Source organism: Equus przewalskii, chromosome 13 (assembly GCF_037783145.1).
Source record: "Equus przewalskii isolate Varuska chromosome 13, EquPr2, whole genome shotgun sequence".
Taxonomy (NCBI): domain Eukaryota; kingdom Metazoa; phylum Chordata; class Mammalia; order Perissodactyla; family Equidae; genus Equus; species Equus przewalskii.
In genome coordinates this window covers 60,932,958-61,077,136 of record NC_091843.1, presented here as the reverse complement: position 1 = coordinate 61,077,136, position 144,179 = coordinate 60,932,958, and the positions used below count along the sequence as shown (strand labels likewise).

The window sequence follows — 144,179 nt, the reverse complement described above, 5'->3', positions numbered from 1 at the left end:
TGAATACCTTTCGGCTGTAGGACTTGAACAGCCCTTCCCACAGCACGATGAACCTAATCAAAAGTGTGTCCTGGAGAAGATGGAAATATCGACGCTGATGTTCAAGGAGGAGCAGGGTGGTTCAGGAAGCTGGCGAGGAAAAGAAGGAATTAAGGAGCACAGGGCCTTCTGAGGTGTGGGTGTTAGTAGGAATGTTAGCCAAGAAACTTATCTTACAGCCCCCACCCAACAAACATGGCCCCAGAGGACCATATTTCAAACACTTTACCATTGTGAGCAATGTCCAAAAGAGCCCAAAAACTCTCCTGTTTGAAGAATGAGGAAACTGCGGAGGAGCCTTCTCTCCTCTCTCCCTCCAGCCACGAAAAGAAATGACTAAGGGAAAAGGAGGGAGAAACTGATCCTGTGTTTTTCCTGGGAACAGAGTTAGGATCAAAGTGGGGGAGTCCAAAGGGACTGATTTTAGCGTTCCAATAATAGGACGCAATTTGTACTTAGAAGTGTCCGCTAGTGGAATGAATGGCCTTGGGAACTCTGTGGCACTGATGTTTCCAGGGGCAACCACAGAGGTTTTTCTCTACTGGAAGATGGAGTTGGCCCAGATCAGTGTTTTTTGGAGCGGACTGTACTGTAGAATCACTTGGAGAATTTTTTTAAGTGAAGATTCCTGGGCCTACACCAGACTAACTAATCAGAATATCCAGGGAGAGGCCCTAAATATATGTCCTTTTATAAACTCCACAGGTGGTTTAGATGTGCAACCAGCACTGGGAACCACTTGTACCATATAACTCTAAGACGCCATTCCGAATCGACCTTCTACTCAAATACCCACGATTACAACAGCAGTAGCAGTAGTAATACCTTTGTCATCAGACACCTGTTTCTCTTTCCATGCCGAAGCTTTGCTTCCCTTGATCTTGGCTTCACTTTCAGCCAGGATCTCTCCAAGGGGTGATAAACTGACAACTAGCACATAGTCGCTTCCAAGTAATACACATTTGCCAAAATCCTATATTTCCCATAATATAAATAGAGGCATGAAATGAATCAGGAAGGAATTTTTAAGGGATGACGTGCTGTTAACCTATGGTTATATGAAAGTTAATTTTTTTATAGAAGCTGAACAGCTGGTCTCAATTTCTCCTGGGAATAGTGCAAGACAAAATGAGTTTGGTTCAGACACAAAGATAAGCGTCCTGTCAGTAAAAGTCATCGCACCTGGAATACATTACTGAGGGTACATGCCTTCCTTTCCGAGAATCTGGAAATTACCTGAGTTCCTATGTGTCTAAGAGGACTGAGTCTCGTCGACAGGCGAGGCTCTTGCAGCCCTAAATTCTGTATTAACTTTTGGCCCCCAAATGCAGCTACAGTTTGGACTACTTTCTCAGTGTCTCTCCACGAGAGCTTGTGTCTGCATCTCGCAGCAGTGGTTGCAGTCATGGTGTCGTCCAGGGCTTGGCTTTAATTTTCGCAAAGAGACTTTGTTTTCACTTTTTTTCTTGGAAACCGGGACACAGGAAGGTGATTAGACTTTTGTATTTGTTTTGTTTATTCATTTGTTTATTACTTAACTCCCCTCTCTAGAATGAGAGAATTAAATTTGTTTGATTGGTTCAAGGATGTATCCCCAATGCCTAGAACGTTTATTGAATGAATAAACCAGAAAAATAACTGGTTTGAAAGCTTGGAACAGAAGGGAGATCAGAGGCCAACTTGTGGGTGCTCCTTATTTTCTCTGCAGAGACTTTGATGTGCTTGGTCCACCTGACCAAACACAAGGTCCCTTGCCCTCTGGGGAGTGAAACCCAGGCCAGGGTACTCCCAGAGTGATAAGTACCAAAGAGAATTTGTGGTCTGCAAGCTGTCCTACCTTGGAGAGAGGTCGTTTGGTTGTAGTCATGAGCCTCAACATAGTACGTCACAGGTCACCCAATACCATCCCATCAGGAAACTGGGACGGTGGAAGGGAAGCGTGGGTGGTATGCAAAATGTGGAAGGGCTGTTTGCTCCCCAGAATATCTAGGTGCTCCGCAGGAGTTTCCAAGAGTCTTCATGTTGTGAAATCAGGGAAGGGAAGACAGATGTTTACTGAGTTGATGTCAGTGGAAAGTAATTTCCCAGGTCAACCAGTCAGAAGACTTTCACCCCCTCCTCCTTTTGCTTTCTCATTTATCTTTGCTAGTAACATTCTTTTCTTCTTTAGACACGTCAATGTTGCAAATGAAAAACATTTTACTGCTTTTTTCTGTAGAAATTCCTATTCATTGAGCCTTCCTTGGCCATTTCCAAGATTGTATTTGATAGAGGATACCCTGTCTTCATGAGAATCAGTTGCAAGAGTGATCAAGGTGGTGGCCTGAGAGCCAGGAGGGAGATGGTTTGGGGACATCATTCCACAAGTAACCCCTCCTTCCTGGGACCTGCCAATTGGCTTTGACTGTGCCAGCTCAAATTATTTTTGGATCCAACATTCTATAATTCACACTTAAGCAAGAGACAATGGAGTAAATGTTTTGAATTTTTTTACCTAGAACTTCTCTTGCCACCCACCATCTAAACATGACAGACCAAATCTTCTGAAGAGTTTTCAACACCCACAGCCTGACAACTCAGGGTAGAAAAAAAACTCATGCACAATATACACTTTAAAAAGTATTTTTAGTTTCTTCCATGAAGTGACATTTTATTTTACTCTTCTTAAAAACACTTAACTGTCAGCAATGGTTCATGTCTGCTAAGATCTGCAATTTCTGTGAACGACTTGTTTAGCTCTTCAAGATGATGGACAGCTTCATCCCAATTTGTTTGCCCAGTTATAGCAGGCTCAGAGCACGTTGGTGTGGTTGCGAAACAATGGAAGTTTTCCAAGGGAAGTGGTGGAATCTGCTCTCCAAGAACAAATAGAGCCCAAGTCCTAATCTAGAATAGGATACATTTAGATGTACCTGACATGGTATATATGAGATATATCAGTGTCCTTGGGGAAAAAATGGCAGATCCAAACTGGGTAATTTGAGGGGAGTTTTAAAAATGGACGAGTTACAGCGGTGTGGGCAGGGTGTTGGGAACTAGTAAGGAAATTCCCAGGAATAGCACCAGCAGGGAGTCACCACCCCTAGGCCTTAGATGGATGGAGCAGTTATAGGAACCCAGAAAGAGAAGCTGTATAAAGAGAACTTCCTAGTCCAGACCTCACTCTCTGCCTCTCATTGGCCAAACTTGTCAGAAGCCAGATGACAAGGGAGCCTGTTGATTTAGCCTCCTGGGACACAGAGCAGGATGGAGAAGGGCGGACAATGGATTCCAGGGCAAATGGAAGATACACAATAAATGAGGATTTAAGGAGACAGAGGGGATCAAATGATTGCTCTTGTTTATTTCTGCACATTCTTTCATTGATCAAACACATATTTGTTAAGCAACTTCTACAAATGAAAGCACCTTGGAAAACACAAGTGAAGGATAGTAAGTGGTTCCTTCTCTCAAGGAGCTCTTAACTGAGTGGGGGAAACAAGACATAACCACATGGAATGTCGTAAAACGAAAGCTCAACTGAGAGTAGTAGCGTGGCAGAGTCAGGAGGGGGCAGTCAGTGTGGGCCCTGAGGGAAAGTGAGCTCTGGTGGATGAATGAGAGGATTTTAATGGCCTTTTGGGGGGTAGCGGGGAGTCTTGAAGCCTTCAGTCCCTGCCTCAGGACCCCTGTGGAATGAAAGACTGGCCTAGTGATTTCTCAGTGAATTCTAGGACTGTACAAAAACTAAATACATATACTGCTTTTCATTGACTACTTACAATGTGTCAGGCATTTTATATACAATATCTCACTGAAGCCTGATGATGATGTTGCTGAGATGGATATTATTTTCCACATTTTACAGATGAGGATAAATGAAACGCCAAGGGGTGGAGTATGTTCTCTAAGGTCACATATCTAGTGGCAGAGAAGCTGGGATTCAAAGTGGGGTGTTTCTGCCATCAAATTCCAATCTACTAACCTCCTTAAATAGTGAAGCCAATAAAGCAGTTGGCAATGGTGAATGCCTTGGGCTTAAACATTTCTCTTGGTAAAACCCCCAGGTGTTCTCAGATGACTCGTAGCTAGAACCTTTCCCCTATTTTGAGAAGCTGCTTGACTTATAAGATAGGTGTGTTTTCACATGAGGTGCCTGCACTTAGGTACAGCATTGGCATCTGAGGAAGTCGGTATTGGGGTGCTATCTTTGTATCACCCCTCTTTAAAGCCCTCTAAAGACTTCTCATTGTGCTTGGAATTAATTCCATGAACTATAGGGACAAATGATCTAGCCTCTCCTACCTCTGATTTGATCTCTTCCTATCCACCATTTTCTCACTGTGCTTCAACCACACTGGTTTTCTTTCTGGTCTATGAGCAAGTTATGCTCCTCCCCCGACAAGTTCTCTGCCCTAGGTGTTACCTCTGTATAGAATCCTCTCCTTACAAATCTTCACAAACTGGCTCCTTTTGTTATTCAGTCTCAACAGAAATGTCAGAGAGTCCTTTACTGACCATGTCCCATAATGGCCCCTCACTTAATCTCTAAAATGTCACCTTGTCTTATATTCACTGTAACATTCACCACTGTGTAGCATTTCTTGTTGCTCAGTTTACTCTGTGTCCACATGAGGGCTGGAAACTTCCAATGTCTCACGCAATGCTGGATAACCTCATGCCTTGGATAGTGCCCGACTCCTTAAATGTTTGCCAAATGGCTGAAAGAATTCATGGAGAAGAACCCTGGTCCAGAAAGAAAAGTAATAACAGCATGGTGTATTTATTATTTAATAGTCACCTACATTTCAGTTATTATTTCTGCTTATATTTCCAGATGAGAAAAATAAAGTTTAGGGATGCCCAAGGACATGCAAGCAACAGAGCAGGGCTACAACACACAGATTTTGACTCTGAGTGTGTCGCACATTCGAATCTACTATTGCTGCTCCTATGAGTTATGGCTGTGATTGTGAGGCCCCCAAGTACAGTGGCTTAAATAAGATAAACTGATTTTTCTTTCATGTGCTAGTATAGAAATGAGCGTCTTTGCCAGGCTGTTGCAGTTGTTGCCATTTCCGAGCCAGCAGAAAGGAGGAGAGAGGGAGCAGGGGGCCCACAGCTTCCTTGTGAAGACATGATTGGGAAGTTGCACACATCACCTTCACCAGAGTGGCAAGAGAAGCTGGTAGATATAATGGCTAGTGTAGAGAATATGTGCCCAATTAAAACTTTGCAAACTCTATTAATAAAAGGAAGAAGGGGAGATTAGATGTAGGGGACAATAAGCAGACTTTTAGGCCTTATAACAACCACATTAGGTAGAGATTAGTATCATTTCCATTTCACATTTGGAGAAACTGGGGCTTGAAGAGGTAAAGATCACACCATTAGTCAGTGAAAGAGCAGAACTCTTGACAAAACTTCACTGTCATTCCCCATTTTATCATTTATTTTTGTCTGTCTCTCTGTCTGTCCTTCTCTCATGTACACACACACATATACACACACATGACTCAGTGTTTCATGCTTGGATGGGATTTACCCCATTTTCATCCTTGGAGTGTCATTCAGTCTTAACTTCTTAGAATTCAACCAACAAGGAGAAGGAAGTAAGTAGAGGTGAGTGTCCCAAGGGCTAGGGCCCTGTCGGTCACTCCAACAGCAGAGCTTGCCGCCCCTGGGTGCATTGGGCTCCTGAGGAAGCTGCCTCTGGGGGCAGCGTGTACTAATGAGTCAGGACCTGTGTCTCAGGTGGAGGGGGTTGAATGTGCACCGGGGGCTTATAAATGATGAGGGGCAGGGGTCCCTGACTCCCAAGCAACAATAACAAACAGGCCATCAATAGGTATATTGGCCATATGTCCTTGTGTACTGGGATAATCCTTGTTTACAACTGCTGTCCCAGTGTACTTATTAAAAGTGTCCCTCTCGAAAGTACACCAGTTTGGATGATAAATTATATGGTCACCCTACCAATAGCCCTATGTTACCATAGGTGCTAAGCCTTAAAATGTTGGGGCAAAAACTATGGAGATGTTTAATAGCTAACTAAGCAGGAGAGATGCCTAAATATGAGTCCCTGAATTTTATTGCCATTGTAAAGTCACAATAAGAAACTGATCAACGATTCAAATTAACAGTAATTCCATGACGCTGGATAAACCCAAACAATCTAATTATAAAATTTAATTTTATAATTCATTCTTAGATTACCACACAGAGTAAAAATGTCTTGGAGCGTGTTTTCTCTGCAGAATCATTAATGATTAAAATATCTGCTAACAGATGCATGCATAGTTACCAATTATTCAAACCACATAAGACTTTATAAAATTCCGTCTATGAGAGGTATTCAATAAATACCCTAGAATTCATCTATTTCACGTCCATGCCCTTTGGTTTCAATGACATTCTCATTTTTCAAAACAATATTGAGTTATGATGAACATGGAGTTTCAGAAAAGTTCTTCCCAGTGTATTAAAATTTACTCAATTTGTAACACCACAATTTTATTCCTTAGAGGTCATCATTGACACTCCATATCTATGAATGTGACCAAAAATTTCCTGGAGGGAGATTTGCAAAATGACAGTTCTCAAGGAAATTTGTGATTTGGAGTCAGAAACGTGTAATTAAAGATCAACACAAAAAAGAGGTTTCTGCTCCTTGAAGTTAGAATGAAATACAGGACATACTCATTATCCAAGGATAATGAGTAAAATAAAAAACAGCAATGTATAGCGAGCTCACTTAAAATAGGGACCAAAATTTCATTTGCTGTTGTTAGTGCCGTCCGGTAGATGCCGACTCCTAGCCATGCTGCGTACAGCAAAGTGGAACCCTGCTCCATCTTCTTGTGCCATCCTCTCACCTCCCGGCGCTGTATCAGACAATGCTCCGCTGCTATTCACAGGGTTTTCATTGACAATATTTTTCGGAAGTGGCTGGTCAGGTCCTTCTTTCCAGTCTGGAAGCTCTGCTAAAACCTGTCCACCGTGGGTGACTCTGCTGGTATTTGAAATACCAATGGCATAGCTTTCAGAATCAGAGTAACACATGGCCACCACAGTGTGACAACCAACAGAAGGATGGTGTGGTTCCCTGATCCGGAAACGAACCTGGCCGTGGTGGCCGAATCTTAACCACTAGATCTGCAGGGTTGGCCAAAATTTCATAGTAAATGTTGAAAACAAAAAAAGCCTCCATAGGATTTAATGAAATTAAAAACTATACAGATTTTGGTGTAACTTTCCAACAAAACTGTACTTCGGCATATACCATATTTCATTTGATGCTTGGTTTTCACAACGTGACTATAAAGAGCATCATTTAACAAAAACGTGTGAGGGCTTCGTTGGTCTCCCCAGGGGATTCTCTTAAACCTTTTCATATCCAAATATTCTCTGTTGGAGTGCTTAGCCTGTTGGGGTGCTTAGCCTGTCAGCCTTCATGTGCTTTATTCTTCTCAGTTGTCAACCAGTCTAACTCCACTAGCTCCTTGTTTACCAAAGTCTTTGTGTGTGTGATTTTGAGCAGTTCTCTACATCACTTCCATCAATCTCATGAAATTCTGCTTCTTTCACAAGATTTTCATTTCGCTTTGCAACCAATGTGCATCATATTGACAGGGCTTTGCTGGATATTCTAAACAACAGTAATCTTGGAATCTGAACAAGAAAGACAGTGATGTAATTGGTGGGAGTCAACACTAAACGGAGCAGAATATTTGAATGGGAAATAACTTAATGCTGTTTGGTCCATTAGATAATACAGTATTTTCCTTAATAAAGCCTCCCATGCCCACTGAAAGCAGTAGGGCCTTACATGATGAACTCTAGGGTAGCCAGGACCCCCTTGTACTTCAGGCTGGAGTCCCAACTCCATCAACTTCTTCTACGGTCTTGAGCAAGTCATTTTATCTCAGTGATCCTTCAAGTCCAAAAAACCCAGATTCTTTTTCTGGGCTCCAAGGAGTCCTGCGTATGTTTTAATGTGCATGTTCTCAGGAAATGTGCTCTTATGTTTCCTCAAATTCTCAAAAGAATCCAAACCACCGATTGTGAAGTATCTCACATGATCTTTAAAGTTGCTTCCAGTACTCACATTCTCTGATTTCTGATTTTCCCTGGGTCAAACTATCTGTGGGGAACGAAAGGGGAGGGTTGAGTTAGGTCCCAATAGAAAAACCTATGAACTGTTACCTGTAATCAGTGTTGAAATGTAGGTAGGTAATCCGTCTACTCTAACCAACAATCTACCTTCCAGCAATACCTTGAAACTTATTTTGAGAAACTAAAGATTTACAAGTTTTTTGTTTCAGGAGAGGCAGAATGCAATACGGAAGATTTAATGGTGCATGTGCAAATCATTAGAGAAATACTGGGCACTCAGCTAAATCTATTTCTAAGGATTTGAAACATCACTAAACAACCACCATCTTGTATTAGTAATTAATTATGACTAGAATCACTGCAAACATTGGAAGCAGAAAGAATGAAAATGATACATAGTATCTGATGAGGACAGAGCAAGTAGGTTTTCTGAAAACAGTAGTAACTGGGCCTTTAATACAGTTATTCCAAACCTTGACATCATCATAACTATAACTTTACTAAATGCTAAATTTACATTCTAAACTCTAAAGAGACCTCAACATGATATTCTTGTAATAGCAATATGAGGGGAAAAAAGAGAAATTGCTTTGAAGACATCAGCTTCACTTCAAGGCTCTTTAGACTCTCTTTCGTTGGACTCAAAGGATCCGAGTCTCATTTATTTATCTATTCATCAGAAATGGGAGGGACTCAGGATGGGGAAATCTTGTACAAAACTATTGCACTAGTGTAGGCCTGCACTCGTGAAATCTTGAATGACAATATTCAACAGCAGATGGCCAAAGGCCAAGGACTTTAGGAAAAGAGTTGATGTTTTTTATTTAGCATTCACAGGCAAATAGAGCCTATCCTTCTGTCAGTGTGGGGCTTGAGAAGTTTATGGAAAAACCTGAAGCAGGTTATAGAGACTGAGTTAATTCAAATATAATCAGAGGCTAGGACAGGGAAACTTGTTAAAGTGATTTACCAATCTGCTTTCTCAGCCGTAGAAATTTTTTGATTTTTAAAAGGCTTTGAGAGATTAAATTTGTTGAACTGCTGATTAGACCACGCTTCCTTACAGACATGAAAAGGCACATGCACAAAATGATTGAACCTGTTTGGAAAAACAAAGAGCAGAGCTTACTAATTCAAGTATATGCCAGGCTTTAGACTCAAATTGTATGGAAATATTAAGCAACTCACAATAGGAATCATTTCCTATTGCCAAACTGCCATGAGCTTAATAAACTCACAGATTTTCAAAAATTGCACCATGGTGAAAGTAAATTAATAGTTTCAGAAGAGATATGTAGGTTTTTATGATGATGTAGCAGTGGACATTTTGGACAGGTGTGGTCATTTGCCTTGTCAGCATTCATGTCCTCCTTTCTTGTGGTAGCCCCTCCTTTTCAGTGGGGCCACCCCTTCCCCTCTGTCAGTCCCTAAGTCTGTGAGACTCCCTCCAAGGCTCCAGGGGTGATATTGTGCTCAAACTTGACTCAGCCCTGAACAATTACAGCACTACTTCCTTTTGGTCACAGTGATTGGAAGAGTAATGGGTATGGCCAAAGCGGTTGTAATGACATTGAATCTCTGGGCTGTTGAGGAGACTACTGAAAATAATCCTCTTTTTCTGGATTTAAACGTAGGAGGGTGTGAGGGTGTAGCTGCTGTAGCGACTTTGTCAGGCACCATCTTCGGGAGCCCGAGAATGATACATTGTTACCATCCAAACCTCAGACCTCATTCCAGTTTAGGCAAAAAAGGTCCAGCTCTGAATCACGCACTGTGCTTAATTATCATGTCTCTGAGGTCCACTCTAGTCTGGAACAGTTCCTCAGTTTTTCTCTGACCTTCCTGACCCTGAATCTTTTGAAGATTACAGGCCAGTTATCTTTGGAGTGTTCCTCAACGTGGGTTTTTCTTTGGCTTTAGCACTGGAGTGTTCAGGAAGGGAAGAGGAGGAGGTAGGTTTTTCGATTATTTCAGTAAAATTTTTGTGCTTTTAAAAATAGTTTTGGTACTGATAATGAACCATTCTTTTTGGTCAGAAAGAAAGAAAGAGAAGGAAATTTCGGGGGTTTCCAGGTGGTAGTCTGGTCCTCTCTTACGCTTTCTGTCGAGGGCAATGGGTGAAGGAATTATTTCTGTTTTGAAAGGAGCAGCTCCCAGCAGAGTGGAAGTGCTTGTCCCCTTAATGGGTAAGGGAGGCAATAGGCCTGCGGAATGACCACTGTTGCCCTAACCTTGTGGTGCATCAGCTTGGTTCTTCAGCACCACTTGCACCTCATAGTGGATTATTGCACACAGACTTCAGAGGGCCCCTTGGCCCACGGCTCTGGCCTCCTTAGCTGCCCTAGCAACTTGACCCTCAAATATACTTTTCTCTTGCTGCAGAAAAGATCATCTCCTAGGAGAATTTTTAATTTACCTTCAAAGCTTTGAACGTAAATTTGGGCCTTGTGTTTAGTGCACGACTTAAATGGAACCCCTGCTGTTCAGGAGAGTGGATTACTGGTGGACTTAATTATTATTTATGAATTCCGTGAAAATCTAGACATCATTTTATCCTGATCAGAAATTACAAATGACTGTTAAAGAAGGCATGAGTTTTTAAATATGTAGCATGTTTATTTATACACACAGGAGGTGATGGAAGTTTGTACTTGTGTGTTGGAAATTGAATTTTAGCAAAACTTGGCAAGACGAGCACGGGGACCTCCTGACAATCCACGTGACAATGAATGACTGGACCCCCGACTGCGCACCTGGATGTCTCCCCATGGGCCTATGGAGCCCTCCCAAGAAATAGCAATGAGGAAGGAGTTCATGCCAGGGCTGCAGACCCCTTGGGAAAAGCCTCAACTTGTTTTAGAAAACATGCCTGCTTGTTTTCTTACTTTTCTGGAAAAGATTAGGGAAATTCTTGCCCCTTAGAGTTCTTAAAAGGGTAAACTATGGGAGCCGGCCCTATGGCCCAGTGGTTGGGTTCGTGCACTCTGCTTCAGTGGTCCAGGGTTCACCGGTTCGGACTCTGGGACATGGCACTGCTCATCTGGCCATGCTGTGGTGGTGTCTCATGTAGAAGAGCTAAAGAGAGGAAGATTGACCACAGATGTTAGCTAAGAGCCAATCTTCCTCAAAAAAAAAGAAAGGTCAAATATGATTGCGATTGAGTGAAATCTTGGACTCTTAATCTCTGCCTTGAGGGGAATTCCAAAAGGATGAGAACATTCCCCACTTCAGAAGGGTCTCCTTTCCAAGTGCAGCAGAAGGTCTGTTGTGATGGAGACAGGCCCTCTCTTCCTAGCACAATGTCAGCTGTAATTATGGTGAGCCTCAAAACGGAGGGAAAGAAAATAGCAGTCCTGTGACAGAACAGCTGGCTTATAAGATAGTTTTCTAAACAAAAATTATTAACAACAAAACTTTGTAAACAAAAATCTTTGAGGATGAATAAAACTGTGTTCACTGAATCCTTAGGTTAAAACACACGCATGCACACACAGAAACACATGACATAATTTCAGTGCGTTAATTTTGCTTCAAAAATTAACGTACATCATGGAAATCCCTGTGTGCATTTCCTTGAGGGCTTTTTCTAGAAAAAAAAAGTTTGCTGCAAACTTTAGCTTGCGTAAGATTCATCCAGGAATCTGTTTACAATGAAGATTCCTCAGCTTCACCCCTTAAGACTGTTTCAAATGGTCCAAAAAGTCCTTTTTGGGAAACAACAAATTAGAGGGAAAAGAGGAAGGGTGTCATAAGAGGGCAGACAACTTACTGTGACACAGGCGTGGGGACTTGACCCTGGCCTCTGGGCTGCAGATTGCTGGGAGAAAGGCGATGGTTGAGCCTCCCTTGGAAAGGAAGCACTTATAAAATTATACAAGTAATATAACTATATTTCATTCAGCTTTTTACAAAAAGAAATTTTATGATCCAATTACTCTAACATGTTAATTCTTATCTATTACTTCATTTCTATCTTCTTTTTTCAGATGCCAAATTTTCCATAGTTATAACCACAGAATATACGTTTATAAAATTGTATCTCTTCCTCTCCTCTTGGTTTTATTCACATAAGTCTTATTCCATATCTCTACCAGGTCCCCCTAAACATAATGTTAAAGCGCTCCATATTGCTTTGTTGATTGGTTTCACAATCATTTACTTTATCATGTCCTACTGGTGAACATTTAGTTTGCTTCCAATTTTGCTGTGTTGAATACCACCATTGCGATAATCCTTTGATCATTTGGGTTAAATGCTAAGGTAGATTCCCCTTCATTTTGGGCATCTTGTGTTTTAACCCATGAAAGTTCTTCCCTCACTTTCTTCCTCTCAAGTCAAGGCCCAGGTACAGTCTATGCGCCTCAAGAGTAGAGCAGTTGAGGTTTAGGAAGCAACGAATTTTCAGCCAGTCAAAACTACTAAAGGATACTAAGAAGGAAGGGAACATCTTTCTGTGCTAGAGATTGTCCAGGTCTCTGGAATGATTGTAAAAACAAATGAACAACCAAACAACAAAAAATCCCAAGAATCTTGCAGGGCTCAGAGAAGAGCTTATAAAGTTTTTGGGAATGGAGGGAAAGGAGAAGAATGAAAAATAAAATGCAACCTGAGAAGGCGGTTCAAGATGGCGACATAGGAAGATCCTGAATTCATCTCCTTCTACAGACAGACCAAATCTACAGCTATGTATGGAACAATTTACTTTGAAAAAGACCCAAAAACTAGCTGAGCAACTCCTTCACTCTGGCAAAGGACAAAAGGCCACATTCAAGAGTGTAAGAAAGGCTGAGACACAATCTCACCATAAACCCCATCCCCCACACAGTGACCCACAACTGGGAAGGAAGTCAAAAACCCAGAGCCTCTCCCTGAGGAGAGAAGAGTTCATACTCCACATCAGACATCCCAACATTTAAGACCTGCACCTGAGAGATAAGCCCCCAAAACATCTGGCTTTGAAAACCCATGGGACTCGGGTCCATGAGAACCAAATGGCTGTAGTGCACTGAGAAACCCCTCACCTGTCCAGGGCCCGGCACAGAAGCAGACATTTGAAAAGGGCCCAGACTTTATCAAAGAGATTCATTTGCTAATAAAGCATTGGTTGGAGGGGCAGGGGCCAATTGGAATGCTCAATGGAGATGAAGGAGCTGGCAGGTGGCATTTTCATGCTCTTCCTCTGCCACACTACAGCTGCAGATGTCATCTTTTTTTTCCCCTTTCTTTCCCTCTAGACCTTCTTATTTTTTCCTTTGTCAGGTATCATCTTCACACTCTCCCTCTGCACACTCCACAGCACCACTATCTCCCAGAGGGGAGATTTACATACATCTGGTGCCCCAGTTCTCATGTATGGTGTCCTAGATTTTGCTTCTGCAGTCCAGGTGATGTCCCTTGATCACCTGGCTCTGGAGGCCAGGGGGTCTTGGTTCCTGGGGCCCATGGGACTATAAAATCAGAGAGATAATTCTTGGCTGACTACCGCCCCCAGGACACTGCACAGATAGCAGACTGAAACACACCTCAGTCTACGTGAGAAAGAGGCCTATTTACTGCTCCTGAAGCTTCAGCCTGAGAGGCAGGCTTCAGGTTTGGCATATTTCTAGAGGTCTGTGGAGGTACTCCCAAGGAATGTAAGCTGAGGGACAGCATCTTGTGCTTTCCTTCTGCCTTGCTCCAGCTCACTGGTATCTGTCAGTGTTGCAATCCAATGTACACATCAGGATAGATGCGGAGAGGGCTGATGGCCACTCTGAGTTTATTATAACCAGTGTTTCAATATATACATAGCTTACATCTATTAAACATCACAGGTGTTCTGGATGAAGTAATTAGCAAATGCCAAGAATTCTTAGTGATTTCTCAAGGAGCCCTCCCTTGGCCTCTGTTTTGATATTATCATGTTATTGCTGTGCTTGTATATTTTTATCTCGGAGCAGGCAAGGCCTCCTAGGCAACGGCCCCTCCTGCTCCTGATATTGATATCCTGTCTCCATCTGTGCCCCCGGGCGACTGTGCCTGTCTTAGGTTGCCCCACCCTGGAGGTCTTACCTGTCATGGCTGACCGGCCTTCTCACCTCCGGATCACAGTTTGTTGGCAAGCCTTTTCCAGTGATTATTAACACTTCCTGCATCAGGGGCGGCTATAGTATCTCCCAGAAAGGAGCTTATACACTTGCCTGGAGCCTCGATTTTTGTGACTGTCACCCAGAGGACACCTCCAGATCACCTAGCTCTGGTGGTCAGCAGGCAGGGCTTACTCTTGAAGTCCCACAGGATTGCATATATTTGCATAGTTTTAAAGCTGCTGCCTGAGGGTCTGGCTTCCAATCACCATGAACCTAGGTGCTGAGATCACCAGCTGTGGGACACGGACAGGTCTTGGCACACCCTCAACTATAAGAGCTATTAAAAATAAAATAGGCTGCTTGGACAAGCACAAAGGTTTGAGAGACAATCAAGAGCTGTGGCAGGGTTGAACAACAAGGTTCATCTCCTACATAAGGCCACTCCTCCAAGACTGGGAGAGAAAGCTGTTTCCTCTAATGAATAGAAACAAACACAGAGAGTTAAGCAAAATGAGGAAGCAGAGGAATATTTTTCAAATGAAAAAACAAGATAAAACCTCAGGAAAAAATCTTCATGAAATGGAGACAAGTAATCTGCCTGATAAAGAGTTCAAAGTACTGGTCATAAAGAGGCTCATTGAACTTGGGAGAAGAATGGGTGAACACAGTGAGAACTTGAACAAAGAGATAGAAAATATAATAAAGTACCACATAGAAGTCACAGAGCTAAAGAATACAATAACTGAGCTGAAAAATACTCTAGAGGGGTTCAAAAGCAGGTTAGAAGAAACAGAAGAAAGGATCAGTGAACTCAAAGACAGGTCAAAGGAACTTGCCCAATCAGAATAGCAAAAATAAAAAAGAAGTTTAAAAAGTGAAAATAGCTTAAGGGACTTATGGGACATTTTAAGCAGATTTGCATTATAGGGGTTCCAAAAGGAGAAGAGGAAGAGAGAGAGAAAGAAGCAGAAAATTTATTTGAAGAAATAATGGCTGAAAACTTGCCTAAACTGGGGAAGAATATCCAGATCCAGGAAACCCATATATTTCCAAATAAGATGAACCCAAAGAGACCCACACCAAGACATATTATAATTAAAATATCACAAGTTAAAAACAATGAGAGAATCTTAAAAGCAGCAAGAGAAAAACAACTTATTACATACAAGGGAACTCCCTTAAGACTATTAGCAGATTTTTCAAAAGACACTTGCAGTCCAGAAGGGAGTGGCATGATACATTCAAAGTGCAGAAAGAAAAATACTCCAACCAAGAATACTTTACCTGGCAAAGTTATCATTCAATTCATGCATCAATGGACCTATATACACTGGAATAGTATTCAGCCATTAAAAGAATGAAACCTTGCCATTTCTGGCAACATGTATTGAACTTGAGGGCATTATGTAAGGGAAGTAAGTCAGATAGAGAAAGACAAATACTGTATGATTTCACTGATATGTGGAATCTTGGAAAAAAAAAAAAAAAACAGCAAGCAAGCTCATAGATACAGAGAACAACAGATCAGTGTTTGCCAGAGGCTGGGGGATGGAGGTGGCTGCAATGGGTGAAGAGAATCAAAGGTACAAACTTCCAGTTATAAAATCAATAAGTCGTGGGGATGTAATGCACAGCATGGTGACGATACAACTGTATTCATATTTGAAAGTTGTTAAGAGAGTACATCTTAAAGTATCTCATTGCAAAGAAAAACATTTGTAACTATGTATGGGGAGGGATGTTAACTAGACTTAGTGTGGTGATCATTTCACAATACATACAAATATCAAATCATTTTGTAGTGCACCTAAAACTAATATAATATTATATGCCAATTATACCTCAATAAAAAATTAACATAACCTGAAAGCTTAAAAAATAACTAACCTTTACTGACTGCTTACTAGTGGGGACTTCGACAGGGTCTGAATAAATAGCACCCTTCTTTCCTGATCAGATGCTAAATAAACTGAGAAATAAACAAAAGAGCAGCAGATAGTGGCCAAAATAACACCTTTGCTACTGATAAAGCTATGGTGGAGGAAATGGCTTATTTCTATGGGCAAATGCTTTTCTCCAGGACCACTCCTAGGGTGTGCAAGGCTCTGGGAAATATTTTTGTTGGGCCCTTGTCTATATAAACAAATTGATTAAAAAATATATTTATAAAATGCATCAGCCCATGTGAGGGATTGTGACTTATCAATCAAGATTTAGAACAAATAATGAATAAAGACATGCTTACATATTTGTCTGTGATCTCATCAGTGCATGTGATGATTTTTCATACTATCCAGGCACCATTTCTTCCTGCCCAGCTCCAGGAACCATTTATTCATGTTCTTTATTATATGCACTGTTCCTGGCTAATTTCATATTTCCTACAGTGAGGAAATGATAGCAACAGCATTATTACTCATGATGATGTGGCCTTCCAGAACCTGTTTGTATTGAAACAATATAAGTCTTCTGGCCTCTGCAGTTGCCTAATTCCATTTATTTAATGCTGGTTGCATCATTACTCCTGATGCTACATCACCCACAGAGTCGCCTGTGAATACCAGCTTCTGATGACTCTATCAAAGGTTGTTTTTGTGCTTCATTGACGATGACCGCTTATGCAAGTGTTATCCAGAGTATGCAGGAAAATGTGAACAGTAGTTTATTTTCTAGATATGTTAAATTTACTGATCTGAATTTTATACCATAAACAGAAGAGTATAGCTTCCAACTCCATCCTCTCTTGAACTCCTTAGGCCATATCCACTGCATTCCTAGAAGATGATCTCTTTAATGTGGACCCTGCTCTTGCCTTCCACACCCCATCAGCAGGGAGGAGGAGTGATGGATCGAAGGAGAAGAGCAATTTCTTTTTTTTTCTGAGGAAGACTTGCCCTGAGCTAACATCTGTGCCAATCTTCCTCTATTTTGTATGTGGGTCGCCATCACAGCATGGCCACTGATGAATGGTGTAGGTCCACATCTAGGAACTGAACCCAGGCCACCAAAGCAGAGCATGCCAAACTTAACCAATAGGCTATGGGGCTGGCCCCAAGAGTGGTTTCTTTTGCGTAAGAAAAGCTGATCCCTCATCCAGCACAGTTTAAGGCCAACGTATGAGAGCATGACGTCACCACAGTTGGAGCCAGGAGAGGACATGGATGGAGAGGGTCTGCTGGTGCAACAGTCTCAAGTGTCCTCAGAGGAGATGGGCATAGCCACGCAGGAAACCTGCTAGGGGTGGGTGACTGCCCCAGGTGATAGCAGTGGGGGTGAAACAGGTAAAGGACACCTCCTGGCCCTCACCTGAAGTGCCATAGACCAGGTGGCACTTCAGGGATATAGGCCCACATATGCAGCTCAAGCCAAGCCCTGATCTTGCTTTGCTTCTGATGTGAATGAAAGGTACTCCAAATCAGCGTGATTCTGGTGGCCTAATCTTGCTCACTCTTGCAAAAGAAATACCCTACCATTCAGTGGGAGGGAGTTGCTGGCCAGATCACCCTCCCGGAACCAGAGTCCAGACATGGGGCCTCAGAATGACCCCACAGATATGAGTCGTGGAACTTCTTGGGGCGTCTCGTTGAGTCCACTTGCAGGGTGGAGGGGGAGAGAGCACCCAGAAGGCAGACACAGGTCTGGGGCGCACACTGAATCCCACCCAGACGTTGCTGCCTGTCCAGTCAGTTCCAGGCCCTGGAAGGGGACTCGAACATTTTGAGGGAAGAACTCCAAGGCGCAGGACCCCTGTTTGCAGTGAAGGGCTGGGCAGGTGTAAGGGCAGTGCTGCTCTTCTTAATAGTGACCTCCAGAATTAGCCTGATGTGCTGTCACTACCACGCTGGGGCAGATGAGGGCTGCTCTCCGAAAAGCAGAGGCAGCTGCTTACTTCCAAGAGAGGAAAAGAAGTTGAGACAAGCATGCCAGTTCACTCACCCTGATTCTAACTGGATCAAGCCACTTCCCAACAAGTGAGGGGTGGAGAGAGGCCAGGAGTGTCTCTGCAGCGGAGTTCCCTCTACATGGAAGGAAACATTGGGAATGGGAAAGAAGCGTTCCTACCCAAAACTTACTCCGTGCCTGACAGGATCCTAAGTACTTTACGTGTATTAACTCACTCAATTCGCATAAAGACCCTACAAGAGAAATATCATATGTCTCTCTTTTATAGATGAGGCAACAACACATGGAAGTCAAGCAAGCTCCTCAAGATTTCACAGCTAGTACATGGTCAGACTTAGGATTTAAACTGAGATAATCTGGCTGATGAGGAAGGAAGGAAGGAAGGAGGGGCAGGAGGGAGGGAAGAAAGGACAGAGAAGAAAAGGCTAGAGTCTGTCACCTCTGGAGTAACTGGCAGGATTGAGGGCTTTTTTCTTCCCTTATAACTTGGAGGAGTGTGTAAACATTGCCTCCACTTTCCTCTTCCCAGGCTCAAGAAAGTCTGCACAGAACAACTCTAAATTGTATTTCCATTTGAAAAGAATAAATATTCTCCTTGGGTGCAATGAGTCTTATCCTCACTTTTGTAGACATCATCTCTGACATGAACAGGTCACTAGAAAATGCTGCTACTCAATTTACAAGACAAAATGTTCCCTTCATTGTGATGTTTTTTTTTTCCACCCAGCAGGTTTCCTACTTCAGGACCACGAAGCAATCACCGGCTCCTACAGATTATTAAGCAGTGTTGTCGTCCTTATAAAACTTCAAATTTCACCCTGTACTTTCATTTTGATAAAGGGCCTGCTGCAAAGGAAGTTTGCAGAAATGCGAAGGCAGCCTGGACTCCTGTCTAGCAGAGATGACATGAGCCTAACAGCCAAGCCTGGAAAGGAGGAAACATTGCTTCCCATGAAGCCTCCTGCAGACTTTCTAGGGGTGAACTACACTGGCAAACAGGTTGCAGGCTAGACGGTAGAGTTTTTGCAAAGAGACTCCAACCAGAGAAGGACAAACTACTTCTTTTAAGACATGAATTACAGGCATCTTCCCGAATGCAGTGCAAGTCCACTTTTATAGCACTTTGGGAGCAGAGCATTACAACAACGCCATCTCTTAAAGTGTGCAGGGAAGGAAGCTACTAGACGGAACAACTGTGAAATATCCCACAGCAAACAGAGAGGTGGTGGGGGACGTAGGGCAGTAGAGCTGTGAGCAGGGACAGCTCTCAGCCCCCAACCCCTCTCTCCTGCACTTAAGGTGGACATACAGTCCCAACTGTGGCCTGAAATGAGCCGATGAGTTAGGCAAAGCCTATTCACCATCCTTGACTATCGGAGACCCATATGGTTTTAGAAGGGCCTCTGAGAATGTGTCAGCCAGTGGAGGTTGGAATCAACACAACTTTCCTAGGGGACACTGCCCTTTTATGAGGAAAAGGAACAACTACATATACTTAAATATACATATGGTGTATTTTTTTGCCAGTATGGTAAAATGTTAATGATTCTTAAATCATCAAATCCACTGCAGATAGATGATGTATATGTAGGGGTTTGTTGTATATTCTTTTAATTTCTCATGTATTTTTGAGATGTTATTAAAATATTTTTTAAAATATTGACACTTCTATTTTAAAATCCCTTAGAAGTCTAACATTTGTGCCACGCAAGGGTGCCAAATACCTGTTGAGAAATTCTCAGTTGCTGGAAGCTAGAGAATCAGTGACATTGGCTTTTATTTTCTAGCCCTTCCAGCTCTCCCGCTTTCCCACTATGTTCTCCCCACCCCAAGCCTTTCCTAATTTAAAACCGACCCAAAATGGAAGCAGAAAAATAGCAACTCACAAGCAAATGTCTTGATCTGCTTCTTTGTTATTATTTTCCCACTTTGTCTGCTGGAAGCTGAGACCTATGCACAAAGCGGGCTTGTAGGTAAACACAACCTATTTCTGATCTAACCTTAGCTGCTGCCCTGACTCACCCAAGGATTACACTGGGCAAGAAAGCAAGGGCGGAGCTTTTGGCAGAGTGGACGAACTGTGTTTGGAGTCAGAAAACCTGAATTCAAGGCCTAGATCCAACATTTTCTGGCTGTGTGATCATGGGCAAGCCACTGCCTCTTCCTTAAGTGAGGTGATACATTGGTGATTTGTTAGTTTTTCATTGAATCTAAATACAAAGCAGTCTATGAAGACAAGCACCTTTGCCAACTTGCTTTGGCAAACCTCTCCCAGGTTCCTGTGGTATGTGTTACTGGAGAGGATGCCATAGGTACTCATTAACCAAAAGGATTAGCTGTCTGGGACAGAGACTAATTAGGAGAGGGCAAGCCCATGTAGAGTGGATTTTGTGTGACTAACAGGGACCTGACATTTACCCCTATTCAATCACAACCTGCTTTCGACCCAGGTCTTACCAGTCTGTGGAAATACAACAGGTTTCCTTTGACCACGTCATTGCTGTTGCTTATTTAGAGGTGTGGATAGTGTTCACTGGCACTATGGGTACCACAGGGACTGACAAACGAAAAATAGTGGAGGCAGAATTCTCTCTGCAGTGGATTTGAAAGTAACATAAACTTCTCCATCTGCTGAGATCATTTTTTTCAGGTAGGAGAATAAATCAATGTAATATGTTTAGGCTCCTCTCCTTAGCCTCTTTGGGCTTATTCTCTATGGTTATTAATACAGATAATTACCAATTTCTGAGTAGTTTTGGGTCCAAATGTTTAGCGTTTTCATCTCCACTGAAACAATGTTATAAAGGGCTATTGAACTCGCAAGTTAGTCTGCAAGAACTATTAGTACTCTAGCTGAAACTTACTTCATCTATACTTAACTTGAGTGTGAACTCACCCAAGTGGAAGGCAATATAACCAGGCAGTTAAGAGCACTGGATTAGATTCCTGAGTACCTTACTTACTAGCTGTGTGACCCTTGCCAACTACTTAACCTTCTGCTGCCTTTTGGAGATTAGAATAGTCTACCTCTAAGAAGTTTTGTTGGGACTAACTAAGAAAAAGCACATAAAACTACCTATAAGCATTCCTGGCATATAGTACGTACTCAATAAATGTTTGCTAATTTACTCTTACTGTCCTACATCTTTTCTGCACCTCTTATATTCATAACCAAAGTTTACTTAGCTAAGAAACTCACTCAAATTCTCTGCAGTAATGGCTTGTGTATGTGTCACTATAAAGGATGCCCATATTTGGTGTGGGTAGCAGATGGGGACGAAAAGTAAGAAGATGCCTCGGGAAAGGAAGGAGCCATGACTGTTTCTATGTCGTACTGTTCCACCGGTAACAGGGCTCAGCTTCCTTCCCTCCACTACAGTTGGCTTCCTCTTCAATCCACTCTCACTTATCTTCTCTCACTCGCAGTTTCTAGTTGCTCTAATTTTCTGCTTCTTCATCATTTCAGCATTACATGGCTATTCACAACTTTAATATCCCTCCTCATGCAACCCTTTTGCTTCAGCTCCCATTTCCTACTGGGAATTCTCTCTTTCTCAACATAAATTAGCGAGAGAACCAGGCTGGCTTGCCTTAACTTTAGCACCTGTTTATTGGCCAACCTCTGAAGGGACGGGCCTTGAAGCAGGTGCCTACCACCAGTCTAATTAGCTGTAGCTGGACGGAGTGGAGCCTTGTGACCTGCAGTGTCCCATCCCTTTGGCAGGGGCTATGGGAGCTGGGAGGCAATTCATGGGTGTCTTGCATTTCTCATGTCTTCTGACCAAGGGGCATCGACAGCTTTGTTCTGTACTGTCCTTTTAGAGTGTGCATAGAAAAGTCTTAGAAGACAGATATATTACCATCTCCTACCCCCAGATCAGAGGACAGATTTGTTTCCTTACCAAGATAACAAATAATGTTTTGCTCTGGGGCAAAGGTTAGGCAGACTTGCCAGCAGCCCTCTTACAAGACTGGGGTTACCTAAGCTCGAATTTCCTCATTTGTGACACAAACTCACCGTGTGTGCGGCACCCACCGGGGCCCAGCTCTGCATCATCCCCAAGGGACACAGGGGCAAAAGGAACTGACCCAATTATGAAGCTTGTGCCGACTGCCATGTAGTGAGAAATAATCTTGTCTCTGATCCAGGGGGTCTCATATATTCTGCCAGAATCTATGAAAAGCGTTAGCTTGTAAGCAGGGTAAAATCTCAGACCCTCTGCAGCTCTGGGCAATGAGAAGGGATGTTTCAGGCAGAACAGTTGTGGCAGGCACTGTGGTGAAGCCATCTAATACGGCCTCTACTCTGCTTCCTCTTTATAGTTTTACCTATATATGGGTTAAATAAGCTCTAAGGGATCTCCAGGGCCTTACTTTGGGGAGAAAAGGCATTACACAGTAATGGGGGTGAAGGGGAGACAAGAACCCAAAGGATGGTGCAACATTTTGCCTTCCCTGAGAGATCCTATCCTGGGCATGCCCCAATTTGGCACCCTTGTATACCATGGTGCTGCTGCAAAGTCAGGCAGGGACTGTCTCAATGAGACTGTGCAGCTGCACAGCACTTAGTACCCGTGCTACCCAATGTGCTTTCCCATGTGGTTCATTCAGCTGCTGTGAGTCACGATGAAGCAAGTTTGACAAGCTGACAGTGGTGCTTACTCCTTGTCAATCCCTTAGTAAGGGGGTTTCCAGGGTATGTCAGCCCTGGTCCACCAGCACGGTTACAAAATATATAGAATATCTTGCATCAGAGGTTACAGAGCCAGCAGGAAAGCTTCAGAATTACCTGCTTTATGTTCCATTTTCTGGGTAAAAACACACTGGACACTTATATGTAAATGCCTTAGAGCACAGAGAGTAGAATGGAAGGTAATAAAAATATAGCACAGGAAATAATGGGGAAACACTTTTCAGTGTTGCTTCTCTCCATTCTGCTTAGCCCCATCTCTGGAAAATAAATTCTTTTCAACCCTCCCTGGTTGTGAGACATCATGACCTGCTGGGGGCCACAGGGCACATAACCTCCTGAGATCTTCAACCTATGCATACAGCAACATAGCGAGAGAGCCTTTGGGCTTGAGGGTGTTTGCTGGTAGCAGCCTCCTTGGGGGCTCAGCACTTGTTACTCTTCCTCCTTGCTTTGGTTGTTTCTAGCTTGGATACCCACAGACGGACTCCTAGGGGCCTTGTAAGCCAGGCCTTCCCCAGGCCAACATGAACCCTTCCCATACAGTGTATCCAGCTGCTTCGGGGGGAAAACACATGACAGAGTCTCCTCACTAACATGGACAATCCAGGAGGCCAGGGAGTCTTTCTAAAGCCCTGCCAGAACAGGCACTTCATAAACCTTTGTTAAATGGATAGCAGCTCAGGGTATGCAAACAGTTAATTTGTTGGGTTTGATGAAGGCATTTTTTCAGTAGATTCAGGGAGGGTGCCAGGTTGATATGTCCTAATATGTTATTTTCATAAGCTTACTAAGTTTTATTTAAAAATCTTTAAACATCATCTTTCAGGGCTATTTACTCATTTAGATGTGGGCTGTAACCATGGTGTTCTCTTGTGATTCATTATCTAATCTAGGCTAGAGCTTGTTTTCCAGAAAAGGTTGGTTTTGTAAACTCTCATACCAATCCTCCTCTGCCTTAAACGTGAATTTAAATGAAAACAAAAATTCTGGGACGGTCTGTAATGGCACCACATCTAGGGTACGGCAATACCAGAGTTGAAGGACTCCTTAGTCCAGGAATTATTTGTTGAACCAAAGGCCGGTCAGCATGATGGTATGTAGCGAAGCCCCTTATAGTAACAGTTGTCTGTAACACTTGGGTTCTTTTAACAAGAAATGTAGACAAATAGAACTAGGGCATAGCTTAAATGCCTGGAAAGAATTTAAAATAGCATTTAAGGACTGAAATCAAAAGGAAAGCCTCTATCAAATGTCTACTCCTATGATGAGACAATTTGAGGGCAGGTTCTCCACTCTTTGGAGTGATTTCAATTCCGAGGGCAAATGTCCACAGCTTTTTTTTTTTTTTTTGGAGGAAGATTAGCCCTGAGCTAATTACTGCCAATCCTCCTCTTTTTGCTGAGGAAGACTGGCCCTGAGCTAACATCCATGCCCATCTTCCTCTACTTTATATGCGGGATGCCTACCATAGCATGGCTTACTGCCAAGTGGTGCCACGTCTGCACCCAGGATCCGAACTGGCGAACCCCGGGCCGCCGAGAAGGGGAACGTGCGAACTTAACCACTGCGCCACCGGGCCGGCCCCTGTCCACGGCTTCTTAAGGAAGAAATCCAGAGACCATGGAAAAGGGTAAGGAAGTTGCTTTAGACAGGTGTCTGCATTTTAGTGAGTTCTCATTAGTTGGAAAGAAAAGAGAATGCCACACACCTCTCAGGCCAGAGAGGGTCTCTGCAGAGTAATTTATGGATTCCAATTATCAGGCAAAGGTAGAAGTTCTTATCAGATCTTAATGGTGACTAAGAAACTTCACTAAGCAGTACATCAGAACTTTAGTCAACAGTACATTATTTAGGGCAAAATATCCATAACAATTTACTAAAACCATGTGGCAAGAAAAAACTAACAAAATAGTTTTCAGAATTTTGAACAGACTGCCTTTTTTCCCATTTTTAAAACTCAGACTACTTCTCAAACAACTTACTTAAATATTAATGTTGATCAATAGGTTGCTCCAACCCAGGGAGGTGGCATGAACTAGAAACTTAAGCTCTTGCTTAAGAACCAGACTCAATTTTTTTATTTGTAAAGTTGAGACAATACAACCTATCCTGCACATCCATTATGAAAATTAGCTAAAACAGAGAGCCTAACACAATGTCTAATATTTAGAACTTCCTAAGTGGGAACTCCTTATAAATGTAAAAAAGCATATTTTTCAATGATTCTTCTTAAGACAAAACGCTATATTATAATCAAAGGAAAGAAACCAGAGTAGCTTGCAGTTTCTCTTACTGACAGCGAATGGCTAAGAGGTAGTATCTTTCTAAAAAGATCTACTTGCTCCAATTTCCAATATAAAAACTGTATACAGATTATAAACTAAGAACACAGGATGGAATAAATGGCCACATCTAGGCATGCAGACTTTCAGTAAATTTAATACATTTTATTATTTGATTTAATAAAGTTGCCCCTGTCAAATTCTTTCAACTCCTGAGAGGTGATTAAGATGCTTTTAAGATTTCATCTGAAATGTCCCTCGATGCTAAAAGGTTGTGCTAAAACCACACAATGATGGAAAGCAACCATATTTCCCCAGGTCTCTGCACATCAGCAAAGAGCATTTTCTTCAAACCTTTATACACGCAAAAACAGTAGTTCTGAACCTATAATTTAGCGTCATTACTTTATAAAGACAACAGAAGCAGAGCTATTAAGTGACTTGTCAAGGTCATGTTACTTCAAATATCACAATTTTTGAAGGCCAAAAAGGGCAGATTGTGAAAACTATAAAAATGAACTTGACATTGATCAAATTCCAGGGCAGATTAATAAGGAGACAGTACGTGAACAGTCGGAAGAGAAGGTAGTATGGCTTCACTAAGAATGAGGCATTTCTAGCTAACTTCATTTCCTTTCTGGATTTAACATACTAGCAGATTAGGCTACTTCCACAGACAGCGCAATCTGCTTCTTGGCCCAAACATGACATTTCTTACAAGGTCCTTTTAGGAAAGATGAAGAAACATGAGCACGTAAGTGACTGGCAGTTGCTTCAATTGTACCCAAAGTACTGATTAATAGATCAAAGTCACCTGAAGGGCAGTCTATAGTGGCATTCTGAAGAGGGTCTGTATTTCATCCTGTTCTATTCGATATTAATCAATAACTTGGACAAAGCCACTAAATACCAAAGGCATGTTTCATCAAAATTGGAACTGACACAAGGCTAAGAGGAAGAGTCAGAATTCATAAGGACCTTTACAAGTCAAATTCAGTAAAGATGAATGCAGTCCTTCAATTAGGTTAAGAAGAAACTGTATAAGTAATTATTAGGAGCAGACTTGGCTTACCAGCAATGCCTGTCAAGTTCAGCAAGGAACAATGTGATATACTTGCCTAATAACGATGGTGATGATGATAATGTCAACATACATCACTCAGAACAGTCAATGAGAATCACTTTCAAGTTGGCAATTATGCCCCTGGACTCTGCGCTAGTCGGACCTTAGAAGAATTGTGTTTAGTTCTGAGCACCAACATATTTTAAGAGAGGGACTGAAAGAGCCAATGCCGGGCTGGTCTTGAATAGATATCATGTAAGATCTGAGAAAAGTGTGACACCTGAGGGAAGATATGAAGAGGTGGCCATGCAGAAGAACCTTTCTCTCTAGGTTCACACATGTGCTATATATAGGACATTGGGTGACACTCTTCTAACAATGAAATCCATCCCTTCTCTGGGTACTGAGTGGCTCCAACACTAGGAGGAGTAGCTGGATGAAAATCGCATGACAAAATCACTATAAAAGGATTTTGGCCCTGAAGAGGTGTACCATTGCTGTTTCTAGCTCTGAGACTGTATTTTTCTAGCACATTTATACTGTTAAGAGAGAATCAGAATTCTAAACTCTAAAGCTTCTAAACAAAATGATTAGTTTTCTGTTAACTTAACGTGGTCATAATCTAAGAGCATTCAATTTACCCTTCTGAAGTGGGTGAGGTCTTTGAATCCTTTGGAAACCACGAGGAATCTTTTTAAACAGGCACACTCAAGACTCCCATGCCTGATTTGGAGGAAGCACTGAAGAGAGATGGGCCTCCTTCCTGGAACTGAGGGTTTCTGCGGTGCTGAGTCAGTGTGGAAATCAGGTTCTGCTGAACCTACAAGGTTGTTAAGAATGTTAGGCGGGAGAGGGCAGGGACTACTCCTTCAGACCCCTGCCAGAAGGAAGTCCATCAAACACTGCTGTACAGCTGGGCTCTCTGTTATAGCCTTCTTAGATCACAGTTCAAGGACTATAAAATCATGTACTCAGGAGCCTATTCCAGACTTCTTTAATAGCTGTGTTCTTTGCCATTAACACTAAATCCTCCACGGGTTATATTATAGAAGTGATATGACTGCACAATTAAATATTAGAAATGACCACTGAGTATATCCTGTTTATTGTTTATGATTTACACGGAAAATGATGGATTGGGGTTGTAGAACAATAAACCAATCATTACATTTAGACCTGGGCATTTGAAAAACTTGCATTCCATTTTAACAGTTCATATATATTTAACAGCTTATATATAAATCCAGATCACAAATAATCTTAAGAATTAGAAGCTTAGAGATAAACAATTAAGAAACACAAAAGAGAACCACAAGGATTTACCTTTAAATATCAGCATTGATATTACAAGAAAGAAGAAAATGTCTAAAAAAAATAAAATTATTAGGTTAAGTCACTTAACATATAATAGAGAAATAAGAGAAAGAACGTTTTTATTAACATTTATACCTATTTCTAATTTACCTTCATATATTCTGATCTTTTTCAAAAGGATCCAAGATGTGATCAAAGAATATTTTGGCGTCTAAACTTATCAGCTTCAGTTTCTTACAACGAAAACCTTAAAATCTCAATTTTCTTTAAAAAAAAAATCTTACAACTCTTACTCAACTTTTCTCTTTCATAGCAGCTGTTTATAGAGAGCAGGGAGCCAAGAATGAAGGACAGAAACAGATGGAAAGCAAAAGTACAACAGCTATCTTAAGTTCAGCTCTCAACACTGCTGGCTGAGTTTGGAACCAAAACCTCTTAACAACTGGCAGATAATAGCTAAGCCTTAACAGGCAAAAAGAAATATTTTCTTTGGGACAGCTGCTATCTAGGAGAAGAAAACCAAGGTCCCTTAATACTGCCTAAATAGAACGTGTGGCTTATTACAGAGAAATCTGTAGCAATGTCAATTTAACCAGTAAGTGTCACAACTGATCAATATTACTTAAAGGAAACAAATAACAACAACAAAAAAATCACATTAGCCACAAATTTCCAGAAACAAAACAAAATTTAAAAAATCACACTAACCACAAATTTCCACAATATACACAGAATTAATTTTAATCTGATCTGACTCCTTGACACTAACTGATCATCAACGAAATATGGCATGGAAAGATCACAGAGTAGAAAACAAGCCAAGATTAGTTTATATAACAGTGACTATATACATCAGAAGAAAAACATGCTAGCTAATGCAACATTAAGGCCTGAATATAAGCATTTCCAAAGTCACAGAAGCCCCAAAGAATCCCTAAATTACAAAGTCACCACATTACATGCATGCAATGTTCAGTTTTGTTTTACCCATAAAAGGATACACAGTATTTTGCTGTAAATACCAGACACATTTACAATATATGCAAAAATTAGAATGCAAGTGTTATGTTCCTTATATTTAAGCCTCAAATGTGCCAAGAGTGAAAATTCATTTATTTTTAAGAATGGAGAAAAGGGATGGAATATAAATAGAGAAATTACACAAATAAAATGGAATTTTGCATTTGGGAAGCCATATAAATATTCCTTTTACATGTCCAACCTAAATTATCAATGTACTACTTGCATGGATGTACACTCACTATGTGCTTTACTATTTTACTTGCTCAAATAAGGTATTCTAACACCCAGCATTCTCTGGTGTTGACATCAAATCTGTAAGTTAAATATGACATCCATGTTTGTACATACTTGCCTATTGGGTGTGATCACCTAAAGTGGAAAGCTATACAATCTTAGTTTGGGGTTATATAATTACAAAGATGACCCTGTGGGTCAAATTCCCATAAAAAGAATAAGGAAAGCTGATTTCCTCACTTTTGTAGAAGCTTGTGAACAGCTCTTTTTGAGGGTAAATCTGAGCTCAGGATCTTCTTTTCTCTTTTACAGAGAGGAAAACAAAGGAAACATGTTAAACGTTCAGTTCTGTTCGCACAGTCACTAGGCAATCATATAATCTACTGCCTTTTCACCATTGGCTTAATTTGAAACTATCTACTTTTGTTTTAGTCCAGGTAAATAATTTTACCAAAATAAATTAGTGTAAAGAAACAAATGCTGATAATGTAAGATTAATAATCCTTGTTCAGGAATACTTTAAAGGAATAAATTATAACACAGTAAGGTTTAGATATGACGTAAAAAGGTATGACCAAATCTGACCCATACCCCATCATTTTTAAGCTTTATACAGGGTAGTACTATTTAACCTTCTAGTTTTTTAAGGATTCAGATTTTCCTGTGGGATACAAATAACAACTGTTTAAACACTTTATGAATGTTTTTGGACTTTCCAAAATATTTCAGAACCAAAATTACCTTAAACTAACTATACGAAATATTTATTAAACAAATGTGCCATGAGTGTTTTGGACCGTCAAGTATAATTTTAAGCAAGTAGAAAGGATTTCATAAGGCCATCTAATTCATCTCCTTGTACCAAGCACTGAGCACACTAGTTGTTCATATGCTTTACTAACCTTACTGCCAGACTAGCCATAGCAGAGCATTCATACGCTTTACTAACCATACTTTAAGCACATCCACCATTAAAAAAATTATTTTACTACTCAACCATTTTAGATTACATTTAAGATTTAAAAGTTTTGTGATGCTCTAGCCAGAATTTTAGCTTTTGTTTTGGCATTCTAAAAATCCTAATTTTAAACAAAGATGGAAGAGTAAACACCTTCCTAAAAAACCACTCAGTATTATGAACTAAGCGGTTTTGATGTAGCAAAAGCAAAGGGACCAGTGAAAAAGTATGCTTTAGAATTCTTTTTATTTCCAATGAAACCAAATTTTACTACTGTTGTGATCATAGTCTTTACATTTGATGCAAATAGGAGAGCTTAATTATAATCACTTAGTGGCAGTACTTCAGACAAAACCAATAATGTGTGCCACATAGATGATTATTTCTTCTGGAGAGAGTTAAGTGATAAGCTTGACTTTACAATTAATATCAACGTATTCAACTAAAGAAAATGGATGCACTGCTTCAACATTCAGCTTGAAAATGTTTAGTACTTTCTGCAAACCTAAATTTAGTTTAGAAAGGTTAATATTCTCTTTCTAAACTATGGCATAGACTATATATAGCATTTTTAATATATTTATATATAATTATTTGCACATCAGTTTCAGAAGGAATTTGCAGATTGATAGACTGATCTTATTCAAGTGTTGAAGTTTAGGGGGCTTCTGTGGTACTGTCATTTGAGGGTGGGGCATCGTGATCAGGCTCGGAGGAAGCAGCTGCAGAAGCTTCAATAACCGCAGGCGGAAAATGACGGCGGCACACAGGGCATGTTCCCGACTGGAGGGAGAAAAAAACAAGTTCACAGCCAATGGAAAGGTTTTAACTGCCACACAAGTATCTTAATGAAGAAAAAACAGTATCATTACCCTAGAAACAAATCAAATAACTTAAAAACAAAGACTAAGTAAACTCCAAATTCACACAATACAGAGAAGCAAAATTCTGATGCTATTTCCTCTTCATCCTAATCAGACTCTAATTTCTTTGAGGGTAAACAGTGTTTCTTAATCATGTTTGTATCGTTTAGGTCACTCACCTTTCATTTAGTGAGTATTAACTGAGAGTCTGCTACACTCTCTACTCAGCATTGGTGCCACAGTAGAGGGTGAGCAAGGCCTCACAGGGCATGTCCCCACCTGAACTGAATTATTACTATTTAATCTATGATGCATATATTAGAGTAAACCATAGACCTAATTAATGCAAATATTTATTATACCAAATCATCCCCCTAGGACCTCTGTCGCATATACTAAAACCTCGCTTTAGAGTAGCACAGATATGTCAAAGCAGATGGACCTCAGCCCTTCTTTATAAGGCATATAAGTACTTTTCAAAAAGATATGGAAGGTTAGGTGCCTTCCAAATGATAAAACAAATCAACCATAGACCTGGGAGGGAAGGTGGGACAGGGAAAGAAGTTATAATGGGAGCACAACATTTTAGGGCCAAGGGAAGATTACAGAGATGTGTCATCTGTGACAGATTAGCCCCTCACAAATCTGGTCTTCTTGCTGAAGAGCTCTCTCTGACAGAGAGCAGGGTGAAGAAATCACACTGGTGAAGGTGACAAAAATGTGTATCTCGAGAACCTTTTTCCCAGAGGAAAGGCTTTACACTAAGCTGTTTCCTGACAGGAGAGAGACTAAAGAGATTACTAGGGTTACAGCAAAGGGTAATAGGGTTATAGCAAAGGCAATGACAATTCAAGGCTGTACACCATATATGATGTTTACAATTCAAGAATTTAATTCAACAAACATTTATTACACACTTGCCATATAGACTGGGCTCTAAAAGCAACATTTTAGAGTCAGATAGATGAGTGAAGTCTCAATCAACTAGATACTAACTGTGTAACCTGAATGAGTAACAATCCTCGGAAAATGGGCATAAGGATATCAACATGTCCCAAAGTTACTGTGAGGAATAAATGGGAAAACACACGTGAATCATCTAGCAGTGCCTGACACACACCAGGCACACAAAACACCAGATCCTTCTTAAGGCTCTGATACCATCATGGGAGTTTAAAGAAAAGGGCTATTAAGGATAGAAAAGGTGGAATTTAAGCCAGACCTACCTAGATCATCTCATCTTACAGATGGTATGGAGAAAGACCACATGAGGCTAAGTAAACATGAGCAAATGTACAGAGGAGCAAATCTGAAGAGACAGGCTGGGGACTAGATCATAGAAGGCCTTGAAAGCTAAGACAGAAACTTTAGATTTTATAAAGGAATAGTGAACATTTCTGCATTGGATTTTAGAAATTTTAAGTAGAGTTTTGACAGAGATGAAGAGGTAGTAGAAGGGGAGAAGAACAAAGAAAGAGACAGGCAAGAAAAGAAGGGAGGAAGGAGAAGAAAGGGGGCAACAAGAAAAGGAGTGGTTGTAGGGAAAAGAGGGAGCTATATCCATAAGTAAATAAGCTGGGAAAATGATTTGGGCATTTCTACTGAACTGTATGAAAATATCCTTTATGCACATAGAGTTCATAGAGAAGACTTAAGGAAAACTCTTTTTTCCTTAAGTAATTCAAATATACTTAAAAATTATTGGGTAAATATTTAAGGACAGTATATAAAAATTTGAATAGGAGGTACTCGGTAAGTTATTAAATATTTCTCATATACATTTTCAGAGACACCAATCCGTATTAGCAGAACAGCTGTATATTCTTACAGTACTGAGTAGTGCCAAAGACTTCTTTGCTTGAAATACTTCTGAAAACACCAGATTTCAGGGATATGATTAAAGATCTAATTACTTTATCTTAAAATGATTTTTTTGATATTTAATCATTTCTGAAAATGATTAACTATCTTAAGTAGTTAGTGTTGTCTATATTGTTTTACAGACAATGTCAGTAAAGTAAAACAGTTCAATATTAATCTCTAATCATTAAAAGGCAGCCAATTTTTAACACTGAATTAAAAAGTACTACAAAGTATGTAGTTAAATAAAATAGGCTTAAAAGACTACCACCATCAATCAACTTTTAGGAGAAACTATTAAAATATTAATTTAAAAGAAGTAGATCTAAAACTTACCTTCTGTAGCCAAATTGAGACACAAGGTTTGTGAAAGAAATGGTGACAGGGTAACTCTGTTGCTATGTCATCCTTAATGTATTCACTGCAACAGATTGGACAGCACTGCTCCTGACCAATAGCTGAAAACAACAAGTAATTGGATCTATCAATCCCAGAAAGTTCAACTTTAATAAAACTGAAAATCAACATATTAACTCATAGATGATACCTATGAAAAACAAAAGAACCAGACTTTGATCAATTAATTGGCAAACATGTTTCTGTCTAATACGTGACAATTTGGAATTTAATAAACATTGCTTTTGTAGAAAAGCTGACTAGGGAACATCTGTCCCAGCCTATCATTTGATAAATTAAAAATATTCTAGGTGAAGTTTGTTAGAATCTGGTTTCACAGAAAACCTAATGAAAGTTTCTAATAGTATTTTATCTTTTAGGTATGTTGATAACAGACATGTACGGTGTGATTTGACGTTCAAGATCCACCTTGCCCTTACCAGTGTGATCTTCGAGAACAAGGGTTTCTGGAAGACCATCAATGCTCTCCTTACTAGCTGGTGGATTGGCTACCTCAACATCCACTGCAAGAGATTCTAAATGTGCCAGGGCAGTCTGAAAAAGAAAAGTCACAGTTCTTTGTTAGAAAACACTTTAAAACAGTACTAGAAAACTATTTTTAAAGTTAGCTTCCAAAATTACATATACCATTATTCTCTTCCTGTTAAGCTTCTTTTGCTTCACTCTCCTGCTCTTTTTGCCTCATTGCAAAAGGAACCATCATCACTACCCTCAAATCAAAACATGAAAAAACATACCAAAAAAAAGCTCTACTTTTCACAAGTACAACAAAAATCTACCTTGTCTCAATAACCATCTACTTGCTCATTATATACATATTTGCAGAAGAGCAGTTATCTCTTCCAACTTATGAGCTCCTGTGTAGAATCAGTAACATGAAAGAAAGTAAACATTTTAGGCAGGTTCAACTCACGGAAGATAAAATGTGGCCGAGGTTACCACATGTTCAAGGTCTGGAAGCAAATAATACATTCCTGAATGGCTATATATACTAATGGTATAGAGTTAGCATACCCACATTACTAGCTCACTAGTATTACTAGGTTATCCGGATTGCGAACTTTAAGGGTTCAAATGTCTGTATAAAGTTACTATTCTAACAAGGATGGAAAGAATATCAGATCATATGACCATCTAGTATGAGTCACTCTCATTCTTTTGTGGTTTGATTAGCCCTTGGGCTAAAATTAGATTCTAACTGCAGGTAGGACATATTTGCAAGAACAAATATCCACTGACAGATCAAAACAACCCAAATATCCATTGACAGATAAATGGATACACAAAATGTGGCTGGTAAATGTAAATAGATAGAGAAATTCAGAATACTCTGATACTGTAATATGGTGGTGTGTTAACCACTTTACTCAAGTATAAAGGTTAAAGGACAAGAGTATTAAAAGTAACTATAGCTACAATAATTTGTTAATGAATATGTAATAATAAAAAGAAGTAAATGTGACATGAAAAACAAAAGGAGGAATAAAAGCGTAGAGTTTTCACATGCAATTGAAGTTAAGCCGTTATCAGCAAAAAATAAACTGTTAAGATGTTTTATGTAAGCCTCATGGTAACCACAAAGCAAAAGCACACATTAGATTCACAAAAGACAAAGAGAAGGGACTCAAAGAATACTACTATAGAGAATCATCAACTCACAAAACAAGGCAGCAAGAGAGGGAGAAAGGAACAAGAAAATTACAAAACAACCAGACAACAATTAATAAGACGGCATGAGCAAGTCCTTATCTATCAATAATTACTCTAAATGTAAATGACTAAATTCTCCAATCAAAAGGCAAAGAGTGGCTGGATGGGTTAAAAAATAAGACCCAATTATATGCTGCCTATGAGACTCACTTCAGCTTTAAGGATGCATAAAGGATCAGAGTGAGGGAAATTCTTCAATATAAGTGGAAACATAAGAGCTGGGCTAGCTATACTTACATTAGACAAAATAGACTTTAAGCAAAACACAGTAACAAGAGACAAAGAAGGTTATTACATAATGATAAAGAGTCAACTCATCAAGAGGATATAATCATCATAAATAAACATGCACCCAACATCAGAGCACCTAAGTACACTGAGCAAATAAAAATAGATATGAAGTGAGATCAGACACTAATACAATTAAGTAGAGGACTTTAATACCTCACTTTCAACAATGGAAAGATCATCCAGACAGAAGATCAAAAAGGAAACTTTGGACTTGAACTATACTTTAGATAAAATGGACCTAACAGACACATAGAGAACATTTCACACAGCAATAGCAGAATACACATTCTTCTCAAGTGCACACAGAACATTCCCCAGGATAGATCATCTCATAGATCACAAAATGAGTCTTAGCAAATTTAAGACGACTGAAATCATACCAACTATCTTTTCTGACCAAAATGGCAAGAAATGAAAAATCAGTAACAGGAAGAAAACTGGAAAATTCACAAATATGTGGAAATTAAACAACACTGTCTTAAATAACCAAAGGGTCAAAGAAGAAATCAAAAGATATCTTGAAACAAACAACAATGGAAAGACAACGTGCCAAAACTTATGGGATGAAGCAAAAGCGGTTCTAAGAGGGAAGCCTCCTATAGCAATAAATGCCTACATTAATAAAAAAAAGAAAGATCTCAAACAACCAACCTAACGTCATACCTCAAGGAACTAGAAAAGAACAAACTAAGCCAAAAGACAGCAGAGGGAAGGAAATAATAAAGGTCAGAGGAGAAATAAATGAAGTAGAGACCAGAAAAACAATAGAAAATATCAACAAAACTAAGAGCTAGTGTTTTGAAAACACAAAATTAACAAACCTTCACCTAAACTAAGGAAAAAGAGAAAACTAAAATAAAATCAGAAATAAAAGAGAAGACATTACAAGTGATACCACAGAAATAAAAAAGGTCATAGGAGACTATCATGAACAATTATACACCAACAAATTGGATACTCTAGAAGAAATGGGTCAATTCATAGAAACATACAATCTACAAAGAATGAATCATGAAGAAATAGAAAATCTGAACAGACCAATACAAGAAAGGAGATTGAATCAGTAATCAAAAATCTCCCAACAAAGAAAAGGTTGGATCAGATAGTTTCCTGAAAAATTCTATCAAATACCTAAAGAAGAATTAATGTCAATCCTTCTCAAAGTCTTTCAAAAAATTGAGGCAGAGGGAACACTTCCAAATTCATTTTACGAGACCAGCACTATCCTGATACCCAAGCTAGAACACTACAAGAAAAGGACAGCCTAATAACCCTGACCAACACAGATGCAAAAAATCCTCAACAAAATACCAGCAAACCAAATTTAAAAAGATTATGCAGCACAATCAAGTGGGATTTATCACTGAGATGCAAGGATGGTTCAACATATGCAAATCAATAAAAATGATACATCACATTTATAGAATGGAAGATAAAAATCATATGATCATCTCAATAGGGGCAGAAAAAGTATTTGACAAAATTCAAATTTTCATCCTTTCATGAGAAAAACTCTCAGCAAATTGGGTATAGAAGGAACATACCTTGACATAATAAAGGCACACATATATGACAAGCTAACATCATAATCAACAGTGAAATGTTTAAAGCTTTTCCTCTAGATCAAGAATAAGACAAGGGTGCCCACTCTCACCACTCCTATTCAACGTAGTACTAGAAGTCCTCACCAGAGCAATCAGGCAAGAAAAAGAAATAAAAGGCATCCAAATCTGAAAGGAAGAAGTAAAAACTCTTTGTTTGCAGATATAATCTTATACACAAAAAATCTTAAACACTCGTCCAAAAAAATGTTAGAACTAATCAATGAATTTGGTGAAGTTGCAGGACACAAAATCAACATGTAGAAATCAGTTGTTTCTATACATTAACAATAAAATATCTGAAAAAGAAATAAAACAATCTCATTCACAATAGCATCAAAAACAATAAAACACTTAAGAATAATCTTAATCAAGATGAAATTTATGCATATTGAAAACTATAAGACTTTGAGGAAAGAAACTGAAGGTACAAATAATGGAAAGATATCCCATGTTCATGGACTAGAAGAATCAAGATTGTTAAAATGTCCATTCTACCATTACCCAAAGCAATCTACAGATTTAATGCAACCCTTATCAAAATTCCAATGGTATTCTTCACAGAAATAGAAAAAACAATCCTAAAATTTGTATGGAACAGCAAAAGACCCTGAACAGGAAAAGCAAAGAACAAGGGTGGAGGCCTCACACTTCTTGATTTCAAATTGTACTATGAAACTACAGTAATCAAAACAGTGCAACACTGGCACAAAAACAGAGATCAACAGAAGAAAATCAAGAGCCCAGAAACTAACCCTGGCATATATGGACAAGGGAGCCAGGAATACTCTATGAGAAAAGAAATACTCATTCTTCAATGAATGGTGCTGGAAAACCAGATAATCACATGCATGAAATTAGACTTTACATCACTCACAAAAGTTAACTCTAAACGGATTAAAGACATAAACAAAAGACCTGAAACTGTAGAAGTCTAAGAAAACATTGGGTTGACATTCGTCTTGGCAATGATGTTTTAGATATGACAACAAAAGCATAAGCAGGAAAGGCAAAAATAAATAAGTGGACTGTATTAAACTAAAAAGACTCTGCATAACAAAAGAAACAATAAAGAAAATGGAAAGCAAATCTATGGAATGGGAGAAAATATTTGTAAATTATCTATCTGATATGGGGTTAATATCCAAAACATACAAGAAACTCAAACGACTCAATAGCAAAAAAATCAATCTGATTAAAAAATGGGCAGAGGACCTGAATAGACATTTTTCCCAAAAAGCTATACGAAAGGCCAACAGGTAGATGAAAAAATGCTCAACATTACTAATCATCAAGGAAATGCAAATCAAAATCACAATGAGATATCTCACACCTGCTAGAATGGTTATCATCAAAAGATAAGAAATAAGTGTTGGTGAAGTTGTGAAGATAAGGGAACTCTTATGCACTACGCTGGTAATGTAAATTGGTACAGCCACTATAGAAAACAGTATAGAATTTCCTAAAAAATTAAAATAGAACTATCATATGAGCCAACAATCCCACTTCTGCGTATATATCTAAAGGAAATGAAATCAGGATCTCGAAGAGATATCTGCACTCCCATGTTCACTACGGCATTATTCACAATAGCCAAGATATGGAAACAACCTATGTGTCCATCAAGAGAAGAATGAATAAAGATGTAGCATGTATACACAATGGAATATTATTCAGCCATGAGAAAGGAAATCTTGTCATTTGCAACACAACATGAACGGACATTGAGGACATTATGCCAAGTAAAGTAAGTCAGAGAAACACAAATATTGTATGATACAACTTATATGTGGAATCTAAAAAAGCTGAACTCATAGAAACAGAGAATGGAATGATAGTTGCTAGGGGCTGGGGAGTGGGAAAAATTGGGAGATGTGGATCAAAGGGTACAAACTTCTAGTTATAAAATGAGTAAGTTACTGAAATCTAATGTACAGCGCAGTGATTATAGTTAACAATACTGTATTATATACTTAAAAGCTGCGAAGAGAGTAGATCTTAAATGTTCTCACCACAAGAAAGAAATAGTAATTACGTGTCGTGATGGAGGGGTTAACTAACCCTACTGTGATAATCTTTTTACAATATATATACGTGTATCCAATCAACACATTGTACACCTTAAACTTACACAATCTTATATGTCAATTATATCTCAATAAAGCTAAAAAAAATGTGGTGTATTATATATATATAATGGAATATTATTCAGCCTTGAAAAGGAAGGAAATTCTGACATATGCTACAACATGGATGAACCTTGAAGGCATACATGCTAAGAGAAATAAGCCAATAACAAAAGGATAAATTCTGGCAGTATGATTCTCCTTAGATGACATACCTAAATAGTAAAATTCATAGAGACAGAAAGAATGGTGGTTGCCACAGGCAGGGGAGCAGGGGGGGGGATGGAGAGTTATTGTTTACAACAGACTTAATGCCACTTAACTATATACTTAAAAATGGTTAACCTTTACATTACGTGTATGTTACCACAATAAAAAATAAACAAACAAACTGGGCCTCTCAGGTAGGAGGAGGATTCTGCCTGATAGTTAACATGCCGTTGGCTGGGATGGCAAACATGGTCTTGTGTATACTCCTCAGGATTTAGCCTAGATATTTTAGCAATGAATTATATCTTTCCAAAAAGGAGTTGAGATGACTTACACTAGAGGATAGGTCCAAGGCCAAAGCAAAGTCAGGATTAAAAAAAGAGAAAGCAAAAATGTTCATCCTAAGAGTTAACAACTACAGTTAATAATATTGAACACCAAATTTGACTCTGGATTTGTGGAGATACTGCAAAAAGAAAAGCGGTATGTCAGTGCTTGAATTATTGCCTCTCAGTTCCAAATTCACCTTTCATTTCTGCTCTGTGAATACAGATCTGGGCCTTTTGAATATTCTTCCCTTGTCAGCTAGCATGATCTTAGGCTTTGTCAGTAGAGGGCGCTGGAGAGACATCACAGGAGGAAGGGACAATGCCTTTTGGTTCTAGTGGGCTTGCTGGGGCAGGGCCCTGCAGCATGTGAGGCTTCCCTATCGTGGGCTTCTGCAGCACAGATGGCTTCTCCAGCACCAGGCTCCTCCAGCGTGAGTGGCTCCTCCAGTGCCTGGCTCCAGAAGCACATGCAGCTTCTCCAGTGCTTGACAGCTATAGTATAAAGTGGCCAGCAGCTTCTCCTGGCACCGATCCTGGGTGGTTTTGCAGCAGAGTGCTTCCAGTTAGTTACTTCCCTGTGAACAGTTTCTCCAGCACTCCAGAGGGCAGATTTCCAGCAAGTTGTGCCAGAATAGTAGCACAAACACTTCTCTAAGAACCACGGTTGTGTCCTCCCCATCACAGTCTGCATCTCAGCCATGGGGCGTGTGGAGGTGGAGTGCTGTATCGCAGCCCTAAGGTTATTCGTTAAATGTGCTATGCCTATATTCTCTAGAGTTCACTTTATTTCCAAGTAGCCAATCCCTCATTACTCTAATCCCCTACTGTAGTTAATAATTCTTTATATTAAATTTAACCTGTTCCAATTATTGTTTTCCCTCTTGTGGCTGAGCCCACACTGATAGAGAATTTGATATCAGGCATGGTTCTGTGAAGCAAGAATGGGATCTGGGGATTGGCTTGGTTGGGCTCAGTGCCGAGCCCAATAAAAACAGGATGCTATCAATCCATGGCCTGTAGCGGCATCACAATAAATCAAACTATCACCGTGGCTAACTGCAATGAAATGCCAACTAAAGCACATGTCTTGGGAGCCCAGGTGGCTGCTGCGCTTGATTTTATGGTAGTAATGATGACTACAAACATTTTGATGTGGGATGGATCCTTTTGAGTGCCTGTGCACGCTTACAAAGAGAAAATGACAAACTCAGACCCATTAACTCTGAGAGCAAAGCACAGTATGAGAACCAGTGTCCACGATAGCCCTAAAAAATTCTCTTATTTCCAAAAACCAAACATAAAATTTAATTGTGTGACTTATTGAATTAAAATGAGTTTTTCATCTTTGTCAAGTTTCAACCACTGATTGGTTAAAGAACAGGATTCTGCAATTTGGAATGGGGACATCTGGTTGGACTCAGATGAAACTGACTATTTTGAATCCCCAAGTCACTCGGAGCCTCCTTTTACCAGTAGAAATAGTTTACCCTCCACAGGCCAGCCTTCCTCTATTTGAAAGTCCTATAATAATCTCACTGAGAGGATACTTCTCTTAGTATTTCTATGCCCAACAAAGTTACCAGAAAACTATAGCAGCCAAAAAAGACAGGATAATTGAGGACACAGACTCTACAGGAACGTAGGTTTGGGTCACTCCACCAAGTAAAGAACCCTAACCAGCTGAAGGCAGGGAAAATATGGAATGTGTTATGGAAGAAGGAAACCATAGCTAACAATTACAGAAACAAGAACTAGTAGCTTTGCTTAATGTCTAGATATCTGCCTGTTAAATGTGTTTATTTGTATCTGCTAACCACTTTCTTTTTCTCTCTCCTCATTTTTATTTCATATAGCAGTTAACTTGACAATTTAACCTTTATATAAGAGAACATTTCAGTGTGAGTGACTGAATTTGTGGAGTAATTAACAGCCAGTGATGGATATAATGACTCTTGGGACTGTTCAGTTGTTCATTCTGGGAAAAGGGTATAAAAACATCACTTTTAAGAATAGCTGTATCTTGGGGCTGGCCCCGTGGCCGAGCGGTTAAGTTCGCGCGCTCCGCTGCAGGCGGCCCAGTGTTTCGTTGGTTCGAATCCTGGGCGCGGACATGACACTGCTCATCAAACCACGCTGAGGCAGCGTCCCACATGCCACAACTACAAGGACCCACAACAAAGAATATACAACTATGTACCGGGGGGCTTTGGGGAGAAAAAGGAAAAAAATAAAATCTTTAAAAAAAAAAAAAAAAAAAGAATAGCTGTATCTTGTTAGGTAGAAATATAGTTGTACTGTTGTTGGATGGGAGCTCAAATGTGTGTAAAAAGGTGTATATGGAATCCAAGCAGTCGAAGGGATGAAGTATTACAGTTATCAATTATTCTTCTCAGATCCAAATTCACTATTTTTGTCAGCTCTGTGAAAATGGATTCAGGCCATTTAAATATTTTCCCTTCTGACAGTTGTCATGATATTAAGCTTTGTAGCTACAGGATGCTGAAGGGACACTACAGGAGGAAAAGGGCTTTGCTTCCAGTCCTGGTATGCATGCTCAACAGGCCTCTGTGGCATGCGTGGCTTTCTCTAGCACCAGACTCCTGCAATGCACACAGTTTCTGCAGCATCCAGCTCTTGTGATACACGGGACCAGCAGCACCCAGTGGCCAGTAGCTTCCCCTAGCATCCACCTTGGACAGTTCTGTAGCAGAGTGCTTTCAGTTAGACATCTCCCTACGAATAGCTTTCTCCAGCACTCTACAGGGCTGATTTGCAGCAGGTTCTGCCAGCTCATCATCACTGTAACTTCTCTGCCATTCAGTGAGCCACAGCTGTGTCATCTCCATCAAGGTCTGGATCCCAAGCCTGAAGTGGAGTGGGGACTGTTCCTTAGGGTATCTTAGCCCTATAGAGGGTGACTGCTCCTTATACATGCTTTTCCTATACTCTTTAGAATTATCTTTATTCCTTACTAAGCAATCCCTTGTTACTCGAATCCCTTGTTATAGTAATTCTTTATATTAAACTTTCCCATCAGAAGATAAGGAAATGGAAAGTAAGAAGAGCCTGTTATTTGTCGCTTCCTTCTCACATAACCAAAATCATGAATCTCAGCCAATTCCCTGTGTACTTCTTAAGACAGACTGCAAGAACTCCTCTGTGCTACACACAAACAAAAAGAAGGGGTACTATTCATAGTAAGTTCCATTTGGGGAGGTTATTCCAGGCTAACTATGCTTTGATACATGTTTGTCTCAATGGGTTCATTATTCCTTTCTGATGATTATCTGCACATGTGCAGTGCTAATAAATATCTGGAATTTCAGATATGTGAAAATAATTTATTACCTTGGTACTGACACATATGTAAGGTGATCTGGGATCACCTGTTAGCAACAAGAGCAAGAGAGACCATTTTATGCCACTGCTATGACAATACACAAAAAAATAAAAATCTATTTATACCTTAGGCAATATATTTTCAAAAGTTAGTCCAAGTGTCAGAAAGACAACTAAATAGCCCACACAGTCCAATTGGAATATATGTAGGTTTAAAGTAGTATAATCCTTTTTAAGCACAAAATTAGTTTCTAAAGAATAAAACAGAATTTAGTTTTTAAAGAATGAATATTTATAACAATTTAATACTGATTTGGAATGACCAGTGAATCCAGATTTGCTTGATGATTAACACTTGGTTGATTGTTGATTTGAATATATCTTGGAATACAGCCATTTACTGAGATTTACCACGGCACCAGCTATTTTGCTAGGTGCTTTAACACAATCTCACAATAACTCATGAGGTAATTTTATTATTCTCATTTTGTAGATGAGCACCTAAAGCTTAAAGAGCTTAAGTGAAGTGTCTGAGGTCGCACAGCCTAAATGAATCTGTCTAACTCGAAAGCCCATGCTCTCCTCTCATGTACTGCCTTCCTAAGGCCCACACCCCAATGTATTTGAGGTGTTCTGTAAGTATGTAAAGACTTTCCGAGGGGTCCACTGGCATGGAGAGTCTTAAGAGACTCAATTAACTTTTTCTTGTAATCTTTCCTCAAACTGATCTGCCTAACAATGCGCCTGCAGTCAAAGTACCATCTGGTTTCTGTCACCACATTCCTTTTTATACTAACCTTTTCCCCACTTTATAAATAAAAGCATACCTCTTACCCATTCAAAAAGGCAATCTGAAATACTGGGGTCAAACTGAACTCTAAAAAATCTCTATAGATGGCTTCCAATCCTCTGCTTTCAAAAAAATTGAAGGAGGGTGTAGACAATTTGTCAAGTTGATGGGATTTTGCTAAGTATCTCAGAACTGAGTGACAATGTTATGAGAAACTCTTTCCATCCCTATCAATTTATTCATCGGAATAAAGTTTCTCAAGCTTACATTCATAAAGACGAAAAACAAATGAAATTGATTCTGAACTATGTCTCCTGGAAATAAATAAAATTAATTCATAAAGTAGGAAGGAAAAAGGCCTTCGTCTCATTAAGAGATGCATCTCCAGTAGAATTTTACTTTAACTAATTATTTATCAAAATTCATGTTTGTTTTTGATCAGTTACATACTAACAATTTTAACTCAATCTATATCAATTTTTTACATTAAATTTTGAACATATTTTTACTGCAAAGAGGTAAAATAGGATAAGCAATATTACTTAGGATTTATGCTAAAAAATTTTAGATGTCAACATAAACATATGAAAGGGATACATATATTTCTTTTAATTTGTTTGGGAGTAAAAAGCTTTAATATCATTGTTTCAAACAATTAAAGATCTTAAATATTTTGGCCTGATTTCACTCAAATTTTAGACAGAGATATCAGGCAAATGTTTATGGCCAATATTTTCACCAATAGCCACTACGTGAAAAGAAAGATCAGTCTAATACTGGAAAATTAACAGAAATGAAAACTACTATTGCCAAAAAGATATAGGGCTACTTGAGAAAAAAGTCAAGGCACTCAGTTTGTCTTATTTGTTTTTGTTTCAATTTAAAGAACGTTAGTGTTAAATCTAAAAGGAAAAATAAGAAACTATAAATTATCTCAGCTTAAATAAGTGCATACTAGACAAAGAAAATAAAGATTTCTACAGAGTGACAGGAAGATGGAACTGTATTGATTCTCTAGGGTTGAAACATGTCTCAATCAAATTCAAATAAAATAGAGCAGAGCACCAAATCTGAGGAAGCTGTTAAGCTGTGGGGAAGGGAGACACTTAACACCATTAATCACAAGCAGAAAGACAGATGGGTAAGAATAACTGAAAGTGGCACCGCCACTGGGTTCCCTAAGAGCAGGAGCCAACAATGTGGGGACTCTAAGTTCCCTGGACATACTATGTTCTTTCCTGCCTCTTGTCTTGGTCGACTCTGCTAGAGTCTTTACCTAGCATGACCTCCCATGACCAATCTCTCTGGCTCTTCTTTCAAGATGCCAATCAAACGTCACATTTCCTATTAGTAACAAATAATAAAACTTTTATTTTAATTCTCAAAACTTCTTTTTAAAGATATCTCCATATTGTAGGAGATTATAAATCACTGGTATAATAATGGAAAAGACTTTTTAAGCACTGTGAAACCAGATTCTAGAAAGGACATATTCCATTGTGGTCACTTAAAATTTATTTAGCTCAAAGAAGTCAGTGACCCTTAATCTTTACATATTATATTTCTGATGCAAGTTATTATGCTATGTCAGTAATTAATGCGTGTCAGAATTTGGTAAGACAAGTTTAAAAAAATCTGGGAAAAGTCCTAAGCCTATCTTGTCTCATGATGTTCTTTCGGACTTTTCTCCTAGTACACAGTATTTATGCTATGGTCACTTTGAGAAAAACATACACAAAAAAGCATAATTAAGAGTAATGATCTCCATGGAAGATTATTCACACATAAAAAAAAGTGATGCCAAAGCATAGCTAACTTAAGGGTGCATGAGTGTGTAGATAGGTCTGTCTTTTTATCTACCTATCAATCTATTAACTAATTTATGAATCTAAACTGGACTTTCTAATCTCAAATTTCAAGATTAAATGCTATTATAACATCCCTGAAATTTCACTCGTTCATTTTCGTTCTCTCACTTTTGATTCATTCATGTTATTACTGTTCCTCTATTTCGGAAATAGTGACAAAGAAAGACTTTTTATAATGAAATCTACCAGTGCAGTGGAAGTTCCCAAACGTGAAAATGCTTGGGCTTTTGACCTTAGACAAACACAATTACGAACAAGTTTTCGTGTTTTAGTTAAATAAGGAAAACAAGGCAATACAAACCCAGGCACCAAATGTGCCACATTTATTAAAGTGTGTGTGTTTCTGGATGAGGGAGAGTAAATTTTCTAACTGCATTAAGAAGTAAGATAGTATTTAGAAGCCATGAGAATAAAAAAAAGAAGTGATTTGTAACATATCCTTAGGGATCTTGAATTTCATTTCACAAATACACCTGTGCAAGGGTGTATAAAATATTCAGATTCACAGACCCGTATAATTCAATAGAGGAAAAGTGTATTTTCTAAATGTAAGCAAAACATATGCCATCCTGCAGTAAAAACTGGGAAATACTCCAATTTTAGGGAAATTGGTGGGATGTCAAGTGTAATTTATATACACATACTGGTGGTAATCATTGTACAGATATTGTTATTAAATTGATGAGAAAATTAGTCACCTTTTCTTAAGAGTGGTTAAAAAAATCTTTAATTTTTATCATTTTTGCGTCCCACAAACTAATATATAGGCATCAGAGTCACTAAAATACCTCCATAGCCTGGGCTAAGCGTTCTTCTAGTGCCATGTAGGTGAGGAACTGAGGATCCACATACGAAATAGCTTCAGCAACGCCTAGTCCATCCGCAAAGCCATCAAACAGACTGAAAAAAAAAATACAACTATGATTTGGGAAATCTTTATGGTGAAAACATAATTAACACACCAATAAGACAATAAACACACTACAAGCAGAAAACCTTACAATGTTTTAACATAAATCTTGTGGGTTAAGAGGTAGGAAGAACTCCACAGAAAAGTTAAATTCTAGGCATAAGGAATTAAGATAACACTACCTCTCCCAATAGTCTGCCACACTCACGGCAAAGTTTGCAGGACAACCCTCTTTTAATGTTTCTAGTTCTAACTGAGGACTGCTTAAGGCTGAGATAATGGTAGTACTTTTTCTTTCCTAATTCTTTCCCATATATTTCCCCTTCTGTTTATTTTAGTTTCCAATCTAAATTTAGGTGAGAACATAATAAAGAGAATGATTGATTTATTTTAATTCTATCATTAGTCAAAGCCTCTTTTTCTTCTCTTGCCCTGTATTCCTTAATTACTTTGGGCTTGAAGATACTTTACTTTCTCAAGTTTTTCTCATTAATCTCTCTCTAATTCTTCTAAGAACCAGGCATCCTCCATTATTATTCGGCTATAAAAATATTTAACTCCTAACTGCTCATTTTCATAATTTTTTTCTAAAGGATTATAAGCCCCTTGAAGTAAAATATGTCTTAATCTGGTCCTAATCTCCTTTCTCAATCCCTAAACATACAGAGATTCCTCCTTTTCCTCAAGTGTTGGAAGTACGAAGTATTTCAAAACGTGGAAATTCTAAGTGTATCTTCAGTCCTCTTCTTTCTAATCTTGCTCCCTTGGAAACTGCATTCAAGTTCATGTTGTCAATCATCCTCTCTGCAGGTACCTCTAGACCTCCACCAAATTGCAAACTGCCTCTTGAGCTCTTTTTCTTTTTTTTATTAAAGATTGGCACCTGAGCTAACAACTGTTGCCAATCTTCTTTTTATTCTTCTTTTTTTTTTTCCTGCTTTTGGTCCCCAAATCCCCCAAGTACATAGTTGTATATTCTAGTTGTGGGTCCTTCCAGTTGTGGCATGGGGGATGCCGCCTCAACGTGGCCTAATGAGCGGTGCCATGTCCACGCCCAGGATCCGAACCGGCGGAACCCTGGGCCGCCGAGATGGAGCATGCGAACTTAACCACTCGGCCACAGGGCCAGGCCCCTTCTTGAGCTCTTGACCTGAATTTTTAGTTTTCTATAGGGCACTTTACCTCAATGAACTTCCACCATCTCAAATCCAAGATCTCCAAAAGAGAGCTTATTTTGTTTACCTAAAGGCAAATGTCTGTTGACTTCCAAGTTCCTATCAGAACTTGAATATCAGTCAGAAAAATCCACAGTTACACAAGATAGCTCAAAATAGTTTTGATATCAACCTTTGTGCCATCATTAAAATTACAAATCTACTGCCAAGAGATAACAGAAGTATTCTTATGAATATATTAGAGCTTAGTAGTATCTAGAAATCAGCAGATATCACATGGTACCTAGGAACAGACATTCTCATTCAATCACAGATTTTAGAATTAGAATTAAAACTCGGAATTAGTGAAGCCAGCCTCCCTTGCAATACTAGAACTCCTCCATCTAGCAATGAGATGCAGTGCAGAGATGAAGAGCCCTGGAGTCAGTCAGATAGGGATTTAACTTCACATTTAACTGTCATGGTTAAACAATGTGAAAAATTTATTTAACTGTTACTCTGTTTCTTCACCTGTCAAACAAACTAAATGAGTAGATGCACACTGGTGCCCGGCACAGAGATGGCACAAGAGTGGACATTCAAGAAACAGGAGAACCATTCCCTGCACGCAGAAACTACACTGTTTTCTAAGGTGGTACGCGCTATGGGCCGGTGTGGGAGAGCCCTGTCAGAAGTTTGAAACTCACATGCAGCAAGTGCTCTAGTTCTACCTGCCAAAGAACACAAACTACATCCACTTTCCCTAGGCAGAAAACTCCATGGTTAGAGTTAACTATCTCCCAGTAATTCTTTTCTTCTCCAGGCTAAACAGATCTAGACGCTCAGTGCATGATATCTGCTGGTAATTTGGTCACTGTGAAATAATCAGCTAATATTAAAAATTCTAGGATCACTCATTTGGAAATCACCACGGTAATAATTGTTTCAGACAAAAATCACTGACAATACTAAAACTAGTGGACGGAAGTTTGATAGTTTGAGAAGAAACAGGTCATTTACATAGTCTCAAGCCATGTTCCCACTAGATGCCTATTAACTCTAAAGGGAAAAATGGCAAGCATAAGTGAAGAAATGTGAAAGATAACACCTTAACCAAGTGATCAGAACTAACACCACCAGTAATGGGACAGTTGAATATCATGAGCTTTCTGATACGAACTAAGAAGAACAAACATCACTTCTATAGTGTTCCTACTAAAAATCTGTAACTTGAATTTAATCACGACATCAGACAAATCCGACCTAAGGGACATTCTACAAGATAAATGGCCTGTACTTTTCAAAAATGTCAAGGTTATGAAAAACTGAGGAAATATTCCAGATTAAAAGAAACTAAAGAAACATGTTAACTAAATGTAATGAGTGGTCCTTGATTGGACCAAAAAAAATTTCTCTAATGGCACTAGTGGGACAACTATAGACATTTGAATAAGGTTGGTAGATTAGATAATAGTACTGCATCAGTGTTAATTCCCGATTTTGAAAATTTCACTGTGTGATGTAAGAAAATGTCCTTGTTTTTAGGAAATTCATTCTAGACTCTTAATAGGCAAAGAGGCATCATGTTTTGTTTGTAACTTACTCATAAATGGGTCAGAAACAAAATACCATAAATATAAAGAAAGGAAAAAGAATAAGACAGTTGTGGTAAATGTTAATATTTAGGGAATCTTAATGAAGGATATATGAGAATTCTTTGTACTATTTTTGCCACTTTTCTATAAGCCTGAAACAACTTTAAAATAGTTAAAAAAAAATTCTATTATTAAACCATGGTTATATCCATACAGAATGAATTTCTCACAATCTCATTAGGTTAATAACTATACCCCCAATTTCTTAAAGATAGAGAGGTTAAGTAGTTATCAAAGAATAACTAAATGGTATAGTTTGGATTCGTCTAAATCTAAAACCCCTATTTCTCCACATCAACGCCTATCACGCCAATCTATGAGACACTCTCTGGGTATTCTACAACAGTTCTGTGACTGCATCAAAACAAATCAACCGGGGCCGGCCCCGGGGCCGAGTGGTTCACGCGCTCCACTTCAGCGGCCCAGGGTTTTGCTGGTGCAGATCCTGGGCGCAGACATGGGACCACTTGTCAGGCCAAGCTGAGGTGGCATCCCAAGTGCTACAACTAGAAGGACCCACAACTAAAATATACAACTATGTTCTGGGGGGATTTGGGGAGAAAAAGCAGAAAAAAAAAAGAAAGAAGATTGGGAACAGTTGTCAGCTCAGGCACCAATCTTTAAAACAAACAAACTTTAGATAGAGGACTTTTTCCATTTTCATTTAAACTAAAATAAAGAACCAAAAAGCTTTTTTTCCTAAGTAGTAGCAAAACTGAAAAAAAAAATGTGTCATATTTTGCCTTTAGAGGTAAGAATTGCTGCTGTTTGCCCTGACTTTTCCTTTTAGTTGTCAAAATGACGTGTTATTTTAATATGAAAATCAAATTGTATTTTCACTTTAGCAACTTTTAGCTATTGCTGCATAAATTAATATAGTACCACATAAGGAAATAATGAAGTGTTGCCATATCTAGATAAAATCCAAAACAGTAACCTTCAAAACTTTGGGCTTAACGTTACAAATCGTCTATCTGATAAGGGGATAATGCCCAAAATATATAAAGAACTCATCAACTCAACAACAAAACAAACAACCCAATTAAAAAATGAGCAAAAGATCTGAACAGACATTTTCCCAAAGAAGATATACAGATGGACAACAGGCACATGAAAAGATGTTCAACATCACTCATTATTAGGGAAATGCAAATCAAAATCACAGTGAGATCTCACCTCATGCCCGTCAGAATGGCTATAATTAACAAGACAAGAAATAAGTGTTGGAGAGAATGTGGAGAAAAGGGAACCCTCATACACTGCTGGTGGGAATGCAAACTGGTGCAGCCACTATGGAAAACAGTATGGAAGTTCCTCAAAAAATTAAGAACAGAACTGCCATATGATCCAGCTATTCCACTTCTGGGAATTTATCCAAAGAACACGAAAACATGAACGCCAAAAGACATACGAACCCTTATGTTCACTGCAGCATTATTCACAATAGCCAAGATGTGGAAACAATCTAAGTGCCCATTAATGGATAAATGGATAAAGAAGATGTGGTATATATACACAACGGACTACTACTCAGCCATAAAAAAAAGATGAAATCTTGCCATTTGCAACAACATAGCTGGACCTTAAGAGTATTACGCTAATCGAAATAAGTCAGATGGAGAAAGTCAAATACTGTATGATTTCACTTATAAGTGGAAAATAACAACAACAAACACACACATAGATAGATACAGAGATTAGATTAGATTGGTGGTTACCAGAGGGGAAGAGGGTGGGAGGAGAGTGAAAGGGGTAATAGGGCACATGTGTACGGTGATGATGGTAATTAGTTTTTGGTGGTGAACATGATGTAGTCTACACAGAAATCGAAATATGATATACATGTGAAATTTATATAATGCTATAAACCAATGCGACCTCAATAAAAAACAACAAAAAAACAACTTTGGTCTTAAAACCAATGCTAAAATGTTTTCCATATTGAAAACAATACTACTTTGAAGCTCCCCAAATTTTGGGACAAACAGCAATGTCTTTAAAATCTTAATGCAACGGCCATATTCATAAGGATTATCAATAATTAGAATCTACAATAAAAGTTTTCAAATTTAAGTTAAAATTATACTCAGTAAAGCATACTACTTTATTACTTTACTATTACATTTTTACTTTATTACAATTACTCCAAATTTTTATGTGGAAGAATTTTTTTGAAAGTGATTTAGAAATATATACCAAGATCTTAAAGAATATCACAGCTATCAGTTATGTCACCTCTATTAATCTGTCTTAAAGAAATAACCTGAAGTACAGAACAAATTTTATGGGAGGGGGAACTTCACTGCACTATTTCAATGGGGAAATGATCAATTAAATTTTAGCGCATCTACATAAAGGATGGAGCATCTACACAATGGAGCTGTAAAAAATTATTTTTACACAATTTTGAAAATGTGCAAAAGAAAAAATTTCCTCATAAGAAACCATAATTGCCTCCCAACATGCACAGAAGATGCTGAAAAGATGATTCTGTTATCTGCTGAGCACTCTGAGGAATGACTTTGCATAATGGAGAGAGAAGACAGAATTAAGAAGTTCAGTCAGACGGTAAAGGGCAGACAGAAGAGAGGAAGGAAAAGCTGGGGAGGGGGCGCATCAAGATCAGCAAGACTAGGACTGAGTGAAGCCACTGACTTTCCATGTTTAGGAAGCCAGAAAATGGGTTTTGGAGAACGAGAATGTTTAAGATGGAATTACAAACTGTTTGCGTGGCTATGATAAAATCCCACCTCTACTTCCACAAAATGGTCAGTAAAAGTCTGCTCTGCACATATAATTTTGTTTTCCCTTGGGGAGTTTATAATAGGAAATGCTAAGGAGGATTTCAAGATGTTGAGTTTCGTGCCTAGAAGAATGTGGAGAAGCACAAAGAAGTAGCTACGCATACAGAAAGAGAAACTAAAGACACAAAAACCCTTAAAAATGTAAGTTCTAGAAACCTGTAGAGTTATTAGGGAATACGAATGAGTTTTTGTTATCTCTATTTTTCTAAATTTTCTGTAATGGAATTTTAGCTGGAAAAACAAGACAAAATCTTAAAAATCTATCTGTGCAGAGATGGAAACAAGGGTTGTACCAAGCCATGTTTTTTCCAGAAAAAGTAACAAAAAGGGGTCAGTTGGAAGAAACATCCTTTCTGTATCTCAGTAATTAGCTGCTTCCAAAGGACTACTGCACACTTGAAAGCTAAGTCTAACTTTGTAAATCACAAGTTAAATTCTGACCATTATATCATGAGACATAATTCTGTAATCCACTTAATTTATCTAATACTTTTAGTTGAAGTTCACTACTCCTCGTCGGGATAAATTTAATACTTTCAACATCTCTAGGAAGGTACAATTAAATTTTCCATATTTTGTTCAGAGAAAGAAAATTTTATACTTAGGATTCTTCTGATTCAATCACGGGTTTTGAAATTTTTCAAGTATCACCAATGGACTGCATATACCAATGCACCAATCACACCAATGGACTGCATATACGGTGATGGCAGTCCCATAAGATTCGCACCAAACAGCCTAGGTGTGTAGTAGGCTATACTATCTAGGTTTGTGTAAGTGCATTCTATGATATTCACACAAGGACGAAATCACCTAATGATGCATTTTTCAGAACGTATCCCTGTCATTGAGCAACGCACGACTGTATTATCTTTTTTTTTTTTAAGGATTATACTAAGTGCTATATTTAGCAAATAAAGCTAAATTTAAAAGTCAGAAACCTCAAACCATGAGTGTAGAAATAACTAGGATATAAGGTGAGCTTAAAGAGCTAAAGGTCAAAGAAGAAAAAGGTCACTGACTGGAATAAGTAGGAAGGAGTCCATGTGGGAAACGACATCTAAAATGAGCTTTGAAGATGAAAACCAACAGATGGGAAAATCAGAACACTTCTTAGCTATCAGAGATTCAGCTTTCACAATGGAGAATCACGAGCAAAGTCTACTGCATGAACAGTTAAGCATGGTAATATGCTTCATACACACCTCCAGTCCACATCTAAGTCTTCACTCACACTGGAGTCATCCTCAAGGTTATTGTTGCCATCCAACATGAACGCTTCTGGCTGTGCAAATTCATTGGCGGGCTCATTTCCCTCATCACTGCTGCTTTCATTGACTTCATTGTACTGTAACCAAGGAATTTCTCCCTCTTCCAAGGATGTGTGTTCCCTAATACAAACATTTTAAGGGAAGAAAAAATAGTATTTTAAAACACATCATAAAATTTTCTTTAAAGAGTTCTATATAGTGCAAGTAGATTCTTTATTCATTGAGCTCTAAACTCTCGGTACTTACATGATTCTAAAAATATGTTGTCTTCACCTGTAGAATTATGTAAAAGGGAAGCAAATTTGTTATAGGGTCATATGTATATAGAAATAGCTCCTAATTATGTAAGAACCTATTTGAGATATGAATTATCTATGCCCCTATATTTCCTCTTTTTGAAGGAGAAAAATAAAAATTCACCTTAGACAACTCGCGAATTTTTAAACACTGCTCTCAGTAGTTTCTCTTCACAGTTAAAATAAAATCCAAATTCCTCAGTCTGGCTTACAAATCCCTACATAATACACGCTTTCTCCTCGGCCCTCTTCTCCAACTGTTACCTCTCACCACTCTTTTGCCCATTTACTACACTCATACTATTCTTTCTATTCTTGAACACATGGAGATGGTTTCCACTTTGGGGTCATTTCCTCTACCTGAACGTTCTTTCACCGGATTTTTGCATAGCCATTCCCTTCGTGAATTTCAGGTCAGAGCAACTGTTATCTGCTCAGAGGCCTGCCTTGGCCACTCATTTTAAGTAGCTCTCCAGTCACTGGCTACCACATCACTGATTATTTTCATTGTAGAACTTACTTTTACTTACAGTTTCTTATTTGTTTATTATCAGTCTTTCTCCTACTAGAAAATAAGCTCATAGGATCAGGGACAGACAAATGAGTGGTACGGATAAAGAAAATAAGGAACAGATAAAAGAAGCATTTCAAAACAATAAGGAAAAGGATTATTCAATAAATGACACTGGGACAACAGAGTATCCACCTGGAAGGAGGGAGATTAAATCTGTATGTCATTATTTACCGTTAAATAAATTCCAGAGCCACTTTTAAAAGTGCATAAGCACCAGCCCCCACCAGTAAAACAATGAAAGTCCTAAAAAATCATGAGAGAAATTTTTACAAAAATCTCAGCATCATTCTACGTATGATGCAAAACCTTGAAGCTATAGACAGACAGACTGTTAAATTTTACAACATACACGTTAAAGAAAACACTCATGGAAAAGTCAAAACACCAAAAATTTGGACACAAGGATCAAATTGAGAAAAATTAACTATAATACATGAGAAAGAAAAAGCATTTCAAGGCTGCAATGAACTGAACAAAAGATAAGAATTCTGTTTTTATGAAATTTTAAATAACAAACTATACTCGTAGGATTTTAATTCATTTTATTTAACAGAAAATACCTTTGAGTTATATCAAAAGGATATATCAAAAGGTTAAATATTAGAGCATACTCTTGGCAGAGCTGAATTTTAGTTTGAGTTTTAAGATGAGAAATAATGTTATACAACAATTTATATATTTCAACTTTAAGAGCAGATCAGTACTCATTCTAACATGCAAATTCAGTTTCCATTAATGAAAGAGATGTAGACAATGTTCACCCATAAGAAGCAACACATTTTAAATAGAGAAACAGTATCTCTTACTATACCTAAACTCATAAATGTTTCTTTAATTTCAGATCCTAAACTACACTGCAGAATAACAGGTTTAAAAGATTTACTATCCAGTATAGCCAGTCCAGTAAAATCAGAGAAATTAGCATAAACATATACTTATTTTGTTAAAGTTTTAATGTCTAATATATAGATAGTGGATGTTTTCCTTTCATGCATCATAATTAGGTCCAATGAAATCTTAAACTCCAAATGGATTTAAAATACAAAATCAAATAAAAAATTCCTAAGATCTGCTGCTATTCCTAAGCAACAGATCTTTGTTCACACCTTCATGGTAGCACTTGGCACACTGTACTGTAATTCCTCTGGTGACTCACTGGTCTCCTCCTAGACTGGGAGCTTCTCAAGGGCACACATACATACATCCCCCTTAACAAGTGCTGGGCACATAATAGGTACTCTTGCTGTATGTGTTGCAAATGTAATAATAAATCCTTGAAAAACAATCTTTTAAAAAACAAATAACTTAGAGATTAAACCTGGAACAGTCCTTGGAAATTTTTGTTATTTCTAATATACTCCTACCAAAAAATACATTTCTTTTTTTTTATTATACAGACATCAAAATGACTAAGTTACTCTATATTTCAAGTATATAACATAAACGTCAAACATATTGGTGAAAATGATTCAGTATAAGAAATAAATATTCATTTATGGGTTTTTTTAAATTCAAAGCAGAAGAAGACTAAAATAAGAAATCATTCTGAATCTAAACAATTTATAACATATCATTAATTTTTTTTACTATATAAGCAATTCTTGACTACATGTTTTGCTTAAACATTTGATTCTATCTTTAATGATTCATGATAACACAGTTATAGATACAGAAAATAAGTGGTACATAGCATATGCTTTCAACATGCTACATAAAGCTGATATAAATTCCTACTGTTTAACACAAAATTTACCAGACTCGAAGAGTGGCACTGTGCTGGGCCAGAGTTGGCTTGATAACATAACAAAAAGAATTTTGCCCTTAAAAAAAAAAAAAAGACGCTGGGGCCAGCTCAGTGGCATAGTGGTTAAGTTCGCACACTCTACTTTGGCAGCCCAGGGTTCACAGGTTTGGATTCCAGGTGCAGACCTACACACCACTCATCAAGCCATGCTGTGGTAGCATCCCACACACAAAATAGAGGAAGACTGGCACAGATGTTAGCTCAGAGCCAATCTTCCTCAAGCAAAAAGAGGAAGATTGGCAACAGATGTTAGCTCAGGGCCAATCTTCCTCACCAAAAAAAAGAAAGAAAGAAAGAAAGAAAAACGATTTTGAACAATAGGGTCAAAAGTGCCTTTCTGCAGTGGTGAAGTTTCCATGTTCTGCTTCTCGGCAGGCTGGGGTTTGCCGGTTCAGACCCCGGGTGTGGACATGGCACCGGTTGGCAAAAGCCATGCTGTGGTATATGTTCCACGTATAAAGTGGAAGAAGATAGGCATGGATGTTAGCTCAGGGCCAGTCTTCCTCAGCAAAAAGCGGAGGATTGGCAGTACTTTGCTCAGGGCTAATCTTCCTCAAAGAAAAGAAAAAAAAAGCCTTTCATTTTGTGTAGCTAACAGACACAAATATCCCCATGGGAATGTAAGCATATAATCTAAGTTGAAATGCTTCAAAAACCTTGAAAACATTTAGAACAGTATCTCAGTCTTCTTTCTCTCTCCCTGTAGGCTACAATGTTACCTCAAAGCTTCAGATAAATAGACTGTTGGTCCCTTTATGATTAAAGATTCCTATTTCTCAATAACAGAAACTAAATTTAATAACATTACATGAATAGCAGTATTAAAATTATTAAATGCATTAATAAACTGAGTATTTTAAAGACATTTCCATTAAAAGTTTTAAAATATGCCATCATATAATCATGCATCATAGAATTTTCTGAGAAATGAAGAAAATGAAAGGCAAATAAATCAAATTAAAGAACTGAAACCACTAACTACAGTACTCTGATTTTACAAATCTGAGTGGCTTCCTTTAGCTAATAAATCAGCAATTCAAGTATCTTTTATTTGCAGCACAGAATTTTAAATCTCTGAGTTAATATCAACATTTTAAAGGGCTGAGCCTTTCATAAAATAATCTAACTATATTATAAAAAATTTATTTTTAAAATCCTAGAGAATGTAATAAACATTCCTAACTGCTATTTAACGAACTGGTTTTCATTTTATAACTCAAGACATATGTAAGTAGTTGCTAAGATTTAGGTATAAGCTCATTTTTAATACTTCTAATTGTATAGTAAATTTTTAAGATTTCAAATCCCTATCTTGGAGATGAAGAACAAAGGAAAGTAACTGAAATTTGAATTAAGAGTCAAAAAGCCAAAAGGGAATTACAGCTTACAAAATCATGCCATCCAGTCACAAAGACAGAATCCCAGAACTTAATCTGAAGAACTGTTCCTTTATTCTAATAAATTTAGTGTTAACAGGAAAGGAAAAATATTTGTTAAAGTTTTATTAAAAATTTTTAAGAGTATTTACATAAAAAGTTTGCAAAGTCACCAGAATAGCTGGAAAAGCCCAAAGGAAAATACACAAGTGTGATGTTACTAATTTAACTTTAAATTCAAAAATATAAATCTCAAATGGACACTAAGTACCATCCCGCAATTATTCAGTGTTTACCTATTAAGTTTGCTGTCCAGCTCTCTGAAAGCCTATTTCCCATCTTTTCTTCTTTCCTTAAATTTCACAATCTTTCTGTCCTCTCCAACTCTCAACATCTAGTAACAATGAGAATACTGAAGTCACCAAATTCATCTTTTCTTCCACCAGCAAATCTACAGATTCATCTACACTTGTATCTCCGTACTACCTTCCCACCAGTTACAACGGAAGAGTCTCTGTCCTAAAGGCCCTCTCCTTGAGATCTGGATCCTAACCCTCCTCATCTTCTCAAGAACTTCATCTTTCCTATAATTATTAGTCACTCTCTTCTGGAACATTCTATAAGCAAAGAATCATGTTTCTAGTTTGGGAGGGGTAAGGACAACACTCTTCTAGGTCAAACATCTACCTATGGCCACTGTCCTTTTGTAAAGAAATGGGAACAGTGACTGTCTCCACTTTCTCACCTTCAATTATCTTTATTTTTTAACTTTTTCCCCAAATATTTTTGCAAAATATACACAATCTAAGTTACAAAGCACACTATATTGAACATCCGTAAACCCACCACCCAAATCAGGAACTAGGATATTACCAGTGACTAGCATACATCTTGTGCTCTACACCTATCCTATCCCCTTGGCCTCACCCCTGCCCCTACCGCCGAGAAAAGCACTATTCTTGATGATGCTGTTGTTCCATTGCTTTGTGAAAGAAGTCCTCACTATTTCTGTGTACTTAAACAAGATATTTATTTCAGCTTGTTTTTAAGCTTTATGAAACAGCACAGACATTATTTTTCCAGGAATGGTTGTTTTCACTCAGCATTGTATCTCTAAGATTCATCCACATTTTTGCATGTAACTGTGGCTCATTCATTCCCAGTGCTGTATAATACTCCACATATGAATACACCACTAATGTTCTTATTAATTAATATTTGAGTAATATCCAGTTTTATAGCCTTCATGAAAAGTACTGCAATGAACATTCCTGTGCACAACTCCTGGGCCATAAGAGAAAGTTTCTCCAGAGTTTATACCTAAAAGTGGAATAGCTGGGTAGTCTACCAAACAGATGTTAAAATTATTACATAATTTTAGTGAATGTGACATAGTTCATACCTCCACAAGCAGTGTGTCAGAACTGATTCATATCCTCCAAAACAGCTGACATTGTCAAATTTCCTAATTTTTGCTAATCTAATGGGTGGGTAAAAAATGATACCTCCTTGTGATCATAATGATTTAAGTGTCTTTTGATATTTTTATTCACCATTAATATTTCCCCTTCAATGAATTACCTGCTCAAAGTTTTGATCATTTTGCAGTTCGACTGTCAGGTTTTCTTACTGATTTCTAGGAGTTCGTTATACATTCTGTACATTAAGACTTTAGATTCTACAAATATATTATTCCAGTTTGTTTCTTTTCTTTTCAGTTCCTCTTCTTTTTATATCTTTTTGCTTTTTACTCTTTTCTCACCATGCCATGCTAACTACAGCCTCTGTCACAATGGTTATAGAAATGGTACCAGTGAGCATCCTTGTCTTGCTTTCTGACGTTAAGGGGAGAATTTTTTAATGCTTCCTTATTGAAAATGATTTCTATTGATTTTTTTGTAGTACTTTTTATGAAGTCAAGAAAATTCTGTTCTAATACTAGTTTCTGAGTTTCTATCATGATAAGGTGTTGAACATTACTAAGTGATGTTTTTCTGTACCTACACAATCTATCATATGAATTTTCTCTCGTATTCTGCTAATGCGGTGAACGACATTGACAGGTATTCCTTGTGAAACTACCTTGGCATTTCTGGAATAAACTCAGATTGGTAACTGAGTTTTATCTTTAAAAAAAAATACACTTACAAATTCAGATTTCCAATAATTCTGTTTAAGATTCTGACATGTATTTTAACGAATGAAATAGGCTTATAATTTTCTTCACATACTCTTTTCGTATTAGGCTTTTATACTGGCCCTATTAGAATGACTGGAGAAATAGTTCTTCTTGTATTCTCTCAGAGAGTGAAGTGATATGATCCTTAAAGGTTCAGTGTAGGAGAACTCAGCTCGAAAACCATCTGTTTGTTTTCTCCACAGGAAGATTTTAAACCGTTGATTACATATCTGTGATAGTTACAGTAGTATTCAGGCTTCCTATTTCTTCTTAAGTGAGTTTTGGTAAATTCTATTTTTCTAGGAATTTGTCAATTTCTTCTAAGTTTTCAAATTCACTGGTACAAAGTTTACTGTACTTTTACTCCATCCTATCTTTACTGTTTGTGTAGCTGTATCCATTTTTGTATTTCAGTATTATTTGTGCCTTGTCTTTATTTTCTTGTTCACTATCCAAGTGGACTGTCTGTTTTTCTTAATCTTTTTAAAGTATCAACCTGTGATTTCTTTGATCTTCTCTATTCTGTTTTTTAATTCACTGACTTTCGCTTTTCTAATTCTAACTCTTATTTTCTTTGTTTATTGCAATATTCCTTTTGCTATTTTAAGTTAAACGCATAGCTCCTCCATTTTCAGCTTTTCTTCTTTTCTAACATAAGTACTTATAAAGATAAATTTCCCTTTAATACCAATTTCACTGCATCCCACAAATTTTGATTGGTGGTATTTTCACTATTGTTGAGTTACGAACATTTTAAATTTCCATTATGATTTCTTCTTTGTCCTACTGGTTACTTAGAAAGATGAATAATTTAATGTTACTGGGTTTTTTAAAATTTCTATTTATTTCTAAAGTTAATGGCAGTATGGTCAGAAAATACAGTGTGCAGGACAGTGATTCTCTGAAATGTGTTAGCCTGTGTTTTGTAGCCTATTACATGTTCAATTTTTGTATGTTTGTGTATCCCACAGGATGGAGTGTCCATTAAACCATATTTAAATGAGTTATTAAAATCTGCTAAAGATAGACGAATTTGTTTATATCTATGAATTATTAGTAATTAAAAAAGGTATTTAAAAATTCCCCAATATGACAATAAATTTGTCAGCATTCTCTAGTTTGGTTAAATGGATTTATATATTTTGAGTCTACTTTATTAGGTGCATTCAAGTTTAAAACTGCTCCATTTTATTGGTAAATTGGACTTATCTTTACATAGTGACTCTCATTCTCCCAAATGACACTTTTTTGTGAAGTCTACTTTGCTGATATTAATACAACTACTCCATTTTATTTTAGTTAGTATTTGCCTGAAATATCATTTTCTATCCTTTTACTTTCAACCTTTCTATATTCTTATGCTTTACGTGTTCTTTTGTAAACAGCATTTAACTCTAAAGCCAACTGATTTGAGGCTTTGTCTTTTACAAGCAGAGATTAGGCAATTTATATTTATCATAAGACTCTTCCTACATTCCACCTTTTTCATCTCTCTTTTTCCTTTTGTATGCCTTTTTCTTCCTTTCTTTACTTTTATTTGGATTGACTTTAAATGTTCTTTTTCCACTTCTTAATTCCTTTTTCCTCCTCTACAGGTTTCAGTACGTATATTCTTGAAACTTTACCATACTAATTTAACTTATGTCAAAAGTCACCTTTCAACCCTTTCCCAAACAACACACTTCAACACTGATCGTCCCCCTGCCGACTTAAATACTATTGCTGTCCAGTGTTTTAATCCTGTCCCCCCACCTCCACTTTTATTTTTTTTAACAAATTACTGAGTTTTATTATTATAGGGTATGAATGCAAGCAGCTGATGACTTCCAAACGTGTTTCTGTTTAGACTCATATATCTCTATACCTAACTACAATCCGGGACATTTCTCTTAAACTTGAAAGTTAAATATCCAAGTGCCCACTTGTCATTTTGCTGCATGTCTGTCTAACTGTCACTTAAAACTTCCAAAAGGAGTTCCTACTTACCAGTGCTCTCCCTAGACTCTCAATGACATTAACATCTACTCAATGCTCAAACCAAAAAACCCAGTCATAACTGACTCCTCATCATTCCTTATCTCACACCCAATCTATCCTATTCTTTATAATTCAAAAATATTTTCAAACCGGTTTACCTTTCTTTAATCCTCACTACCATCCTGTAGTCCAACAACCTGACTCACTCCCCATCTTTTTTCACTTTAGTGCCTTTCCAATTCAATCTCCACAAAGCAGTTACAGTGATCTTTTGAAAATGTCTGTCAAATCAATTCTCCACCTCAAATCTCAGGGCTCTCTCGATAAATTCCAGAAGCTGTGTGACGTGCATAGTCTGGTTCCTGCCCACTTCATCTCATATCACTCTCCTTTTCACTCATTCACTTCAGCCCCACCACCTTCATACATGAAATCACTTTCCTTTTCAATACCCTTCGTCTTACCTTTCCTTTTGCTTAGAAAGCTCTTCCTCAACTGCTAATTCTCATCCTTTAGATCCAGCTCAAAAGTCAATTTCTAAGAAGTCCTCCCTGCCCACTCTAATTAATGTAGGCACCTACCAGTTAGTGTCTATCACAATAGTATTTTATTCTTTTCATAGTAATCATCACAGCTTGTAATTTGTCATGTTTGTATCTTCTTTATTATGAACCTTTCCCACCACAATGTAAGTTTCACGAGGGAATCTTATTTGTCTTGTTCACTGATATAATCCCAAGAGCCAGCACAATGCTTGGCACATATTAAATGCTCACTATATATATGTTGAATGAATAAATAATCACTATCTCAAATTACATAGGAAACATTTAATAAGATGACTGAACACACAACTAGGAAGAGGAAAACAATGCCACTTCAATCTACTACTGTCAAAACCAATTATGTTTGAAAATTTCTTTCTTTAAAGATTTTCTAATATATTTTATCCCCAGATTTTCTTACAGAATTAATCTCAAGTTGGAAATTTATACCTTTGAGAAGTACAAATTTTAAAGTTAGTCTAAGCCAAAAGAGTTTTTTCCTAAGAAAACACATTTACCAAAATAGATCCCATGAGAGACTAACCAATTATCAGAGGAAAAGCAAAGAAAATTCAAAGAGATACTCCCTTACAATAAAACACTAAGCCTAGAAGGTTTCACAAGCAAATACGACTTTTAAAGGAATAAGCTATTTAAACAATAAGGTATCTAAGCAACTTTTAAAGGAATAAATAAGCTATTTAAATACCAAAAGATACAAAAGACAAAAAACCACATACATACACATTCTTTTAGGATCAAACTGATATTGAGACAAAAGCCTAGAGACAAGTTGCCCTGATGGGTCTCAATATAAAAATCCTATGTAAAATATAAGCAAACAGAATCCAGCAGCTCATTAAAACAACAATAAATCATGACTATGTGATCATGTTGGGTTTATCTCAAGAAGCAAAGTAGCTGGATATTAGGAAATCTAGTAACAGAATTCCTTATGATTGTTAGGTCAAAAGTGAAAAATCATTATGATCATTTCCATTGATGTTAAAAAGACTAATAAAATTCAACATTCTTGCTAGAAGCCTATAAAATAATGACAGAGGGATATTTCCTTAGTGTGATTAAAAAAAAAATGTGTTTGTATGTGTGTATGCAATCAACCTAAAAGCCAGATTCATTCTAGAAATACTAGAGCAAGGATTGGTAAACTACAGCCCACAGGTTATTTCCAGCCCACCATCTATTTATGAATAAAATTTTATTGGAAGACAGCTACCCCCATTCATTTACATATTGTCTACAGTTACTTTTTACACTACAACAGTAAAGTTGAGTAGCTGCAATAGAATGGCATACAAAGCTGAAAACATTTACTATCTGGGCCTTTACAGTATAAGTGTGACAATCCCTGTAACTACAAGACTCCCATTAAAGTTAGGAAAAGACAAAGATGTTTACCATCAATCACTGATTTCTGGAGATATCATCCAATGCAATTAGACAGGAATATTAAAACTTCAACTTCTGCAACTGCATCCATTTCTGTGAATCAATCACTGATTTCCCTGTTGGGGCTGCTCGTTCTCCCCTGCCATTATCTCCACTATATAGTAATGGCAGTAATTCATTCATATTTAACTCAATCAAAATGACCTTTTAAATGCCCAAGTTTTCTTTAATAAGGCAAAGTGGAAACATACTGTAGCTCAACAGAAGACACTGAAATAGCCAGTATTTTCAATTTAATTGTTCTTTGTAAAATAATACCAAAAGCACAACGAAAAAATCAGTAGGACCTACTGGTCCTACATAGGGCTTTTACATGCAATAAACGGCACACCCAACATTTAAATGTGATGTATACTATTCTTGTACAATACACATAAAAATAACAAATCTCACTGTTAAACATACCCTTCCTGAAGAGATAATTCTTGGTTTTCTTCTTCAGGACCACTGCTATCACTCTGTAGTTCAGGTTCATTCTCATCTTTTCCCGGCAGTGTCTCCCAGCTTTCATCACTTGAGGATTGATCTTTTTCTGTACCAGAAAACCGATGAGGCAAAGAAGCAGACCATTCTCCATCACTGCATTCTGAACTGCAAATTCAGAACAGTATTAAAATAAACCATCATTACATGTGCACTAATCATTTGGAGTGTTAACCAGGCATGATGGTACAGAGTGGACAACTGATGCCACACATGCTGCATCAGGTGTCAGTTCAATTCTTAAAATATCTTAAAAATAAATACAGAAATAAACATATTCAGCAGAATGTAACTTTTTCAAATGAATATAGCATATGGCAAGTTATGGATTACCAATTTATTATTTTCTTCACTAAAGTAAATAATTCTATGGTGCTTAGGTATAGGTTCTTCACATTTTAGACATATTTCTAAATAAAAATTTAAATATAATTTGGTAATCATAAATTAAATGCTATCTGGAATTAATAATAACAGATTTATTTCTCACCTGACTTGACTAAAACAAATTTCTAATTACATATTGACAATTGATGACATATCCTCTATGAATAACTTTCCACAATTACCATGTTTTAAAAGCTTAACTATTTTTTTCCTTCCTTTTTCGCGAACGACTTTAAAATGGATGAAGATTCAAATTCATGAAAAGCAGGGCTGACAAATCTTTACTGAAGTCCTTTGGTAGGACTGTGAACCAAAAGGTATGATAAAAGGGTTAATAAAGAACCTCAGACAATTACTTTTGGTTATATTTAACTTTGGTTAATTAGATTACATTTAACTACTCTTAAAGCACTCATCATCTTAGACTACTAAAGACTAAAATACTACTTTTTAGTGTTGAAAGTAAATCTTAAATGCCTGTTTCAAACATATCAACAATCTGATCCAGAATTCCCTTAAAGATTTCCCCTCGTGCAATGACTTTTGAGAAATCAAAAGATAAATTTTAGTTTATGTTTTTGAAAGGAAGTGGTAACTGGTAAGAAATTATCTTTTCTTTATGATTATGGTATATTAATACCTAGACTAGTTAGTGAGTTCCTCCTTCTACAGGCAGATGAATCCAAGAGATCAAGATGCTATTAACAAAAAGCAGCACTATCTGAGTTCTGAGAAGTTAGAAGTAGTAAAAGTAAAATCAACTTCCAATTTTCGGTAAATGATGGACAGCAGGGCACAAACATCCTGGAGAAGGAATGAAACATAGCCCCTGCGTATCAAATAAAAGGTGTTCCTTTAGATAAGCCCAAGTTGCTTATAGTCTGTAAAAATTTTCTGTGATCCAAAGAATAATGAAAGATCAAGTAAATCATTTCTAGACTTGTATCAGTGTCAAAAATAACGTAGAAAATAGTTTTAAAGGAACTTCTAAACTAAGTTTCCTTGACTATGAACCTTCTCAAACTCAAAGCTAAATTACCAATTCCAATTTTGATTATTTCTTTAACAATTAGGGTAAGCTTTCTGTATGAATTTGTGGCAATTTTTAACATAGTTACTTAAAAGAAGACATCATTTTTTAAATAATTCACTCAGAGAATGATTCTGCTCAGAAAGACAGCACATGAAACTTCTGAACTTTTATGAATTAATGTAATTGACAGGATATCTCCAAATTTCAATACAAAAAGAATGTCTATGATCAAAAGTCAATATATTTATCGGAGGCACAAATCAACAACATCAAGCAATATGAAAAAATACATTAAATCTCCAGAACAGAAAGAAAGTAACAAATACACAGAAAACAATCCCAAAGAAAGTGAGATATATAACCTAAATGATGAGGACTTCAAAACAGCCATCATTAAAATACTCAATGAGTTAAGAGAGAATTCTGACCGACAACTCAACGAGTTCAGGAGCTATGTCACAAAAGAGTTTGATACGATAAAGAAGAACCAAACAGAAATATTGGAAATGAAGAACACAATAGAGGAGATTAAGAAAAATCTAGATGCTCTGAACAGTAGGGCCGATAATATGGAGGAAAGAACTAGCAATTTGGAAGATGGCAATATAGAATTGCTGCAGGCAGAGGAGGAGAGAGAAGCAAGACTAAAAAGAAATGAAGAAACTCTCTGAGAATTATCAGACACAATTAGGAGATGCAACGTAAGGATTATAGGTATACCAGAGGGAGAAGAGAAGGAGAAAGGGGCAGAAAGCCTATTCAAAGAAATAATGGCTGAGAACTTCCCAAATCTGGTGAGAGAGATGGATCTTCAGGTGACAGAAGCCAATAGATCTCCAAACTTTATCAATGCAAGAAGACCAACTCCACGGCATATAGTAGTGAAGCTAGCAAAAGTCAATGACAAGGAGAAAATACTAAGGACAGCCAGGCAAAAGAAACTAACCTACAAAGGAACCCCCATCAGGCTATCAGCAGATTTCTCAGCAGAAACTTTACAGGCTAGAAGAGAGTGGAATGATATATTCAAAAATCTGAAGGACAAAAATCTACAGCCAAGAATTCTCTACCCAGCGAAAATATCCTTCAAATACGATGGAGAAATAAAAACTTTCCAAGATAAACAAAAATTAAGGGAGTTCATTGCCACAAAACCTCCTCTTCAGGAAATCCTCAGGAAAACCCTCATTCCTGAAAAATCCAAAAAAGGAAAGGGGCTACAAAACCAAGAGCAGAGGAGATAAGTAGAAGGACAACAACAGAGAGTAGCAGCTCTACATCAGAACAGATTAAACCATGGGACGAGAAACTAAGGAAATTGAAGAAAACCGGAAAACAAGACACAAAATGGTAGTGGTAGGCCCCCACATGTCAATAATCACTCTAAATGTAAATGGATTGAACTCCCCAATCAAAAGACACAGAGTGGCAGGATGGATCAAAGAACAAGATCCAACAATATGCTGCCTCCAGGAAACACACCTCAACCCCAAAGACAAACACAGACTCAGAGTGAAGGGATGGAGAACAATACTCCAAGCTAATAATGAACAAAAAGAAAGCAGGTGTCGCTATACTAATATCAGACAAGGTAGATTTCAAAGCAAAACAGATAAAGAGGGACAGTATATAATGATAAAAGGGACTCTCCACCAAGAAGACATAACACTTATAAATATATACGCACCCAACACAGGAGCACCAAAATTTGTAAAGCAACTCTTAATAGAACTAAAAGAAGACATCAACAACAATACAATAATAGTAGGGGACCTCAACACACCATTAACACCAATGGACAGAACATCCAGACAGAAAATCAACAAGGAAATAATAGAATTAAATGAAAAATTAGACCAGATGGACTTAATAGATATATATAGAACACTTCATCCAAAAACAGCAGGTTACACATTCTTCTCAAGTGCACATGGAACATTCTCAAGGATTGACCATATTTTGGGAACCAAAGCAAACATCAATAAATACAAGAGAGTTGAAATAATATCAAGCATCTTTTCTGATCATAATGCTATTAAAGTAGAAATCAACTACGAGAAAAAAGCAGAGAAAGGTGCAAAAATGTGGAGACTAAACAACACGCTTCTCAACAAACAATGGATCATTGAAGAAATTAAAGAAGAAATCAAATTTTATCTGGAGACTAATGAAAATGAGAACACGACATACCAAATCATTTGGGATGCAGCAAAAGCAGTCCTAAGAGGGAAATTCATCGCAATACAGGCTCACCTCACTAAACAAGAAAAAGCTCATATAAGCAACCTCAAACGACACCTAACAGAACTAGAAAAAGAACAAACAAAGCCCAGAGTCAGTAGAAGGAGGGAAATAATAAAAATAAGAGCAGAAATAAACGATATTGAAACAAAAAATACAATAGAAAGGATCAATGAAACAAAGAGTTGGTTCTTCGAAAGAATTAACAAAATTGACAAACCCCTAGCCAGACTCACCAAGAAAAGAAGAGAGAAATCACAAATTAATAAAATTAGGAATGACAGAGGAGAAATCACAACAGATACCAATGAAATACAAGAGATCATAAGAGAATACTATGAAAAACTGTATGCCAACAAATTGAACAACCTGGAAGAAATGGACAAATTCCAAGACTCCTACAATCTCCCCAAACTGAATCAGGAAGAAATGGAGAATCTCAATAGGCCAATCACAAGTAAGGAAATAGAAACGGTAATCAAAAACCTCCCCAAAAATAAGAGTCCAGGACCAGACGGCTTCTCTGGAGAATTCTACCAAACATTCAAAGAAGACTTAATACCTATTCTCCTCAAACTGTTCCAGAAAATTGAGAAAGATGGAGAACTCCCTAACACATTCTATGAAGCCAACATCACTTTGATCCCCAAACCTGACAAGGACAACACAAAGAAGGAGAACTACAGGCCGATATCACTGATGAACACAGATGCACACAGATGCAAAAATCCTCAACAAAATTTTGGCAAACTGAATACAGCAATACATCAAAAAGATTATACACCATGATCAAGTGGGATTTATACCAGGGACACAGGGATGGTTCAACATCCGCAAGTCAATCAACGTGATACACTACATCAACAAAATGAAAAACAAAAACCACATGATCATCTCAATAGATGCAGAGAAAGCATTCGACAAGATCCAACACCCATTTATGATAAAAACCCTCAGTAAAATGGGTATAGAAGGAAAGTACCTCAACATAATAAAGGCCATATATGATAGACCCACAGCCAACATCATACTCAATGGACAAAAACTGAAAGCCATCCCTCTGAGGACAGGAACAAGACAAGGGTGCCCACTTTCACCACTCCTATTCAACATAGTACTGGAGGTGCTGGCCAGAGCAATTCGGCAGGAAAAAGAAATAAAAGGAATCCAAATAGGTAATGAAGAAGTAAAACTCTCGCTGTTGGCAGACGACATGATCTTATATATAGAAAACCCCAAAGAATCCATAGAAAAACTATTAGAAATAATCAACAACTACAGCAAAGTAGCAGGGTATAAAATTAACGTGCATAAATCAGTAGCATTTCTATACACTAACAATGAACTAACAGAAAAAGAACTCAAGAACTCAATCCCATTCACAATCGCAACGAAAAGAATAAAATACCTTGGGATAAACTTAACCAAGGAAGTGAAGGATCTATACAATGAAAACTACAAGAATTTCTTGAAAGAAATAGGTGATGACATAAAGAGATGGAAAGACATTCCTTGCACATGGATTGGAAGAATAAACATAGTTAAAATGTCCACACTACCTAAAGCAATATACAGATTCAATGCTATCCCAATCCGAATCCCAAGAACAGTCTTCACAGAAATTGAACAAACAATCCTAAAATTCATATGGGGCAACAAAAGACCGCGAATTGCTAAAGCAATCCTGAGCAAGAATAATAAAGCCGGTGGAATCACAAGCCCCAATTTCAAAACATACTACAAAGCTACAGTGATCAAAACAGCATGGTACTGGTACAAAAACAGGTCCACAGATCAATGGAACAGAATTGAAAGCCCAGAGATAAAACCACACATCTATGGACAGCTAATCTTCGACAAAGGAGCAGAGGGCCTACAATGGAGAAAAGAAAGTCTCTTCAACAAATGGTGCTGGGAAAACTGGACAGCCACATGCAAAAGATTGAAAATTGACCATTCTTTTTCACCACACACCAAAATAAACTCAAAATGGATCAAAGACCTAAAGATTAGGCCTGAGACAATAAGTCTTTTGGAAGAGAATATAGGCAGTACACTCTTTGACATCAGTTTCAAAAGAATCTTTTCAGACACCATAACCCCTCAGACGAGGGAAACAATAGAAAGAACGAACAAATGGGACTTCATCAGACTAAAGAGCTTCTTCAAGGCAAGGGAAAACAGGATTGAAACAAGAAAACAGCCCACTAATGGGAAAAAATATTTACATGCCACTTATCTGACAAAGGGTTAATCTCCATAATATACAAAGAACTCACACTGATTAGCAACAAAAAAACAAACAACCCGATCAAAAAATGGGCAGAGGACATGAACAGACATTTCTCAAAAGAAGATATGAATATGGCCAATAGACACATGAAAAGATGTTCATCATCGCTAATCATCAGGGAAATGCAAATCAAAACTACACTAAGATATCACCTTACACCCGTTAGATTGGCAAAAACATCCAAAACCAAGAGTGACAAATGTTGGAGAGGGTGTGGAGAAAAAGGAACCCTCATACACTGTTGGTGGGAATGCAAACTGGTACAGCCACTATGGAAAACAGTATGGAGATTTCTCAAAAATTTAAAAATAGAAATACCCTATGACCCAGCCATCCCATTGCTGGGTATCTATCCTAAGAACCTGATATCAGAAATCTCAAGAGTCCGTTGCACCCCTATGTTCATCGCAGCATTATTTACAATAGCCAAGACGTGGAACCAGCCTACATGCCCAGAAACTGATGACTGGATAAAGAAGATGTGGTATATATACACAATGGAATACTACTCAGCCATAAAAAAAGACAAAATTGGCCCATTCACAACAACGTGGATGGACCTCGAGGGTATTATGTTAAGTGAAATAAGCCAGTCAGAGAAAGACGAACTCTATATGACTCCACTCATAGGTGGAAGTTAGTATATTGATAAGGAGATCTGATCGGTGGTTACCAGGGAAAAGGGGGGGTGGGGGGAGGGCACAAAGGGGGAAGTGGTGTACCCACAACATGACTAACAAAAATGTACAACTGAAATCTCACAAGGTTGTAATCTATCATAACATTAAGAAAAAAAAAAAAAAGTCAATATATTTAAGAAGTCCGTGTCAAGGATTAGTAAACTGCAGCCTTTCGGCCAAATCTGGCCCTCCTGCCTGTTTTTTACAGTCTGTGAACTAAAAAAATTTTTTTATATGTTTAATTTCACCTTCTAGTCAGCAAAACCTAAAATATTTACTATCTGGTCCTTTAAGAAAGCGTTTGCAGACCCTAGCCTGTATCATTTTTCCTCATTATACAAAACCTTCACCTCTAAGTAGATAACTTTTAAATATACATCCCCAGCCCTGACCACCATACTAAGCTTTCATAATCACTCACTGCCCACCAAACACTTTTAGATTTTCACTCTCCTTTTAGAAGGTTATATTTTTATAAGAAAATCCATCTGCCAGATAAGACCCTTTCTTGATTTTCTATCTGCCAATGGTATTATCCTGCTCTCAAGCTGGAAACCACACATCTTTGACTCTTCAGAAACTCCCCATGTTTAAGTCCTTTCTTACTTTCCATTCTTTCTGTATAATGGTTCATATATCCTAGCTCCTTTTTCTCCGTATTTCCTAATACACCCTGGTTCAAGTTCTTTTCTCCAAACCTAGACCTAGACAGTCAATTATTAACTGATGCCTGTAAATTTAATCCTACTCCCTCAACTCACTTAAAATGTGCATTTTGAATATCACAACTGCTTCAATTTATATCAAATAATACATTTATAATATTACTCCAAAAACCTTCAACAGTGCTTTTTCCTAAAGCAGTCTTTCACAAACTTAAGCCATTTGCCTACTGCCCTCATCATTTGTGCTACAGTTGTACATTAACACTGTGTCCTAAGGTAGAGGAGTTGAAAACACAGGTTCTGGAGTCAGCTTGCCTGAATTTGAATCGACCACGTAACAGCTATCAAGAAGTTACTTAACCTCTCTGTGCCTTTAGTGCCTCACATATCAGGTGAATATAATACAGTATCTAACAACTCATTGAGTTCATATGAGGAGTAAATCAGTTAACATACACAAAACATTCTAACAGTACCCTGTAAATAATAAGTTATCAACAACTGTTCGCAAATCTTTTTTTAACAACATTTTTTTTTCACTCAAATACATTTAGTTATCTCCTAAGGAATATCCACAAAATTCCAAATTTAATGTGCTAGCTATATTTTTTTGATTCCCATTAAAATAAACATAAATGATAAAAATCAAAAACACTTGGGGCTGGCCTGGTGGCATAGTGGTTAAGTTTGAGCGCTCCACTTTGGCAGCCCAGCCCAAGGTTTGCAGGTTTGGATCCCAGCGTGGATCTGGCACCACTAGTCAAGCCATGCTGTGGTGCTGTCCCACAACAAAAAAAGAGGAAGACTGGCACAGATGTTAGCTCAGTGACCAATCTCCCTCAAGCAAAAAGAGGAAGAGTAGCAACAGATGTTAGCTCAGGGCCAATCTCCCTCACACATACACAAAAAAATCAAACACTTGTCTGTGTACCACTTAATATACTTCAGCCACTTTGGAAAATACTGGCTTATAAAACAAAGAGTTTAAACTTTCAATAGCATTTTTGATTTACTACAATCTAATCCCAGTTACTAGTACATTCTTATATCCAACTCATCCCTTACATGAATGCTCTATTACAAATACTGTCCTGAAGTGAGAACTTTCACCACAACCATTCCTTCCACCGTCAAGAATGTCTTCAAAATCACTTCACCTTTTTTCACCTTCAGGACCAGATCATTCCTTCGAGACCCTCTCCTATAAAACTGGTTCTTTTGTTTCTCAATTAATTTATGAACTAGACTTCTTGTTTACATTCAGTCCAACTCACTATGTTGCAGCTGCTTCTTTAACATTGCATTTAAAGGTATTTTTCATAAGTGCAAAATCATATTTTCTTTAACAATTACCAGAAAAGCGCCCAAGCAGATTAGCCTGAATACTCGTAATAGTACTCGTAAGGTCTCGGAAATTAAGACAGTGCAGTTACATAATTTTAGATAGAGAACTTCTAGTGATATTAGTTTACTTGAAAAGGGCCAACAATTAATCCTCTTTAAAGTTTGTTCCAGATATTAATACACATCTGTGACATAAGTGATAGGAAGTAACATATGGACAATCTCCTATTAATACTTCATTCTGAACACTATTTTCTATGATAAATTTCAAACTTATTGTCTACTACTAATTTGTAGCTCTAAAAGTCCAAACTGGCTCAGAGGGCTAGTCAGAGGAGACTATGCAACTGTGATTAAGATTTTTACTATAAAAAACAAAAAACCTACCATAGGCAATTTCTTTCTGAAGAAACAAAAGTAGTATATTTAACATCAGGTGAAAGTTCCATCTATGACCACCTCCTTTTCACCCCTGGCAGTGGAATGCCACATTGGTAAGAGCAACCTTTAAAGTCAGATTTGGGTTAGGATCTTGACTTGATACTTACTATGATGCAAGCCTGGGCAATTAACTTCCCTAAGCTCATTTTTCCTCATCTGTAAAATGAGCTATTAATATTTACTTTCCAAGTCTACAGTGATCTTTAAATGAATACCGCAGATAAAATGTTTAACACAATTTTTGGAAAATGGTACAAACTTAATAAAGGTGGTAGTTACTTCTTTCATTATATAAGCTGTCTGCTTAGACATTTCAATTGGATTTCTAACCAGCACACCATTTTCCTCTTTTCTCTATCAAAGAAAATCTACTCTAGATCGTCTGGTTTGTCTTACTGGATGGCAATATCAGTCTCCTGGTCACCCAATCAGCTTAGTCTTATCTTAGTCTCTCTTTATACCAGAGGTCAGCAAATTATGCCCTGGCCCCATGAGCCAAATCTGGCCACCTGTCCATTTTTTAACAGCCTGGAACCTAAAGTGGTTTTTTGCATTTTAAAACATTTATTTAAGTACCTATAGAATATCATCAATTTTGCCTTTTAGTTCACAAAGTCTAAAATACTTACTATCTGGTCACCCTTTAAAAAAAAAAAAAAAGTTTACAGGGCCCTGGGATCCAGAGAAGATGAAGCAAAAAAGAGCCCAACATAGGTCAATGGAAGAGAAACCGTGGAGCAGGAAAAGGTAAGTAAACACCTCAATAGTAGCACTGAAGTCAAAGAAAATGGTACTGAGAAAAGTCAATTGTCTACGGAAATTAGGAGGTCACTGTTAACATTAGAGAATACAGAAATAATACTGGGAGTTGGATTTGAAGGCATTTAAGAGTGGAGAGTGAAGGAATAGAAGCAGTGAGTGTGAAATGTTTATTCTGAAAATTCAGCAGTGGAAGAGAAAACATAAACAGGTAAGTAGTTAATAGAAGGAGCAAGACCAAGTGAAGCTTTTCCCCAGGATTCAGAAAAATTAGAGTGAGAGGTAGACAGAAGCAACCTTGAAGTAAGGATAATAGATAAGTAAGGTGTCAGAAATTACTGCAGGCACAGAACGAGAAAAGTTACCTCTCTTCATTGAAGAAGAAATTAAAAATAGGAATAGATACTAACATATTCTAATATGAAGAGGAAAATAAGGAAGTTCAGAGTTAACTATTTCAGTATCTCCAGGAAAGCAAAGAAACAGTGTTATCTACTAAGACTGACAAGAGTGTATGGAACTAAAAGCAGAAAACATAAAGATTTAAAAAAAACTTTGCAAGGAAAGTAAGCAACAGAAGAAACAGGACACAAAATGATCATGGAATAGTGAGGACTCATTTCTTCTTGATTATAAAAGCACATGAGTTAAACATTTTAAATTTCTCAAAGTAAAAACTAAATTAAGTACCACTTTGATTTTCATATGCTCTTTCATTAGTGTTATCTCCCATTAGCATTTGGAGCTCTATTCAAAAGCAGACAACTATAATTTACTCAAAAGTTACACTCTTTATGCATTCAGTTGTGAACCAAAAGAGTTTTTTTCACATGTGGAATGAAATTATATGTGACTTCTAGACAAAATAATTTATGTACAAATGCTAGGTATAAAAAAGATATAGAAGTAAACTAGCCAAAACCACCCTCTTATTCCCTTAAATCCCCCAAGGAACTTGTTTGTCTGTCTTCCAGGGCATTTATCATATCCATAAAACCCCAACTATATAGCACCCTAGGGAAAAGTGAAATTTTAGATAATCTTGTTATCTGACTAGCTGAAGGTCAAAAATACTTTTTGAATTTTATTGAAAATACTCTGATGGAAATTACGTTAAAACATATCATACAATTCTCTGCATTCGCAAAGATAATATACTGAATATAGTTTAAGCAGTGTGGGACATTTCACCACTATTAACATTTAACTATGTTGTAATATAGTGATATGAATGGAAGTTGTTCAAACCTACAAGGCTGCTTAATTTAGTAAATAAGGCCCAGATGGTTGCTCTTTTAGAATTGTGCCTTTCATTTACAAGTTTCTGGTTTTTTCCCTTAATATCAGAATATTGCAATCTGTAACTTCTGAGCATGCCTGAGGAACAAACCTATTTATCCCTAATTTACTCCTTCTAAACTTCTATGAACTTCCAAACAAGATAGAAAGGTTAGCTAAAATGTTAGAGCATGTGCTTTAAGATCTTTGTTTCGGCTACTCATAGATGGTTTATCTACTGGGATACAGAGCAATCAGAGGAGCTCTCTCTTCATGGCTCTCAGCTAACTTATGTAGAAGAGGAAAGGAGCTTAACGTAGCCCCATGAATATTATCTGTATATTCTGTCTTCCTCATAAGGCTAGTGAACACTAACGGAACAAGGATCATTATTATTTGTGTTTACAGACAACCCAGAACAAAGCCTGACACTTAAGAGAATTTCAATAAATCCTTTTTGACTATAACAAACTGAAATCAACTAAATGGCTAATATTCCTTTTATTCTCCCAACACCCTCAGCAACAAAAAAGTTGTCCCGACATTTTTATCTTAGGTAAGTTTTACCTTTGAAGCAAGGTTAAAGCCTAGGGACATAAAAACTCTGAAAGAAACCTTAAGTGCTATAAGAAATGGTCAGAAGATAACATGCCTCTCTTCAGAACAGTTAGGCCCAAGGTTAAAATGTGCTGGCATGGCTGAAGTGTTCTTTTAAACTCAAGATCTTGTCCTCAAACAGTTATTAAAGTTCTCAGGGTATATTTCAAAAGAACAGCGTGTTAAGTTCAGCTTTTTGGTCTAATTCCAAGTCTAGTAATTATATGCTGCCTATTAAAATTCCCCTGGCAGTTCTAATTTAATAAGGTAGTGCTCAGTTCCTGTCAAACAGCTCCAAGCAATGCTACCAGCTGCACTGCTGATCCCACATAGTGTAATGTTTCAGATGTGATTAAGTGATCATTTAGAATTTCTCAGGGAAGAAACGGGTCATGCCTTCATTAAGATATTTATGGTAAAGTCACTGTGTTTCCCCATTTGTCCAACTGCTAATATCAGAACTGAGCAGGATTACAGTAAAACATCAGGTAGATGAGCAAGTGGCAAAAGAAACTAAAAGGAGTGTAAGGCTATTAAACTTCAACCTTTATCTGGCACCATAGTAAAAGGCATTCTGGCAACTGTGATCCTTTGCAGGGAGTAAGGGGAGAGGAAGTGGAAACAGCAGCATAAAAACAGAATTACTCCTCAAAATATACCGACTCTTGAAACGAGGTCCTAAAACTTATCTTAAGGCTTATAGATGCAAATATAAGTGGAATTCTAGGTAGAATCACTATCCTTGAGAACTTATTCTGTGATGAGAGTCTTAAAAAGTAAAACAACTCTAAGTGTTTCTGGCATTTCAATGTGTCTTAAAGAATGCTCCAAAATTACTTCCATCATTTAAGCACATCCCAGCTACAGGTTCTGTAAGTCAACACATTACTAAAAAGTCAAAAGAAAAGAAGTTTCTATTAACTGTAATCATTTTTCTCATCTGTATATTGTGTTTGTAAAAAATCTATCATTGTTCAGAATACTGACATATCACTTAAGGAAAAAAAGCATAATTAAGACAACACCTTATAACCATTAAAAGTCAAGAGTCATTCTAGGCAAAGAAAACTATTGACCAAAAAAATCAATTTAAAAACCAAGAGCCAAGAAAACTATCCTTTCTCTTGAGGTTGGCAACCAGCATAAAGATTTCATCAACTTCATTAGATTACATTAGGCCTGACTATAAAAAGCAAACAAACAAGATTTTTATTTTTGATTAGTGTGTCTACAATGGAGAAGGCACAGCCAAATTAAATAATTTTCTTCAAAAAAGTAAAAATGTAACTGGGGAAAAAATACAACCACCTAATACTTTTGAAAAGATAAGTTATCTAAGACTGTAAGTTTCTTTTTTTTTAATTGTAACCTAGAGGTATAATAGAGGTTTCACAATCCAATCCAAAAATCTTAGGGCTAAACATGCTTTGGAATTTAGACTTTTTTCCCTGAGATTTAGAAATACTACTTAATAATTCCCAGTGGGGTCCAAAACAGTACCCTGTAATCAAATACTTTCATATTTCTGCAGCAAAATGTATAAATACTTGGGAAAAAGGCCTCATTTTAGTTCAGATCCAGATCTCCCAGCAACTAAGTTAACATCAGGTCGTGTTTTGCTGCCAATTTTGGTTTTCAGAACTTTGTGGATTTTAGATAAAAGGTTGTGGACCTAAACTGAAAAAAATAGAAATAAGTCAGGCAAAAGTTCTTAACTAACTTTACCCTTAGCTTAAAAAACAGTAAGTTACATAAATATTGTCTGCTAACCCCGGAAGTTTACAGACGTCGAGATAGCAGTAGAAATATTTCAATTGTTTCTGTAAGTTACTTATACTATATTACAGAAGCTTAATTCATATGTCCAAAGAAAATCAAATATATTTTATTAATTTTATGAATGAAATAAAAGACATTCATATTCAAAAAGGATAAATTTCTTGCTTTGCAGTATTTTCTAGTTAAAAAAATAATTATTTCTACAAGTTAATAAAATCTTGAAATTGCACTGTAATTGAGCATGGTCAAAGTTACCACTAGCTTAAAAGGGTACGTGAAAGTTTGGACTCTGGTGTAATGAAAAGTCAGCAGCCAGACAAAGAAATTCTCCATTTCTCTCTTCTTTCTGCTGTCTTACAGTTTGGAAAAAAATAATCCCAGATTGTCAGAGGCACCAAAATGCTTATTATAAGAAAAGTTATACTCCTCTTGAAAACAGTAAATTACAGTTGTAAAACTCAGAGTCTGCAGTTAGGCAGTAAGTAGATATTCAAAATTCCAGCTCTACCATTTACTAGCTTTGTGACTTAGGAAATTAGTTAACTACCTTAAGCCTCAGTTTCCTCATCCACAAATGGGGGAAATAATAGTACGTACAATGTGGAGTTGTTAATGAAAATTAAATGCTAAATGAAAATAAGTTAAAAATAAACTTAGTGACAGGAAGAGCAACAAGAAGAATACATAAATAGAGAAACAGGTGATATTAATATATATTCGCAAAGTTAATACAGTATTATCAACCAAAATTTTCTGGATTTTTTTAAACCCAGACTGGCTTAACATAGAATTTTTTTTGCATACAATAAATGTTTACCTTGCATCTCATTAACTGAAATGCCATGAATTGAAAGAATTAGTATCCTATCCCTTTGTAATAACTAATAGTCATTATCTAAACCTATAATTTCTGTAAATTCCTGAAATGCCTCAAAGAAAGTTTTTGTGAAAAATTAACCAGTTGTTTGCATATATGGTTAGTACTTGGTAAATAAGAATATTTGCTAAGTCAAAATATCTAATTCCCTGACCATGTCAGAGAGTTCATCCATCAAACATCATGGTACTAGAAATAAACCACTTTGCTCACTACACAACCTGACAAAGCACTGCATGAAAACTTACCTATCTTCATCTTTGTCATATAGTTGGTAATAATCTCCACAGCCATTCCAAAAGGTGTTATCCACAACTTCTTGCCTTCCTGCTATGGCTCCACTTTCTGGTGTTACTTGGTTATTTTCTGTTTCCCTCTGTGTAACCCTTGAGTAAGGTGGATCCAAGAACATACAGTCATGTTCTCCATCGTAGTCATCACATTTTATTAAGAGGTCATCTGAGCCGTTTTCCTCAACTTCCAAAGCCTCCCTCCACCTCTGAACACTTCTTTGCTTAGCCTCATGCCTATTAAAACCTGTTTCTTGGTCCACCTGGCTTGAACTTATCAGTTTTCTAACTTTGGGCCTCACTACCTGTTCAGGAGGACTTCCCCTGTTCTTGTCCCTATCACTAGTATTTTGTTCACTGCAAATATGCCCCGGAGCACAGGCTGAATCTTCAGTTAAATTTTCTCTCTGTCTCTCCTGGCTAGTATTATTTTGTTGTTTCTTTCTAACAACTTCATCTTCAGAAGAAGACCTCTGAAATTCCTGATTGTTCTGATTGACAAACTCAGTATCACCAGAATTTTTCACTAAAGGTGCTGAATCTAACTCTTCAAACTCATCTCTTACTTCACAGTTAAAAGAGGGAACTGGCAGGGAAAGACCAGTATATGCCTCTACCTCTCCATTTTCCAACTCAAATATTGTATTGCCCAATGCTTCCTGATATCTACCACCTTCTACAACTTCTGCAGAAAGCTGAAGACGGTCATTATCCTCTCCATGTCTGCCATCTGGATCATAAGAGTCAGTATGAACCAATGCAATTCCATTTTGGACACTTGAAGCATTACAAGCTCCTGAAGTATATTCTTCCTCAGAGTGATTATGAAGATTCGTACTGCTTCCTAAGGCCTCTCTGCCTTCCTCGCTATGATGTACTGCAGCAAAGGATGGACTGCTCTCAATGGTTTGATTCAATGCCGTATCACAAATGGGAACTTCTGTTTCACTTTTTTCAAATAAAGGGTTGTTGGGTAAAGATGAATGAATTTGATCCACTGGACTGGAACCTTCATAGAGAACAAAAGAAACATATTTGGAGGGATTAATTTAGATAAAATTTTATTTAACAATGATTATTTAAATAGAATCATACCAAGTATTACCTACTTGAGAGTCTGAGTGAATTTCTTGGACAGCTCCTTCTGTGCTCCCCAACTTAACTGGGAGGGCAGATTGGCCACTCATGAGTTCATTTATGCCATTGTGTAGCCTCTCAATATCCTCTCCCCTGGATGTCTTCTACAGGTTTCTTTCAACTAAATCCTAATATCTAAAATATTCCATAAAATACACTAAAAGGAGAGGCTAATGAGAGACTGCACAATGAGAGGCATAAGTGAAATCACAGGGTAACCAATCTGCTCTCCCAATTGTTGGGGTGTGCAATTCAAACTTAACTTCTTTTACCACATGGAGGTAAAAAAAACTTCAAAAGTACTTCTGAGAGACATAAGAACAGGTTACAGAGCTAACAGAAATGAGACTTTATTGCGTTTAATGTCAATTCAGAAGATTATATATCAGTGTCTAGATAAATATTAGATTTCTATCCCCAAAATGGATTGTTGTAATACATCTACAATAGTGAGTTAACTTTAGATATGTTATAGCCATAAACGAAAAAGTACATTGATTCTCTTTGCCATAGTTTGTCAAAACCTGAGACAAGAGTAAAATCATATCTATTCTATAAATTACTTTAAGCACGACTACCTTTTATCACTACTAATATAATAAAAAGTGAAGACATTCGAGATTTGTTGAAACAAAAATTTATAGATTCTAATTGAAAAGCAATCTTGTCACATAACAAAAAGACTTCCTTAACAGAATGATCTTAGCTAATAATTCAGATTCTTGTATATAAATGACAGTAAAAATAATCTAGAATTATCAAGTTTGCTCAAGACAAGAGGAAGTTGTCCAAAAATGTGTAATTATAGTACACAGATAACTGCAAATACTTTTCCAAACCACTGAATAATGAAGAAATTTTAACTGACTAAGCATTACTTAATATTTCTATTTTATAAAGTGATTTTAAAAAATCAAATCAGCCAAGCTGAATTATTTAGAAATACAATTAAAACAACCACAAAAAGCTATTTAAATGTAATAGGTATGGAAAAATACACTCAGTTCACATTAAAAAAATTTTTTTTGATTGAAAGACGAAGATTTCCTCTGGTTGAAGGATGTAACAATGTAATCACCACCATGTCAGTGTGGTTATATTTTAACGACAGGCCATATTCTATTTTCTTCTATGTTTAAATGTATATACTATTAATATTAAATTCAATAAAAATTTCAAAATAGAATTTCTTGATAGGAAATGTACAGCATTTATACCCACAGACACACAAAAAACTTACTCACAATTTCAAATATTATAAGATCAATTCCTACATGCTTATTAATAACTCTTAAATAATTTCATGTTGCATACCTGACGAATTTTCCTTTGGAACATCATCTAGTTCCAACACTTCATAGTCATCACCAGCCCGACCTAAGCTTCTTTCATGCCTGGTCATACATGGTTTAAAACTGACATATGCATGTCTTCTTCCATATCTCCTGCCTGTGATTGTCTGATATCCTCCTGCTGGTTTGGGCCAGGCAGCCTTGCTGGATTCTTGATCCATTGCTGAAAAACAATGTTAAAAATAAAAGAGGTACAGCATTGACCTTTATTCTGGTGGACCAATATGGGTATTGTTTCAACATACATGCTAACTATTATTTGCCAAATCATATGTTACTGAACATCAACTGCACCTTACTAGCACTATAAGACATATTTCAAAAATTAACATGAAATACTATGTTATGAGGGTTATGTGGCCTTTCTACTCCAAAAATTATCTTTTAAAGATTGGTTTCTTTAAGGTATTTCAGATTTTTATAATGTAACCTACCAAGAAAGATATTTCATATGCTAATTTATTATCTGCAAAAGCTCATTAAGGATTGGAGAATGATCCTCCAAATTATCTAAGTAAAGTACCTTACATACAAGTGCTCAATACATATTCGTTGAATGAATTACCAGCACATGACAAGATGGTTTCAATTACATTAAGAGTGAATATATTCCTGTCAAAAGGTAACAGGTAACTTTTAAAAATGGAACCTATGCAAAGAACCAATGGACCCCAAAAAATATAGCCCAAAGATTAGGGTCAGATAAAATTTTCCAAACAAAAATAGTGATGAGCCAAGTCAAACATCACCAATGGTACACGTCATGGTAAGAAAAGCCCTCAACATTTGAACAACTTGAATACTAAGTTCTGATGACTGAGAGGTACACAGTACCTTCTTTTACTTAGTAGGACATTATTTTAAATATATATTAAGTATAAGTTTGCTCAGTCAATTAGATTTTACATATACTATGGCAGGAACTAAACAAAATATTTTCTCACAGTACATGGAATAGTTAATAAATGGAACAGTTACATACTTTTAATTGCATTAAAATAAGAAATATATTTGCTTCCAAGTGTGCAAGAAAAACAAACATTTATTTATAACATACAATACCAATAACAATACATTGTTACTTAATCCTCTCAACAACCTGATGAGGTGGACACCGTATTTTACTTTAAAGGTCAAAAATTTAAGGGTAAAAGTAAGTATTTAAGTAACTTAACTTGTCAAATAATCCAACAGTATGACTCCAGAACTAGTGCCCTTAACAAATCCTCCAAAGGAATAGTCTCCAAAGTGAAAAGCACAACAGAAGAAAAGGGGCTGTCCAAAAATATAAGAATTTCTATTTATGCTTATTTTCATATCGAAAATTAGAAATTAAGCTTTACAAATATTCAATATATGGATTGAAACTGGCCTTGACTAAGACCATGATCACATGTCATGTATGGTACTCAAGGTATCTGGAGGGAAAAATACCAAGTTGTCAAGATAGAGGAATTGAAAGACACCTTGCTTACCTGCTGGCTCTTTTTCAGTATACTGTGACATATATGGCAGTTTTCGTGTGCCTAGTTCAGTGGAATTATGAATGTGATTTAGTTTTTACTCACACAATGGATAAACTGCAGAAGATTCCTACAAAGAAACAATGGATTAAACAAAATATTGATAATACAAGCACAAAACAAAAATGACAAAACTAATATTCCTCCTCCTCCTAGTGAGGCTCTTTGTTAGCCCTATAATAATGTAGCTAAATACAATCTGATCTGACAAGTCAATCAAAAAACCTCAAAACAATCAAGATGGGTATTAGAAAACAGATTTACATTTCTTCTTTGAAAAACCTTGTTGGAAGTATGCATCATCCTTAAGATTGATAATGACAACAACACACATAATTTTTAAGTAAATAAGCAAATATAGTGGGAGAAGTGCTTACTGGGATACATGACCAAACTCCTTGGAAGTCGACTACACTATGCTATCTTGGCTTCTCCAACAAGCTATAGTTACTTTAGCCCTGGCATTGTTAAAAGAAGTTAACCCTAAGAAGACAAACATCATTTTAAAAAGGTATAATGGCTTATGACAATTAATAACTAATTAATAAATGTAAATAATGATATACTTATTCTTTACAATAGTCAATTGATCATTCACATACTTGAATCCCAAATAAGAACCTATTCTAAATTAGAAAAACTAAAATTTACCATATAACAAATATAGAAAGGTCTTCCTCCATTTTGAAATTAATCTATTTATTTACTATTTCAAAAGTTGCAACTTGTGCTTTTTTTAAAGTTTGGTAAAGGCTTTGGTGGTATTGTACTTAAACACCTTATTCACTTAAACATCTGAGCTATTGCTAATTGCCTATCACCAACTCAAATGTATTAGAAGATGACAGTTCTGCAAATGAGTTTAACTGTTTATGTTATCTGTTTAGCCATGGATAGCTATATATTAACGTATTAAGTGTACATACACGATCCCTCATATAAACTATAAATTCAGCAACAGGTTGTGCTCTTCTAATATATCTGAATCCAGTGAGATTGTTAGCAATAGGAAAAGGGTAAAAGAATACCAAACACCTAATTCTTAACGTACTGGCAAAAGCATGAGCTCTAATTAATACTGCTTTAATAATAAGAAAATTAATCTGAAATAACTTGAATCTTCCCAGATTCACAGCACAGACATGACAATCTTAAAGGACGACCATAGATTTAAGCTCAGGAGTATTTTATCCAAAGCCTTTTCTTTGGAATAAGGTTTATTCTACCACGTTTCAGGCACTATTTTTAGTGTTGAGGATACAACAATGAACAAAATGGACAAATATTCCTGCCCTCCTAAAATTACAGTATGGTGTGTAGACACTAAACAAAACAAGTAATAAATAAATATGTGTTACATAATACATACTACACAGCAAAAGGTGGCAGAGAATAAAGAGTTGCTCGGGTGTGCAACTTAAAACAGGGTGGTTAGGGAAGGCCTCACTGAGAAGAGGTCATTTGAGCAAACACCTGCGAGAGAGGGAGCCATGCGTAAATGTGGAGAAAGGAAATTCAAAGCAGAATAAACAGACAATCCTGAGGTAAGAACTTCCAGAAGTCATCACAGCAAGAAGTCTAGGATGCAATGAGCAAGACAGAAAGTAACAGATGAGGTCAGAAAATTAATTAGGGAGTGGAGGAGTGAGCTGGAACAGATCACATAAGCCTTTAAAGGATAATGCAAGAAATGCAGGTTTTATTCTGAGTGAGATGGAAACCACTCAAGAGTTCTAAGCAGAGAAGAGATATTATCTAACTTCTGTTTTAATAGGAACATTCGGGCTACTGTTTTGAATAGACTGAAGGGGAACAAGGTCAAAGGCAGGGAGCCCCGTTAAAAAGCTATTGAAATAATACCGGCAAGACATCACAGTAGTTTAGACCAGGGTAAAAACAGAGGTGGTGAGAAACGGTCAGATTCTGGATATATTATGAAGGTAGAGCCAAGAAAATTTTCTGATACAGGTTATAAAAGAAGGTAAGGAGCTGAAGTGGACTCCGAGGTTTATAACCTGGGCAACTGGAAAAACAGAGTTGCCATTAACTGATATAGGAAAATCTGCAGAAGACAGAGAAAATACCTTGAGTTTAGTTTTGGATGTGTTAAATTTGAGATATCTATTAGACTTTCAAGTAGAAGTGTTAAACAGGAACCTGAGGTTGACTGGAGAATTCTGAGCTGCTAGTATAATTTGGGAATTATCAGTATATATAGATAATATTCAAAAAGGCAAGAACTTGGACAAGACATCTAAGTGTAGCTGAAGAAGGAAAGAAGCTCAAGGACTGAGCCTTGAGATGATCCAACATTACGAGGCCAGGGAGGGGCTGGCCCCGTGGCCTAGTGATTAAGTTCAGCGCACTCTGCTTTATGGCCTGGGTTCATGGGTTTGGTTCCCGGGCACAGGTCGACACCACTTGTCTGCCATGCTCTGGTGGCGACCCACATATAAAGTAGAGGAAGACTGGCACAGATGTTTGCTCAGGGTTAACCTTCCTCAAGCAAAAAAAGAGGAAGATTGACAACAGATGTTAGCTCAGGGCTAATCTTTCTCAGCGGGGGGAAAAAAAAAAAAAGTCCAGGGCAAAAGAAGTACCAGAAAAACTGACAGAGGCCAGTGAGAGAAAAGAAAAATCTAGGCGTGTGGATGCCAAATGAAGAAAGTGCTTCAAAAAGAACGGATCCATTGTGCCAAATGCTGCTAAAAGGTAAGGTATGATGAGGCTCTATAACTGGTCACTGGGCTTAGTAACATGGAGGATACCGGAGATCCTGGCAAGGGCACCTTTGATAGAATGGTGGGTGTAAAAGCATGATCAGAATGCTGTTAAAAGACAGTGAGAGGAAAGGAACTGGAACGAGTACAGAAATCATGAAAATCACCCTGCTTCTCAATCATATTTTTCTTTAATGTGATTCCACTTTCTTCTTAAAACTATTCTTTTTGGAGCCATCCAAATTCCTGATCTAAATTCAGCCTACTTGTTTTCAGAGTCTCTAAACTTTTCTTTCTTATTTCCACTCTATGGAATGGTAGATTTCACCCACTTTTACTTCTAGCCTTCTAGTATTCTCTGTAATAATCTTTTTAATTTCTTGCACTTTCTTGTTCTCTGTTTTTTGTTTTTGCTGAGGAAGATTCACCCTGAGCTAACATCTGAAGCCAATCTTCCTCCTTTTTTTTTTTTTTGCTTGAGAAAGATTAGCCCTGACCTAACATTTGTGCCAATCTCCCTCTATTTTGTATGTGGGTCACCACCACTGCATGGCTGATGAGTGGTATAGGTCTGTGCCCAGGACCCAAACCTGTGAACCCAGACCACCGAAGCAGAGCGCACGAACTTAACTACTACCCCACAGGGCCAGCCCCTCTTGCTCTCTGCTTTTTAAATTATTATTATTTTCAATAGTGGTTCTTGTCTTATGAATAAAATGTAGACTAGAATATCTCTGTAGATACTAATTATCTCTATTTCATCTGAGGCCAGCTATAGTCAAGTGTCTACAACAGCATTCTCTCATTTCTATCTCTGAACTATAAGAAAGAAAAAAAAAAAAGGGAGAACAGGGAGGAGAGAGGATGAATAAAAAGAAATAAAGACCACAGATGTATGTCAAGAGTAAAACGATTAATTCATCAGTCCCAAATTTATATCTAAAATGAACTGGAAACATTCAGTCTCTGAGTTTTCTCTAAAGAGATGTTTCCTTTGCTGAATTAATCTCTTGCTCCTTGTACTATTAACCTAATAAATAACATGACTCCTCTCTTCTTGTAACAATTATTTATTTCAAATGCTTTGAAGTTTTTACATGCTTCTTACAAATTATTTTAAAAAACTACACAAATGTGTTGCTAAGAATTAAAGGAATGAATCAGGGAAGTATTAATTCTAGATATTCCAATTATTAACCTAGAAGTCATCACTTTATCATTTTAACTAGGATAGTATGCCAGTGGCTCTAGACAAGCAATAGAAATAACCTTCAAAAGAATACAAGGAAAAGCATGGGAGAGAAAAAAGCAAGGAAAAGAATTTAAAGACTGGTGAATTTAAAGACAAAGGCCTTGTTTTATTTTGATTTGAACGCACTGTGTCTATTGCATGCACTATGTCTAGTATATTGTTTAAGATAGTATGTTGCTGAACGAACAGATGAATGAATGAATGACAAGTCTGTACTTCTTCTCTGATGGAAATGCAGAAATATAATGAGAAGAGAGGGCTAAGGTATACTTGGGTACACTTGGGTATACCGGCAGTCAAACTCCAACTCTGATACTTAGGCAAGTTAAATGAAAGCCAGTGGAAGAAGAAGTAATTTAAAAAAATAAAAATCTAAATAGTAATGAATGCAGAAGTCTTAAGCAAACAGAATAACGAGTGCTCATATACCTAAATGAGTACAATATACACTGAAGTTGGTACATAGGAGGCCTACATATTGAATTGCCTTCAGTATTGTCATACTTCTCCTACTCCACTGAGTAGTAAACTAATGACGAGGCTTGTATAATATTTAAAAATAACACATTATTATTTCTGCAATGTAGCTTATTCACTTCAGTAACATCACCATACCTCTATTAGAATAATGTGGTGATTTTAAAATCTCTCCACAAATCTTTGACACTTCTCCCTTCAAAAAGTGAAGCCTAATTTGCTACCCTTAAATGTGGGCTGTACTCAGTGACTTGTTTCTAATGAAGACAATGTGACAGAAGTGACAGTGTGTGATGTACAATACTAGGGCATGAAAGGCATTATGGCTTCCTCCTTGCTCTCTCTCTGGGAGAAGCTAGTTGCTACAGCATGAGATCACTTAAGTAGTGCTATGGATAAGTCTGCGTGATAAGGAGAAACTGAGGTCTTCTGGCAACAGCCGTGTGAATGAACCACCTAGGAAGCAGATCCTTCAGGTCCAATCAAGACTTCAGAGGACTGCAGTCCGAGTTTACATCTTGACTGCAACCTCATGAGAAACCCTGAGCCAAAACCACCCCTCCAGGCTGCTCCTGAATTTGTGATGCACAGAAGCTCTGAGATAATAAATGTTTCAAGCTGCCACATCTATTGCAGCATAAAAAATTATCCTGCAATAGATAACAAATACAAATAATTTAGATTACATGTACTTAGATACTCGATTTTCTTATATTTCCACCTAATACGAGAACAAAGATTTTCTAATACCATGTCACGAAAATACATTTTTTCCCTTTAAAAGATCTACTTATTCCCGGCATGGAAAGTGCCATGTTCGAGCTGAGAGTATTAAAATGAATTATACTGGTCTTTTGCTTGTTAACAATGTCAGAACTGCTGCTTAGTTCCACACTCCACCTATCACCTACTAGATACTCATTAAATAGCTACTGGATCAGGAACACTTACTTCTAGAATTTAAATCTGATTTAAACAACGTTTTAGGGAGAGGGAGAGAGAAATCAGTTGAACTTCTAGAAGAAGAGTTTCAACTGAATCCTTCAATCTATACCCCTGTGACCCATCTGCTGGGAGCCAGAAATAACTCGTTTTAAAAAATTGAGGTATAATTGACACATAACATCAGTTTCAGGTGTATAACATGATGATTCAATATTTGCATATACTGCAAAATGATCACAACAATAAGTCTAGTTAACATCCATCACCACATATAGTTATAAAACTTTTTTTCTTGCGATAAGAACTTTCAAGATCTATTCTCATCGCAACTTTCAAATATGCAATATAGTATTAACTACAGCCACCATCTTATACATTACATCCCCATGACTTATTCTAGAACTGCAAGTTTGTACCTTTTGAGCCCCTCCACCCATTCTGCCCAGCCCTGACCTCCAATTCTGGCAACCACCAATCTGTTCTCTATATCTATGAGTCTGATTTTTGTTTTTTTGGGTTTTTTTAGATTCCACATATAAGTGAGATTGTATGGTATTTGTCTTTGTCTGACTTATTTCACTTAGCACAATGCCCTCAGGGTCCATCTATGTTGTTGCAAATAGCAAGCTTTCATTCTTTTTTATGGCTGAATACTATTCCATTGTATCTTATATGCCATATTTTCTTTATCCACTTACCCATCAATGGACACTTAAGTTGTTGGCTTTTGTAAATAACGCTGCAATGAACATGGTGAGGTACATATATCTTTTTGAGTTGGTGTTTGTGTTTTCTTCAGATAAATACCCAGAAGTGAAATTGCTAGAACATAGGGTGGTTCTATTTTTTATTTTTTAGGCAACCTCCACCTGTTTTCCATAGTGGCTGCACCAATTTACATTCCCACCAACAGTGCACAAGAATTCCCTTTCTCCCTATCTTTGCCAACATTTGTTATTTCTTGTCTATCTGACAACAGCCATTCTAACAGGTGTGAGGTGATAGCTCACTGTGGTTTTGATTTGCAGTTCCCTGATAATTAATAATACTGAGAATCTTTTCATGTACCTGTTGGCCATCTGTATGTCTTCCTTGGAGAAATGTCTATTCATATCCCCTGCCCATTTTCTAATTGGATTTTTTTTTTTTTTTGCTGAGTTATATGAATTCTTTATACATTTTGGATATTAACCCCTTACCAGATATATAATTTGCAAATATTTTCCTCCCATTCTGTAGGTCGCCTAGAAATAACTCACCTTTTAACATGTCTTTTCTAGAAATAGAAAAGTTAATTGAGAAACAAATACAATTTGATCCAACTATTTGAAGGGGAAGTCCTGATTACTCTTCCAAGCCCACTGGAATATTATTTTATATTCGCCCATATTTAGCTTTACATATATGCCTCCAAAATGCCTTAAAATGTTTCTGAAAATTCTTTTTAAAGTGAGTTTCTATAATTATCTTGCCTGTATTTCCTTTTAGTAAAATACTTCTTTAGTCATGTAAAATTTTGTTAATTATATCACACTTGAGCTATAAATTCAGAAATACAAACTTCATGACAAAATGAGTTTATGACAAACTATGACAAATGCTACTAGAAAGCTGTTTTATACATGGTAGAACCAATTACATTTTAACTTAGCATACTAACGTTATCTCATCTTTCTACTTCAGCTGCTAAAGCAAAGTAAATATTCAAAGAGATTAATAAAGTATCTATTTTGAATAACAATCTAAGCTTGCATTTAATTTCTCACACATATTCTTTTTAAACTATCTCTTGAGTTTTCATATCTTCTATCCACAAGCACAAATGGTTGCTTACACATATACACAACACCAAAATATTGCAGTAGATCTAAATAGTAGATACACAATAAATAAGGACTGAGGTGCTATTATTTCTATATATCACTGTAAACCACTGGACATATAACTAAAACTAATTGCAGTAAACCAAATAATCTACTATCAACCACCAGACTTGGAAGTTACAGGCTGCTACACAAGAAAACTTCCAGGATGTGACTACCAAATTCTGCAAAGGGACAACTGCAGAAATAATAATAAAGAAATTTTAAAAGTACAACTGTTAAACTTTTAAGAAAATCGGTTTGCTAGCCCTGGTAACAAAGCTCTCCTCTCTTCTCTGAAAACTTTTTTGTAAACTATTGTAAAAGAAGAACAATAAACTCAGCATTGTTATAGTAAAAATTACATTAAAAACATAAACATAATATATGTAATCCGAAACAGATCTTTAGATAATCCAAAAACTTTATATCTGAGTAGTTAAAAAACTTAAGCAGTTAAAAACTTCCAATTTCTATTATGGTAACGATTCCATTTCACCAAATGTTTATAAACTCTTATTCTGTTTTAAAAAAGTGTTACAGGGGCTGGCCCTGTGGCCGAGTGGTTGGGTTCATGCACTCCGCTTTGGCAGCCCAGGGTTTCACCAGTTTGGGTCCTGGGCGCGGACATGACGCTGCTCATCAGGCCATGTTGAGGCGGCATCCCACATGCCGCAACTGGAAGGACCCACAACTAAAAAAAAGTACACAGCTATGTACTGGGGGGCTTTGAGAGAAAAAGGAAAAACAAAATCTTTTTTTAAAAAAAAAAAGGGTTACAAAATACTGTTTTTTTAAAGACTATATATAGAGAGAAACCTGTGAAGAAAGAATTGACTGGGCATATACCTAACACTCTAGAACGAGATTTTCTGTAGTTTAATGGAAGTATAATTGGTTAAGGAGGAAAAAAGATTAAAGAGGAGTCAAAGACAAATTGAGATGAAAGAATAAACTATCAATCCACTAAAAAACAAGACGAAGGATATTCCTCAAATTTACCTCTCAGAGAGGACGATCTCTGATTCAGATGTGGCAAAAATAAGGAGGGCCCTGGTCAACTCACCCTCCTTTGGGACGCACAAGTCAATTCAGTTCAGAATAAAAAAACGGCAGAGATTTATTCCCACGTCAATAAGCCAGGAAAAGAAAAAAACAAAGGTACAACCAAAAAAGGGAAATAGAAAATTCAAAGTTATATATACCAAAATGTAGCAAAACTTCATTTGATGATTAAAATCACAAAATATGCTCAGACTAAATTAATTTATCTGTGCTATTAAGACACTTAGATGTGTGCTAACTACAAAAACAAAAGAGGATACGTGAGTAGGGGTTGGAGAGAGAAAGAAACAACCATGGCAAAATGTTGAAGTAAGATGATGTGTACATGGGGGTTTCTTTGTACTCTACATATTATTGTTTGGAAATCTTCAAGATAAAAACTTTTAAAGTATTTTCCTTTTCTCTGCAATCATTTGTTGAAGAATTGTTTACATATTTTAAACTTCATACAACTGATATCATACAGTGTGAACTCTTTTATAAACATCCTTATTCATGTTTTTTTACCTTTCTTGGATAGATATAATTTAGAATTACTGGGTGACAGTATACGGTTATGTTTAGCTCTAACAGTTACTGCCAGATTTCCAAAGTGACTAAAACAATTTACATTCCCACCAGCAATATATGAATATCAGTTGCTTCATATCCTTGGCAATACGTGATATTGTCGGTCCCTAATTTCTGCCATTCTGATAGGGGTCTGATGGTGCCTCATTGTGACATTTCCCTGATGAGTAATAATGTCGAGCAGCTTTATCTATGCATATTGGCCATTTGGATATCTTCTTTTGTGAAGAACCTGTGCACTTTTTGGCATATTTTTAAAAGCTGGGTTGTCTTTTTCTTTTTGATTTGTAAGTTACTCATATTTTCTGGATACAAGTCTCTCACTAGATTTATTTATTTTAAATATATTCTTGCACTTTGTGGTTTGCCTTTTCTTTCTTGATGTCTTGATGAACAGAAATTCTTAACTTTAGGTAGTCTAGCTTATCAATATTATGTTCTATTTAAGAACACATTTTGTCTATGGTAATGAAGATATTCTCCTAGGTTTCCTTCTAGAAGCTTGATAATTTTTGCTTTGACACTTAAATCTATGATCCAACTCAAATAAACTTTTGAATATGGTATCAGTAAAAGTCAAGGCTCATTTCTTTAAATATGGATATCCAGTTTACCTAACACAATTCATTAAAAATAAAAGATTTCTCTTAACTTCAGTGAAGTTTTTGTCCTAAACCGAGAAACCGCACATATGAAGGTCTGTTTCTAGACCGTTGGTCTGTAAGTTTACCGTGTTCTAACACAACACTGTCTTGATTACTGTAACTCACAAGTCTTGACATGTGAGACATGTACCTTTTGATATAAATTTTGGAATCCATTTGACCAAAATAAAAAGTTCTGGGATTTTAATTGAGATTATATTGAACCTATAGCTCAACTTAGGGGAAACTCATATTTTAACAATATTGAGTTTCCTACTACATAAAGATGGAATACATTTAAGTATTTTAAAACATCTCTCAGCACTGTTTTGTAATTTTCAGGGTAGAAGTTTTGCCCAAGTTTTATTAGATTTATTCTTAGGTATCTCACATATTTTGATGTTATTCTAAATGTATTTTTCTAATTTTAATTTATACTTTTTTGGATGCTAGCACACAACTTACAATTAATTTTTGCATATTGGTCTTTGATCCAGTCATCATGCTAAATTCACTTATTTTAATAGTTTGCTGGTAAACACATTTGTGTTTTACTTTTTACTTCCCAATTTGTATATTAATTTTATTTGCCTGAGGGCCCTGCTCAGGATGCCAGCAGAACATTAAATAGAAGGAGAAATACTGAACATGAAACAAAGTATTTCATTTAGTATGACACTAAGTCGTAGAGTTCTGTTGCTACACTTTAGAAAATTAAAGATGTTTCTTTCTATTCCTAATTTGACGAGGATTTTTAATGCAAATGGATGTTTAATTTTGTCAAATGATTTCTCTGTATGTACAGAGACAATCCTATGGGTTTTCTACACTGTTCTGTTAGGGAGAAGGATTACATTGATTAATTTTAAAACATTAAACAATCTTGCATTCCTAGAACAAATCTGTGATATATTATCCTTTTTACATATCACTGGGCTATTTCTGTACTGATGTTCATAAGAAATGTTGGCCTACAATTTTCTCTTGTCATGTTTTTCTCAGGTTCCCCTATGAAGATTATGGTAAAATCATAAAATGTTTTGGGAAATGTTTCCTTTTCTTTTTTTTTTTTTACTCTCAGAGGAGTCTGTGTAAAACTGGCATTATTTCTTACTTAAATGTTTGGAAGATTTACCAGTAAAGCAATCTGGGCTTGAGGTTTAATTTGTGGAAAAGTTTTTGATGAATTCAATTTGTTTGGTAAATATTGCACAACTTAAGAGTTTCCATTTCTTCACATATCAGTTTTGATAAATTGTGTTTTTCAAAGATTATGAACTTCATTCAAGTTAGTGAATGTATTAATATAAAGTTGTTCATAATTTTTGTATATTAACAACTTAACATCTATAGGATCTGTAGCAATGCCTCCTTTTTCAACTCTAGTATTGGTAATTTGTGTTTTCTCCAATTTTTTTCTTGACCACTTCATTATAGGTTTATTATTTTAATAAAGTCCTCTCAACTGACTGTAGAACTTTTCTATTTCACTTATATCCACTTTTATCTTTACTATTTCCTTCTCTCTACTTTCTTTGGGGTTGATTTGTTGCTCCCTTTAGTTTCTAGCTTAGACTACTGATTTTCAACCCTTCTTCTTTACTAATATATGCTTACAAAGCTATAAAGTTCTCTCAAAGAACTGCTTCAGTTGCATTCCACAAGATCTGATGTAATACATTTGCTGTTTTTCGTATCAAAGTATTTTCTGATTTCCACCATGACTTTGTTTTTTATTCATGGACTACTTAGAAATACCTTGCTTAATTTCCAAACATTTGGAGGCTTTCTAGTTATTTTTCTGTTACTGAGTTGTAATTAATTCCACAGTGGTCAGAAAACATGCACTGTATAATTTCAATTCTTTGAAATTTGATGATAATTCTTTAAGGATTAGAATATTTTGGCAAATGTCCCACATGTACTTAAGAAAACAAAAAGCATAGTCTTCAGTTGTTAGATACAATATTCTACAAATGTCAGTTATGTTACATCCAGTTGATTAATCATATCATTTAAATTTTCTGTTCCGTTACTGATATTTTTATATAATTGTTCTATCAGTTACTTTAAACATATATTTAAAATCTCCAGCTATGACAGCATATCTGTCTTTCCTGATAGTTATATTAACTTCTATATTCAGAAGGTATATTCTTAGGTGAACACACACACAATTATTATGTCCTCTTGATGAATTGACCTACTTACTGTATTTTTCTCTTTATCTCATAATACTTATTGCCTTCTCTATTATGTACAATGTTAATATGGCTACATCAGCATTCTTTTGGTGAGTGTTTGCAGGTAATACTTATTCCATCTTTTTACTTTCATCTCGTCTGTAGGTGCGTTTACATTTAAAGTTTTCTTATAAACAGAATATAGTTGGGTCCTATTTATAAGGTCTAACAAGATTTTTATTTCCACTGTAGTGTTTATTCCATTTACATTTAACATAATTACCAATACAGATGGGTTTAAGTATCACCTTGCTATTATTTTCATTTTCCTCATCCGTTTTTTGTTCCTTTACTCTTCCTTTCTTGACATCATTATTACTGCTCAAATTTTTTTCTACTGTCCAATTTTATTTAATCCACCAGCTTGTTTGATATATTTTTTTAGTATCACTCTTTTAGTGGTTTTCCTAGAAACTACAAAATGCATCCTTTCCATTTGCTGGATGTTATTTCCTAGAGGCTCTAGCTAACTTAGCTTCCTCTAAAGAGGGTTTAAGTTTTCTTCTGCCAGGCAATTATATTTTAGGTAAAGATAAAGTGTGGGTTAGATGAGAGCATAGACTCTCTGAGAATTGCAGAAACGAAGTCGGCACCTACTCACAGGCTCTTATCCATGGATTTCTACTGGGTGCTGAAAAGATTTGGAACAGGCCGGGAGACTAAAGAGGGCATCTTTTACTGGTGGGATGGAGTGACTGTCAGTAAGGAAAAAGAATGAAATTTTACTTGAACCCTTCACCCCTACAGAAAAAAAGCCTTAAACCATTGAGAGGAGGGCAGCAGCAATCACTGTCATCCATTGTGGGTAGAGGATAGGTAAAAGAAAAAAGATCTTTATTCCTGGAGTAGGGTTAGGAAAGAGATCAAGGATTTCAAGAGATGGAAATGCAAATGCTAGAAATAAAATAAATCATATTAACAGTGATGGGCTCATCAAAAGACTAGTCAAGGAAAGTATAAATGAGCTTCAAGACAGAAAAAAGCATAAGTAAGCAGCAAGACATGAGAAATTACCCAAACTGAGATACAAAGTCATTAAAAAAAACAAAAAAGGGGGAGGGAAAAAAATCAGAACAGAGCCTCAAAGAACTCTGGCACTGTATCAAATGAACTACTATGTGTAATTAGAACACCAGAGAAGAGAGAGTAAACGATGCAGAAGAAATATCAGAAGAGAAAATGCTGAGAAACTTCCAAATAGATCTAAGAAATCAAACATAAATCTAAAAATCTCAGTGACCATCTACAAAAAGCAGGATAAATACAAAACACCCCCCACCAAAGACAAATCATATTCAACCTGCTATAAAAAAAACCCAATGATAAAGGAAACATCTTTGATGCAGAGAAATGAAGATAAGAATTACAACTGACTTCTTATCAGAAACTATGCAAGCCAAAAGACACAATGGCATTCTTTTATTCTTTTAAGTAATTATTCTTTAAAGTAACGTAAGAAATACACTGTGAACAAGGAATATTATACCTAGCAAAAGATTCTTCAAAAGAAAAGGTAAAATAAAGCACTTTCAAGCCCATTCAAGACTTGGTTACCAAAAGACCCAAACTGCAAGAAATGTAATATGAAGTTCTTCAGGCAGAAAGAATAAAAGACACTTGATTCTACAAGAAAATGCAGAACTCTTAAAATAATTAAAGTGAAGGTAACTGTCAAATATATTTGTTTCTTATTTTCACTTACTTGAAAACACAACTGCGGAAAGTAGCACTGTCTGACGGAACTCTGTGAGATGATGGAAACGTTCTTTATCTTACACAGTTCAATATGAAAGCTAAAAACTACATGTGGCTATTAAGCACTTGAAAAATGGCTAGCATAACAGATGAAAATTAATTTGAACTTAATTTAATACTAACTACTCTAAATCCACAGTTAAGCAGTCACACTGGCTAGTGACTAATGTACTGGACAATGCAGTTCTAAAGCAAACACAGTAGCAAGGTCTTATAAATTTATGGCATATGTAAAAGTAAAATGTATGAAAGTAATAGCACATAAGATAGTAAGGAAAAATTGGAAATATACTGTTGTAGAGCTCTGACATTATATAAAAAGTGGCATAACACTGCTTGAATATACACTGCAATTAAAGATATGTAATGTAAATCGTAGAGAAAACCAGTATAATTTTTTCAAAGAGGCAACATAAGTATAAGTAGTGAGCCAATAATGAAGATAAAAGGGACTCAAAATAGAGAACAGAGAGCAAATAGTTTAAACAGAAAACAACTAGTAAGATGGTAGATTTACATCCACTACATCAATAATTACATTAAACATAAATGGTCTAAATATCTCATAAAAAAGACAGATTGTCAGGATAAAAATGGTGGGTTGTCTACAGCAGACCAACTTTAAATACAAAGGCATAGACTGAAAGTAAAAAGATATACAAATATTAATTGAAAGAAAGGTGGAGTGGTGATATTAATATTAGATAAAGTAGAACACAGAAGACAAAATACTACCAGAGATAAAGAGAAATATTATATAATGATAAAAAAGTCAATGCAGGAGCCTGCTCAGTGGCACGGCAGTTAGGTTTGCACATTCCACTTTGGCAGCCCAGGGTTCGCCAGTTTGGATCCTGCGTGTGGACCTATGCACTGCTTGTCAAGCCATGCTGTGGCAGGCACCCCACATATAATGTAGAGGAAGATGGGCATGGATGTTAGCTCAGGGCCAGGCTTCCTCAGCAAAAAGAGGAGGACTGGTGGTAGATGTTAGGTCAGGGCCAATTGTTCTCAAGAAAAAGAAAAAAAAATTCAATGCACCAAGAAGACATAACAATCCTAAATATACATGCACCTAACAGAGGTTCAAAACATATGAAGTAAAAATAGTTAGAACAAAAAGGAGAAATACACAAATCCATAATTGTAGATTCATAATTCAATTCTTCTTGCAGTGATCAACAAAACAAGCACACAAAACCTCAGTAAGAAAATAGAAAATCTAACAAGCCCTGTCAATCAACTTAGTCTGACAATTATAGAATATTTAACATAAAATTTAGAATTTAATATGAAATATACAATTCATAGAAAATTCTACCCAAAAGCAGCATAATACATATTATTTTGAAGTGCACACGGAACGATTACCAAGACTGACTATATTCTGAGCCATAAAACAAACTTCAAAGAATTTCAAAGAAATTTAAAAAAAAATGTTATCTTGTCTATAACAGAATTAAACACAGAAATCAATTACAGGAACAGACAAGCAAAATCAACATAAAATTTGTGGGAATATCTAAAGTAATGCTTAGAAGGAAAAGAAGAAAAAGCCCTCAAATTAATGGCCTAAGCTTACAGCTAAGAGATAAGAACATAGAGAATCTAAACCCAAAGCATACAAAAAGAAATGGTAAAGAGTAGAAATCAATGAAATTGAAAACACACACACAAAAAGCAATAAAATAAAAATGTGGATCTTTGGGGGCCGGCCTGGTGGCACAGTGGTTAAGTGTGCACATTCCGCTTCTCGGCAGCCTGGGGTTCGCTGGTTCGGATCCCGGGTGCGGACATGGCACTGCTTGGCAGCCATGCTGTGGTAGGTGTCCCACGTATAAACTAGAGGAAGATGGGCACGGATGTTAGCTCAGAGCCAGGCTTCCTCAGCAAAAAAAGAGGAGGACTGGCAGTAGTTAGCTCAGGGCTAATCTTCCTCAAAAAAAAAAAAAAAAAAATGTGGATCTTTGGAGAAATTAATAAAATTGATAAACCTGGAAACAAACTAATAAAGACAAAAGACAGGATATATTGCCAATATCAGGAATGAAAGAAAAGACATCACCACAGATGCTACAGACACTAAAAGGATAATAAAGAAACAACTTTATGGTAATAAATAGATGAAATAAACAAATTTTTTGAAAGACACAACTACTAAAGCTCATATAGTGAGTAAAAGTGACTCATTTAGTCAGAGTGAAAGTTTTCAAAAAGAAAGAGATAACCATAATCATCCTATACCTATTAGTGTAATTGAATTTAACCTTTAAAACCTTTCAGCAAAGAAAACTCTAGGCCCAGATGGGTTAGCTTGCAAACTCTAACATTTACGAAATAAATACTAATCCTATGCAAAATTTTTCAGAAAATATAAGAGGAAGAAACACTTTCCAACTCTATGAGGCCAGCATTACCCTGATACAAAAAATTACATGAAAAGGCATCCTTCATGGCCATAGATACAAAAAAGTACTCAACAAAATATTATGAAATCCAATCCACTAATTTATGAAAATGATAATACATCATGACCAAGAGAGGTCTATCCAGAGAATGCAAGGTTGACTCAACATCTGGAAATAAATCAATGTAATTCATCTTATCAACAGACCAAAAAAGATAAACCATATGATCATCTCAACCAATACAGTAAAAACATCTGACCAAACTCAATGTCTACTAATCATAAAAGCTCTCAGCAATCTAGGAACAAAATGGGAACATCCTTAACTTGACAAAGGGCCCTATTATACTTAATAATGAAGGACTGAAAGCTTTCCTCTTAAGACCAGGAATAAGAAAAGGATATTCACTCTCACCATTCCTGTTCAGCAACATATTGGAAGTCCTAACCAGTGCAATATAAAAAAAAAAAAAAAGGAGGGAAAGGTGTACATACAAATTGAAAACAAGAGAAATAAAACTATTCTATATTTAAAAATGACATAACTATCTACATAGAAAACTCCCAAAGAATCTACAAAACTTAATCGAATAAGTGAATTTACGAAGGTTGCCAGATTCAAGGACAGTATGCAAAAGCCAACTGTATTTTTACATACAATCAATGAACAACTGGAAACTGAAATTTAAGAAAATTATCAATTACAATAGTATCAGAAGGGGCCGGGCCCTGTGGCTGAGTGGTTAAGTTCACGCGCTCTGCTTCAGCAGCCCAGGGTTTCACTGGTTTGGATCCTGGGTGCGGACATGGCACCACTCATTAGGCCACGCTGAGGTGGCATCCCACATGCCATAACTAGAAGGACCCACAACTAAAAAAAAAATATATATATATATACATATATATATGTACACACACACACACACAACTATGTTATGTACTGGGGGGATCTGGTGAGAAAAAGCAGGAAAAAAAAAGAAGAATGGCAACAGTTTTTAGCTCAGGTGCCAATCTTTAAAAAAAAAAGTATCAGAAGTGATGAAATATATATAAATCTAACAAAATATGAGCAACGATATCTTATGCTGAAACTACAAAACGCTGATGAAAGAAATCAAAGATCTAAACAAATGAAGATATCCTGTCTTCATTGATTGATTCAATATTAAAATGTCAGTTCTTCCCAAACTGATGCATTCAACACAATCTATATTAACATCCTCAACAGCACTTTTTGCAGAAACCAACAAGTCACTTCTAAAACATTTTCTGGAAAAGCAAAGGAACTAGAATAGCAGAATGATTCTGAAAAAGAATACAGTTGGAGGACTCTCATTATCTGATTTCAAGACTGATTATAAAGCAACAATAATCCTGACAACGTGGAATTGGCAAAATGACAATTACAAAGATCAAGAGGACAATCCAGAATAGACTCACATATATGGTTAACTGATTTCTGACTAAGTTTAATTCAATGGGGAAAGGGAAAGCGTTCCCAACAAATGGGGCTAGAACTGGGAAAATGAGCTTTGACCCTTATCTCACACCATAAATAAAAATTAATTCAAAATGGATGACATACCTTAACATAAAAGCCCAACATAAAACTTGTAGAAGAAAACATAAGAGGAAATCTGCACAACTTTGCATTGAGCAAACTTAGAACACAGAAACACAAACCATGGGCAAAAACTGACAAGTTGAATTTAACCAAAATTAGAAGTTCATCTATTTTAAAAAGTTAGGAAAACAAAAACCTAAGTCTCCAATTGCAATGTGTGTGCATGTGTTTTGTGGGTCAAAGGACTTGTATAAAAAAAAAAACGTACAAAGAATTCTTACAACTCAATAAGGTAAACAACTCCATGTTTAAAAATGGGCAAAGATTTGAACAGATACTTCACAATGGAAGACATACAAACGACCCCCACAAACACATGAGCAAATTCATAGTGTCATTAAGCATGAGACAAATGCAAATTAAAATTACACTGTGATACTACTACACATCCACTAGAGGGGCTAAAATTAAAAAGACTGAAATAACCAAGTGTTGGTGAGGATGCAGAGCAACTAGAACTGTAAAATGGGAAATAGTTTGGCAGGTTTTTATATTTAAACATTCATATACCATACAACCCAACAAGTCTATTTCTAAGTATTTACCCAAGAGAAACGAAAACTTACTGTTCACACAAAAACTCATTAATGAATGTTCTTAGCAGCTCTACTAATAACAGTCCCAAACAGGAAACAATCCAAATATCCATAAATAGGTGAAATGGTCAACAAATTGTGGTAAATCAAAACCATGTAGTACTACACAGCAATAAAAAGTCATGAACCAGTTAAATACACAAAAACAGGGATGATCCTCAAAAGCATCATGCTGAGAGAAAAAGCCAGATGCAAAAGAGTACATATTATACAAGTTCATTTATATGAAATCTAGAACAAATGAAAACAATTATACAGAGAAAAAGAGGACAAATGGTTTCCCAGGGTTGAGGGGAAAAATGTGACTTAGTGCTAAAAGGCAGAAGAGAATTTTTGGAGATGACAAAAATATTATATATCTTGATTATGGTAATGAAAATATTCTACTCTTGATTATGGTGGTGGTGACATCGGTGTACACATTTGTCAAAACACACTGAGCTGTATATTTTAAATATGTGTTTCACTGTATGTAAATTATCTCCAAGAAAGTTGATTCTTTAAAAAGGACCTCTAGGGGCAGCCTGGTGGCGCAATAGTTAAGTTCGCAAGTCCCGCTTCAGTGGCCCGGGGTCTGCCAGTTCGGATCCAGGGGGTGGACATATGCACCACTTGTCCAGCCATGCTGTGGCAGGCGTCCCACATATAAAAAACTAGAGGAAGATGGGCATGGATGATAGCTCAGGGCCAATCTTCCTCACCAAAAAGAGGAGGATTGGTGGCAGATGTTAGCTCGGGGCTAATCTTCCTCAAAAAAAAAGGAGCTCTCTTGGGAAAATATTAACCAGGCAACACGGGTGATGCCCTTATATAACCACTTAAAATATCAATAAAATTCAATACCCATTTATGGTTTTTTAAAATGTCGTCAGAAATGAAAAACAACACTGAAATCATCTTGGAATGCCAAGATTAGAAGAAAATATTTTAACCTGATATTCTCTATTTATCAGAAAGCTTCAGCAAACATCATAATTGATGCTAAAACATTAGAAGTGTTCCCCTTAAAGTCAGAAACACACCACCAAGTTTTTAGCTATCACTGCTACTATTCAACATTATGTAGGACATATAATAGCCAAAGCAATGAGGAAAACACCTAAGTTATAAAAACTGGAAAGCCACAAAATCGTGAATATTTTCAGATAACCATCAATTCAATAAAGTGATCAGACACGGTAAAGAGAAAAAATTCTAAAAGTTTTCCTATAACCAGAAAAGAGAGAGAAATGTTACTGAAAGTTTCCATTCACCAGAGCAATCAAATCATAAAATACCTAAGAATACTAAGAAGAAATGTCATACATATGGGGAAAAAACTATAAAACTTTCCCTAAGAATACAAAGCAAGATGTGAATAAAATGGAGAGACAAACCATACATACATACATTTCTGAGGCAAGAGACTCAATATCATACAGGTCAGTTCACTCCAAATTAATCTAAAATTTCAATATAATCTCATTCAAAATACCAAAGGATTTTTATTTAATTTCCAAGTTGAGTCTAAAAGTTCATCTGGAGAAGAAATGCATAAGAAACAGTCAAGAATAATTTTGAAGAGAGTAATAAGGAAGGAGAAATGGTTATAAAATTTTAAATGTGCATACCCTTTAACCCAGCAACTCCATTTCTAGGAATCCGCACTCCAGAAATAATCACACATGCAAACAGAGGAAGTTTTCTGAACAGGTGACTCTTAGGATGAAGGCAGGACTAGATGGGGTAGTGAGACTTGCACTTTTTACCTTACATTCTTCCATACTGTTTGAATTTTTTAAATTTAGAAAGATTTATAGTTTGCAATTAAAAACTAATCAATAAATTAAAAAGTTAAGAAACTAATTAAACGTCTTTCAGTAAGGGAATGGTTAAATAAATTACAGCCCATTCAAACTAATGAAATATCACTTAGCCTTTAAAAAGTATTAGGGAGACTTTTATATAAAATAAGTAAATAATACAACTGAAGATGGCCAAAATATATAATTATGAGTGAAAAAAGCAAGTGATATATCAATATGTTTGATATCCCCCCTGCTAAAAAAAACTTTACACAAACGTATATATGTTTAATAGTGCATTTAGAAAGATGCACAGTAAATTGTTAACTCTAGACACTGGAGCGGGACTGGGGATGAAAAGAAACGTTCACATTTTACCTAACAATCCTTTTTCGATATTGCTGAATTTTACTTCGAGCTTGCATGTCTGTAATTAATTTTTAAAAATTAAAGTTATTTCATATAAAAATAACGAATTCCAGAAGGCGATTACAAATTGAAAAAAAGTTGAAACATTTATTTGTTATCCTCATGTTTGCGTACACACTCTTCAAATGATCTGTAGTCTTCAGCAAAGGTGACTGCCATTTTAAAGAAATTTAACTGACCAAATAGTTCATGCTAAAATAACAATATATTAAGCCTTTTAAAAAATCGTAAACTTCACGGAACCAGCAGACTCAAAGTAGTGCCTACGCGTATGTAAAAAAATCATTTTTCATGCCTGGAGAGGGACGTCGCCTAGATTCTTCTTCCTCTCTGCAGAAAGACTATTTACCTCCTCCTCTTTTCTTCAACTTGATCTGAGCGGCTTTAAACTCACCATTTTGAATGTGCGCAAAATGATTAACAAGCAGTAATCTTAGGGAGGCCGAAACTGAAGCTGCATCTGCCAGAGGCGTGCTGTGACTTGACATCGCTAACGGGGGGCAGCAGTGATGGAAGGGGGCTAATATCTGGAGAAGAACGATTGCTAGGCTTTGGACAGGGTGTCTGCGTGCCTGAGCCTCGCTGACAATCGGGGAAAATGCAAACACAGCCAGCAGAGCGACGGCAACGGCAGGTTTTTCGGGGGAGGGGGGCGGCAGGCCTGTGGCGTAAGATGCATCAGCTCTCTGCGGGGTGACTGGCGACGGGCAGAGGAGGCGGGTGTGAGGGGCTGGTGGGGACACGCTCTCATACAGTCGCGAGTGTGGGGAGAAAAGCAGCGGGGTCCTTGGCCACGGCACCAAGGACAGCAGAAGCAGCAGCAGGAAAAGGCGGCCGGTGGAGACCCCTGACACCAATCGATGCCCTCCACCGTGGGCTGCGGGCCCGGTGGCCACGGACACGAGCGAGGCCCCCGGTCCGGGCTGGACGGGGCCCAGGAGGCGAAGAAGGCCTCTCCGAGCCAGCCATCAACCCCACCCACCATGGCCGGCGCAGTGGGCCAGGGACAGGCCCCGCTCCATCTCGAGGAGAGAAAATCAGAAGCGGAGGAGGTGACAGCAACAATTTCGTCGCCCGACCCTCACATTCCCAACATCAGAACAAGCCAGATTTAAAAAAAAAAAAATCCCCTCACCGAACTGTGCAGCGGCTCCGGAGCGAGAACAGCGCTCGATCCTCCACCCGCCACCACCGCCTTCTTCTCCGCCTCCGACTCCTCCCCCGCCGAACGCGCAGCGGCAGGCGGCGGCAGCGGCGGCGGCGACGGCGGCGGCGGCGGCGGAAGCAGAGGCGGTGGCGGCGCGTCCCGCCCCTTGCGCCGCGGTACAGGAGAAAGGGGAGGGCAGGCAAGCCCCGCCCCCAAAACGGCGCCGACCAATAGACTTGAAGGATCTCTACAGGAAAAATCCACATGTCCAATCAAAACCTGAGGAGTGGGTTCACGTAAGTGGTTGGGACGTGGCAGAAAAAGGGAAAAATATTTGGACTGTCTTTACGGCCGGTTTCCCCCTCCTCGTTCAGGGAGGCTTCATCGATTGGTCGAAGAGCGGAAGGACGAGGCCACACTCCGCCCCGTCCCGGTCTGGGCCGGGCTCCTTTGCCTGCAGCGCTGCGACGTTCGGGGAGGGGCCCGGGCGCCGTGCTGAGGCTGGAGCCGCACAGCCTTTTGTGGTTTGGGCTGGGAGAAAAGGGCGGGGTCTCAGGGAAAGGGAAGAGGGTGTGGAGAGCTAAGGGCAGGACTGGCGCAGCTAGACTTTTACAGAAATTCTAACAGCAGCAGCCCAAATGGAGGCATTAAAGTCAATCCTAATTCGACTGGAAACCTGGCTAACAAGGTTAAAGTCTCCTGGCATAAAGTTCAGTCCGTTGCAGTTCAGATATGGCTGGGACAAGAGAAAAAGAGCAGACGGAGGAACTGCACGTTTGCCCACCCTGACTCTGGTCGCTATGTAGTGTCTTCTCCCCTTCCTCCCTACAGGCAGACCCTTGCCCGCCTCAGTTCTGATTGTATTGGGACGGGGGCGGGCTATGGGGAGACCTGCGTTTCCTCTTTATAGCCTTGGCCGGACCAGAGCCTTCCCGTTTGCGTCTTGAGGCTGATAGGTTGTCAAACCGGGAAGTAACAGCTCCCATCACATGCAACCAAAATAAATAAAACAGCTGTAGTCTGTGAACACTTTGCTTAATTTAAACCCGGGCAACAGTTTAGTTAATCATATCAGTGTTGCTAAATTCTTTCTTCATCCTGCGCATGTCCTCTTTTTTCATCCGGAACGTGTACGCTTCTCTGATTACAGTCCTCTCCTCTTATCTTATTCCCCAAGCCCCTCCACACACACACCCAGTGCCCAGGATATATTTATTGCGTGCCCTCCCCCCAAAATTAAGAGCCCCACTTCTTCTGCTGTCTCTGGCAACTGCAAAATCGCCTGCCAGTAAACGGAGACTAATTTTTTTTTTTCCTGCTGTTGATGAAAACAAATTATCCAAAATTTGCTGAAGAAACTTAGGTTATGAGAATTTGTTTTGTGAAATCTCTAAGTCGCAGTCTACCCCTGTAGTACATTTCTTACGAAGATACCATTTTCCGCTTGATATTTCTCTGCTTTGCACATGTTGTTCTAGATGCTGTGACTTTTTCATTCCAAGTCTCTCCCTCTTTGAAAGAGAATTCATATTTTAATCACATTTCCCTAATCTCCCTTTAAGATGTCGCATATTGATCCAATTAGATATACTAACCTGTTTGTTGTGGCAAGTTTCCCCAAATTTCAGTCTTTTTCATACCGTATCTGTGTATACTACTCACAGTATTATTTATTATTTTCTTTAAATAAATGTATTTTTCTTCTATTTCTTTTTTTTTTAAAGATTTCATTTTTCCTTTTTCTCCCCAAGGCCCCCGGGTACGTAGTTGTGTGTTTTTAGTTGTGGGTCCTTCTAGTTGTGGCATGTGGGATGCTGCCTCAGCATAGCTTGATGAGCAGTTGCTAATGTGCACACCCAGAATCGGAACTGGCGAAACCCCCCAGCTGCCAAAGCGGAGCACAAGAACTTAACCACTGGGCCAAGGGGCCGGCCCCTCTTCTATTTCTTTTAGAGGGAAACTTTATAAAATCACTATAAATGAGAGACCTCTATCATCTATCCTAAGTAGAAAATAACTGTAAGAAAAGTGAACATAAAACAATGTTTTTAAATTCTGGCTGGAAACTATTGTCTACTAAAGTCTGAGTCTAGAGCCCATTTCCTGTTAAAAGGGGATGTTATGAGCATTGGACACATATTAATGACTAAGCATGCAAATAGCATTTTTGTCATGATGGAATCAAATGATAGAAAAATAGAACCAAGATAGGAATCACTTTCTCACCATGTGAGTCATTGTTTTTGATTCTGCATGCATGTCCGAACTAAAGTCATTCAAGGCCTCGAAAGTGATCTGTGTTACTCTTTGGGAAACTGCTGTGGGGGCTTAAAGCATGTATTCTAGAATCAAACAGACCATATTCTTATATTAGCTCCTGCATTTATAGCTGTGTGCCTCTGGGTAATCTACATACCTCTCTGGGCTCAATTTCCAATTTAAATGTGGGGAAAGTAATAATGCCTATTCATGAGTTGTTGTGTAGATTAAATAACCTAATAAATGTAAAGCATATCATACGTAGCATGTGTAAGTGCTAAATACATATTAGCTTATGTATTGTATTATTATGTGTCTCGAGAGATAATAATGTGTATTATTGACTTATATGCATTATTAATTTGATTCCAGAGGTAAGAAGCACTGCCTAAGGCAATGGTGAAGGTACCACATAGTGTAATGCAGTGGTTCTTAAAGAATGATTCCCAGACCAACAGCATCAGCATTCCTGGGAACTTTTGTAAAATGCAAATTCTCAAGTAGTTCTAGGGTCCGACGTGACTTGGAAACTCCAGGTGTGGAGGCCAGCAATCTGCATTTTAGCAAGCCTTCCAGGTGATTGTGATGCATGAAAGACTGACAACCGCAGACGTAACAGGAGGAGGACTGGTCAAGGAGTGAGAGGGCTTGAATTCTAATCATAGCTGTAGAGGGACATCAGCAAAAATGGGGGCATAAGGACCTCTGAAAATTCTTTTCTCCACAAAAGCAATGAGAAAACCTGCAAAATTGTCAGAATCAACTTTTTCAGAACTCTGGAAATTAAGCAAAGACTTGTAACAATTCAGCATTTATTCAAGAAAAACAGCTGAATCTCAGTAAGAACAGCAAACTTGGTGATATTTTAACTGGCTCTAATCCAATATCCTCATCTCCAGCTCTGCTGAAGCACTGAAAAACAATGGCTCACAAGCATGGTAAAAACAGCAGCCTGGCAGCCACCTGACAAGGCAGACAGGTTGGAGCTCCTTCAAAGCCTAATTCCAAGAGAGTTATCATTATTTCACCTATCTGGTGGTTCCCTAGAAGATCTCACTTGCCAGGATGTCTTCATTTGATTTGATTCAGAGCCAACTCATTGCAAAAAGCCTTTTCCCCTGAAGTGTTTGTCATAAACAATGAGAGGGAATTGATTAACTTTGCTGCCACCTTAGGCAATGGAAACAGTTGGGGCAAACCATAGCTTAACCAAAAAGGAGCTTAAAAGGAAAAACTGGAGAATGTAGGAACTTGGAAAAGCTCCAACAAATTCATGAAACCCTAGAAACCCACACACATGTTCAGGGTTGTGCTAAACTAAGCATAAGCTCAGGAAAGACCTGAGAAGGCCCTAAGCATTCACCTTAGGCTGACCTTGAGGCTCTATATAACCAAGAAGCGAAGGCTCAGGGACAGTCAGCAACTGCCTGGCTTAGTGTTGAAGTTTTCAGGCCTTTAAGGAGCTCTCTGTCTAATCATTAGCTGAGAACTAAGCTAACCAAGAAGAATCTTCCATGGCCACATACAAGACAAGGAATACAGACTTTACAGACTTTACAGAAGTAGTTCAGAAAAGTCACAACAAACAACAACTATAACAAACGGCAAAAACAACAAAAACAAAAAACCCTGGAGAAGAGGAAGAAACTGATTTGAAGACTTTCCACATCATATTTTTCAAATGTTTGGTTTTCAACAAAACCAAAAGTTGGTTTTTCAAAAAGATCAACAAAATTGACGAAACCTTTAGCTAGACTAAACAGGAAAAAAAGAGAGAGGACTCAAATTACTAAAATCAGGAATGAAAGAGGGGGCATTACTACTAACCTTACAGAAATAAAAAGTAATTACAAGGAAAACATGAGAACATTTGTATGCTAACAGGTTAGAAAACCTAGACATAATGGACAAATTTCTAGAAAGACGCAAACCAGGAAAACTGATTCAAGAAGAAATAGAAAATCTAACCTTAGCCTTGTCATTTATGAACTGAATGACCTTAGGTTGGTCATTTAATTTTCTTAGGCCTTAGTTTCTCGAGCTAGAAAACAGAGATAATAATACCTATGTCATAGCATTTAAATGAGGTGATGAATCTAGAGATGTTATGTTAGTTAAGGTAACTCTAGCCACTGTAATAAAGAAAACTCTTGTCTCAGTAACACAACACAAGATTATTTATTATTAAAAGCCCGTTCAGCAGGATGAGTAGGAAGCTCTGCTTCACATTCAGGGACCTGAGCTCTATCATCTTCAATACATGGCTTTCAGTATAAGTTTGAGCACCAACATCCAGCCAATAGAATGGAGGAAGCATGGAGGAAAAGAATAGGAAGGATTTCTGAGGTTGTATTGGCCTAGCATGGACGTGGCCTAGTCATTAAGGATCGTGATCGGCCAGCAGATCACCTTGAACCCATGGAGGCTTGGTTTTAGCCTATGTTAGAACTAGTCTATCTCAGTTTTGTCCTTACCATTAGGACGTAGCCCTTATTCTTAAAGCGTGGTTCTGACATCTAGAGCGTCACCCTTCTAGGTGAAAGCCTGGGATATTTACTAAGATCCCTTCCTCTCAGCAGTACTTAAATTCCTATCTTTGACTTCTATACCATATGACTGCTGAAACCTCTGCTCAGCTCTGTAAAATTTCAGTTTCTGGGGCCCAGCCGCTGGCCAAGTGGTTAAAGTTCTGCATGCTCTGCTTCAGCAGCCCGGGTTCACGGGTTTGGATACTGGCAGGGACCTACTCCACTCATCAGCCATACTGTGGAGGCATCCCACATAAAAAAATAGAGGAAGATTGGCACACATGTTAGCCCAGGACTAATCGTCCTCAAGCAAAAAAAAAAAGAAAAAGGAGGATTGGCAACACATGTTAACTTAGGGCAAATCTTCCTCACCAAAAAATAAAAAAATTTAAAAATCTCAGTTTTTGTTTTCTGTTGGGTTTCTTCAAGTTTTCGTCTTTGCACGCATCATTTAGGAGCTGGCCAACAAATTAAAGGGAGTTTATATGAAGGTTTTGAAGTTCCTTTTTTGCAGTTCCTTCCTCTTGGGTATTTTTCCACCAGAGTTCAGCCACTTTGACAACTTTGTACTCTGACCTCTTGTTTCCTCTGTGTACTAGGTTACCTCATTCTGCTTGAACTCTAGTCCTTGGCATCACAATTTGGTAAATGCTGTCAGGGAAAAAGCCGGGGTGATGTGGAGCTCCCCTTGTGTTTCACTTCTCTCGAGAATCACAGGCTCTCAAGTCCTACCTGCATTGTTAAGTCTTCAATCTCTTCAAACACTTGTTTTATATATTTTCACTGTTTTTATAGTTGCTTTCAGTGGGAAGTTTAGTCTGATGGAAATTAATCCATTGTGGTTGCAACCTGAAGTCCACCAGAAGGTTGTTTTAAAGTTTGAACAAGGAAATGCATTTTTAGTCTACACTCATGGTTCTTTATCAATAGAATTTCTTCCAAATCTTAGTAAACTTTTGGTATTTTTTTCTTCCAGGCAGTTTTATAAGTCATTAGCCATATCCAAAGTTCTTTCTCAGATTTAATTCTCAAGTCTGGTTTAATTCTTTGCTTCCTAACCTCCATGCATCTCTTTCAATTTAAAGGTGACTGCCGTGAGGTCATCAAGCTTGGGTGAAGGCCATACTTTTAAACTGAATTTTTTCATAAAGATTAGGCTTAATTGGCCTGTGTTGATCAAAACCTTTCTCAGTCTTTTATCTAGAATTTAGGGTCTAGTGGAAGTCCACTTTTCCGGTCATTTGCAGCCCCAAATGTCTGGTATTTCTCTATTTCATTTCTATTTGCATACACCTATTTATTGCCTGAGCTCATCTCTTTCATCTTATACTTTGCTAAACAGTCAATAGTAACAAGATACACCTCTAACATTCTGTTTTCAAACCTTTTTCCCTGGAGTTACAGACTCTGCAGGCACTTTGCCTTCCAAATTACCACAGTGATAGCTGTTTTTTAACCAAATACTTTGAGACTGTATAGTATGAATCTCTACCTTTCTGGCATCTGATATCACTTGCTTCACCATTCACTGACCAACTGCTAAGCCAGTGCATGTATTTATAATATTTTATTATAAGCAATCGTGTATTAATTAAGCAACAGTAGATAATGTAACAGATAAAGCCTAAAATGTTATGGAGTAACTCAATACAGGTGTATTTCCTGAAGACTTAAGATCCACCTAGTGGTGGTAGAGAGAGGTAATGGGGAAGAGGTATACACTTTATACTGTAATTCAATGACCCATGCTTGCCAGAGGCTGAGCCATCTTCAACCACATATTCCAAGTTGGTTCTGAGAACCCTTACCAAATAAAGAACTTTGACCAGTTGAGTCCTGATTGAGGGCAAAAGGAACATGAAATAGGTAGTTGAAGACAGAAGTTATATAAAACCTACCAATTACAGACTGTGACTTAATTTATTCCTAGGTTATACCTGTGGTTCTCAAACTCTTGAACCTGCACACACAGCATCAGCATCACCTAGGAACTTGTAGTGAACGCAAATTTTCATGTTGTATCCAAGACTTACTAAGTCAGAAACATTGGGGGTGGGGCCCAGCTCTCCTGTTTAATGAGTCCTCCAGGTGATTCTGATGTAGGCTAGGCTTTGAGAACCACTGGGTTTCAGGACATCAACAGTGGGTTGAGAAGTGGGTGCAGTGACTAAGACTTTAGTTCTCTCCTTTCCTGGAGAGACTAAATGCAGTTATATGGTAGCTGTTTTTGTGTGAAAGTTTAAGTATGAAAGAAGAGTGTGTGTAGGCTAGACTATGACAGAGAATATTGATTGGTTTCTTCAGTCTTCCTTACTGTCTTCTAACATATCTTCCAATTCTGCAGAAACTGGAAAGTTAAGAACTCCACTTCTTAGATTCTATTGCTGCTGGAGTTCCATAAGGGATTTAGGGTCTGCCAATTAGGTGCACCCATGTGAGATTTATAAGGTGAACGTGAATGCCATAAGTCAGTGCTACCTTTCTACTGTTTTGGTTATTTCTGCTGCAAGTCCAGGTTGGAGGAATTGGAATTATCTCCATCAGCTGTGGCAGAAATCCTAGTGACTGGTCTCAAGTTCTGCGGCAGTCCAGAGTTAGAGGGAGATGTCCATTTTGTTGGTGTGGATTGTGGTGGAGATGATGCGGTTCTGGAGCTGGGAACTATAGTGATGGTTTCTTTGAATTGCCAACCAGCTTTTGATACTGTGTTTTTCTGCTCATGGCAAGGGCGGAATTTCCCTTGGTGGTCAGTTTTCCAGTGTGGCTTTGGGGATAGTTCTTGGGTACCCAAATTAGAGCCTACTTCATCAGCCCTCAGAGCCACTTTATATCATATAATAAATCTTTTTTCTGCTAGAGTGCAGAAACCTGTTTCTTCTGTCTGAAAGCTTTTAGCACATTTCCCTTACCTTTGTGCTCTAAAATTTTACAACAGTTTGTTCTAAATGTGGGTGTATTTTTATTCACTGGGAAAATCTCTTCTGTATAAAGAATTAAACCTTTGAGGCCAGGGAAATTTTCCTATGTTATTACATTGATAATTTCCTCTCCTCTCTTTTCTTTGCTCTCTAGATCTCTTTCAATTCTTTTCTCTCACCCTTTCATCTCCCCTTTTTCTCCAACTTTCTAAGAGTTCTTAAACTTTAATTCCTTCTATTGAATTATTTTTTTCAGCCATCATATTTTTAATTTCTAAAATTTCTTCCTTTTTATGCTATACTTCTCTTAGTTTTTGGATATAATCTTTTGTTGAATAATTCCAAAGATTCTTCCCCCCCCCAGCTTTATTGAAGTATGATTGACAAATAAAAATTGTATATAGAAGGTATACAAGGTGATGCTTTGCTATACATATACATCAAATGATTACCACAGTCAAGCTAATTAACATATCCCCCACGTTATACAGTTAGTTCTTGTTGTTTTTTTTTAATGAGAACATTCGAGATACACCCTCTTAGCAAATTTCAAGGATACAATACATTATTATTAACTGTAGTCACCATCTGCACATTAGATCTCCAGAACTTATTTATATTCTAACTGAAAGTTTGTACCCTATAACCAACATCTTCCCTATTTCTCCACCCTGGTAACCACTGTTTTATGAGTTGACTTTTTGAGATTCCACATATATTCCATGCAGTGTTTACCTTTCTGTGTCTAGCTTATTTCATTTAGAATAATGTCCTCAAGGTTCATTCCTGTTGTACAAATGGCAGGATTTTCATCTTTGTTAAGGTAAAATAGAATTCCATTAGATATATATACACACACACACACACACACACCACATTTTCATGGGTATTCATTCGCTATGCTCTCATTTTCCCCTGTGGGAGAAATTGTGGGTTAAAGGGGTCTCTCTCAGCACCAAGCTGTGCTGCCTTGGGGAAGGGATGTCGTGGGTAAGGTGAAATTGTTCTTCATTTCTTCAATGCGTCTATTGGCTGCACCAATTTACTTTCCCAGCAGCAGTGTATGAGGTTTCACTTTTCTCTCCATCCTCTCCAACACTTGTTATTTCTTGTCTTTTTAATAATAGACATTCTGACTGCAGTGAGGTGCTATCTCACTGTAGTTTTGATTTGTATTTTCATAATAACTAGTGATGTTGATGTTGAACATCTTTTCATGTGCCTGTTGGTCAACTGTATATCTTCTTTGGAAAAATGTTGAGATCTTTTGCCCATTTTTTGATCAGGTCATTTTTTGTTGTTGTTGAGTTGTATGAGTTCTTTATATATTTTGGATATTAACTCCTTATTGGATATGTGATTTGCAAATATCTCTCCCAATTGTTAGGTTGTCTTTTTGTTTTGTTGATGGTTTCCTTTCCTATGCAGAAGCTTTTTAGTTTGATGTAGAACCATTTATTTATTTTTTCTTTTGTTTTCCTTGCCTGAGGAGACATGGTATTAAAAAAGACTGATAAAAAAAGAGTGTGCTGCCTGTGTTTTCTTCTAAGAGTTTTATGGTTTCAGGTCTTACATTCAAGTCTTTAATCCATTTGGAGCTTTGTATAGGGTATAAGATAATGGTCTACTTTCATTCTTTTACATGTGGCTATACAGTTTTCCCAGGACCATTTATTGAAGAGACTTTCCTTTCTCCATTGTGTGTTCTTGGCTCCTGTGTTGAAAATTGGCTGTCCATAGATGTGTGGGATTATTTCTGGGCTTTCATTTCTGTTCCATTGGTCTGTGTGTCTATTTTTCTGCCAATACCATGCTGTTTTGACTACTAAACTTTGTAGTATATTTTGAAATTGGGGGTGTGATACCTCCAGCTTTCTTCTTTTTTCTCAGGATGGCTTTTGCTGTTCCAGATAAATTTTAGGATTCTTTGTTCTACTTCCATGAAAAATGTCATTGGGATTCTGATTGGGATTATGTTGAATCTGTAGATTGCTTTAAGTCATATGGACATTTTAACTACATTAATTCTTCAAATCCATGAGCATGGAATATCTTTCCAATTCTCTATGTCTTTTTCTATTTCTTTCAACCATGTCTTATAGTTTTCAGTGTACAAGTCTTTCACCTCCTTGGTTAAATTTATTCCTAGATATTTTATTCTTTTTGTTGTGATTGTAAATGGGATAGTATTCTTGATTTCTCTTTCTGCTAGTTCATTGCTAATGTAAAGAAATGCAACTGATTTTTGTAAGTTGATTTTGTACCTTACAATCTCTACTGTATTCACTAATTTTTCTAATAGCTTTCTGGTAAATTATTTAGGGTTTTCTATGTATAAAATCATGTCATCCACAAATAGTGACAGTTTTACTTCTTCTCTTCTAATTTGGATACTTGTTATTTCTTTTTCTGGCCTAATTGCTCTGGCTAGGACTTCCAATACTATGTTGAATAAGAGTGGTGAGAGTGGGCATCCTTGTTTTGTCCCTGTTCTTAGATGGATAGCTTTTAGTTTTTCACCACTGAGTATGTTAGTTGTAGCTTTTTGTATATGGCCTTTATTATGTTGAGGTACTTCCCTTCTATACCCATTTTATTGAGAGTTTTCATTGTAGATTGTTGTTAGATCTTGTCAAATGCTTTCTCTACATCTATGGAGATGATCTATGATTTTTATTCATTTCCTGCATCCCTGGAATAAATCCCACTTGATAGTGGTGTATGATCCTTTTAAAGTATTGTTGTATTTGATTTGCTAATATTTTCTTGAGGATTTTTGCATCTAAGTGAATCAGCAATATTGGCCTGTAATTTCCCTTTTTCATGTTGTCTTTGTCTGGTTTTGGTATCATGATAATGTTGACCTTGTAAAATGAGTTAGAAAATGGAGGAGTTTGAGAAGGGTAGGTATTAAATCTTCTTCAAATGTTTGGTAGAATTCACCAGAGGAGTTGTCTGGTCCTGAACTTCTGTTTTTTGAGAAGTTTTTGATTACTGTTTCAATCTCTTTACTGGTGATTGGTCTATTCAGATTTTCTATTTCTTCTGGATTCAGTTTTGGGAGGTTGTATGATTCTAAAAATACATCCATTTCTTCTAGGTTATCCAATTTATTGGCATATAGTTTTTCATAGAATTTTCTTATAATCCTTTGTATTTCTATGGTATCTATTGTAATTTCTCCTCTTTCATTGCTGATTTTTATTTATTTGAGCTTTTACTCATTGTTTTTCTTAGTGAGTCTAGCTAAAGGTTTGTCAATTTTGTTTATCTTTACAAAGAACCAGCTCTTCATTTCATTGATTTTTTCTATTGTCTTTTTAGTCTCTATTATGTTTAGTTCTCTGATTTGTGTTATTTTTTTCCTTCTGGCTTCAGGCTTCGTTCTTCTTTTTCTAGTTCTTTTAGGTGTAGCATTAGATTGTTTATTTGTGATTTTTCTTGTTTCTTGAAGTATGCCTGTATTGCTATAAACTTCCCTCTTAGGACCACTTTTCCTGCATTCCATAGATTTTGGCACGTTGTGTTTTCATTTTCATTTGTCTCCAGATATTTTTTGATTTCTCCTTTGATTTCTTCATTGGTCCAATAGTTGTTCAGTAGCACGTTTTTAGTCTCCGCATATTTGCGATTTTTCCAGCTTTTTTCTTGTAGTTGATTTCTAGTTTCATATCATTTTGGCCAGAAAAGATGCTTGATATGAGTTCAATCTTCTTAAATTTATTGAGACTTGTTTTGTTTCCTAACATATGATGTATCTTTCAGAATGTTCCATGTACACTTGAGAAGAATATGTATTCCCCTGCCTTTGGATGGAATGATCCAAATATATCTATCAAGACCATCTGGTCTAGTGTTTCACTTAAGGGCAATATTTCCTTGTGAACTCTTTGTCTGGACAATCTATCCATTGATGTAAGCCAGGCAAGTGGGGTGTTAGGGTTCCCTACTATTATTGTGTTGCTGTCAATTTCTCCTTTTAAGTCTGTTAATAGTTGCTTTATGTACTTTGGTGTTCTGATGTTAGGTGCATATATATTAATAAATTTCATGTCTTCTTGGTGGATTGTCTCCTTTATCATTATATAATGCCCATATTTTTCTCTTGTTATCTTTTTTGGCTTGAAGTCTGTTTTGTCTGATATAAATATTGCTACACCCACTTTCTTTTGGTTGCCATTTGATTGGAGTATCATCTTCCATTCCTTCATTTTGAGTCTACATTTCTCTTTAGAGCTGAGATGGGTCTCCTGGATGCAGCATATTGTTGGGTCTTGTTTTTTAATCCACTCAGCCACTCTGTCTTTTGATTGATGAATTAAATCCATTTACATTTAGGATGATTATTGATATATGAGGGCTTAATATTGCCATTTTATCTTTTGTTTTCTGGTTGTTCTAAATTTCCATTGTTTCCTTTCCCTTGTGTTTCTGTCTGCCATTTCAGTTTGGTGGTTTTCTGTGGATGTGTTTCTCAGTTTCTTCTTTTTTCATGACTCTGCTCTGAATTTTGTTTTGTGGTTACTATGAGCTTTGTATAAAAGATTTCATTGATGAGATAGTCTTTTTTCTGCTGATAGCATCTTATCCCCATTTGCCTATACAGGTTCTGTCCTTATTCCCCTTCTGTGTTTTTTTGTCACAAATTATCCCTTTTTTGTATTGTGAGTTTGTTACAAAATTGAAGTGGTTATAGTTATTTTTAATGCTTTCTTTCTCTTTAGCCTTTATGTTATAATTAAGTGTTTACTAACCTATTCTGGTATAGAGTTTCAATTTTCTGCTTATATCTGTCTGTTTATCACCTTGCTTAAAGCTTTGTAACTTTGCCTTTTTGTTTCAGGTAGGAGAGCTCTTGTCAAGGTTTCTTATAAGGCAGAGCTAGTGGCAATGAACTCCCTCAGCTTTTGTTTGTTTGTGAAAACCTTCATTTCACCTTCATATCTGAAGGACAACTTTGCTTGATAGAGTATTCTTGGCTGACAGTTTTTATCTTTCAATATTTTGAATATATCATTCCACTCTCTCCTAGCCTATAGAGTTTCTGCTGAAAAATCTGCTGATGGCCTAATGGAGTTTCTTTTGTAGCTTATTATTTTCTCCTCTCTGGCTGCCCTCAATATTCTTTCTTTGTCATTTACTTTTGACCATTTTAATATAATGTGACTTAGAGAAGGTCTTTTTGCATTGAGATAATTAGGTGTTCTACTAGCTTTATGTATCGCGTTCCTTCCCCAGGTTTGGGAAGTTCTCAGCTATTATTTCTTTAAATAAGCTCTCTGTGCCCTTCTCCCTCTTTTCTCCTTCTGCGATACTCATTATCCTTATGTTGCTTTTCCTAATTGAGTTAGATAATTCTCATAGACTTTCTCCATTTTTTAAAAAATTTTTATTGAGATTATGATAGTTTACAACCTTGTGGAATTTCAGTTGTACATTATTGTTTGTCAGTCGTGTTATAGGTGCACCATTCACCCTTTGAGCCCACCCTCACACCCCCCATTCCCCTGGTAACCACTAATCTGTTCTGTCTACCTGTTTAACTTCCACATGTGTATGGAGACATACAGAGATTGTCTGTCTCTATCTGGCTTATTTCACTTAATATAATAGCCTCAAGGTCCATCCATGTTGTTGTGAATGGGACGATTTTATCCTTTTTTATGGCTGAATAGTATTCCATTGTGTATATATATATATATATATATATATATATATATTCACACCATATCTTCTTTATCTGATCATCAGTCGATGGGCACTTAGGTTGCTTCCACATCTTGGCTATTGTAAATAATGCTACAATGAACATAGGGGTGCATGGGACTTTTGGAATTGCTGATTTCAAGTTCTTTGGATAGATACCCAGTAGTGGGATGGCTGGGTCATATGGTATTTCTATTTTTAGTTTTTTGAGAAATCTCCATACTGTTGTCCATAGTGGCTGCACCAGTTTGCATTCCCACCAGCAGTGTATGAGGGTTCCTTTTTCTCCACAACCTCTCCAACATTTGTTATTTTTTTGTCTTGATGATTATGGCCATTTTAACGGGTGTAAGGTGATATCTTAGTGTAGTTTTGATTTGCATTTCCCTGATGATCAGTGATGATGAGCATCTTTTCATGTGCCTATTGGCCATCTGTACGTCTTCTTTGAAGGAATGTCTCTTCATGTCCCCTGCCCATTTTTTGATTGGTTTGTTTGAATTTTGGTTGTTGAGTTGTGTGAGTTCTTTATATAGTATGAAGATTAACCTTTTTGTCAGATATATGATTTGCAAATATTTTTTCCCAATTGGTGGGTTGTTTTTTTGTTTCAATCCTGTTTTCCCTTGCCTTGAAGAAGCTCTTTAGTTTGATGGAGTTCCATTTGTTTATTCTTTCTATTGTTTCCCTTGTCTGAGATGACATGGTATCCAAAAAGATCCTTTTAAGATGGATGTCAAAGAGTCTACTGCCTATATTTTCTTCTAGGAGCCATATGGTTTCAGGTTTTATCTTTAGGAGACTTTCTCCACTTAAAAAAAAATCTTAGTTTTCTCTCCTCTTCCACCTGGATCATTTCTACATTTCTATCTTCAAGCTCATTAATTCTCTCTCCCATATGGCCTGCTCTATTTCCAATGCTTTCTACCTTATTTTTCATCTCATTTATTGTGTTCTTCAGCTCCAGAATTTCTGTTTGGTTCTTTTTTAGAGTTTCAGTCTCTCTGGTGAAGTGCTCCTTGTGTTCACTAATTTTATTCCTGAGCACATTGAACTGTCTTTCTGGATTTTCTTGTAACTCATTGAGTTTTCTTCATTACAGCTATTTTGAATTCTCTGTCAGTTAGATTGCAATCTTCTGTGACTTCAAGTTTGGTTTATGGAGAATTGTCATTTTCTTTTTGTGATATTATGCTACTGTAGTTTTTCATGGTGCTTGATGAGTTGTTCCTCTGCTGGTGAATCTGTAGCAGGAAACACCTTTCTTATTTGGGTAAGGCTTTGTTTACTTTGATTCTGAGCTTCTTCTGGTTGTATTTGAGACCCTGAGCTTTCCACCCTCCACTGCCTCTGCCAGAGATGTTGTCAGTGCCCTTGTGCTGTTTGTGTCTCTGAGGTTGCTGGTGCCTTGCTGCTAATGATGTCAATGCAGTCATGGGTGTTGCCACCAGCGCCACCAAGTTTCAAGCACGTCTGCTGCTTCCCAGGTTACCTGGGTTGTGGGTTTTCCCACTGGTGGGGGGAGTAGGAGAGTGGGAAGGGAACCAGAGTCATAGGCACCTCCACCACATTTGGGTTTTTTTGGGTCTTCAGGTGCTGCTGCTGTGGGGGGTAGTGAAGTTGTGGGCACTGCTGCAGCTGGGAGGGACTGGGTTTGTAGACTCTGCTGTGGCTGTTACCTGGCTCTCTGTGGGCTCTTCACAGGCTTGGGCAATGTTGCTGTGTGTGCCACTTGTGCTGTTACTCACAAGTTTTCTGGAAGTGCTGGCACTGCCACTATTGGGGGCACTGGGTTAATGGGTGTCACCACCACTGCCAGGTAAGGGCTGGGATTGTGGGTGACACCACCACCAACACCACCTGGGTACCTGGGTCATGGGTACCATCAGGGTTCCTGAAGCCTCTGGTCTTGGGTATGGCATGGTTCCTGGAACCTCAGGTCACAGGGACCCCTGCCACTGCCGGGGGTATCAGGGTTTTGGATGCAGCCCTCATTGCTTGGAGATTCATGGCCAAAGGCACCATTGCTGGGGGAGGGGAAGAAGGAGAAGACTGGGTCCTAGATATCACTGTGGTTCCCAGAGCCTCTGGTTGTGGGCTCTGCACTGGTTCCTGGCACCTCTGGGAGTGTGGGCTGCCTGGATGCCTGGGGCCTCCATTTGCAGGTGTTACCACAGTTCCTGGAGCCTCCAGTCTTGTCAGCTGCCACTGCTGCTCCACTAGTTCCACTGTCTCCAGGAGGTCTAGTCCATCCACCTTCAGATGTATAGATGTATGGATATCTCAGGCATTCGGGTGTGCTGTGCAGAGACTCTTTTGTTGGTCTACAGATGTCCTATTCATTGTAACTTAGAGGAGGGAGACAAAGGGAACAACTCACTCCACCTTGATGCTGATGTCATTCTGTGCTATAATGTTTTAAATACAGGCCTACTCCTCCTAGAAATACATATATATATTCTACATATATTCTATATGTTTTATCCCACTATAAACTCTATGAGGGCAAGACATATGTCTATTTTGTTCAGCACTGTATCCTGGTGTTTAGCACAGTACACATGCATGTGCATGCACACACACACACACACACACACACACACACACTAAATTAAAAACTTGCAGCATTTGGGTAACCCTAATTCTACTTCTATGCAAAGACTTGCATTTGCCTCTTAAAGTGCTGATCTTGCTTTTGGGGGGTTGTGTTATTTAGAATTTTGAATGGCACTTCCAAAAAAATATGGTGCAATATATTTTGCTAAATTAATTTAATCCGGCCTTTTCAGCTGTTACCAAACCTTTGAAAAGTCAATGTTGCCTGGACTTTCTATTGCCAAAAGTTTGGAAATGTTTGCTTAGAGGTGGGAATAAGCAGCCAGAAATTGCTTTTGTAGAATACCCCCTAATTTTGTTTTGGAGAGAGACTAAGTATAGATAAGGACACTGAGAAAGAGAGATATTTTGGACTGCAGGGCCATCATTATGCAGATAATATTCAGCTTTATTCAGCCATACATCTCCCTTTCCTCTAGTCCAGATGGTGAAATGACTCATCTATTCCACTGGCCAGGAGAACAAGGGAGACAGAAGAGGAGCTGTTATAATGCAGATAAAAATGGATGATGTTTCAGAAGCAAGGGGAAAATATTTCTAGGCAATGATGATGGTACATTGATAGTACTTGTTAATACTTTACATTCCTTTTCAGATTCACAGCTTGAGTTTCATATTGCTTCCAAGATTCCTGAGGAATAGTTCTGACCAGGAATTTCTTTTTATCTTCCTCATGTATGTAAGTTGAAAACACTTTTGACCTTCAAATGACTTACTTTAGTAATTTCTCTTTATGAAGCCTAAACATCAACCTTCAAATGTGTGACTTTTTTTTATTACTTTCCTTGAAAATCATCTAGCAATTTTATGTGCAGCATTTTCTAGTTAAGGATGTCACTGTGAGGAATATATAATTCCTTTATTGAATAACTGGGAAAAAATGGCTACTGGATAGGAAGAATAATGAGGCACATAATTAGGAGCTCTGATAGACAAAAATGAAGAGAGTGGGGTAAAGAAGGTTTTTTGTATGCTTGCTCCTGTGGTTGTCATTATGGGAGGTTATGCTGAGCCTGTGTGTGTAGGAGTTTTTTGATATGTCATCACAGAAAATCTTGAATTTTGCCTTCTTCCCCAAAGATCTGGAGAAATCATTGATTTCCAGGAAATCAGACTTGTCTTTCACTAACTAGAAGTTCAGTTTCTAATGCAAGAGAGAGTGGAATTAACTAGATAGGATTTGTTCTTAGCTATTAATGGTATAACTGAATCTCTGTCTAACTTCCTATTCCATTTGCTCACAAAGCCATTAACCTGAGCTTTGTTAACTACAGTTCCAATCATATTATTCCTCAGTCCTAGAAATATTTGATAGCTGCCTATTGCCTGTGACATTGGGTAAAATCTTTCATCTGTGCTCTCAAGGGCAGTTCTACACAGCTGAGCCTGTTTCCTTTTGTTATCTTGTGAGGGCTATTTACGTGTTCCATGCTAGCCAAACTAAACTTATTCATAAAATATACAATTTATTATGATTCCACTACAATCTAGCTGCCACTGCTATTATTACCCCAAACACCTTTCCCTACTATGGTAGGCATCTCTTGTTTTGCCTGCCTAACATACATTTCTCCTTATTCTGGTAATAATATCTAGATTTTCCATTAGGGAACAACCTCCTCTCATTGCATATAATCTTGGTGGGTCCCTCAATCAAGGTGTTCATCTCAACTCTGGGTAAGGAGTGGATACATTACTCAAGGTAAGCCAGTCAGATTCTGTCTTTCCCTGAAATTTGAATCTTGAGCAGCATAAGAATAAGACACAGCTGGAACTGATTCATCGAGAGAGTAGTGTCTATTAAAAACACTGTCAATTATCTCCAACTTTCTAGATATCCAGAGCTGCTCTGTTTCACATACTTTCCAACACAAAATTATTCAGCTTCTCTATAATTCTATGAGCTAAACTTTTATCCACCTAATAAATTTCCATCTGCTTAAGTTAGAGACAATTTTTTTTTTTTTCCTGAGGAAGATTCGGCTTGAGCTAACATCTATTGCCAATGTTTCTCTTTCTTTTTCTTTCTTTTTTCTTTTTTGCTTAAGGAAGATTAGCCTTGAAATAACACCTGTGCCAGTCTTCCTCTATTTTGTGTGTGAGTTGCCACCACAGCATGGCTGACAAGTGGTGTAGGTCTGCACCTGAGATCCAACCTGCAAACCTGGGCCGTCAAAGCAGAGCATGCCAAACTTAAGCACTATGCCACTGGGCTGGGCCCATAGAGACAATTTTTATTGTTCAGAAATAAAGAATACTGAGGGACCCTGTGGTAGGGAGAAAAATGGCTCCCCAAAGATGTCCATATGCTATCCCCGGAACCCGTGAATATATTGTGCTACACAGCAAGGGGGAAATAAGGTTGCAGATGGAATTAAGATTGCTAATCAGCTGATTTTAAGATGAAAAGATTATCCCAGATGGGCTCAATGTAATCACACAGAAGTGTCAGAAGAGAGAGAAGATTGAGGAAAACACCAGCCACCATTGCTGGCTTTAAAGACGGAAGGGGACCATGAGTCAATGAATGTGGGCAACTTCTAGAAGCAGGAAAAGGTAATAAAATGGGTTCTCCCCTAGAGCCTCCAGAAAAACACAGCCCTACCAACATCTTCATTTTAGTCTAAGGAGACCTGTTTTGGACTTCTGACCCTCAAAACAGTAAAATAATAAATCTGTGTTGTTGAAAGCCACTAATTTGGTAGTAATTTGTTACAGCAACAATAGGAAACTAATACAGACAGATAAAATATGACTGTGTAATTCTTATATATCCTTCAAAGAAAATATAACTTTCTCCAGGAAGGCTTTTATTTGTAATTATTTTTAGTTGTGAAATATTTCAAACATTTATAAAAATTTAGAGAAATTTATCATGAATATACATGTTTACCACTCAGTTTTGTCAAATCATAAAATTTGAAATATTTTCTTCAGTATTTTTAAAAATAAATAAAATATAACAAAGTTTCCTGAGTGCAGTTTTCTTCATCTCATTTCCCTCCCAACTTGCCTAGATATATCTCCTAACCTGAATGTATCATTTTATAATTTTATTTATTTATATATAAACAATATATAATTTTCCTTTTCACATTTTTCACACTTATATAAACCCAAATAAATCATTCAGGAACTTCCTTTCACTGAAAATTGTATTTTTGACTTTTATGCATGATGAAATATGTAAATCTAATTTATTTCTTCTAATTTTGGTATCTGACAGTATATAAGCCAAATAGCAATAACAAACCCCCTCAAAATAAGAGTGGCTTAAAACTAGATAGAACCTTACTTCTTTCTTGCACAGCAGTCCAGAGGTGGGAGGTACAAGGCTATTCTGCCATCCCCAACACGTAGTTTCCATTTGAGGGATGAAGATAGCTCTGCCTCAGCTTTTCCCATTTTCCAGATAAAGAAGGAAAGGGTAAGAATAAGGTAGTTCCATTGTTTTTTGATATAATCCGGAAGAGACATGCATTGCTTCAGCTCACATCCCATTGCCAGAACTTAATCACAAGTTCCCATTCCACTGCAAAGAAGCTAGAGAATGTAACCTCTAGCTAGGAAGTAAAATGCCCAGCTATAATTTGGAAGTTCTAGTACTAAAGAAAGAAGGAGAAATTTCAACACTCCCCTCTCAGTAAAATATGCCTAGGAGAAAGAAAACCAGCAAGGTCAGAGAGAACCTGAATCCTATCAACCAACTGAATCTAGTTGACATTTATAAAGCACTCCACACAGCAACAGCAGAATACACATTCTTTTGAAGTACACAAACACTTACCAAGATGGATTACATCCTGGGTCATAAAACAACCTTAACAACTGTAAAAGAATTGAAGTGATGCAAAATATACTCTGACCATAATGGAATTAAATTAGAAATTAATAAAAGAAAAATGACAAGAAAGTCTTTAAACACTTGGAATTTAAAATACACTTCTAACTCCATCGGGCAGAGAAGAATTCTCAAGGGGAATAAAGAAAAGAGTTGAACTAAATGAAAATACAGCTTAGCAAACTCCGTGGGATGCTGCTAAAGCAGTGCTTAGAGGGAAGTTTATAGTATTAAATACTCATATAAGAAAAGAATTTTCAAATAAGGCTCCACCTCGAGAAACCAGAAAAAAACAAAATAACTCAAGGGGAGCATGAGGAAATGAAGTTAAGACCAAAAATTAATGAGATTAAAAGTGCAGAAACAATGAAAAATCAATTAAAATAGAAGCTGTTTCTTTGAAAAGATTAACAAAATTGATAAATCTCTAGCGAGAAGGACAAAGAAAAATAGGAGACACAAATGATCAGTATCAGGAATTCAAGAGAGGACATTTACAGACCCTGCAGAAATTAAAAGGATAATAAAGGGGGGCCAGCCCTGTGGCTGAATGGTTAAGTTGGCATGCTCCACCTTGGCAGCCTGGGGTTCACAGGTTTGGATCCTGGGTGTGGACCTACACACTGCTCATCAAGCCGTGCTGTGGTGACATGCCACATGGAAGAACTAGAATGACTTACAATTAGGATATACAACTAAGTACTAGGCGGCTTTGGGGAAAAATAAAATGAGGAAGATTGCCAACAGATGTTAGCTCAGGGCCACTCTTCCTCACCAAAAAGAAAAAAAAAAAAGATAAAGGATCACTCATCAAAAAACCTCTCTACACATAAATTCAATAACTTGATAAAATGGACAAATTCCTTAAACCACAAGATGAAATATATAATGAATAGTCCTACAACTATTAAAGAAATTGAATTAGCAGTTTAAATTCTTCCAAACAGGAAATCTCCATGCCCAGATGGTTTCACTGATCAAAGCTGGAACAATTTGAGCATCAAAATAAAGTAGTATTGGATTATAGCCTAGAGTATAAAATAAAAATCTATGAGTCCATGCTGATTTAAATGGATGATTAAATAAAGTAATAAATGGGAGAGAAGAGACAAATCTGTGCAGAAGAATTCCAAATTCTTTATGTAGATACTCCACCCTCAAGGAGGGGGGAGCATAACTCTATGCCTCAGGTGCAGGCGGTGTATAGTGACTTCCTCCTAAAAAGTACTGTATGCAAAGTGGGGAAAAAAGAGTAACTTTACAGTGGAGAAATTTGACAAACCCTACCTCCGCCAGATAATCAAGGTCAACATCAATATTCATGAATCACTTGCTGATAGTTCGTATCCATGATATGATGTGATGAAAATGACACTTGACCTGTGTGGTCTTCCTCCAAAAAATCCTTAACCCCAGTCTTATGAGGGAAATATAAGACAAATTTCAATAGTGGAGCATCCTACAAAATCCCTGCCCAGTACTCCTCAAAACTGTCCATGTCATCCAAAACAAGGAAAGTCTGAGAACTGCACAGCCAAGAGGATCCTAAGGAGATATACGACCAAATGTTACATTGTACCCTGGATGTGATCCTACAACAGAAAAAAGACCTTAGGCAAAAACTAAAGAAATCTGAGTAGACTATGGCCTTTGGTTAATAATAAGGATATCAATATCGGCTCATTTATTGTAAGAAATGTACAGTACTAATGTAAGATGTTAGTAATAGAGAAAACTGGGTATGGAGTATATGAAACTCTCTGTACTATCTTCCCAAATTTTCTATAACTCTAAACCTGTTCTAAAACATGAAGTCTATTTAAAGAAAAGATAAAAAAATAGAGGAGAAGATCAAAATTATTAGAAAAATGAGGGAAAGACAGAAACGGACAACTCAGAAAAACAATATAAAAATTGCCCTTAAATATAGAAAAAGCTGTTCAGCTTCACTCAAATCTGGTGAAATGCAAATGAAAACATTTTTTTTTTAATTTTGTTTTTCCAGAACATCTTTCCTCTTCTGGAGATTATGTCCTTTTGTTAAAAAAGTGTTCTTCTACCCCACTCCACCCCTGTGGTTCTAGTTAAAACTGTCAGTCACAACCACTTGATACATACTAAGCACTCGGCCATTGTTAGCTAATAAATTATGTGGCTTGTGGCAAAACCTACACTTGAGAAAATTTCTATTCATGGATGACTTGAAATTGAAACACAGTCCCCTCCCTCCTAGGTCTGGGAGATTGGAAAGAGGTTCATCGTCACTATAGTGGTCATAATGGAGGCGGCAATGCTGGCAGGGGAGTTATACATATATTAGGGTGTACCCTATTCTACATGTATTAGGAGACTCTATCGGGTCAGGCCCAGGATATATGACATGCAGCTACAAAGGGAGGTACCTTCACTCTGCTCCTCCTTTCCTACTTGCATGATTGATAGCTATCATATTAGCCACCACAGAGCCAAGTGTGGGCTGGTATTAGTTTGAGTTCTAGGCCAGCCATCAGGAAAATCTATTTAAACACTCTCACTCACACACGCACACACACACGCACAATTTGTGCATCATAAAGTTAAGAGATATACAGGGAAGAATTTCAATTTCAAAGGCTGCTTGAGTCACATTCACCTGTGTCCCAGCCTCTGAGGAGATGCTCATTTGTAGGTTTCAGACGCTTGTGCCATCTACATGGTGGTGGATGTTGAAATCCAGCTTGTGATACCAGCCATCCCCAATTCTTTTTTTCTTAGTAAATTGTGGTTTCTTACTTTGTTTACAGACATTTTCATTGGTTTTTAATATTGTAGACGTAGTGGCTTAGTTTCAGATCCCGGTATAGAAATCTCTAGATAGATCAGTGTTTGCAAGTGGGCTCAGGGAGAGGCCACTGATATTGCTTAATTTATAGGAGTCCTATGACACTGATTAAACCTAACCTGCCCAGGAGGCTGCAGGAGATAGAAGAATGTGAATTTACTAACTTAAAATGAAAACTGTGATAGAAAATAAAAGATCCACAGTCAGAATGAAGAGCTTATTCTCTTCCTGTAATCAAGGTACATGTAATTGAAAGGTTATCTGGTGAACATAGAAATTTTAACAACAGTTATTAGATAAGTCAAATGTTTGTTACTATTAGGGATCATGTGTCCATATCTCCATAGACATAGTCTTGCCATAGGGATCAGGGTACTCAAAATATGATGCCTCAGACTCCCTCTCATCAAGAACCTGTTGAGATGGATACTGCCAATGGTAGTTACCCTCTATAACTTTCCTCTGTGTATGGTGGGAAGGATCCCAAACTACCCTCCACGACTCTCCTTTTCTACAGTTCCTTGACTGACCTGACTGGTATACATGTAAACATAACCTTTACATTATAGTTCTGAAGGCCTTGAAAGTTATCTCTTTTGCAAGAGAATTTGCAAAAGATATAGTACTTATGTTCCTTTTACAGTTTGTCTTATAAAGCAATCTATTTCCTTCATTTCTAAGTTCTTGATGGCCACCTCTATATATAGCTCTCAATACACACCACATTTAGCTTCTGACAAGCACAACACTTTCAATTTGTTGCCATATGGAGAAAAACTTCTAAGAAACGAATGGATAATAGCCTTAGAAATTTATCTTCATATTATAAAATACAATAGACAGGTGCAAAAATGTTGAGTTACCAAGTTAAATGAATTATAAAAGGCATGTATATAAAATAATCAAAGCAGAAATTTGTTCTTAGCCTAGATGGCATGCAATCCTTTTGGAACATTCATCGTGTTTCCTGTGACTTAACTGATTTTTAATATTCGATGCGTTTTTATCTTAATAACTGTATAGTAGTGATCGGCATCAGATGAGGATAAATTTGTTTCTAGAATAAGGGACTAATGTCCTAAAACACTTTTGTGAAGACCATACTCATATTTGAGTGAAAGTTCTAAACACAGTAACAATACCAAAGGAATTATGTATCAACTAAAAACTGTTGAGATGCTGTTGTCGGCACATTATTTTTCTTAAACTTTTCATGTAAAGACATAGTGATAAATATCAATTCAATTTCAATTAGGTAAAGCTTAAAATTATGAAATGTCATCAACTCATTTGCAATATTATATTTCGACGATTTGCCAAGTTAACTTCATTTCTCAAAGGCCCTTATTCTAGAGCATTTTTTTAAAAGCTCACAATATGTTAGTTGTATGAAATAGCTTGTCTGCTGGAAGGACTCTGGAAAGAAGGGCATCCTTTTATCTTGTTTTTGGTTCAAACAGACCAATATTGTCACTCTGGAGACTGGAGTAAAACTATCCTCTTGGGTCCAATGGGGCAATTGGCTCTGTATTTAAGCCAGTAACTCCTGGGCAGTCACTCTGGGGGGCCCTGGGTGGGGAAGAGGAGTGATTTAATTGATGCAACAAAATATCTAAAGCTTTCATGTTGAAACTCAGTCCAGACATAGCTTTCTCTTCCCCCTCTCCATATCTAGGTAAAGAAGGGGTGAGCCTTCCTACCACCTTACACACATCTCCTGAAGTCTTTTTGTGACTTTTGTCCCCTTCAGGTCTACCCCTCAATGTTTGCCTTGACTTGAATTTGTTCTTTAATTGAATTATAATTGACATACAATATGATATTAGCTTTGGGTGTATAACATAGTGACTCTTTTTTTTTTTTTTTGGAGGAAGATTAGCCCTGAACTAGCATCTGCAGCCAATCTTCCTCTTTTTGCTGAGGAAGACTGGCAATGAGCTAACATCCATGCCCGTGCCCATCTTCCTCTACTTTATATGTGGGATGCCTGCCTGCCACAGCATGGCTTTCTAAGTGGTGCCAGGTCTGCACCCGGGATCCGAACTGGTGAACCCTGGGCCACCGAAGTGGAAGGTGCGCTCTTGACCACTGTGCCACCATGCCGGCCCCCTCAATATTTTTATACGTTACAAAATGATCATGATAAGTTCAGCTACCATCTGTCACCACACCAATTATTGCAATATTATTGACTATATTCCCCATGCTGTACAACACATTCTCTTGACCCATTTATTTTGTAACTGGAAGTTTGTACCTCTTAATCCCCTTCACCTGTTTTGCCTGTCCCCTACCCTTCTCCCCTCTGGCAACCACCAGTTGTTCTCTGTATCTATGAGTCTGTTTCTGTTTTGATTGTTTGTTCATTTTTTTGTTTTTTAGATTCCACATATAAGTGAAATCACACTCTATTTGTCTTTCTCTAACTTATTTCACTTAGCATAATACTCCCTGGGTCCACCCATGTTGTTGCAAATGGCAAAATTTCACTCTTTTTATGGCTGAGTAATAGTACATTGTGTATATATATAGAGAGAGATATATATATATGTATACCACATCTTCTTTAGCCATTCGTCTATCAATGGACACTTAGTTTGCTCCCATATCTTGGCTATTGTAAATAATGCTACAATGAACATAAGGGTGCATATATCTTTTCGAATTATTGTTTTTGTTTTTTTTCAGATAAATACCCAGAAGTGGAATTGCCGGCTCGTATGGTTGCTCTATTTTTAATTTTTTGAGGAATTTCCATACTGTTTTCCATAGTGGCTGCACCAATTTACATCCCCACGACGGTTTCTTTTTCTCCACATCCTTGCCGACATTTGTCACCTCGCATCTGTCAGAATGGCTCTCATCGAAAAGATGACCTCATTTTATTTTTAAAATATGATAACTATAGGAAAAGCAAGAAGAAATAGGCAGAAATGCACTAAAAATAGAAAACTTTAGTACATCTCTCTCAATCCAGGATAGATAAAATGAACACAAAATATAGTAAAAATACGGACCTAAAAACATAATCAATAAGACAGGCCAATAAGATAGATATATGTGTATCCCAGTAGAGACTAAATCTTATTTTCAGGTACACAGGGAACATTCATGAAAACTGACCCTATCTTATGCAAGACAAACACATCTCAATAAAGTCCAAAGAATAAAAATAATACAAATAGTACTTTCTAAGCGTAAGGCAATAAAACTAGAAATTGATAATAAAATTTTTCATGGCCCTTCAACATATAAATTTTTAATAATTATACTATATTAACCAACTTAGGTCAAAGGAAAATATACTAAAATTGAAGATTTCCCCCTCTCCACAATAATAAAATATATAAATGCTTCTTGAAATTAAGTAGGGAAAAACTTACTCTTCAGTTTTAAATTGTTGGTATATGCTAGAGAAGACCAACTATTCTATCTAATAAATATGTAATGCTGAATGTGTTTTGTTTTTCTTCCTCATATTTTTAGCTAGGTTGCTCAGTGTATAATATTTTTAAATGTTTATAAAATATGATGTTAAGAAAAGCAGTTCAACTACTCTCTTACTTTACATATTAGAGTGCAAGAAGAAATAAAGTCAAACATCAACCGGGCCTGCCTGGTGGTGCAGCGGTTAAGTTCACACGTTCCGCCTCTCGGCAGCCTGGGGTTCCCCAGTTCGGATCCCGGGTGTGGACATGGCACCGCTTGGCAAAAGCCATGCTCTGGTAGGCGTCCCACGTATAAAGTAGAGGAAGATGGGCATGGATGTTAGCTCAGGGCCAGGCTTCCTCAGCAAAGAGAGGAGGATTGGCAGTAGTTAGTTCAGGGCTAATCTTCCTCAAAAAAAATCAAAAACAAAAACAAAAAAAATTAACCAAAAAAAAAGTATATATATGAGAAGCAATGGGAGGTGGTACCACATCCTTCTTAGACATGGCTCTGAGTAGAGCCATCAAAATTCTGTTCTTTCGCCTCCAGCTGCTTTGTTTCTTACTCTTTTCCCGAGAACCCTAAATATGTGGGTAAATCTAGACTATAACAAGGAGGCAAATAGCATGAACCTTTGCTACTTACACAAGGAATGCAAAAGTTGCTCTGCCTTGAAGAAACAAACTTATCTTCCTTTTCTTTTTCCTTCAGTTCTCATTTTGCCCCCAAAGCAGTGCCTCCAAAAGAATTCTCTTCTCTCTTCCTACCTCTGTTCCTATTGCTCCTAAAACCAAGAAGGCAGAATAGACATGATTTTGCATAATGCTGCTGTTCCTGCCTTAAGAAGGAGTGGACTCGGGTACAACATGGCCAGGGATTTGCCACTGAATGAGTCATGATTTGTAGGTCAGTGAACACCAGGAGGGAGTAGGTAGTGAAGACTGGTTTAGGCATTCAGTGGAGCCCTAGAATCACCAGGATGGGGCTCTGTGGTGGATGCTGCTCAGTATCCATTCTTCTTTGATTAGCAGCCACATTTTCAGTTCACATGGGACTGGCTACATCTTTAAGCTCTAGAAACAAGCATGTGACAAATCAGCGGTTCCCAAACCAGGAGAGTGATTGTTAAGCCTCAATATGTGACCTAGCCAGGACCATGAAAGTTAGATGTGGGATTTTTGGCACAACACATCAAAACACTCCCTTTCCCCTAGTGCTGCTCTTCTGGGCATTCATCATGTTTTCTGGTCAAGTTGAACAAAATTCTTAAGTCTCACAGAATTTCCACTTCGAGGCCTGACTCACCAAGGTAGAACACAGAAAACCCAGTCTTTAGCAGTGAGGAAACAGCCATGTGACCTCGATGCCTTCACCAATCACTCAATCATGCGAAACTGTGGGAAGTCAATCATTCAAGGAAGGAAGCTCTGGGGATGCTATTTGACTGGCGAGGATAGCAATGAAGATGTATAGCTTTTGGGGTTGGCAGTGGTTGCATGTTCAATTTTTCAGACTTGGAGCGGCATTGGTACCAGCAGCATTTGAGCTCTTGGCACCAGTGCAAAGAAAGCACCTAGTGTTGGTATTAGCAGGGTAGCAGTGGCAGCATCAGTGGTAGTTTCTTTATTCGTGTTAGAAGCTAGACCGTGGGAGTGGTTCTCCAGCCCTTACAATTCTGTAGCCTACAAAACAGTCTTTTACTAAATCCCCTTTCTGTTTAATCCTTGGTCAGAGCCTGTGGTTACAAGTAAGAACTCTAATTATAATGTAAAACTACTAGATATAAACCTGGAAACTTCAGGGGCCCTGACATGAAGATAGAGTATTAGAAAATGAAGTTAGCATACAAGAAAGGAAGGCTGAGCCATCAAGAGTTAGAGATAGGGGCTGGCCCCATGGCTGAGTGGTTAAGTTCGCCTGCTCCGCTGCAGGCAGCCCAGTGTTTCGTTGGTTTGAATCCTGGGCGCGGACATGGCACTGTTCATCAAACCACACTGAGGCAGCATCCCACATGCCACAACTAGAAGGACCCACAATGAAGAATATACAACTATGTACTGGGGGGCTTTGGGGAGAAAAAGGAAAAAAATAAAATCTTAAAAAAAAAAAGAGTTAGAGATAGAATGAGATTTACTGAGCACCTGGATCCAGCCTTGCCTGAAGCTAAATGAATAGCTATGTAAGCTAATAAATAAATTCTTTTTTTTTTTACACAAATCATTTTGGGTTGGATTATCTGTCAACAAAATTGAAGGCATTCTGATTAATATAGGTTCTTGATTAATATCTATCTATATCTATGTTTATGGCAGGAGTGTCAAAGAATTTGTGGGTGTTTTAAAACCACCACAGTGACACAGCTGGTCAGTGACAGAATTGAGATTCAAACCCAGGAAGTCTGAATCTTACCTACTACATCAAAAGGGATCTATGAATCAGAATATGATACGTATATGTGTGCCAAAAATTACAGGCATTAAAAATGATATAGAGCAGTGATTTTCAATTTTTCTTTTTAGCAGCAGAATCCTTTAAACAAATAAATTTTTTTTAAAAAAGTAAAGCATATTTTTTAAAAAGCTCTTATTGATGAAGGTGGGATCTGGGCTGCAGAGGGAGGTATGGAACTCTGTCCACTTGGCCACACTCCAAACCTTGAAAAACCCTCTGGCATCTCAGAGGAAGCTCTGGGTCTCCTCAGAGTGCTGATTTGAAACCAACTATTTATACATGAAAATCCAGGCACGTGGGAAGATGTTCAATATATAGTGTTGGTGAGCAAAGCAAATTTAAAAAGGAGTATGTGGGGGCTGGCCTGGTGGCGTAGTGGTTGAGTTTGTATGCTCTGCTTCAGCCGCCCAGGGGTCACGGGTTTGGATTCTTAGCACTGCTCATCCAGCAATGCTGTGGCGGCATCCCACATAAAATAGAGGAAGATTGGCACAGATGTTAGCCCAGCGACAATCTTCCTCACACACACACAGAAAAAACAGTATGTGCACTGTGGTCCCATTTTTGTCAAAAAACAAGCATCCCCAAGTATACAAGAAAAAGAGTATAAAGAAACACATGGAAATATTAATGGACTGGTGGTCTTGCGGGTGATTTTATTTTTTTTAATTTTATTTTTTTGTCTATCTGAATTTACTAATATTACCTTGTATAGAGAAAAATCAAGGCTTTTTCTGTGAGATAACTTTCCCTATACTTAACCCCTGATTTCACTACCTTAAAATATGTTGACAAATCTTCGACTGCGGCTGAATCAAATTAACTTCTCAAAGTTATGAGTAAACTGAGAAACACAGTCAGTGATGTCTGGGAAGTTCTGCATTTAGCATATATTTAGCAGTATGCTGACACTCAGGGGTGTTTCAGTCCTGAACTGAACTTAGAATTCTTCATTCTTGCCTTTTATTCTATTGAATAGAGACCCCCAAATTGCTTCATAGATTTTAAACGAGCCAAGGAATATTTGTGCCTTTTAAAAACATGGCATTTGAATAGACACCATGGCTTTGAGATGCAAATAGATAATTTATTCAATACAGAGAGCTCATCTCCTCTCTCATCAAGGCCTCACTGAGATAGACGCTCAAGCATGGCCATTGGATCTGTTCTGGTTCAGTGGTGGACAAAATTAGCCTATATGCAGATAGCATCCTTCCACATTTGCATGAAGAAGAGAAAATCATTATCAGGCCTTTATTAGCACCACTAAAGATTTTACCTCTATGATTAAAAACTGCAGTTTTTTAAAAGTCATTGAAACAGACTGAGAGAATCAAACTCCATTTTGTTCTCCCCTCCAGTATGTTACATCAGGATTTGTGTATTTAAAGATAGCTGTAATGAGAAAAATCATGTTGTCTTGGAATTGTAAGGGATCTTGAAGATCATATAGACTTGCTTTGCTGGTAAAGAAACAGACACTGCAAAGGTTGTGTCTTGTCAGGGTTACACAGTCCCAAGGAGGATAACTAGACTAGAATCCAGCTCTCCTCGCTTTGGGGCAGTTTTTGTCCAATCATGTCACACTACTTATGATGAGAGAGCTTCCTGAATACTTCCATATGGGCTTGAGATCTCTGGCATTTCCATGTGATGATTTTTTTTTCTTATAGGAACATGGAATTATTAGCTTATGACCACTGTTCTTCAGCAAAGTATGCCAGGGTCACTGGGCCCTTTTCTGAAAGAGAGTCTGTATGTCTATAGTGAGGGTACGTGAGTAATGTCTGTGCATCTCCTGCAATGAAGCTATAACTGAATTTCTTATGGAGGTCACAGTTTTACCCCATGGAAAATAATAAAAAGGGTCAGAATTTACCCTTCTTTATGCAGGAGTCCCATCCAGAGACTTCTGTTTAGAACTACAGAAAAAACCTTTCTGTCATATACTCCCCGATTGCCAACTAAGAGACTTCAGTTCTGGGGCTCAGGACAGCTCAGACAGATGAAGATTCTTACCTTTAGGCAGAGAACTAGCTATCAATTGGGAATTTGTAGGGAATGGAAGGAGTATGAGATGCTCTATCTGTTGATATCCTGCTAATTCTTTCTCATTGCAATAAAGAGAAATTTAACCCAAACAGGAGGTAACTCCAAGTTTAGGAGACCCCTACAACAACTGTATGATAGAATTCTATTTAAAAAAGCAACTTATTTTATATGATTCTCTTGTTGGTTCTGTGATGTCAGCACAGATGAGGATAATGAGGTCCAGAGAAATGAAGCCATAGGACTCGGTCACAGTTCTGGCTCTGCGGGAGCAACCACTCCTCAGGCTTAGTCTATTATTGATGCAGCTATAGGAATCTTACAGCCATGGAAGCAATCAGTTCAGAAGAGCATAAAGATTAAACAACAGAAAGTATTCTGTTAAGGGCAAAAATCCCGTGACCGAGATAGTCAAAACCCTGTCCTCACAGGGGTGGGGATGCTCTGCAGCTAAACACACTGAGAGTGGCTTCTTTTCATTCTGGCTTTCAGACATGAATTTGTAACTTTGAAGTGTAGGAAAATGAAAATGTTTATTTTTTAAATTGTGTCCAAAAAGGGAACAAACGCTTTTCAAGCCATTTAATGTGTCATTGGGGTGTTACGTGAGTGAGCAACCGGGTTTTGATGTGCCCTTATTATGGTTGATGGACTTACAAAGCAGCACAACTGGACATGAAGGTCTTCCAGCCTGTGGTGAGGTGCACTTTAAAGTCCTGCTGCAAAATCTTTTATAGCCCTGGGCGACAGGCTCACCTGATTGTCAATCTGCAAGCTGTCCGGGTGACCTTCCCACTCATAGAGGTGACCTCAAACAGAGTGCTATGTGGGCAATAATCAGCAGATTGACACACTAGTTTACTAGTTAGAGCACGTAACAGCTTTCACTTCTATTCATACTTCAAATTACTCATAGTCTCAGTTCTTTTAGGTTTAGTTTAACCTCATTCAGATTCTATAATTTGCATGGCTGATTTAGCAACATAATTACTTTTTTTCCTGGTAAAAAAATTTCCTTGGATGGTGTTAATTCTTTCATTCAATATTTACAACAAATATTTATTAAGTTAGATAGTGAGCTGATCACTCATTTCATAAATCTTGTCCCTCTTTTACCTATGTCTTTCTTTTTTTTTTTTTTTTTTTAAAGATTTTATTATTTCCTTTTTCTCCCCAAAGCCCCCCGGTACATAGTTGTATATTCTTCGTTGTGGGTTCTTCTAGTTGTGGCATGTGGGACGCTGCCTCAGCATGGTCTGATGAGCAGTGCCATGTCCGCGCCCAGGATTCGAACCAACGAAACACTGGGCCGCCTGCAGCGGAGCGCGCGAACTTAACCACTCGGCCACGGGGCCAGCCCCTACCTATGTCTTTCTTTATATGTGCTCTTCCCTCTGTCTAGAAATCTCCTTACCCTCTTTCTTTTCTAGCTAACTCCTCCTTATCCTGCAAACGTATCTGTTCTGAAAAGACTTTCTTAGCCCACAAATTACTTTGATGCCAATACCTTTATTTATGCCCCGATGGGAATAGATGAGATCACTCAGGAAGAACACGTCATGTGAAAACAGAAGAACTGGTTTGTAAGGGACACACAGAGGAAGCAATACCTGCAGGTGAGATGGAGAAGCAGTGGCTACAGAAGTAGAAGAACTGGGAGAGACACCGAGGGATGACTGTTTCCAGGTGCAGAGCGTAGCAAGCCCTGCTCACTGCTGCAGAGAGGAGAACTCAGCTAACAAGTGAAAACCATTGCTGGTCTATATTTGTATCTGCTCACATACACACACAGTCACACTGGAATGACTCATAAAAATCCAGGGACAGTGGTTACCTGCGGAGGAGGGTAGAGTCTGGGCAGATGTGGAATATGGATGGAAGATTGACTTTTATATTTTGCATACCTTCTAAAGTTTCTGAGTTCTGAATTATGTGAATATAACACATATTTAATAAATTGAATTAACATTAATTAGACTAATTGCAACTCTCTTATTAATGTTCATATCAGATTAGCAAAATATGCAAACTTCCTAAATTTTTATATGAAATTAAAATTGAGTTTAATGGGTCAAATGATCTAATCAACATTTGCATGAAATATGTGCAATAAATCTTTGGTAAAAATCATTACTGCATTTGTTAAGTATACTGTATTGGAAAACAGGATGTTTTCCAATCCACTTGGACTGGGAATAAAAATATTCTGAAAATTGTATAAAGCATTTTCTTGATGCCACAAAGCTCCTGGAATCCTTTTATTTTATTTTAAGTAAGAGAAGTGCACCAGAAATAAAAGATTTACATATACCTAATGAGGGATCAAATCTTTATGTTCATCACAGAGTTTAAGAACTTAGCGTTAAAAAAAATTTGTTTTCCATTTGGGGAAATGAAATAATGAAAATGATAGAATTATTTTGCTTTACAAGGAATATTTGCTAAAGTGTTAGTGTCCAAAAGATCCTGTCAGATAGGGTAAAGATTTTTTTTCTGGTTTTATAGGTGGTGTATTCTATCATTACTATAGGCAGTTCTTTGAGCTGCCTATAGGAATATTTTTTTAATGTATTGGTTACATATGGTAATTTCTGTGTATTAAATCTTTCAAAATGTTTCCATCCTACTTCTTGTTGTTGTTGTTATCTCGTTCTATGTCAAAACACCTTTGTGGGCTCTTAGGACGACACCCAACCTGTCAGATTCTCCTTTCTGGACTTATTTGTAGCTAAACAAGAGGTGGTATTCCACTGATTTTAGCTGAGCAGCCTGAAATAAATTCCAACTGATTTTTAGTTTTTAATAAAAATCCAGAGTTAGGAAATTCCCTGAAGTACAGTGACAATCATAATGCCTATTCTTTTCAAGAAGTATTTAAAATATTTTTTAATATATTTTAACTTTTCTAAAACTTCCAAAAGGATTTTCTAAGAAGTTAACATTTTGTAACTTTTTAAAAATAAGACTTTCTTGCAATCGTTAAATTTCGCACTTTTACCTAAGAGAAATGCTCAGGATATGTAAATGGATGTGTATTATGTTTCAAGTTAATAATTCCAAAGGGTGATAGAGGGACATACTCTCTCTTGAGAGCAATTTTGTGAAGCCTAGTAGGCATTTCTGAGTCCTTAAGAAAAAAATATGTGAAAAGCCCAACATTTGATTCATTCTCTATTTTAAGGATAACTATAATAACATTATAATCTACACTGTATTAGCTATAAGAGAAAATAAACTGATTCTCATAATTTTGCTTTTCTCTTTAAGATAAAGTCCCAATCAAATAATTTTTTCTGCTATTTAAAATTTGTCTCGCTGACTGAGTTAGGACAGGCTAGGCTATCCTGCAATAACAAACTAATCCTGAGATCTCTAGGACTTAACACAATAAAAATTTATTTCTTGTTTATAAAAATTCTAGTGCAAGAATGATACTGCCAGCTATGTAATGACTCAGGGATTCAGGCAGCTTTGTGCCTCTGCTGTCTCAGCAGGTGGCCTTGATTGCTGTGGCAGAGACACCTTTAACTCCATTCACAGACCACTAGCCAGAATTATTTGCATGGCCACAACCTACCTATAAGGAAAGTTGTGAAATGCTGTTTTTTCTTGTGATCAGGAAGAGGAAATGAAACGGGACTAGGTGAACACAAGCATTGCCTTTGCCACAGTTTTAAGTGTAAATCATTTGAAAGTACTTTTTCTAGTACCAGATATCCTTTGAAAAGGAGAATTTCTCTAATTGAAACCAAATTAGAACTGTTAGTCATCTCTGAGTCCTTCTGTTCATGATGGAAACTATTTCAACAAACCATGTACTGACATACAATTGACCGTCCAATCATGAGATTTGTGAACTTCCCTGGCTTATTATTGCCTTCGAGATTTAACATCCCATAATTTGTTTTATTTTGACTGGACATTGAAAATGGGGAGGGATTTGAGATGTAAGAATGTATCAGTTTATAATATTGCCAAGCAGAGAGAGAGAGAGAGAGAGTCAGAGAGTCTCCCATCGTGACTTTAATTTAGCTTTTTAAAAATGTTACCATCAAAAATGGTTTGCATGCCTCTGATAATAAATATGGTCTTAAAACTTTTACTGCATTAGCATTTGATGGAGTGGAGAACCTACATTAACAAAAATGAAATTATATCTAGTAAAAAGACTCTATAAATGTCACGGAGATAAATGAGATATTTTCATAACTTAAAATTCTCTTTCCTCTGGGAGCATTTTTAACCTAAAATAAGAACCAAAATTTTATAGTTTCAGGCTATTTTGGACTCTACCAGAATGAGTATTTTTTTTAAAAGTTCCCGTTGCAAACTTTAGAGTGTAGTCAGAGATGGTTGCAATATTTGCTATTGGTTTGCTTTATTAATGCGAAGACATCCTGGGTACAAAAGAGAATCAATGGCTATATATCTAATATAGGTAGACTTTTCCTTGGCACACAGGGCACTTGGAATGGACCATATAGCTATCATTTGAGGTCTGTGGGTTGACCTGCTGGGTACAACATAAGGGTTATATATGGTAGCTGGCCTGGCAGGTCTGAGCATTGGTACAATATTTATGAGTTCCAGCTTGGCTTCTGGACTCTTTATAGTCTCAAATAAGTAACAGGTGAAATTGTGAAAAGTAACTTTACTGTTGGAAGTGATGCAAAGTCTTACTTTAGCCAAAATAATACATAAATAAACAAACAAAGCAGCAAGAAAATAAACCTTCAAACAAATTCCACAAAAGAGATTTTTTTATCTCACATTTCTATTAACAACATTGATGGTACAGCTAACTAAGAATGAATGAGAAACATAGGAAAAAGCACATTTTGAGCCCTTAGCTCCTACTGACTGAGAAACAGTGAGCCAAAAAATTAAGATTTTTGTTTGTTAATTTCTGCAGCCTTTAGTTGCAAAGTTGTAACTGTGGACCAGGGTGCTAAAGGAAATTTTTGCATGAAAGAAGAAAAGAACTCAGAAGTAGTTCTCTTCTGTAAGCTATTCTTTCCAGACTCAAAACATGAGACAGAGAACACATATCTTTGCAGTGTCCTAAAACATAAGCCACAGGAATCACTAAACCCAATGGTCAGAGGAACCCAGACAGAGCCAGCCATGGAACACTGTGTGGCTAATACCAGTCATGCAACCAAACTGAGTTAAGGCTTCCAGTGGCCAGCATAGCCATTAAAGTCAAGATGGGCAGTATGATAAGAGAGATTTGGGAGAAGTCTGGAAGTGTCCTTAAACTTAAGGCTTAAAGAACTAGTCACAGACCTTCTAGCTGGTGGTCCAAGGTTGGGGTCCTTTTGAAGATGAGCACCAATACAAGACATACCAGTTGTTTATTTTTCTAAAAAATGTATATATGTATATGTATGTTATATACATATAACTCTCAGGTAAAGTGAGATTAATAGTTAATAAGACTGTACCTAGTTATTTTCTTAAACATCCTAGGGTACACATGCATTATGTATACTTAGCTATACATCTAAATTGGCAGTTTAGTAAACAATTTTATTATTTACCTGTTTCTAAAATTATCAATTAAATAACCCTTTGAGATATTATAAAAACTGTAACACCAACTTGACCCAGATGCAGCCGTTTGATAATCTAGGGTCCTGATAACATTCCATAGTCAGGGATTGTTCCATACTTGAAACTCTTAGAGAGATAGGTTCCTCAGTGGCTTCTGAGCTGAGGTTAGGCCTGGCTTTGACATCTGCAGGGTGCTGCACCTGCAAAGAATAGCTTTGGCTGACCAATAATGTGGTGAGTAGGGTAACTGCCAACCAGAGAAGGCCGTTTGGAAGGAATGTACTCACCCACCCACCCATCCTTTTACCCATTCAAGAATATCTGCTGAATGCCTACATTGTATAGGCATTTGTATGAGTAAGATCTACTCCTTGCCTTTCAGATGGTTACAACTTAGAAGGAAAATAATCGATCAGTGTAAGGCAATTGTGCAGGTAATTTCAAGGAATGAGCAAAGTTAAGATTCAATTATTGAGAAAATCATGTATGTTTTGAGAATTCAAGCAAGCAAAGATGGTGAGGCGGGAAAGGTTGTATAATCAAGGGGCCCTCTCAAGAATGAGCTTCAAGGGCTTATCTACCATGATTCCGTTAGTGAACTTTTATACTCCAGCAAAACTGACCACTCCCAACTTTATCCCTGTTGTGCCACAGATGGCTTTTAGTACAAATACTTTTAATTTTTTTGCTTTATTTTGTTTATTTTTTTGCCTCAAACTCTTTCTTATTCATCTTTGTATCACCACCATCTAGTGTAGCGTCTGTTTCTAATAGGGATTTAGATGGCAGATTATTTTATCTGCCCCAATGGTTGATATCAAACTAGTGGTTATCCGGACCTTGAATGTGTGTTGGCTATGAAAGCAGCTGGAATAATTAGGATGACTCCACACAGATTAATGATTACTAGGATACATATTTCATCTATTCCATAGTACTTTGCACAATGCTCTATAAGGACATAGTTTTTGCTCAATAAATACATAATTACTTGATATTTAGACAAGCTAAGTGCTAGTGCTTGCTTTACTTGACACCTGATGGTTGCTTTTTAAACGTAAAGGACGTGAAAAAAGAGTAGACAGGAAATATGCCACTGGTTCTTATATATAGAGAAAAAATACTCAATCTCTTTCATAATAAAGAAATGGAAATTTAAACCACATTGAGATATCATTTTCACCAATCAATCAGCAAAGATCAGAAAACTTAACAGCATTTAATGAACATTCAAGTGTAAAACTTGTACAAACTAGAATAGTAGTTTCTGGAAGGCAATTTGACAATATCTATTAAAATTACAAACGTATATACTCTTTGACTCAGGAATTCTATTTCTAAGAATGTTAGTTTCCATATTCTCATATGTGGAAAATGATGAATCAGCAAAGTTATTCAGTACAATATTCTCTGTAAGAGCAAAATATTGGGAACAATCTAAATGTGTCATCAGTAGGTGCCTGGTTCAATAAATAATGGCACTAGGTACAGTGGAATATTATGCAGCCATAAGCAGAATGGGGATGCTTTCTTTTTTTGTATTGCTAGAATAATCACTAAGATATGCTAAAGGAAGATGAGAAGAGTATATAATAGTGTTATAATTATGCTAGCCTTTGTGTGAAAGAAGGGAAAAATGAATGTGTGTGTATACATGTATATGTATAAGATATCTTTGGAAGAAGGCAGAAGAAACTAGTAACACTGATTTGCCCTTGAGGAGGGAAACTGGGTGGTTGAGAGGCAGCAACAGGAAGGAGAGTTTTCACTGTGTCTCCTTTTATATTTTTGAAATGATGTAGAATCTTATGACTACATGGCCTATACAATAAATAAATAAAAACAAACACACTGCAGTGCATGCTGTTGTTCCTGACTGGGAGCTGCCGTTGCCATGGTCACCTACTGCAGCCGTTACACTGGTGTGGTCACCTGCAGTGACATCTGCTGGGGCTTCCCAACAGCACTTTTAGGTCAGTACTTTTCAAACTGCTAGTTGAAAGTGGGCCATGAAATCAATTTAGTGGGTCCGATTATCATTCAAAGAAGAAAGAAACAGGATGACACAGAATGGAAAATTTCAGAGTACATAACCAGTAGTAAGAGTAAGTCCTGTTGTGTGAACTTTTTGATTTTTTTATATTATATGTGTTCTGACATAGCATATCTTTCTTACTGTGCTCAAAATATTAGAAAGCCACTATCCTCAGTGGTGACTTCCTCAGCCAATCTCGACTTCTACAGTTCTCCCTGAGCAACCATATATTAACAGGGAAGTCTGGAAGTTCCCATCCTGGTTGGGCCACGATTTTCAGACTCTGGATTTGGGGTTCCCACTTTTGCTGGCTGGTCCCTCTGCTTATGTCTCTGTTACTACTGTACATGGTGTCTTTATTCATGAAGGCTCCAGGCTGTGTGTCTCCTCACAGATGAAAGCACATCCATTCTCCTAGGAGAGTACATCCCAGCCCATAGAATATGATGTAGTCATCAGGGCTGTTTGAAGTCTAGATGGGGTGACTGGGACCAAGAATCAACCTCGGGTCCTCCACGTATCCTGAGTTTCGGTGACCCTGTAGCAACTTCCCTTCTCAGATTGACCCCAATGCCTTGGATCATGCAGATGCACCACCAGCAATGCCCTTCTCTCCATCTCGGTTTACTCCAATCTAGCTTTCCTCAAGATCCTGCCTAGTACTACTTCTTCCATGAAACCTTCCCTAATTCTCTCCCTAGAGTGATTTCTCATGTAGTTGTCATGTTCTCTTGATGGCAACTGAATGAAACTTGGCTCAAATTTGGCTTAAACAAAGAGGGGAATTAGCTCAACTAATTGAGAAATTCAAGGATAGGTTGGATCCACAGGCTAAAGATGACATCAGAACTCAGTGTCTCTCCCTCTCTCCGCCCCCATCCCCTTTCCTTCCTCTGTGTTAGGTAATTCGTGAATATACCCTTCTTTCATGGTGGCAAAATATCTTCTGGGAGCTCAATGATTATATCCATCAAGTTGAATTTCAACATGAACAGAAGCTTCATTTTCTTCACAACCCTACCAAAAGTTCCAAGAATGTGTCTCACTGGCCTAACTTGGTTCGTGTGTCCAACACTGAATCAATCATTGTAGCCATGAGGTCAGAATCTACTGATTGGCCAATCTCAGGTCCCATACTTACCCTTGGAGACCAGCCAGCCTCGCTGAGGAGAAGAGCTACATGGAGTGTAGAAAAGGGATGGTTCCTCAAATATATATTAAAGGTTCTGTCACCTGAAGGAGGGAATGAGAAAACAGGCAAAAACAAATGTCCTTGTCAAATTGTAATGTGTACAGTGAAAATGCCAACTACCTAAGTATGTTTTCTTGTGTTAATACCTTACCTATGTGAGAATGAATCATTTAAGATAAAAATGTCAGACAGGCAAGTAAGATTAACATTTCAATTCTTAATAAGTTACCATACTCAATTGTTTTACGTATTTCAGGCCTCTCCATAATGTGTTTTCCCTCAGGATTCTATTTAGATCTCCCATTAACCAATGCTTATGGGGAATTGAGAAATTCATCAGTTTATAAAATCTATACCAATTATAAAAATATGGAATTTGCTGTTCTTTGCCCCCTTGATTTTGGTTAAATATTTTAATCACAATAGAAATGTAAAATTTATGAAAGAAGACCAAAGTATATTTTAACGAGCTCATCTCTCACTTCTGCTTTTGCTCATTCATTCTCAGGAAACAGGAAATGTTTTTAAAGAGAAACATCTTAACACATCTGGTGTGATTTTCTAGTTATCCAGTTTAAGCCAAAAAAAAAAAAAAAAGTGGTGTCATCTGTTTTTCTTTTATACGTTTTGAAACATGAGTCTCTGAAAGCTATTTCCCAACATATGTCAATTTAACATCTGCCAGTTCCTAACTGATAGCCAGAAACAGCCGCACTGGCAGCCCCTGCAAGAGTGCCAAGTTATTTCCCATTAGAGCTGTCTTCACTTTGGAGTTGTCAGTAATGTTTTTACTTTAGGGGTAAGCTATTTCCCTAACTTGAAGGAGACACGTGAATTGGAAGCACAGAGCAGAAGGAATAAATAGGACGATGTATTTACAATTATGAGAAGGTATAGCAGAGAAAGGTTTCAAAAAGAAGTATTAGATAGAAAGTTGATGTCGTAGGTCATGGATTAAACTCCTTCTCCTGGCAAAGCATGCTTCTCTATACCACATCTTAATTTCTCCTTG

General features: G+C 37.4%; 2 protein-coding genes and 1 long non-coding RNA gene across 3 annotated transcripts; 1 reads left to right on the top strand and 2 right to left on the bottom strand.

The window, feature by feature from the left end:
* Positions 1 to 10,728: 10,728 nt before the first annotated feature.
* Positions 10,729 to 20,096, bottom strand: LOC139075134 (uncharacterized). The gene is made up of 3 exons (XR_011525211.1): positions 19,991 to 20,096; positions 11,903 to 11,978; positions 10,729 to 11,208 (listed from the first exon to the last, which is right to left on the bottom strand). It is a non-coding gene; the product is annotated as an uncharacterized lncRNA (long non-coding RNA).
* Positions 20,097 to 27,228: 7,132 nt separating this feature from the next.
* Positions 27,229 to 103,983, bottom strand: PJA2 (praja ring finger ubiquitin ligase 2). The gene is made up of 10 exons (XM_070569582.1): positions 103,758 to 103,983; positions 82,202 to 82,319; positions 80,689 to 80,889; positions 78,196 to 79,246; positions 63,496 to 63,681; positions 52,804 to 52,989; positions 45,864 to 45,975; positions 33,231 to 33,345; positions 32,731 to 32,852; positions 27,229 to 30,454 (listed from the first exon to the last, which is right to left on the bottom strand). The coding sequence occupies exons 2-10, from the start codon at positions 82,230 to 82,232 to the stop codon at positions 30,329 to 30,331; spliced, it is 2,130 nt and encodes a 709-aa protein (XP_070425683.1). The 5' UTR covers positions 82,233 to 82,319; positions 103,758 to 103,983; the 3' UTR covers positions 27,229 to 30,328.
* Positions 103,606 to 130,345, top strand: LOC139075215 (transcription initiation factor TFIID subunit 4-like). The gene is made up of 4 exons (XM_070570002.1): positions 103,606 to 103,726; positions 103,770 to 104,065; positions 120,392 to 120,475; positions 129,147 to 130,345. Exons 1-4 carry the CDS (start codon positions 103,606 to 103,608, stop codon positions 129,195 to 129,197), a joined length of 552 nt encoding a protein of 183 aa, XP_070426103.1. The 3' UTR covers positions 129,198 to 130,345.
* The last annotated feature ends 13,834 nt before the right edge of the window (positions 130,346 to 144,179 follow it).

Bases quoted from the DNA above. Each gene is read 5' to 3' on its own strand.
- PJA2 (XM_070569582.1), bottom strand. From the start codon at position 82,232: ATGTCACAGTATACTGAAAAAGAGCCAGCAG. The intron at 79,247-80,688 runs GTATGCAACATG...TTCTCTATGAAG, and splicing joins TCCAAAGGAAAATTCGTCAG to GTTCCAGTCCAGTGGATCAA. The intron at 32,853-33,230 runs GTAAGGGCAAGG...TGTTGTTTTCAG, and splicing joins TGTTCTCGAAGATCACACTG to CTATTGGTCAGGAGCAGTGC.
- LOC139075215 (XM_070570002.1), top strand. From the start codon at position 103,606: ATGGCCGGCGCAGTGGGCCAGGGACAGGCCCCGCTCCATCTCGAGGAG. The intron at 103,727-103,769 runs GCCAGATTTAAA...CGAACTGTGCAG, and splicing joins CATTCCCAACATCAGAACAA to CGGCTCCGGAGCGAGAACAG. The intron at 120,476-129,146 runs GTAAGTTGAAAA...GTTTTTTTTCAG, and splicing joins TTTTTATCTTCCTCATGTAT to ATAAATACCCAGAAGTGGAA.